The sequence below is a fragment of the Solanum dulcamara genome, chromosome 7 (assembly GCF_947179165.1).
Source record: "Solanum dulcamara chromosome 7, daSolDulc1.2, whole genome shotgun sequence".
In the NCBI taxonomy this organism is placed as follows: domain Eukaryota; kingdom Viridiplantae; phylum Streptophyta; class Magnoliopsida; order Solanales; family Solanaceae; genus Solanum; species Solanum dulcamara.
In genome coordinates this window covers 47,034,156-47,178,334 of record NC_077243.1, presented here as the reverse complement: position 1 = coordinate 47,178,334, position 144,179 = coordinate 47,034,156, and the positions used below count along the sequence as shown (strand labels likewise).

The window sequence follows — 144,179 nt, the reverse complement described above, 5'->3', positions numbered from 1 at the left end:
TTCTAGATATAATTCGTGACTCGTAGTCACTTCTGAATACTAAGGGTCCTAAAGTAGCTAGATTACTACTCCCGAGCCACCTATATGTTGAATAGTAAGTGGAAATATAAGCTTTTATTTTGAAAGGCTCTGAGAGGATAAATGTCTCTGATTGCATAAGTTGTATCTCTGATTGCATAAGCTATGTGTCTAACTGCATAAAATGTGTCTTTGATTGCATAAACTATGTGGCATTATCTTGGTACAAGCCTATGGTTCCTGAGGCCCTAATTGATAAAATCCCTAATAACATCTAAAGGGTACCTCAGAGAATTACTTCCCTGGTTTTCAAGTGACGGTTCACTTGACTGTTTCATTAAGTCTAAGGAGATGACCTAGTTGCATATGGTTTCTCACTACTCTACTCGTGCATATGGTAATCCTTCTTTCACCGAGTCCCATGATGGGCTGGGAATGTTATCTTACATAACTTTATTATTCCTTCATTGAGTCCCAAGCAGGCTATATATATATATATATGTATAAAGTATACGATGATGAAATTTCGTAGATAATGAAGTTGAAGAATATGATGACGCCATATGTGATGAAGTTATTCACCGAGTCCCAGGCCGGATATATATATATATATATATATATATATATATATATATGATGATATGATGAAAATGTTGATCGGGACAAATATTCCTCGGTATATTTTACTATATGATAATGGCACCGAGTCCCATAAAGGGGTCGAGTGTGTTACATTATGTACACTACTCTTTCACTGAGTCCCTCACTAAAGGGATGGATACTTACGTAGGCATGCATATGAAAATATAGACATACACTTGTGACCCCAAGCCCCATAGTGGACCGGATGTACTATGATGACATATACGATAAAATTATGTTGTATATGATAATATGATGTCGTATACGATAATATGATACCATATACGATGACCTGATAAAATAATATACATGATAAGAGGGGATGATGATATCGTGATATGGTGATATGATGAAATAGTTATGATACCGAGTTCATTAGCGAGCCGGGAATAGTGTATGATGATGTATATGACTACGTGTCCTAAGGGGATGGTACATTAATTTTTTAATTGTTACACTTGTCCCCTACATCTTTGTTTCAGCTATGGTCTCAGCTATGATGTGTTATATTTTACATACTCAGTACATATATCGTACTGACCTCCCTTTCTTTGGAGGAGGGGCTGCATTTCATGCCCGCAGGTACAGATACTTACTTTGGAGATCCGCCAGCTTAGGAATCCAACTCAGCTATGTCGGAAGTGCTCCACTATTCCGGAGCCTAGCTTTTGGTTTTGATCGTATATTGTATATAGTTATTTATTTAGGGGTATGAAGGGGGACCTGTCCCTCCATATGTCACTGTTAATATTCTTAGAGGTATGTAGACATATGTAGAGGGGTTGTTTGTGAGTTTGATTCAGTTGTGCCTATATGGCATATTATAAGTGTTATTATGTTAAGGTAGCCTTATCATCTCTAGCATGACATGGTGCAAATGAAAGAGGCTATATGTAGATGAATTTTCTATCACCCTCTGGATTCTTGTGTATATTTCTTATAGTTGAGATTTATGTATACGGGGGTCCAGTCAGACCCCAGTCACGGCCTACGAAGTTGGGTCATGACAGAAGTGGTATCAGAGCGATCCTTCCTCGGAATGTCTACAAACTATGTCTAGTAGAGTATTGTTTATTGGTATGTTGCACGCCATATCTATTAATAGGAGGCTATAGGGCATTTAGGATGTCACATTTCTTTCATATCTAAGATCGTGCGATAGATCCTAGACATAGGATATGATATTCCTTTTTGTAACCTTTGGTTTTAGCTAAAGGACGACATCGACAGAAGAAAATGATGGATGATATTGGAAGCTACCCAGTATATAGGTAAGTAATGGTGTGAAGGAGGCATGCTGATAAGGTAAGAAGATTGAAATGTTAAGTCGAAGAATGAAGGGAAAAGTAGATAGGAAAGTGTAACAGGTGAAGTTCGAGTTGGACATACGAGGTAAGTCCACTATTTTATATTGTTGATATTAGGTGCTCTGTGTGGCGTTGATATGAATATAAATATGTTGGCTCTGTGAGAAATTGTTGGTATTTCCTGAGTGCAAGTTTGGGATAGTAGGAAATATCCCCCTACATATGTCTACATGTATGTATGAAGTATATGATGATAAAATTCCGTATACGATGAAGTTGAAGCATACGATGATGCCGTATGTGATGAATTTATTCACTGAGTCCCGAGCTGGATATATATATATATATATGATGAAATGATGAAAATGTGGATCGAGACATACGTTCTTCGACATTGTTTTAAATTATGGATTGGGCCAAACATTTCTCAGTACATTTTACTATATGATAATGGCACCGAGTCCCATAAAGGGGCCAAGTGCGATACTAAAGGGCCAGATACTTACGTAGGCATGAATATGAAAATATAGGGATACACTTGTGACCTTGAGGCCCATAGTGGACCGGATGTACTATGATGACATATATGATAAGATTATGCCGTATACAATGATATGATACCGTATATGATGACTTAATGAAATAATATGCATTATGAGAGGGGATGATGATATGGTGATATGGTAATATGATGAAATAGTTATGATACTGAGTTTCTTATCTAGTCAGGCACAACGTATGATGATGTATATGACTATGTGCCTTATGGTGCAGGTACATTAATTTGTTAATTCTCTTCTGCATCCTTGTTTCAGTTATGGTCTCAGTTATGATGTGTTATGTTTTACATACTCAGTACATATATCGTACTGACCTCCCTTTCTTTGGGGGGTCTGCATTTCATGTCCGTAGGTACAGATACTTACTTTGGAGATCCACCAGCTTAGGACTCCCACTCAGCTATGTTGGAAGTGCTCCACTATTCCGAATCCTAGCTTTTGATGTTGATCGTATAATGTATATAGTTGTTTATTCAGGGGTACGGTGGGGGACCTGTCCCGCCATATGTCACTGTTAATATTCTTAGAGGTCTATAGACATATGTAGGTGGGTTGTTTACGAGTTTGATTCAGTTGTTCCTGTATGGCATATTGTAAATGTTATTATGTTAAGGCAGCCTTGTCAGCCCTTGCATGACATGGTGCAAATGAAAGAGGCTATATGCAGATGAATTTGTTATCACCCTCTGGATTCTTGTGTATAGTTCTTATAGTTGAGATTTATGTATACGGGGGTCCAGGTCAGACTCCAATCATGGCCTACAAAGTTGGGTCGTGACAGAAGTTGTATCAGAGCGGTCCTTACTTAGAATATCTACAGACCGTGTCTAGTAGAGTCTTGTTTATCAGAGTGTTGCGTGCCACATCTATAAACAGAAGGCTACAAGGCATTTAGGATGTTACATTTCTTTCATATCTAAGATCGTGCGATAGATCCTAGTGACGTACTAATTGCGAGGAAGGAAATGCGGCTTTGACTAAGCTACTACATTAGTTATATGACTCGAGTACCAGTACTTGTACTAGATTGTGTACTATTTATCAAGAATTCTAAGCACCCTATGGTTGTATTAAGGTTTCTTACAGGGGCAACCTAAAATATAGATGAGTTAACAAAAGGTGTAGACATGGTGCAGTATGTCAAATGTGTTAGTACAGAATCATATGCGTATGAACATTTGAAAATAAATAGAGGATGACATGGGTACGCCCTAAAGGGGGGAAGAGGACAAGAAAATTACATGCGTGAGATGAAATCAACTTACACTATCACATGTTGATAGGAATGCTTAAATTTCAAGCGAGATCCCATATTGGCACAAGTTCACAGGAGCTCGAGGCCAATAATAAACAAATAAGAGCCGCGGTATCTTAGACCGTGCAAAGAATCATTGGTAGAACCCTAAGGGATGGGTGCCTACCATAAGGGGTGAATAAGATAAGAGAGTAGGACTAAGCAAACTAAGGACCATGTAAAGGGTAGTAGAGCTGTGTTTAGGTAAAGATTAAGATATGGCAACAACGTCATTGGCTGCTAATATGGTGACATACAAGTAGCAAGGAGAAAGAATAGAAAATCTGTTACGGTAGGAAATGAGGAGACCAAGGAGTACGTAAAGGAAGAAAAGAAAGGAGTAGGACAAAATAGCGTTGGCGCGAGCAATTTCTAGTGTGAAGTCAATATGTAAAGCAAGATGGGTTGGGAAATGAAAAGATTATTTCTATCTTATACAGGTTGTATTAGAATAGTTATGCAACCTATGGATATGTATATGTTGAGTATAGGGTCAAGTGAGAAGTACACGAGAAAATGAGCTAGGATGTTTTGGATACGTTACAGAGAGATGTCAAGATAGGTTAGACCAAACTACCGAGATGGGGTGAGTACTAAGGGAAAAATAGGACGTAACCGTTGTTGAACCAACGATCGATCCCGATGTCAAGTGTAAGATAGAGAAAGAGAGGCCAAGGAAAAGCATGAAGACTAGCGAGAAGATGCTAAGGTAAATCTTGGGCTAGGTTGAGTTCCTTCGCACATTATTGCAAGGATTGCAATAGAACGTGACACGAGGATTTCCAGGGGCGTCACCCATCCTAGTACTACTCTCGCCCAAGAACATTTAACTTCAAAATTCCGGTGGGATCCGGTGCGTTAGTGCTTATATGATCGCATGAGATGGAAGAATCCGAACTAGTAGCGAAGCAACGACATGAGATTATGTACCTAGAGTGTTATAAGTTACGTTAAGGGAATTCTAAAAGGGCTTAAGGAAAGCAAACAGGATTAGCTGATTACTAACAGACGGCGCACTTGTATGCCACAGATCATTAATATAATACCAGATAATGATAGGCAAACCACAAAACAGCTATACAGGTCATTGTGTGAGGGGACTTCAGCACAACTTGGTAGCTGACTCTGATGGGCAAAAAGCAAAACCCAAAAAGGTGAGGGTACCAGTTCATGTCATTTAAAAAAGACAAGAAGTAATGTACGAGGTCGAAGATTCCACAACACGACCTTGGCTACAAAACTCACTTTGCACCCTCAGACAGATAATTCTATATGGAATGTTATCCGCAGATTAACAAGATCAGCCCATGTTCCTCCAATCAAAGACAGCCTACTCAGCTAAAATGGTATGAAATTATAGGTCAAGAGGGTGGTAGGACCTTACGGATTTCCCATAGCTATTTTCATAGATGAAGAAGCCTAATTTACAGTTAACTACCGAAGATTGGTTTACGAATAGATTAGGAAGACAGATAGGTCTTCGTACATCATTTTACCCTGAGACTGATGGACAAACTAAACTTACTATCTAAATATTAGATGATATGTTGCGGGCCTATACGGTTGACTCCAAAGGTAGCTCAAACAATTGCCTACCACCTGTCAAAAGTACTTACGATATTAACTATCATTCTAGTATCCAGATGGACTTGTATGAGACTTGGTATGGCGGACAATGTAAGTCGGCAATTGATTTGTTTAATGGTAGTAAAACATGAATAATATGCCCAGATGTGGTTCAATAAGCGGTATAGAAAGTAAAGCTTATTCGAGAGAGATTATTAGCAGCTCCGAGTTGACAGAAGTCATATACAGATAATCGACGTTGATCTCTAGAGTTTCAAGTTATAAATAAGAACTCTTGAAAGTATCATCCACAGAGAAAGTGATGAGAGTCAGCAAGAAAGAGGACCTTAGTCCGAGTTGCATTTTCTCTTATCAAACCCTCTGCCGAATAAGCAATGTTGCTTGCGAGTTGGACTTACCGGCGGATATGGAAGCAGTACATCTAGTCTTCTAAGTATCAATGCTTCACAAGTGTGTTGGTGATCTATCCCGAGTATATTCCGCGGAGGATATCCAGGTCACAAAGGAGTTATCCTACCAGAAGCAACCAGTCACCATCCTGGATCAGTGGAGTAGAGGTGGTGAATTAAGGACGTAACTTCCGTCAAGGTGTTATGGCGAAATGAGAGTCGCAAAGAAATGACCTGGGGAGCTGAAAGGGAAATGAAGCACAAGTATTCCTACCTATTCTCTACATCTACAGGTAAAACCAACCTTTGGAACTGTGATATTGATTGTTCATTGAAAGTATGTGTTATTAAAATCGAACAGAGAAACCCTCTATATAGTCGTTATAAGATCTTGAGAAGGGTTTTGGTTCACATTCTAGGATGAAAGTTCTAAAGGGGGGAAGGATGTTACACCCCGTACTTTTGTACCTTGGAAGGTTCTTAAGCTTCTTAAGTATCTTGAAAGGTTTTTAAGTTTTGGGAAGGATTCTTAAGTTTCTTAAAGCTTCTCAAGTTTCTTAGAAGTTACCATGGGAGACGGATAGTCCATAACTCTATCAAACACCTCTAAGGAAGGGAGAATATGACACCTCATGATAGGGAAGATTGGAAATAGCGTTGTAAGAATCTGAAAGAAGTTGTAGATAAAATAATGAGTCGTAGGACTCGACTTACTTATGTAATCTACCAACTGGTAAATCTTACATACTTAAGCAACTTGAGTACATACGAAGCTTACATATCAAGGATTACATAAGTTTGTAAAGTAAGACGAGATTATGAACCCACAAAGAGGAAAAAAGAGTGACACGTAGAAGAATGAGAGAGTGCCATATGACAGCAAGGGAGAGTGCCATATGGAAGAAGCTGGAGCAAGGGGTGGACCCCACCTGATACATGGCAGTTGTGGTAGGAGGAAGGGATGTGTTGGCCCAATGAGGGCTTGACACATGTCACCACTTAGGGCTTGACATGTGTCACCACTTAGGGGTTGACACATGTTACCCCCCTAAAGTAGCATATATATATGTTATGACTCATTCTTATCTACAAGAAAGTCATTTATATTCCTAGTTCAAGAGACTTCTAGAGAAATAAAGAAGAGAAGAAAAATCTAGAACTAGAGAGAGAGTAGGTTCGGCCAAGGAGAAAGAAAGGTAAGCCTCCAATTTCGTTCCATGAATTAATTATCTAGGGTATACTACAATGTTATGAAGATGTTAGTAATGTATATTTATGGTTTGGAGCAGCACCAAAACGTTAGCAAGCAGCCACAAAGTTTTAGTCGCGCTAAAGGAATTTTCTAGGCAAGTTTTGGTGAGTTTGGCGAGTTTCGGGCAAGGTAAGATTTTACCTTTCAAATTGGAGTTTTTTATGATGTTATATGGTATATTAAATATCTTAAATAATGTTGGAATTGGAAAAATTGTATAAGGATGCTTGACATTTGAAACAAACTAAATTAAAGTCGTCATCGCTAAATCGAAGTCGCATAGGGTGTTGTGATTGTGGGATGCGGTTGTGGATGGTGTGTTTGTGTGTTGGAGGATGTAAATGGTTGTAAAAAGTATGTGTTTGCTTCTGTTTAAAGCCACACGACTTCCCATTTAGTATGGTTAAAAGTTTTATGAAATAAGGGTTAAAAACTCTATTTTGGTATCATAGTTTTGAGCTAGTTGTTTGGAGTTGTATTGGGTAATGTTGAAGTGAGTTATTTATATATATGCTTCTGTTTGCTTTTGTTGGTATGGTTTTTGACATTTTGGCCGAGTGAAATCTTAGGGATGTTGAAGTTATAGGGGAGATGCTGCCCGATTTTCGGTAACTTTAGAACTAGTAACAAACTAGTCGAGGGTATTGGATAAGGAAATGATTCCTATGAGTACTTGGTTTTAGAGTTGGAAATTGGAAAGCAAAAGGTCATTAACCTCAGTATTACTCTCATGTTATTAGGTCAAGAAGGTAACGAGGCAAGCTAGATTACAGTTAATCCACAAAAGGTATGTGAAACTTACCCTTTATTTTCTTTTGGCATGTCTTAGCCTTAAGTTATATATATACCAAATTTGGGAGTCATTCCATTCATAAAGCTTTGAGTAGGATTCAAGACCCTTGTTCACTTCTAGATGATAGAACTCTTGTAGTAAGTGGAGTCCTCACCTTTCAACTCTTTTGTAGGATGATAAGTAGTACATATAAGGCCTATCTCCTTCTTTCATTGAAATCGCTTAAGGTAAGTGAAATGACGTCTGATATGAGTTTAGAGGTAATTCCATTTATTGGTTCCAGATATAATTCGTGACTCGTAGTCACTTCTGAATACTAAGGGTCCTAAAGTAGTTAGATTAATACTCCCGAGCCACCTGTATGTTGAATAGTAAGTGGAAATATAAGCTCTTATTCTTAAAGGCTCTGAGAGGATAAATGTCTCTGATTGCATAAGCTGTATCTCTGATTGCATAAGCTATGTGTCAAATTGTATAAGTTGTGTTTTTGATTGCATAAACTGTATGGCATTATCTTGGTACACGTTTGTGGTTCCTAAGTCCCTAATTGATGAAATCCCTAATAACATCTAAAGGGTACCTCGGAGAATTACTTCCCTGGTCTTCAAGTGACGGTTCACTCAACTGTTTCATTGAGTCTCAGGAGATGACCTAGTTGCATATGGTTTCTCACTATACTACTCATGCATATGGTAACCCTTCTTTCACCGAGTCCCACGATGAGCCGGGAATATTATCATGCACATCTTTATTACTTCTTCACTGAGTCTCGAGCTGGCTATATATATATATATATATATATATATATATATATATGTATAAAGTATACGATGATGAAATACCATATACGATGAAGTTGAAGCATACGATGATGCCGTATATGATGAAGTTATTCACTGAGTCCCAGGCCGGATATATTTATATGATGATATAATGAAACTATGGATCGAGCCGTACGTTCCTCGGTATTGTTTTAAATTATGGATCAGACTGAACGTTCCTCGGTATATTTTACTATGTGATAATTACACCGAGTCCCATAATGGGGCCTGGTGTGGTATATTATGTACATTACTCTTTCATTGAGTTCCTCACTAAAGGGACGGATACTTATGTAGGCATGCTTATGAAAATATAGGGATACACTTATGACCCCGAGCCCCATAGTGGACCAGATGTACTATGATGACATATATGATAAGATTATGCCGTATATGATGAAATGATGTGGTATACGATGACCTGATTAAATAATATGCATGATGAGAGGGGATGATGATATGGTGATATGGTAATATGATGAAATAGTTATGATAGCGAGTTCTTTAGCGAGCTGGGCACAGTGTATAATGATGTATATGACTACGTGTCCTAAGGTGCAGGTACATTAATTTGTTAATTGTTACACTTGTCCCTTGCATCCTTGTAATGACCCAGAAGGTTAGTTTTGGAATTTTTGTAAAATGACCATTTTACCCCTCCCTTTAATTTCCCCAAGTCATTTCTGATTGGTACCAGGTGTTGATTTTTAGAAAATCCTATGGAAAGTTAAGTCTTTGAAATTTTGAGTTTTCATAAGCTTTAAGTATTAAAAAGTGGTATTTGGGGTCAATCAGAGCTATTGGTCTTAGAACGGAATTCCATTGATTCCAGCAACTCCGAAATATAAACATTGGCTTAGGAGACTTTACAGAATCAGTTTTTGAGTTATAACTAAGATTTGAGGCCTTGAGTTGAGAATTTGAGGAATTTTAAGTCAATATTTGACTTTGGTCAACATTCTTGGAAAATGCGCTTGGATGGGAATTCTGACAGCACTGTTAGCTCCAAAATGTTTAGTTTAGTCTAGAATGACCTTTTGTTTGGTTCTCGAGTCTTTCAAGTTTATTTTGATCTCGGTGGTTCCCACTTTTGTTATAACGATCTCTGTGAGAATTTTGACCACGCCATTGAGCCTGAATTGTCATTTCCAATCAGATTCCATATATAGTTTGTTTTTTTCCAACTCAGAATGAGTCCAGAGCATCGAAACCAAGGATTTGGTAATTTATGAAATCTCGCGTGCGAGCGATGACGTGGTATATGTACTTATATCTAAAAAAAATCAGATTATAAGACATTTTTTTCAAAAATTTGACTTGCAATTTTGAGAGCAATTCTGATCTGATATGGGTGATTCCAGAGGCTATCTTGCATGGAATTTTAAGGCGAACATCATGGAGGTGTTGGAATCTGCTTTTGGCATGTTGTTCGAGGTAAGAAATCGAATTTTAGCTGCAGATTTAGTATTTTTCGGAATTGAATTTTATTGAATTTTGGAAGAGTGTATATTGGTCAGTATAACTCTGTTTTGAGTGATTCTTGAGGCTAGATTGTAGGGTCTTTCACAAGGAATGTCATGGTGTAATTTTTTTGATGGGAAGAGTTTCACTTTTGAGAAATCGACGTGTAAATAGGCTTCCTTGTTTATTTTCTTAGTTTGAAAATGTGGAAATTGATTGTTTGATCGTCTTGCGTTGTTTTTCCACCATGAATTGTGTTATAAATCTGATTTGTGAGTTTGAACTGACGTTTAGAACCTATTTTGGGGGTCAAATCTAGAATTTTGGATACAGGTCCCATATTCCCTATTTTCGACCCCAAAATTGGTCTGTCTCCAAAAATTATAAAATTAGTGTCTAAATGATCGTATCGACATTGTGCTTCTATGTTTGACAGCATGGCAGCGTTCTGAGACTGCTTGAAGGAAAAAGCTCCAATACTGTGATTTGGAGCTCGCATGTTCAGCCTACAGGTAGGCTACAGTTTACCTTTCTTTAGATTGAGCTGATATGTGTGAAAGCATGTTTAAATAGTTGAAATTTCGGTTGGGTAGTTTAATTGTATATCTTAGGTATTAGAAATCATGTTTTAGGCTTTTTATTGAGTTTTTCAGGTATTTGGAAGCTTGTGTATCTCATCGTTTTTTGTTAGTATTGTAAGGAGAGTTGAATGAGCATGTAGTTGATACTTTGGAGTATGTTGGACTTAGCATAGGATGTAAACTTGCTTTAGATGCCCCAGCGTCGCTCCGGTAGACTTAGATTCTTGTAGAATGGTGTAGCGGGCTAGCGCCTGATAGTTTGGCCTTAGCTAGGCAATACCCTTGCTCTAAAGAACACCTTTATCCATCACTCGGCATAGTCATAGCTTTTGAGATACGTTAGCAATACTAGATTTTGTGATTTTTTGGCTTCGGCTCCGGTTTAAGTTTTGGTGGCATATGAGTTGACATATTGGGGAGGAGATTCTCGGAACTATTGCTGTCTAGTTGGAAAGTAGAATATTTGATACCAGGGAATAAATTATCTATGAGCATTCAGGTACCCAGTCCCAGCCCCTGTTTTGATTATCGAAGAGCATCCGAGTACCCAGCCTCAGCTACTGTCGGCTTGCTAGTATGACGAGCATTCGGGTACCCAGTCCTGGCTCGATCATATCGATATGTTACAGTGAGCATCCGAGTACCTAGTCTCGACCACGACCGCACCGATGTATTATGGCAAGCATCCAGGTACTCAGTCCTGTCCTTTCTCCACTTTGAATATTCGGGCGAGTATCTGGGTCCTAGTCCCAGCCTCGACCCCTAAGGCACCCCTAGTTCATTTACTCTTAAAGATTCTGATTTGGAAATAATACAGTACTTCTGTTCCTAACATTGCATATTCTTGGTTCCCTTTCTTGGTTGTTCTATTATGTGTACTCGGTGAGCTTATGGGGATTCATCCAGGTTTTTATTTAACTTGTGCACAAGTGTCCCTCCTGGGATTATAGGAGTCCAATTGGGTATAGTTAGTTGTAGTTCTCGTAGATAGTACACTTTTCCCTTGTGATGATTATATGAACTCCTATTTAGGCTTATTCCTCTTTTTCATATTATTTCTTTATTTTACCTTTTTTGTTCAGTCGGCCTATGATGCCTACTGGGTACCTATTGTCTTGGTACTCATATTACAAACTGCATCTACTTTCATGATGTAGTATCGAGCACCAGCTACCATCATGAATAGATCGAGCCTGTTGTAGTCAAATTCGGAGACTAGGGTGAGCACTTAGCATTTTTGGATCACTTATATCTCCTTCAATATGGATGGCCCATCTTTTCCTTTTTGAGACTAGTCAATTGTTGTATATATATATTTGGTCCACTTTTGGAACTTGTACTTGTCTTTTATTTTATAGCAGCTCTATATTTGTGACTTCCAGGTTCTGGGAGAGATCTTTAGTTCGTTATATCATGTTTTGGTTTACTTTCGCTTATTCATTCTGCTTTTCTTTATAATTCGCCACTTTTGTTTAGTTTTCGCCCTCAAACCCATTGGGTCGTGACATATTCTGATCTATTCAAGGTATAAAAAAGAGCATGCCAACTATCTTAGAATTTTTCTCCAAACTCTCAAGAAAAAGGAGTTGTATTTTAAATTTTCAAAGTGTGAGTTTTTTCTTTCATATATGGCATTTTTTCAAACTGTGACTCGTAGAAGAATGAAGTCATAAAGAATTGGCCTAGAGCCACATCCCCAATTGACGTAAGAAGTTTCTTGGGTTTGGTTGGCTATTATAGGAGGTTTGTTGAAGGATTATCATCCATATAGTCTCTATTGAATAAGTTGACTTAGAATAAGACTAAATTTCAATGGTTCGATGCTTGTGAGGAGAGTTTCCAAGAGTTGAAGATAAGGTTGACTAATGCTCTAATTTTGTACCTGCCAGAGGGAACAAATGGTTTTGTCATTTATTTTGATGTGTCCAGAGTTGGATTGGGATGTTTTTTGATGTATAAACGCAAAGTCATAGTTTATGCTTCCAAACAACTTAAGATTCACGAGAGGAATCATCTTACTCATGACCTAGAGTTGGCAGAATTGTATTCTCTCTTAAGATTTTGCATCATTATCTTTATGGCATGCATTTTGATATGTTGACTGATCACAATATCTTGAATTATGTGTTTGGTCAAAAAGAATTGAACGAGAGGCAAAGGAGATGGCTTGAGTTGCTCAAGGTGACATAACCCAAGCTAGACCATAGGCATGACACGGTGATTAGAATCCCAGAGGATCCCAACCAAGACTCTTAGCATACCATTCATGAGCATAGATAAGGTAAATAAGAAAATGTGATAAAACATAGACAAGGAAGCATAGTCTCAATAAAGAACATAAGTCTCAAAAATTCAGAATGAAAGACGACATAAAATCTAAAGATCCAACATGCCTCTTCTAACTAGATGGGGGCAGAAGACAAACTCCTAGCTCACCCATAAAAACATATTAAAAGTCATAAGAAATATGAAAAGATAAAATTCTTGTACTCAAAGCATGGGGACTCACAAACTATAGAAAATTAAAGCTCAACTCTAGCCACGATGGGGTGTTGCGCGATGATCGTTCGTCCGTACATTACGATATAATGTAAGAAAAAAGTATGCGTTAGTATATGGAATGCACTAAGTATGTAATAAATATGCATGAAAAATAAACATAGAACATAATCCATATGAATCATGAGATGCAAGGCCAATATCTCAACACATGAGTAAAACCATGAAAACCTTGAAAACATCATAACGATTGGTCAATGCATCAAAATATCATCTTCATGAGAACTTTATAATTTTCCATATAACTTGGTGTAGGATGGGACCTTTAATAAATCATGTGAAATGTAATGTTACACCACGCACTCTCGAGCTCGGAATGTCTTCTTATGTTCCTTAGACACTATCATGTGAGACGGATAAGCTACAACACTATCAAACAACTCTAAGGAAAGAAGATTGTGATACCTCGTGAGAAGGAAGAATGGAAATGGAGTCATAAGAATCCGAAAGGAATTGGAGGCCAAGTAATGAGTCGTAGGACTCGATTTACCTACATAAGCTACTAACTTGGAAGTCTTACATACTTAAGCTATTGGAGTACGTATGAGGCTTGCGAAGCATGGATTACATAGGCTCTTAAAGTAAGACGAGATTACAAATCCATGAGGGAGGAAAAAATGATGACGTGGCAGCCTAGGAGGGTGAAACATGGCAGCACCTCAAGCAGGCAGGTGACCCACCTGCTTGGGGGAGGTGGACCCCACTGCCACGTGGCAGCACCCCATTGGCCGCATGGTTGAGGTGGCCTAATAAGGGATTGACACATGTCACCCTTAGGGGATGACACGTGTCACTTCCTAAGGGACCATATATATGTATGTTAATGACTCTTAAGTCATTTGAAGTCTAAAAATCAGCCAAAGTATAGAGAGAAATGTGAGAGAAAGAGAGTACACAATGGCAGCCACAAATTGGAAGAAATTAAGGTAAGTTCTTCACTTTTCTTCCGTGAATTAATTATCCACGGTGTTCCCTAAGTATGTGGATATGTATATATGTGTTTTATGATGTTTATGGAACCAAAACTTCAGCTTTACAATTGGAAATGTTGAAGAAAAAGAAGAGAAAAATGTTAAAGGGGCAAGGAAGGAGGGCTATGGGTTTGGCCCTTTTGGGGTAAGCTTTCGGGTTTTGTTCCGTGAATTAATTATTTGAAGTGTACCTAAGTTGTATAATGGTGTTTAATAACATAAAATTTCAATTTTGGGCAGCGAAGAAGTAACAGAAACAGCTCGCTCAATTTCAGTGCGTTTGGAGAAGTTCCGAGTTGCGCTTTGACAATTTTGGCTAAATTCGGGTAAGGTAAGGTTTCGCCTTTCAATTTTAACTTTATGTTGTTTTTATGGATTATATTATACACCTTTTGGGTGGCTGGAAGTGTGTAAATATTATTGGAACACTTGACGTTCGGAACAAACTAAATTGGAGTCGCTAAAAGTGAATTATCGTCGAAATAAAGTGTCGTTCTTGTGAGTTGTTGCTGCAAGGTTGTAATGTATTGTTTCAGGGACTAAATTAATTCTAAAAGGGGTGTGTATGCTTCTGGTTTCAGCCACACAATCCTTCGTTTCGTATAGTTAAAGACATTACAAAATAAAGACTAGATGCCCTATTGTGATATCGTATTTTTGAATAAGTCGTTTGGAGTTTATGTTGTATATTGTTGGTGTGAATTGCTGAAGGTTGTTGTTTTTGGTTGTTTGTAGGTATTAGGGACCTAATTGGAAATTTGGATAGGGCACATTATAGGGGAGGTGCTGCCCAATTTTCGTCGACGCCTTAGCGAATAACAGAACTAGTCGGGGAAACGACTAAGGAAATAGATTCCATTAATACTAATGTGTAACCTAGGGTGCTGGAAAGTTAAAAGGTGTTGATATTCATATTACTTTCATGTTTAATAGGTTCAAAGGATGGCGAGGCAAATAGGATAAGGAATAATTCAGACAAGGTATGTGAAGCTTTCTTTTGGCATGTTTTTGGTATAAGTATGTAAAGCCTATCTTGTTTCTTCTTTTGGAATGTCTTCAAGTTAATTAATGAATGATATGAGATTGAGGGTAAATCTACTCATAAATGCCAAGCGTAATTCACGGTCCTCATTTACTTCTTGATGAAAGTACTCGTACGGTAATTGAACTAGGGCTTCTCAAGCCTTCCATACGTTAGGAAGTGATGAGTATGTAAGGCTATCCTTCCCTTCTCTTGGCGTGTCTTAGTCCTAAATATGATGTATATATAACATGTGGGGACGAATCTACTCATGAAGTTCCGAATATGATTTACGATCCCTACCTACTTCTAGAGGTAAAAGCTCCTATGCTAATTGAGTTAGTATCTCTCACGGTCTCCTAGATAATGGAAGGTAGAGGGTACGTAAAGCTAATTCCTTGCTCTTGGCATATACTTGATAGAAGTGAAATATGTTTATCTGCGTATGCAAGTAGGGATAATCCCATTCATAAGGCCCCGAGCATACCTCCTGATTCTTATCCACTACTAAACACTAGGACGCCTACGATAGGTGAAATATTGTCTCTCAAACTCCTTTGGGATAGGAAGGGACAAACAAGTGAGGCCTACCCTTTATTTCTTTTGACATGTCTTAAATAAAATGATACATGATACAAGCTCTATAGTAAGTCCATTCTTAAGCTCCGAATACGCTATATGTCTCATATTCACTCCTTGGCAAGAAAACTCTCATCGTAGTTGAGCTACCTTCCCTGAACCATCTATATGTCGATTAATAGTGGGACTTAGAGCTCCTATTCCTAAGGAATATGTGATGACAGATGTTTAAGATTTCCTTAAGTCGGCTGGCATTGCCCTAAAATATGTCTATAATTCCTGAGACTTCACTTAATATAGCCCTAGTGGCACTCAAAGGGAACCTAGATGATTATTATCCTGATCCATGAACGATAGTTCAGTATGATTACCCTAGTGAGTCCCAAGTAATGATCTACCTATATATGATGATATGATGATAACACCAAGTCCCCTAAAGGACCGGGTATGGTATATGATGATATGGTTATAACACCGAGTCCCCTACAGGGTCGGGTATGGTATATGATGATATGATTATAACACCGAGTCCCTTAAAGGGACAAGTATGGTATATGATGATATGATTATAACACCGAGTCCCCTAAAGGGCCGGGTACGGTATATGATGATATGATGATAACACCGAGTCCCTTAAAGGGCCGAGTACGGTATGTGATGATATGATTATAATGCCGAGACCCATACTGGGCCGGGTACGGTATGATATGTAATGATAGATAGGTATGCATGTGAAAACATAATAATGTAATTGTAACATATGACATGACCCCGTATGCGATGACATGGTAACACCGAGTCCCTTAGCGGGCCGGATACAGTATATGAAGATGGTGTGCATGCCCTTAGGTTATAAGATGCAGGTATAGTGCCTTATTAATTGTTATACTTGTTCCTTTCATCCCTATTTCATTTGTTCTCTCAGTTATGATGTGTTATGCTTTATATACTTAGTACATATATCGTACTGACCCTCCTTTTCTCGGGGGGGACTGTGTTTTATGTCCGCAGGTACAGATGTCCATTCTGGAGATCCGTCAGCTTAGGATTCCTCTCAGCTATGTCAGAAGTGCTTCACTGTTCTGGAGCCTAATTTTTGATACTAGTCACTTAATGTATATGTTTGTACATTCAGGGGTACGGTGGGGGCCCTGTCCCGTCATATGTTGCTATTACTATTCTTAGAGGTCTGTAGATATATGGATTTGGGATGTTTGTGAGTTCGTTCTGATTGTGCCTATACAGCATTTTGTGAATATAGTTATGTTACAGCAGCCTTGTTGGCTTGCATGCCTTGATGTGCTATGAAACGAGTGAAAGAGGCCATACGTGCATGAAAATATTTTAACTCATTGGGGGTTTTTGTGAGTAGTATCCCCTTGTTCATAGTTCAGTATGACTACAATTGATAGGTAGGTATACGGGGGTCCAGGTCAGACCCCAGTCACGACCTATGGGGTTGGGTCGTGACATGTAATACATAGTCAATACAAATTGTAGGGAATTCATAAGTCATAATGAGGGTCGAAATCAAAATGTAGTGTAAATCCTAACAAAATCTTTGTATGAAAGAGACCATTAATCGACATATAACTATGTGCGATATAACATGGAATCCAATGTATTTCCCAATCAAAGAAGGCCCAATATATCTTACCAAGATATAAAGACATTATTCTCATGAAAACCGAGTACTTGCCTCTAGTCCTCAAGATTGGGTACTCGTTTCTAATCTCCTGGAGATTGGGCACTCACCTCTAATCTCCTTTAATCCTATGGTGGCACTTAGTTATGATACATGGGTAATCACCACTAGTCCACTCCGTGCTAAGTACAACTACAATGGAATTTCATGAAAACATAATCATTAACATCATTACGAAAGATAATAATAGATATCATTCTATTTTTAGAAAGATAATATAAGAATAGATCATCTATCATCATCATAGTAAAATCCTAAGCATTAACTGGCTTGATTCATAAGAATCATGATTTGGTGAGAATTATCCTTATCACCTCTTTTAACATGAATGTGCAAGAATTAACCTTATTGCACTACAACTTCTTTGCTTATATCATTCATAACTTATTGCTGAAAGCATCTTTGAACATCATTCATATATCTTTCATTGGAATAACTTGAAAGTCATGATCATAACTCATAAATCATGCTTGAAACTAACATATAGCATAGGTCTTTGAAATTTATCTTTAAATCATGCAATATAATGTCAATTATGCATAACTAGGCTAATATCATTGAAATATATCATAATTAAGTAGACCCAATACAAATCATGAAATTGAGACTTTTAAAAGAAGAAATCATAAGAGATTTGAGAAGAAATCTTTGGGATTCCATAGGTGAAAGGACCTAAGGATGAATTCCCACATACCTTGACCTTTATAAGCTCAAAATTGTAGAGAATTGAAGCTTGACCTTGAAGAAATCCTTAGAACTTTACTTTAGGAAAGACTCTTGGAGAGCACACTTTTAAAGAGAAGATTTTAATTTAGAGTGTTAGGGTGATAGGGTTAGGAGGGTTTAGGTAGTTAATAGATTAGAATAAACTCCCAAAAACTTCCCATATTTATTGATGAAAATAGAGGGAAATACCAAAATACATCCAACTTAAAACTAAAATTGTACCGGGAAAGGGGACCCACCACGGTCCATGAACCTCACCACAACCCATAGTGGTGTTTGTTGTCTTTGACATGGACTCTGGAATTTAGGGTTATAAGGGGTGGACTTCATGGAGGAAACCACGACACTTGGTTCTCACCATAGCTCATGGTGCCTTCTGTGGTAGGCACCTTCAAGAGGGGTCTGAGGAGTTGGGCTTCACGGACCCCACTAAGGCTCATGGTTCTCACCCTAGTCTATGAAACCATCCATGTCCCTCCTCTAGTTTTCCTCTATCACCAGTGGCCTTCACATGTGCTCTCCATGGCTCGTGAAGATCACCACAGCTCATAGAGGGATTTATGGAAAGCCACCTGGTGCCAAAAGCTAAGATTTTCTTAGAAATTTCCATTGAAGCTCAATTTTTTTTGACTTTCCAACTTTCGAGGTCTTACAGAAAGATTACAACATGAGTATTCTCTATCATCCAGGTAAATCTAATGTTGTTGCTGATGCTCTTAGTAGTTTGTCCATGAGAAGTACCGCTCATGTTGAGGAAGAGAAAAAAGAGTTGGCGAAAGAAGTGTACAGACTTGCGTGTTTGGGAGTTTATCTTGTGGACTCCGATGATGGATGTATGATTGTTCATTATGGGGATGAGTCCTTATTAGTGGTATAAGTGATGGAAAATCAAGATCAAGATCCTATTCTCCTTCAACTGAAAGGATATGTTCATAAGTAGAAAGTGAAGGCTTTCACCAAAAGGAGAGATGGAGTGTTGAGATATTAAGGCAGGTTATGTGTTTTGAGTGTTGGTGCTATTTGAGAAAGAATTATGGAAGAGGACCATAGCTCTAGATATTCAATTCATCCAGGCTCTATAAAGATGTAACATGACTTGAGAGAGGTCTATTCGAAAATGGTATGAAGAGAGACATAGCATAGTTTATATCCAAGTGCCCAAATTGCCAACAAGTCAAAGTTGAGTATCAAGGCCTTGTGGTATAGCTCAAAATTTAGAGTTTCTAAAATAGAAGTGGGAGATGATCAACATGGATTCTATTATAGGTTTAGCACAATCTCACAGACTGTATAATTTATTTTGGGTGATTGTGGATAGAATGACGAAATCAGCCCACTTCTTTCCTATTAAGACTACAAATTTAGTAGACGATTATGCAAGTTTGTATATTCGAGAGATAGTCAGACTACATAAAATTCCCTTGTCCATCATCTTAGATAAAGGTACTCAATCACTACACAGTTCCAAAAGTCGTTTTAGAAAGTTTTGGGTTCATGGTTATTAAGCTTCCCCTGCCTATAAGAAGGGGTCTACCTAGACTCATGGTGGAGCTTCATTTCTTCCAAATTATCAACTAGCCATTTCAAAATCGTCTATATATTTAAAGAAAATAATAAAGTGGCAGACTCTTTAGCAAACTTCGGTTGTGATTCTTAGTTTGACTATAGGTTTTCAGGAGTAGTGAAGAAGTCTAGATTTAGTTGGTTGTTGACCAACAGAAAGTATGGGATGAAAAAATAAAGAATTTCTTTTCTCAAAAAAATCTCTTTCTTTTTTCCACAATAATAAAGGACTTTACGGGTAGGGCATTTTCGGGGAATAGCCCACTTCCTATTACTCAATAGTGAAATTCCTCACACATAATTAAGGGGGGCACTAAAAGGTGACTAAAATACCAGAAATGGGGACCACCCAAGCTAATGATAGAGGCAAGAACACTTTCCATCTACTCCTACTGAAGCAATTATAGCTGCTCCTGACCCATTGATTTTGCAAAAGGTGAATCTTAGCACCTCCTTCCACCCATAGACAGATGGTCAGACAGAGTGTACCATTCAGACCCTTGAAGATATGTTGAGAGTCTGTGTTATCGATTTCAATGGAAACTGGGATGACTACCTACCGTTTATCAAGTTTACCTATAATAAAAGCTTTTATTCGAGCATTCAGATGGATCTTTATGAGTCTCTTTATGGGAGGAGATGTAGATTTCTAATTGGTTGGTTCGAGGTTGGTAAAGCTGAGTTGATAGGGCCAAACTTAGTTCATCACGACATGGAGATAGTGAAGATTATATAAAAAAGGCTAAAAACTGCGCAAAGTCCTCAAAAGTCCTACACTGATGTTAAGGGAAGAGACTTGGAATTTGAGGTAAAGGATTGGGTGTATTTGAAAGTTTCACCTATGAAGGGAGTTATGAGGTTTGGGAAGAAAGTAAAGTTGAGTCCACATTACATTAGCCCTTATCAGATCATAAAAAGAACTGACAATGTTGCCTATGAATTAGAGTTTCCACCATAGTTAGATGTCGTCCACCTAGTATTCCATATCTCCATGCTTAGGAATTTCTTTGGAGATCCTTCCCTCTTTGTTCCTACATAAAACATTGGGGTGAAAGATAGCTTGTCATATGAGGAAGTTCCTATCCAGATCCTTGATCGTTAGGTTCAAAAGTTGAGAACCAAAGAGGTCACCTTAGTTAATATTCTATGGCAAAATCAGTTTGTTGAGGAGGCTACATGAGAATCTTAGGAGGATACGAAAGCCAAGTACCCACATTTATTCGTTCCTCCAAGTGCTGATGTCAAAGTTACTATTCCTACTCATATTTTTTAATTGATACCTTCTTGAGTTTGTGAAATAGAGTGTGTTATTCTTGATGTTGATGTTGTGAGTTCTTTCATTATATCCATGCCTTGAGTATATTCTTAGCTTGGTCATCATTTGAGGAAGAATGATCCCCAAGGGGAAAATATTGTAAGGACTCGTACTATTCTAGCCTAGGCCAAGTCTACTAGCTAAGAGAAAATCTGAGAAAAAATTAAGGAAATGGATTGATCAGTGATTCAACAGAAGCACCTATAGACCATAGGAGGAGCTATGAGCTGTTGGTAGAGCTCATAGATCGCTCTTTGCCTTAGCCAAATGTCACGATCCAATCCCATAGGTCATGACTAGTGCCTGAGTTGGGCACCCATACGTACCCTTATCCCCACTTAGCGTGTTAGTAGAAGAAACAAGTGTAGAAATCAAAAGAGGTCGCTAGAGAGCACATGAAAGTAGATGTAGTACACGAAGGCCGTTAAGGCCGTCACAGAACATAAAAGTACAGAACACATATACAGGACCCACAAAACATATACAGAACCCACAACACAAGTCTATAGACCTCTACAGAATGGTAGTCTACTCATTTGACAGGACAGGGCCCCATCGTACCCCTGACCAATGTGTACAAATATGCAACAGAAATGTTAGTACCAAAATAGGGCTCCGGATAAAGGAGCACTGTCAAATAGCAGAGTGAATGTCCTAAGCAAGTGGATCGGAAAATTGAGCATTTGTACCTGCGGGCATGTAACGCAGCCCCCCAAAGAAAGAGGGTCAGTACAAAAAATGTACCGAGTATGTAAAGCATGAGCTGTAATAAATAAAGTCATCACTAGAACAGAATGTGCAAAAAAAATTAGCGAAATATTCAAAAATATTAAAATGCTTATCACAACCCCTGATAATGCGTGTGGAAAAACATATGTCATATCCGGCCCCATTATGGGACGCAGTGAACAAAATGTGGTGGCCATCCCATCACCAGCGCCATAGCATAGCATAACTCCAGAGTAGGGAATATCTCCATAATAGATCATATCATATCAGATGGACATAACATATCATATCATCAGACACCAGCATATGTGTACATGGCATAGCATAACTCCACAAACGACCCATGTACAAGGCGTACCTTCTACTTCACATCGGGGCACGGCGAACAAGGAAGATAAGTATGCACGATCATGTATATCCCAGCCTTGGCTCAGTGAAAGAAGTATTAAGGCATCCATGAGTGGAGTAGTGAGAAACTAAATGCAATTTAAATCATATTTGAGACTCGATAGAATGATCAAAATGAGCTATCATTCAAAAATCAAGGCAGGAGACATATCAAGTACCTTTTGAATGTCACTATGGATTATATCAAAATAGAACTTCTGAAATCATATACTCGTATCAAGGAATAATAAAATATCTTTTGGAAATCACGAAATTGGCCATCCAAGTGGCTCTGAGAATAGAAACTCCCTAGGAATCATATAAAAGTCATATATTTGCTTCATAAAAGTCATGCCAATTATTGTAAGAGTTACAACATTAAGGGGTAAATAAGAAACACTTAGGACTGGAATCACCTTAGAGAATGTATCATCTTTTACTTACATCTAGGACAAGCCAGAAGAAGAGAAAGGATAGGCTTTACATACTTATGTCAAATATGCCAAGAGAAAGAAGGAGTAGCTTTAACATGAGGGTAATACTAAGATTAATAACCTTTCACTTTCCAGTTTCCAACTCTACAACGACGTATACATAGGAATTATTTCCTTATCCATTTCCCTTGACTAGCTTATTACTAGCTCTAAAGTTACCGAAAATCGGGCAGCATCTCCCCTATAATTTCAACATTCCCAAGATTTCAACTCAGCCAAAATATCAACAACCATACCAACAAAAAAAAACCAGCAGCACATTTACAAGTAAATCACTTCAACTTTACACAATACAAACTCCAAACAACTCTCTTAAAACTACGATATCAAAATAAAGTTTTTAACCTTTATTTCATAAAATCCTTAACAATATGAAATGGAGGGCCGTGTGGATGCAACCAAAAGAAACCACACCCTTTTTTAAGCACTTTCCATCCATGCAACACGCAACCAAACAAGCTGCAACCGCAGCACCACAATCGCAACACACTACTCGACTTCGATTTAACAATACCGACTTCAATTTAGCTTGTTTCTAATGTTAAGCATACTTATGAAATTTTTCCACTTACAACCTTATTTAAACATGTAATATACCTCATAAAATCATCATAAACTCCAGTTTGAAAGGGAAAATGATACCTTTCCCGAAACTCGCCAAAACTCGCCTCGGAAGTTCCTTTAGCGCGACTAAAACTTTGTGGCTGCGTGTTGTCCTTTTTGTGCTTCCCCAAATTATAAATTTACATTAATATCACATTCATATAATCATGGTATACCCTATATAATTAATTCATGGAATAAAATTGGAAAACTTACCTCTTTTTCCTCTCTAAATCTATAGCCTCTCTCTCTAACTTAGGGTTTCTCTTCTCTTTTTTTTTCTCTAGAGTTTTCTTGAACTTAGGAGATAAGAATGAATTTTATTGATAAGGATGATCATAAAACATATATATATAGAACACTTTAGGAGGTGACACATGTCAACCTCTATGTGGTGACACGTGTCAAGCCCTCATTGGGCCAACACACCACCTCCTCCAACCATGAGCTACCACGTGGAATGTGGGGGTCCACCCCTTTCTCCAGATGCTTCCACATGGCATTTCTAGCTGCTTCCATGTGTCACTCTCTCATGCTGCCATGTGTCACCTTCTTTTCCCCCTCATGGGTTCGTAATCTCATCTTATTTTACTAACATATGTAATCCTTCCTACGTAAGTTTCGTATGTACTCAAGTAGCTTAAGTATGCAAGATTTTCAAGTTGGTAGCTTACGTAAGTAAGTCGAGTCCTACGACTCATTAATTGGCCTCCAACTCCTTCCGGATTCTTATAACCATATTTCCAATCTTTCCTACTATGGGGTGTCACATTCTCCCTTCGTTAGATTTGTTTGATAGCGTTATAGATTTTTCAGCTCACATGGTAACTTTTAAGAAGATTTAAGAATAATAAACTTAAGAATCCTTCCAAAAACTTAAGAACCTTTCAAGAAACTTAAGAAGATTAAGAGGCATTTCAAGGTACAAAAGTACGGGGTATAACACCAAATTTGAGTTTCTTAGGACCTTCCCTACAAATGGATTCTACAGACCGCAGTAGTTCCTATGGGCTGTAGATGGTTTCCATAGGTAGAGTTTGAGAGACTCTGAAATGTTGATATGCAGGACCTTTCCTACGAGTTAGCAAGACGATCCGTAGACAGTCTTATGACCCGTAGGAAGTTGTCAGTAGGTCCACCTTCAGAAGCCCCCTTTTTCGGAACCTGTCCGTATGATTTAGCAGGAAAATACATCCAAGGGCCTATGACCTATAAAAGGGTAGTCGTAGACCCATGAGAGGAATCTTTAGTGAAGTCTAGTTTTGGAACATGGCTTCTATGAATGGCCTTCTATGACCCATAGAAATGTCTATGGTCCATAGGAGTCCTCGTAGACGGCTCCTAGTTAATTTTAATGAGAGTTAGTATGGTTATTTTCTACTTTTTCCAAACTATTCTCACGCCATTTTGGGATGAAATTTAGACCCTTATCAGTACTCAATGTGTATTTTCTCTCATTCACTCATAGAAATATTGAGAGAGCGAATTAGAGAGAAGAAGAAGAGCTAGGATTTAAGGTTTTCAAGCAAAGTCTTTGATTTTCGATTAGATAATATTCATTCTAGGTATGTAAGGCTATTCAAACATTGTCTAATTTTTACTCATGCCATATATGTTCATAAAGTCAATTGAGTCATGATGTTCGAGATTCTAATCCTATAAAAGTGATTCTTCATGTACTTACGTACTCCTTTATTGAGTTTTAGTTGTATATTATAGTATACTTGATGAGTCGATGTTTAAGGTTACAAATTCATGTTTTTATCCACATGAACCATAATTGAGGTTTGCATTATATATTTTATGCATTATTGATGTTAAGAGAATGATTATTTATCCATGATTAAATGAATTATGAGTTGAGTATAATGCTGAGTTAAAAGAGTATTTTATATCTATTTTCAAGTATTATAATATACTTTAAATGTGATATTTTGTAAAGTTGATTTATAGTTTTAAATGCACTTGATGAGATGAAAATTATTTACATGTAAAAGAAGAGTTGATGATGAGAAGAGATGATGCAAATTGATGTAAAAGTCCAATGAGATTAGATGAGATATATTATATATAAGCATAATAAGGTTTTGGGCATATTATTGAGCACCGAAACGAGTAGCTCATAAGTGATGATTGTCAGTAAAAGTCCAACTAGCTCATAAGTGATGATTGTCAGTTAGAGATACTCCTCAAGAAGTAAAGTATCATATTTTCATATAGAGTTATATTATTGTTTCATATATTTAAAGAACTATGTTTCAGCATGTTACATTCTTTACTGAGTTGAAATGTGTACAAAGTTGAGTTCTTGAGTTTGAGTATTGTGACGTAAGTATTCTTTTTGCCATTTTACATACTCGTAATTCTATTTACTTATGTCATTCGACCTGCATCATTTTATGAGGCAGATACATGTATTAGAGATTATCAACAAGTATACCGTTGAGGATCTACCTTTCAAAGCTTTTGGTGAGACCACTTTTCATTTAGACAAGCTCATTTATTATCAGTCTTATGTCATTTTCTTGTTTCATTGAGGTAGATGTGGGCTTGTCTCGGCATCTTCTTAGTAGTTATTAGGTGCTTCATAGATAGATTATAGGGGAGTCTTGTGAGTCTATTTTGAAAACTATGATTTTCAGTATTAAATTATGACATTGAGTTATTTTATCAAATTAAGTGCCTTACTTTATTATTTAAAGATTGATGAAAATGTATGCGACTACCCATGTGAAGATACTCTTTTATCAAGTTAAGTCTTTTGCTGAGTGAGTTAGTCAGGTCAAGTGGTTCAATTGAGACCAGCAATAGTTTCTGAGTGCCAGCCATGCCTAGGATATAGGTTCGGAGTGTGCCATAAGCCCAAATCCTCAAATAAAACCCTTGTTGGATTTTTGATTAATCTCATGTGTTTGCCTTTGATCTTGAAAGATTCCTTTTGTGGGTGTGAAATCAAACCTTTTCCCATATATAATGAATGATCTTTGTTTAATTTTCGTGAGTGGTTACGGATGGTGTTTTTCCTAGTGATGGGACTTGAAATTGTGTGTGGGTATCATGAATTGGATATTTATGTCATGTGTAGCACATAAATTAGGAAAGCTTGAGTATTCTTGTGTGTGGATCAATATGTTTGAATTGGAAATTGATATTGCATTGTTGAAATTTGGGTTGTTTATTATAATTTTTGGAAGGTGTCAGTTAGGCGATGACTTTGAACGCTTTCTTGATGATATGCCAAAAGCCACTCAATTACACCAAAATTTCTAGTGAAGGAGGGTCTTATGAAGGTCAATTTGGCGAGTTGCATAAGGCACACAAAATTGATGTGACATATTATCAAATGACCTCCGATATCACTGTAATATGAATTTTGTGAGGGGAACTAACTATTACTTTAGGCGATGATCCTTTAACATTGCTGAATTTCTTAGTAACATGCAAACTTGTAATGACTGTCCAGGTCATTTTTGACTTAAAGTATTCATTCCATTGTTTAGAGAATTTCTGTAGCAAACCCAAGTTATTTATGACTTGCTGGCACTAATTGTTTGGTCGCCTAGTCATTCATTTGGGTTTTATGCCTGTTTCCCTATTTTGGAGTTTTTATAACTAAAAAATTGACTTTGGTCATATCTTCAAGAAAATGACCTTAGAATAAAATTCTAACAATTTCATCAGCTCTAAAATGGCCAAATTGGACTAGTAGCATGGTCGGCATAATTACCGAGACAAGCGGTACGAGCTTAGAACTATTTGGCGCTTTTGCCTATGAAATTTGGCCTATAGTTGAGTTTGGTAAAGAATATTAGAAAACATGCTCAGATGAAATTTCTAACAACACATCTAGCTTCGAAATGTCAAGTTTGATCTAGAACGACCCTTTGTTCGCTTCCCAAGGCTTCTAGTCTAATTCCAAGGCCCGTTGTGGAATTAGGCACAAAATGAAACATGGTGTGGGACCTACTTTTTGTGAAAATGACCTTGTATGGAAATTTTGAATGCACCATTGAGTCTGAAATATCGAATTTGGTAGGGTAGTATATCTTGTTTGTGCGTACAGGTTTCTTAACGAATCCCTAGCACCCTATCAAATGATTAGACTTGCCAAAGTCCATTTTGCACCAGCTAAGTCTGGTGTCATCGCTAAAGCGACCAAAAAGTTATTAAAGTGACCAGGCCTCCTTAAGCAATAGTTCGCTTAAGACCCATTTTCCATATTTTATATCAATTTCAAACCTTGTTTTCTCCTTAAATTATTGGTTATTTTGAGCGATTCAAATGGCTAACTTGCATAGATTTTTTAGGGAAACCCAGTGGTGTGTTCAGAATTAGTATTTGATGCTTTCTTTGAGGTAATTTCTCCTTTTTCCTGTGTTTCTAGTTTTCTTGATCTTTGTAGTTGATCATGAATGCATGATTAGGTTTGGACCTGTTTGATGGGTGAATTGTGTTCCTTTTTGGAACATGAGCTGGGGGTAGTAGTTGGAGCCTATTCTCGGAGTCAATTTCGTAAATTATGAAGTGAGTCCCACAATTTCTTATTTTTTACCCCAAAATTGGCTCATCTTAGAATTTGATAATTTTAGTGTCAAAACAACAATAGTAACATGGTGATTCTATTGTTTATAGCGTGGTAATATTTGAAGGTCGTTTGGGAGGGAAAAGCTCTAATTCCATAAATTAGAGCATGCATGGTCGACCTATAGGTAGGCTACGATTTTCCCCTCGTGAGACTGAGCATGTTTAGGTAATTATAAATTGAATTGTATGAGTTGGAGGGGTTGGGTGTCGAGCAGGCCAAATTTCTAGAATTCATGTCCTAGGCACTATTTTGGGAAATTATTGGAATGATTAAGCATGATTTCTACTATTATCATTCCTCCGCGCCTTATGGTTTATGCTTTGCCTGTGGTGATATGTTTGGATGCGTGTTGTGCCTTAGTGTAGGCTTAGACTAGTGATTGGCTTTGACTTGTGCAATTTTTATGCCATTGGGCGTTAGAACTTCTCCGACATCATTTTAGATGATTAGTTCCCTATACACTGATATAGCAAACTTGAGTCTGATAGTCTTAGCTTTATCTAGGCAATAACACAGCTTGTGTCCTTACCTCCATATTGCCCTTTTCTCCCGTCGATCTGGTATTACTTGGTTCTTGATTCTAGGAGACTTCGCAATGATGTTGGTGTATATGGTTTGGGCTGGAGTGAGGTATTAATGGCACTCAATTTGGCATACTCCTCATGACGCTCGTACGGTCACTAATTCTAATTCATTTTGATCCCTTAGCTAGAGATACCTAGTTCAAGAATGTGTTCTAGCTTACTTGTATTCGGTTCCTTGGCTACAGTTACCTGATTGAAGTTCGTGGTCTAGGTTACTTGTGTTCAGGATCCTTAGCTACATTTTCCCAATTGTAGTCTGAGGTCTAGCTTACCTATGTTCTACCCCTTGGCTACAGTTACTTGGTCAAAGTCCATGGTCTAGCTTACTCGTGTTGACTTAGTAGCTAAAGTCACTTGGTTGAAGTCCATGGTCCACCTTACACGTGGTTTAATTCTTGATTCTCTGATGAATCTTCGGTTCAAGTCTTCATCTGCCCTCAGCTTTAGCTTAAGGTATTAAAGTTTGGGAATGGTTCATTTCAGGTTCGAGAAATGGTGATAATATTGGAATCCTTTTGTCTTCTTTCATTTTACTTCATCTTTTCTTGCATCTGTCGATCTTATGAGAGTCTGTGTAGGTGGTTACCCTATACTTCTACAAGAGGATACCCGTCGGGTTTATAAGAGTCCATCGGATTTAGTTAGACTCTGCCTTTTTATTTGTTGAGTACGCTCATGTACATACCTACATTTACTTCGTCCCTATCTTTGGTTTTGATCATTTAATCGCACTTCAATTTACCTCTGTTTATCTTGCTCAGTCGGCCTATGATGCCTACTGGATACCAATTTTTTTGGTACTCAAACTACACTTTGCATCTTCTTTCATGATGCAAGTCTGAGTACTAGGTATCGGCGTTGATTTGAGCCAGATGCATTCATGATCAAAGGCAAGCTTGAGCACATTACATCCTGGATTTACCCATCTTCCTCAGTACTTATATTTTGTCTGTCTTTTGCCTTTGAGAAATCTCTATTTCTATGGTTTACTTTTGGGACTTGTACTCTTTTGTAGTAGATCTGTACTTGTGACTTCCATGTTCTGGGAGGTATCTTTTGTTTGTATATATTTAGTTTCTTTCGCCCATTCATGTATACTCCTATTGTTTCTTTACTATTTTAGATTGAATTGCGAGTCTTCTACCCTGAGATCCCATTACTCGCAGTTTTGGGATATGCATTGGCTTGCTTATTGGTGGGTCATAGTAGGTACTATCATGACCTGATAAATTGGTTCACCGATCTTACTTGTACACAGCTAACGTATAGTAGAGTCTTGTGGATCAGCATAGAGATGTCTGTGACTTATCTATGTAATGATATAGAATGTCTTTAGGAATGTGTCTCTTTTATATCACCATCGTGTAGTGTTTTTCATGTTGGTTTTTGGAAATCTAACTTGTTCCACTCTTTTATAAGATGGCTTACACGCGCGATAGAGATAGAGGTTGACCTCAGGGTCATTCTAGGGCTACAGCACCATCCAGGGACCAAGAGTAGACTCTGGAGTAAGAGGTGGAGCTACCAGTAGCTCCAGTACATTAGCAGTCAGTGGGCTTGGGACCAGGCAGCCACCACCCAAGCCAATCGCAGCTCCGAACCTACATATGATGTTTATCTAAATTTTGGCTATTATTGGGGGCACACATAAGGCATCATTTTGCATTGCTCTAATGCCATAGGACTAGTCTACACTAGAGGCACTAATTTTTCAGCAGCCACTGGCACCCGCCGCTCAATCAGATGATTTAGAGGGTGTCATGCCACTTCAGGTGTAGAATATGCTCGGGGTATTACTTATACTATCACCATTGAGGTTTCCTGGGGATGTGGGTTAGGATGCCCATGAGTTTCTACTCACCTATTGAGAGTGGCTACAGACTTTGGGTCTAGTATAGTAAAGAGGGGCCGGCCTCACTACTTACTAGCTAGACATTCATGCACGGTAGTAGTGGCATACATACTTAGAGACCAGGCCAGCTAGGTCTCCACCGCTGACGTGGGATGAGTTTTTAGAGGCCTTCTTGGCCTAGTTTATTCCTAAGAGCATGAGAGATCATATTTAAGACCAGTTTTTGTGGTTAAAGCAGGGCTTTTTGACCAAATCAGAGTACGAGGACTGATTCCATGATCTCTACAGTTATTCTATGATGATCTTACCCACAGAGGAGGAGAGAGTTTGGTGCTTCATCAGAGGATTGAGGCTCTAATTATGGATCAAGACTCAGTCTTTAGTCTTAGCAGGTCGCTCATTTCTGGAGGTGGTAGACCACGCAGCACGCTTGAATAGCACTTTCGTGAGGCCCAAGGGGGCAACAACAAGAGAGCTAGGCAGGAGAATAGCCATGATAGGCGCCGCTTTAGACCCTAGATTCCTATGATAGATCTCACCAGAGATTTCAGCCGAGTCACTCCAGCTACCTCTTTTAGGCCTCTCTTTAAACTTTAGAGGGTGATCAACATCATCTTTGCTGTAGTGCCAGTTCGAGTCGAGGTTGAGGTGGTTAGCAAATGGGTTTTTTCAGCCGAGGTGGCCAACTTCCAGCTTTCAACATATATTCTAAGAGGTACTTTGAGTGCGGGGAGCTATATTATTGGTCCCGCAAGTACCTTCACCGTAGGCTAACCTTACCATCTCGATAGGTAAATAGACCTATGCCAGCACCAGCACCTCTAGTTAGAGGCAGAGGCCAGGTCTAAGACCGTAGGGGTGGTCATCAGGGTGCATGGGGAGGTCTCTAGTGAGGCAGGTCATTAGAGTGCATGGGGAGGTCTCTATGCATCTTCAGCTAGAGCAGAGGTTGATATCTCGGACAATATGATCACAGGCATGGTTTATTTATGCCATCAGCCTGTATCCGCTTTATTTGATCCCGGCTCCACATATTCTTATATATCTATATATTGTGCCCCTAACCTGAGTATGAGCTCGAAGCCCTTAGTTGAGCCATAGCATGTTTTGACCCATTAGGTGATTTTTTAGTAGTAGATCAGGTCTTTAGATCCTGTGTGGTGACTATCCAGGGATGTGACACTAGAGTTGATCTTATTTTGCTCGATATAGTAGACTTTGATTTTTTCTGGGCATAGACTGGTTATCCTATCATCGTGCGGTCTTGGATTGCTATGTCAAGACTGTTACCTTAGCCATGCCTAGTATTCTACCGGTGGTGTGGTAGGGCTCTTATAGTCGTACACTGGTTGGTATGATTTTATTTGTTTGGGCTCGGAGGCTAGTGGATAGTGGGTGTTTGGCATACTTATCTTTTGTTAGAGATGTGAGTAGGTAGGTCACTATAGTTGATTCAGTGCCTACAGTCCGAGAGTTTGCAGATGTATTTCCTGTCAATCTACCTAGACTCCCTCCTTACTGCGATATTGAATTCACTATTGATTTAGAGCTGGGTACTCATCCTATTTCCATCCAAACATACCATATGGCCCATATAGAGCTCAAGGAGCTCAGAGTTCACCTTCAGGATCTCTTAGATAAGAGATTCATTCAGCCTAGTGTATCGGCTTGGGGTGCTCCAGGCATGTTCGTTAAGAAAAAGGACAATACTATGTGGATGTGCATCAATTAAATGCAGTTGAATAAGGTGAAGGTGAAGAACTATTACCCCATGCCTAGGATTGATGACCTATTCAATAAGTTTAGGGTATCGTGTTATTTTCTAAGATTGATTTGAGATCTGGGTACCATCAGTTGAGGGTTTTTCTACTATAGCGGTATATCTGACTCGGTTGACTCACCAGGATATCCCATTTGTATGGATGGAGGAGTATGAGAGGAGCTTTCTAAGGTTCAAGGAGTTGCTTACCACCGCTCCTATATTGACTCTTCTAGTTGAGGGTAAGGGATTCACCATTTATTGTGATGCATCTGGCATTGGTTTGGGTTGTGTAATAATACAATAAATTCAGGTTATTGCCTATGCGTTGAGGCAGCTTAAGTTGTACGAGCAAAACTACCCCACTAGTGACTTGGAGTTGGCGGAAGTAGTTTTTGCACTTAAGATTTGGTGGAACTACCTATGTGGAGTTCTATGCGAGATTTACATTGATCACAAGAGCCTTCAATACATTATGAGCCAAAGGGATCTATATTCGAGGCAGCGCTGCTAGATTTATCTCTTAAAGGACTATGACCTCTCTATTCTCTTCCATCCGGGCAAGGCGAATATAGTAGAAGACGCCTTGAGTTGGAAGGAAGTGAGTATGGGTATTTTTTCCTTCTTTTCTACTATTGAGAGACCATTAGTTAACCGGATGATTCAACTTGACATCTCTGATTCCCAGTGTGTTATAACTTATGTGGGAGCTCATTCATCTCCATTGTACTGGATTCGATCCTATCAGTTTGATTATGAGGATTTAGTTTCACTATGAGATCAGGTTTTGGGAGGTGATGCCAGTCTGGCTACCTTAGATTCAGATAGAGGTTTGAGGTTTGGTGTCTTTCTTTGTGTTTTGAGAGTTGGGGGTTTGATTAAGATGATCCTTAGCGAGGCCCATGACTCTAGATATTCTATACATCTGGGCACCACTAAGATGTATTATGACTTGAGGCAACACTACTGGTAGAGTAGTATTAGGAGAGTTATTGTGGGTTTTGTGTCACGTTATTTAAGTTGTCAGCAGGTTAAGGCCGAGCATTTAAGACTTGGTGGCGAGCTTCAGATATTACCCATTCTTAAGTGGAAATAGGAGCGGATCAGCATGGATTTCATTATGGGATTACCTCACACTTCCCATGGTCTTGATAGTATTTAGGTCATCATAGATCGATTGACCAAGTTAGTATACTTCTTTCCTATTCATACTTCCTATAATGCTGAGAGGTTAGCTCGTATCTATATTCGGAAGGTGGTTCACCTTCAGAGTGTGCCTATTTTTATCATCTCAAACTGGGGCTCACAGTCTACCTCTAGTTTTTGGTGGACTTTTCAGGAGGAGTTGGGTAATCGTATCAACCTTAGAAAAATTTTCCACTTGCAGACTAATGGTCAATTGGAGTGCACTATACAGGTTCTCAAGGACATGTTGCAGACTTGAGACCTTATATGGTACTAGTCCAATATCTAGATGGCCCCATTTTGAGACCTTATATGGTAGGCGTTATCGCTCTCTAGTTGGTTAGTTTGAGTCTATAGAGCCCGGGATGCGCAATTAGACTTTATGTAGTTGGCCTTAAATCATGTGAGGGTGATTCAAGATAGCTCAGAGTAGATGCTGAAGTTATACAGATCATAGGCGTCAGCTGTTGAGGTTTGCTGTTGGTGAAAGAGTATTCTTTTGTGTATCACCTATGAAGGGCGTAATGATATTTGGGAGCCGGGGCAAGCTTAGCCCCAAGTATATTGGCCCTTTCGAGATATTGAGGACAGTTGACGAAGTGGCATATGAGTTAGCTTTTCCCACAGCCTTTTCATATATTTATCGAGTTTTTCATGTTTTAATATTGCGCCAGTATATTCAAGATGAGTCCCATGTGCTTCAGTAAGACGCAGTTGACTTGAATGATCGTTTGAGTTATATTGAGAAGCGCAATTGCTATTTTGGCTAGATCTATCAGGAAATTGCATTCTAGAGCCATTCATGTGGTTAAGGTCCTTTAGAGAAATCGTCCGGTCGAAGAGGCTTCCTTGGAGACTGAGCATGAGATGTGGCACAGTTCCCCAACCTATTTGAGACTTCAAGTACTTCTTAACTCTTACATTCATAGATGAAAGTTCTTTTGTAGTGGATGTTGCAATGACCCTCTAGGTCATTTTTGACTTAAAGCATTTATTCCATCATTTAGAGCATTCTTGTAGCGGCCCTAAGTCATTTATGACTTTCTAGCACTAACTGTTCGCTCGCCTGGTCATTCGTTTGGATTTTAGGCCCATTTCCCTTTTTTAGAGCCTTTATAACTTAAAAAAGTTGACTTCGGTCATAACTTTAGGAAAATAGCCTCAGAATGGAATTCTCATGGTTCCATCATCTTTGAAATGGCTAAATCAGGCTAGTAGCATGGTCAAAACGAGTATTGAGGCAATCGGTACACTATAAGAAATAAGACTTATTGTGGCGAGATTTGGTGGCGATCCTACTTGTTGCTACAAAAGCTTCATATTCAGTAGCGACATATATGGTCGTTCCAAAATATTTAGTTTTAGTGGTGAGTTATTTTGTGTCGCTGCTAATATCTGTCACTGATTATCAAATTATAAAGTCCCGCTGAAATAAATTTTTGGCGCCAAATATTTAGTAGCAACTTATGAAATGTCACCTCAAAATATAATTTTGTAGTGACCTAGTCACCACTAATGTTAATCCAACTAAATTAAATTTAAAAGAAAAATAAACTAAAAAATCTGGAAAATAAAACCAAAGTTTAGAGAAACAAAAGGACATTCTCTTAGGTCAACTAAACAAAAGGCCGCCATTTCTCTTTGCTTATAGTTGTACGTTCTCTTGCACAAAGCAGAAGAAACAAAATGGTTATTATATAGATCTGGGAAAAGGGAGGAAGAAAAATAGAGACAAAAGAGGATTCTCTTTTCTAGGTTGTATATGGGTTCCTCTCTGCTCGATTTATAGGAACAAGTAGTGTCTGTTGGTGAAATATATATGAATAGGGTTCCTTTTTGCTGAATATTCTTCAATTTTGACTAATGGGGTTCTCTAAAGTATGTATTTCATCAGGTATGTGCTCAAATCCCCTTCTAGGTTTATGTATTTTAAGATTTCACATGTAATTTCTATAACCCACTTGAAATTTTATAGGAATGGGGTTCCCTAAAGTCGAAGGGGAAGAAAGAGAGTTCCTAATTTAAAAATCAGTGTGAGCGTAAGAAGTTTGAAGTTCTAAAAGATTGAACCAGTTCGCCTATTTGATGTTTTGAAAATCAGTTCGAGGTAAGTTAAAAGCTGAGAGTTCTAAAGATGTTTTTGTATTTTGTATTCTCGATCTTGTGAGGTAAACAAGAAACTGAAAGTTCTATGGCATTTTTGCATTTTTTATTTTTGATCTTGAAAGTCATCTCTGGCTTATCTCTTTCTCTTGGTAAGGTGAAAGTTGTATTTTCAATTATAGCTGAAAGTTTTTTAACATGTATTCTACTTTAATAGCTAGGTGTGGTGTGTTTGATAATATTCTTCTTAGGATACTTGTTTTTCTTCATTTGAGCATTATCTCCTCTGTGTGGGTGTGTCTATGTTTGTTTGATAGAAATTCTGCATTTGGATTGCACATTGGAAAATCTATCTTGAAATCGGGAGTCTCTTCGTTGTTTACATCTTTATCTATTCTTATATTTGTGATTTTGACTAGTTAAAGAATTGACACCTTTGTTGGAGAAAGAAGTATTCACAATTGTTTTTACAGAGATTTATTTTTTATACTTTGTGCAATTCTGTCTAGTTAGCTGATCAATCGCTTCTCTTTATTTAATGTTTCATTTTCTGGAGATGTCTAGAGTCGATAAGACTCACTGTAATATCCGCAGAATGTATGGAGAATTAGACATTTAGTATCTGTCCTTATCTTTCGTGAGCTACACAAAGATACAATAATACTTAAAAATTATAGGAATAATAATAATCGTATAATTATATAATTTGGAGGAGAGATATGAGATTGACATTATTTATTTAAAAAATTAAGTTTTTAGTACACAAGTGTAAGGAAACAAAAGAAAAGAAAGCCAGAGAAACTATCCTAAACTAAACAAAATGTTGAAGTATGAACTACATCCAAAATAGTATGGAGCCTAATCTGGTGCAAATTCTCTGTCCTTGACTTGATACCATTTCAGACACCTACAAGCTCTCACCAGGTGTTATGGTTCAAAGTCAAATGAATACATATTCAAGCTTCCAGGATGGAGTAGAAATCATCCATGTTCCTTCGGATGTATCCGTTATCTCCTTGCCTTGATGTTGACCATTGTTTGCCATTGTCTCAGATTGAAGTTCCATGTGCTATTCATGGCTTATTGAGATGAAAACTTGTTGCTGATGCTGCTCTCCAGATTGTTATTAATCTCTAGGTATGTGATGATCTTTAGCTGGTCTAATCCTCATGTATGGTATATGTGACTTTTCTGTATTTAGTATTTTCTTGCTTTCACTGGAAGTGAAGTAAAATTCTAAAAATGATAATCACCTGCAAAATCAAAAGCATAATTAGTTTTAAAAAATCAGCCAGTCCATTTCCTTCTCTCAAAACATGCTCCACCCTCACTTCCTTATCCCTCCTCAGCCTTAAGATATCATTTATGATCATTGATATACTCCTTGGAGTCTCCCACTTCCTAGTTAAGATCATTTTCATAGTCATTGAATCTATTTCCAATACCACTGGTAGCATACTGTGTGTAACACAGTATTCAAGACCCTCATGTAGTTCCTTTACTTCTGCTATCAAATTTGGACCATCTGGTATCCTTCTTGTCGCTGCATACAGGAGAATACCTATTGCATTTCTAATACAAAAGGCCACAGAACTTGAGATTGACATTATTGTGTAGTAGATAGTTGATAAATTGAGAATTTGGTGCTATTAGACTGTGAAAAGGAGAAGATTATAAATTATAGATTGGTCTATTATGTGAAAAATGTTTTTTCCTAGTAGACAGTCCAGCTGCATTTTTGATTAAAACAACTACGTAAACTGTGAGTGCATCAGAAAAGTGCTACTAATATGAACAAATTCACTACCTTTTGCTTAGAAAAGGCCATGAGATCATCAGAGTTGAAATTTTTATGACCACAAATGAATGTTTACTTGTAGTTGGCTAGATAATCACTGTAAACATAGTAAAGTTGTGCTAGTCACATATTGAGAAATTTTCTCCATCTCTATGGTGAATCTGACCCCCATAAATTAACATATTGAAAATTGGCTCCACCAGGTTGCACGGCCCAAAACAACTCACCCTACACTTTGCACACTTTACAAGCTAACTTTCATATGTAACTAATTAACCAACATCTAAAATGAATATAATTAAGAGACTTGATTTCTCATATGGTCACTTAAGTAATAGTTATTATCTCATCAATTCACCCGTCTTGATTCCAAGCCCATATATGATTTTGTCTCAAGTAATAACAGTCATATGTGCTCTACGCTCCCTTTTTATTATTAACATTTGATTGTGAGAATTTCCAACTCTAGTCACAACCTCATTATTGATATTTTCTTGTAAAGTTATTTCTCAGTACTTCTCTGTCCAATATTTATCATTATGAATAATTGAATTAATTAACTTATTGATTTTTTATTAAAATAGAAATAGATAAAAGTTGGTTGAATATCACGAATAGAGTTGACCAAAAATATATAGACGGAGTAGAAGGTTTTCTTAATTGGGCATTCAGTCAACCCAAGGTGAACACTATGATTTGATGTCCTTGTAAACGATATATGAACACTGTGTTCAAGCTAAGTATTTATATAAGAGTAGACTTATTGAAGAACGGATTCTGGATTCTTATAAGGTGTGGGACTTGCATGGAGAAGTGTTAGTTAGAGTTGAAAATTCTAATGTCGCACTTAATGATGAAGTAGAAGTTGATAGCGCTGAAGAGGATGACATTACTCAAATGATCCACGATGCTTGTGGATATAATAATTTGGATAATAATGCAACTTATTCGGAGGGAAATGAAGATCCAAATATGTATGCTACAAAGTTCTACACATTGTTAGAAGATGGTAAGACAGAACTTTATCTTGGTTGCACAAAAGTCTCAAAGTTGTCTTTTGTTGTTAAATTACTTCACTTGAAGTTACTTAACCATTGGAGAAACAAATCAATGGATGAGTTATTAAGTTTCTTTAAAGAAGTTCTTCTTGGGGGATCATTTGTACCTAGTTCTTTCTATGAAGCAAAGAAAGTTCTTTGTGACCTAGGCTTGGATATACCAAAATAGATGCATGCCAGAATGATTGTATTTTATATTGGAGCGATTATGTCAATGCTCAATCATGTCCTAAGTGTGGTAAGTCTATATGGAAGTCAGTAAAACCCAAAGGAAAGAAAGTAGCTCATAAAGTGTTACGATATTTTCCAATCAAACCAAGGCTTCAAAGATTATACATGGAAAAAGAGACATCAAAGAAGATGAGGTGGCATAAGGAGGAGAATATTGATGATGGTGTCATACGTCATCTATCTGACTCAATAGAATGGAAATCTTTCAATGAGCGTCATCCTACCTTTTTAGCTGAGTTAAGAAATGTATGATTAGGTTTAGCAAGTGATGGGTTTCAACCTTTTAGGAATATGAGTTCCAATCATAGTATATGGCATGTCGTTCTAGTTACATATAATTTTCCACCATGGGATTGCATGAAAGATCCATATTTCATGATGACACTTTTTATTCCAGGACCTAAGTTGCCAAGGAATGATATTGATGTATATTTCGAACCAATGATTAATGAGTTGAAAGAATTATGGGATGGGGTGGATAATTAGGATGCACACTCAAAATCTAATTTTCTTATGCGTGTGGCTCTCCTATGGACGATTAATGACTTTCCAGCCTATGGAAACCTTTCAGGACGGTCAACCAAAGGCAATCTTGCATGCCCCTATTGCCATAAAGACACTCAATAAATTTCCTTACGCAACAAATTATGTTGTATGGGTCATGGTTGCTTCCTTCTTGTTATGCCCTGTACTTTTGTACTTTGAAAAGCTTTCTTAAACTTCTTAAAAGTTGCCACGTGACCAAGATTATTTATAATGTTATTAAATAACTCTAAGAAAGGGAGTACGTAATGCCCCATAAGAGTGAAGGTTGGAAATAGGGCTAAAAGGATTTGAAATGAGTTGGGAGCCAAAATAACAAGTCGTGGGAATCTACTTGCTTGCGTAAGCTACAAACTTGGATGTCTTACATACTTAAGCTATTAGAGGGCGTGTCGAGCTTACGTAGCAAGTATTACATAGGTTCTTAAAGTAAGACAAGATTACGAACCCACGGAAAAGGTGGAAGGAGGCGTAGCACCTACTTAGAAGCAAGTAGGTGATGCACCTACTTGTACCAAGTAGGTGATGCACCTACTTGGACCAAGTAGGTGACTAACCTTCTTGGGGTAGACCCCACACTTCCACGTGACAGCATATGAGTGGCTGCATGGATGAGGTGGTGCCCTAGGAGGCTGCCACATGTCACCCCTACGGGGATGCCATATGTCACCTCCTAAGGAGGTGTATATATGTATTTTATGCTGAATAATATATAATTTTCAGCGTCCTTAGCCAAAAAAAAAAGGAGAAAAAAACGTGAGAGAGGAAGAAGGCAGGCAAGGATTTGGCCAATTTATGGGCAGCCACGGATTTGGCCAATTTGTGGTAAGTCTCCGACTTTCGTTTTGTGAATTAATTATTTAAGGTATCCCATGGCTAAATTATGGTGTTTAACAGCGTAAAATTACTATTTAGGGCAGCGAAGAAGGGACGCGAACAGCCCATCAATTTTCAGCATGTTAAGAGAACTTCCGAGGCAAGTTTTAGCGAGTTCTAGCAAGGTATGGCTTGGATCTCTTCTCACACATTTTGGTAAGGGTTTGTAAATGTTATGAAGGTATAAATATGGATTTGAAACATGAAAATATACATGTTATGACTAAAGAACGTTGAAGGTCATGTAGGGGCTGGTTTGATGCGATTTTAATGGGTTTAAGTTTGGCTCGAGTCGTTGTTATTATGGTGTTGTGTTGGGCATTGTTTTGTAGTATTGCAGGGATGGAAAATAACTAAAAATGACTTTATATTCTGCTGGTTTCAGCCTCATGACACTCCGATTTGTGTGGTTAAAGGTTTTACGAAATAGAGATTAAAAACCCTACTTTTGTATCGTAGTTTTAAGCGAGTTGTTTGGAGTTTGTGTTGTGTAATGTTGAAGTGTTTTACTTGTATATATGCTTCTGATAGTTGTTGTTGGTTTTCTTCTAAGGTTTGGAGGTTAAAACGGAAGTTTGGATTGGGCAAGTTATAGGGGAGATGCTGCCCGATTTTCGCTAACTTCGGAACTAGTAATGAACTAGTCTAAGGGAATGGATAAGGGGTTGGTTCCTATGGGTAATTGGTGGTAGAATTACAAGATATTAAGTCAAAGGTCACTAACCTTAGAGTTACTTTCATGTTAAATAGGTTCAAGAGACGACGAGGCGAACGTATTAAGAGTAATCCGTAAGGGTATGTAAAGCTAACGTTTCCTTCTTTTGGCATGTTTTTGGCATAAGTATGTAAAGCTAACGTTTCCTTCTTTTGGCATGTTTTTGGCATAAGTATGTAAACCTAATGTTTTCTTCTTTTGGTATATTTTTGGCATAAGTATGTAAAACTAACGTTTCCTTCTTTTGGCATGGTCGTTATGAAAACAAATATATGAATTTTTTTATGGTTCTAAGGAAGTTCCTATTTCTAGAGCCACTAGGATGGCCAATTTCTTGATTTCCAAAGGAAATTTTATTATGCTTTGATGCGAGTATATAATTTCAGAAGTTCCATTTTGATGTAATCCATAGTGACTTTCAAAAGGTACTTGATATGATTCTTGTCTTGATTTTGAACAATAGCTTATTTTAATTATTCCATTGATCCCTATAATATATTTTGAAATATGGAAATGATTTCAGAAGAACTATTTGACATAGACCATCGTGATATCTGAAAGACATGCACTATGATTATCACTCAATTTCTCCTATATGACTTGGCATCGTAGTTACGCTATCGAGTCTCTAGAAATGTTTTGTATTTTATAGTGCATTTATTTTCTCACTACTCCACTCATGGATGCCTCAATGCTTCTTTCACTAAGCTCGGACCAGGATTTGTTATCATGCATACTTCTCTACGTTGTTCGTTGTACCCCGACGTGAGGGGGAAGGTATGACCTATACATGGGATTTGTGGAGTTATGATGTCCCATGTACACATATGATATGATATAATCTGATATGACCATCTGATATGAAATAATCTGTTACGGAGATATTCCCTACTCTAGAATTATGATGTATTATGGCGCTAGTGATGGGGCGGCGACCACAATTTATTGACCGAGTCCCATACTGGGGCCAGATATGGCATATGTTTTCTGCATACATTATTTGTAGTTATGAAAAGCATTTTGGTATTCTGGATATTTTGCTCATTTCTGCACCTTCTATTCTGGTAATGGCTTTACTTATTACAGTCCATGCTTTACATACTCAGTACATTGTCCGTACTGACCCCCCCTTTCTTCAGGGGGGTGCGTTACATACCTGCTAGTACAGATGCTCGGTTTGCTAATCCGCTCGCCTAGGATATCCACCCTATTGGTTGGCAGTGCTTCTTTATCTAGAGCCCTATTTTGGTACTAAATTTTCTATTGTACATTTGTACATATTGGTTAAGGGTACGACGGGGCCCTATCCCATCATATGTCTAGGCTATCATTCTGTAGAGATCTGTAGACTTGTGATGTGGGTTATATATATATATATGTTTTGGGCTTCGTATTCCGTGATGGCCTTAACGGCCTTCTTGTGCTATATTTGTTTTCATGCACTGTCTAGTAACCCCTTTTTGACTTCTACTTTTGTCTATTCTGCTAACACGCTAAGTGGAGCTAAGGGTACGTATGGGTGCCCAACTCGGGCACCAGTCATGGCCTACGGAGTTGGGTCGTGAAAGAAGTGGTATCGAGCAGTTCATCCTTGAAATATCTACAGACCGTGTCTAGTAGAGTCTTGTTTATCGGTGTGTTGTGCACCATATCTATAAACAGGAGGCTAGAGGACATTTAGGATGTTACCTTTCTTTCATATCTAAGATCGTGTGATAGAGTCGATTCATAGGAAATGAAATTCCTCATACTAACCTGTGCTTTCAGCAGAAGGGAAGCAACAATAGAAGAAAGTAACTAACGATATTGGAAATTAGAAAGCACGCATGTAAGCAAAGGCACAAAAGATATATGGTAGGTAAAGTATTGAAGTAAGATTGACATGTAAAGTTAAAGTAAAAAGGAAAAATAGACAGGAAAGTGCAACAGGTGTAGTTCGAATGGACATATGAGGTCAGTCTATTTTCATACTATTGATATTGGGCGCCCTGTGTGGCTGCGATATGATATGATCTGAATATATACATGCATGCCCAGTGAGGCATTGTTGGTATTTCCTGTGTACAGGTGTTGAGATAGGGATAAATACAAAGGAAACTCTGCCAAAATTTCCTAGAAATAAAGAGAATGAGATACAGGATTGTAGTATGTTTTGAAAGGTCGTGCCTATAATAAGAAAGAGATATGAATAAACTATGAGAATGGTTGAACTTGAGAAACAAGTTAATGACTGAAGTGATGGTAATAGTAAAGAAGAGGTCAATATTGGTATGGAAAAAGAATCTGGAAAAGACTGGTGAGACTAAGGGATGATTTAGACAAAGGTTAAGTGTTTTTACCTCACCGAGCCTAATTAACCCATAGTAGGAATTGTGAAAAAGGTTAAGAGGTATTATACTATGGAACTAAATGCGAATAGGATATCACATGAATATAATGAGGATTGTTATGAAAATAAGTAAAGCCTAGTATGGAAGTAACTAAAGGATATGATGAGGTTTGTGGAGAACAGGAAAGCAAATAGAAAATGAAGGAGAAAGACTTACACAGATTTATAGGGAAAGTTCAGAATAAATAGTCAAGTGGTAACGAAAATGAAATGTGTAAAGCAAATAAGCTAAGAAAAAGAAAGACTACGATTAGGATGGAATGCACTTAGTACAAATTTGTCACGACCCAACCCCATGGGCCGCGACTGGGATCTACCTGGACCCCCGTATACCAAGCTAACAGATGTAGTCACATTGGACTACAACCAATATGATAACATATATAAGAACCCCAATGGGTCACAGCATTTCCATATACACATAGCCTTTCATTTGCCTTCTGAGGAGTTACATTAATCCTCACAACTTATCATTCAGGCACATAACGCATAAGCCGACGAGGATAATCGTAGCATGTAAGGTCGTCCTGTTATATAGATATACGCAAGCCAACAAGGCTACCATGACAATTAGAATGTCCTAAACATCAATCATACAGACACGATCAAGCACACATATAAACACAACCCACTCCCATATCTACAGACCTCTAAAAGTATTAATAACAATATATGGTAGGACAGGTACCCTGTCGTACCTCTGATTATACAAATATATACATAGAGGGTCTAGTACCCAAAAGCTTAGCTCCGATTAAATGGATCTTCTCCCAAATTTGCTTAGTGGAACCCTAAGCTGGTGGATCCCCAAAATGTGCGTCTATACATGCGGGCATGAAATGTATCCCCCCAAAGAAAAGGGGGTCAGTGCAATACATGTACTGAGTATATAAAGCATATAATTGTATAAATGAGCTTTCAACTGAAATAGGGATGCAGGCAACAAATGTAACAGTTAACGAATCATTATACCTACACCTGTGAAATAGAGGCATGTATATCTTCCTAACATACCATACCCGGCCCTCTGTGGGACTCAGGGTTACAAATGTATCACTATGTTTTCATATGCATGCCTATATACTGTATCCATCCCCTTAGTAAGGGACTCGGTGAAGCTGTCATTTCATCGTGTATCATGCCCGGCCCTTCATGGGATACGGTGAATAAGTATTTCATTATTTATCATGCCCGGCCCTTCATGGGATGCGGTGAATAAGCATTTTATCATTTATCATGCCCGGCCCTTCATAGAATGCGGTGAATAATGTATTAGCAGCATACGCGAGCGGATTAGTGAATAATCATATGCGAATAAATTCATCATTTAAGGCTCAACAAAATGGTCAAATGAACTGTCACTTGGAAACCAGGGTAGGAATAATCTCCAGTACCCTCTAGATGCCATTAGGGACTATGTCAACTAGAGCCTCAACTTCATAGTCATACGTTACTATAGTATGAACCATCTTATAGAAGTTCGAGTATTGTCTATCTCAGAGCCTTTTAAATAGAGGAGCTTTTTCGTACCAATCACTATTCAATCGTATAGAAGACTTGAGGAATAGAAGTTTAACTCCTTTAAGGGTCTTAATACCTACAAGTGAACAAAAAACATGTATCAAGAAAGTGCCCAACAGCTTATAGAACTGAGGATATTTGTTATTATAGGGTCCTTAGGAATAAGAGCTTATATATCCACTTACAATTCAACACATAAAAGACTCTAGAGTAGTGGCTCGACCGCCTTTAGAGTTTTAGCATTCAGGCGTGGATAAGAGTCACGAGTCGTGCTCGAAGCTTATGAATAGAGTTACCCCAAGCTTCATATACACACCATTCATAACTTATATCCAGGACATGCCAAAAAGAAAAGGGATGGGCTTTACATACATTTGAAACATGCCAAACCAAGGGAGAGATAGGCCTTACATACCTCTTATATATTCCTTTTAACCGTGCTTGTCTCATCGTCCCCTAAATCTTGCTGAAATTGACTTCAGAAGCTTCTTAATGTGTTAAAAATTGGTGGGGTTGCTTGCTGCACTACTTTCTTCTTTCTCCCTTGGCCTCCACCATTTTCTCTAGTTCCTAGGGTTTTCTTTTCTTTTCTGTTAAGTTTAAGATGTTGAAATGTAGGCTTAGTCATAAAAGACTTGCATATATACTTCCTTAAAGGGTGACATATGGCATCCCCCTAGGGGTGACATATGGTAGGTGGGGTCCACCTCGGTGAGTCACCTACTTGCTTCAAGTAGGTGCATCACCTACTTTCTTCAAGTAGGTGCGTTGTCTCCTTATTTCTCTTCTGTGGGTTCGTAATCTCTTCTCACTTTAAGAGCCTATGTATCCCTTGATACTTAAGCTTGACTTGCACTCAAGTGGCTTAATTTCGTAGGAAATCTAAGTTTGTAGCTTACGCAAGTAGATCGGTCCTACGACTCATTACTTGACCTCCAACTCTTTTCGGATTCTTATAACCCTATTTCCAATCTTCCTTATTATGGGGTATCTCATTCTCCTTTCGTTAGGGTTATTTGATAGCGTGGTAGCTAATCTAGGTCACATGGCATTTTTTAAGAAGCTTAAGGAAGCGTTCTGAAGTACCAAAAGTATGGGGCATAACATCCTTCCCCCCTTTAGAACATTCGTCCTCGAATGTTAACTAAACTTATTAGGCCACACGAGGACCTTAGGAATTATCCATAATGGTTATCATCCATGGACCTTTTGTTCATCGATCCAACCAACCCTGGAGTTTAGACTCCTTGTAGACATAGCGAGAACGTACAAATATTTCTTTTTCATATCTTCTTCGGCCTCCTAGGTCAACTGTTTTTTATTCTTATTTTGTCACAAGACTTTGATGGAAGCCACGTCCTTAGTTGGTGGCAATACGTTTCTTCTCATAGGATAACTCCTTGTTACGTGGATCTTCTCCACATGAACTATTCTGGAAGGGTCACTTATACCTTTGCGAAACCTTCACACATGAGGGATTGGGCGTACTACCTCCAAATCCAATGGTAGGTCCAACTCATAGGCAATTTTACCTATTTACGGATGATTTGATAAGTCCCAATGTAGCTCCTTCTTGCCGAATTTTATTATACCTTTCCTTGGTGATGCTTTCAAAAATACCCATTTATCCACTTCAAACTCGAAAGGTCGACATCGACTATCTGCGTATGACTTTCGTTGAATTTGGACTGTTAATAGTTTTTCCTGACTAAGCTTTATTTTATCAACAACTTACTGGATCACACCTGGGCCTGTCCATTAATCAAAGGGCGAAATACCCCACTAAGATTTGCCTATGTTCCCAATCCCTTCTAGAATGAATGATCTCCAGCGGTTAGATGTCGTTGAACTTCCCTGCATGAAATCTTACTATTTTCTTGATATGTAATCTCGCATAACCTTCAACTGAGTATGTCTTCCTAATCAGAAGGAAATGGGTTGATCCTTTCAGCCTGCCTACCATAACCCATATGAACTTATAGTTCCATAGAATGTGGGGTCAGACTGTACTATAATATATATTAACTACTTTTTCTTTCCAAGTCAGGATTTCCATCCCCTATAGTAAGCTATCTGGCTTCTGATGCTTAATTTTATTTATGCTACTGTACAATTCCTTTTAATCCAACTTGTAATACTCTAGGCGCGTTCTACTGCGCTCTTACTCAGATCTACCAGTCTTTTCTAAATCACTCCTTAGTATCATAAGTCTTTTCCTAATCCCTTTTTACTATGCCAGCATCAACCTCCTAGTCACTATTGCCATTAATTCAGCAATCCACTTCTTTTGTGAGGTCATCCATACTCATGGTTTAGTCAAATCTCATTATTGTTATGGGCACGACCTTTCAATACATACTACAACCCTGAGTGTCTCATTCCCCCCTCCTTTTTTTCTAGGAAAATTTCAATAGAGTTTTCTCTCTATATATATTTATTTATTTATTACCATCTTTAAAAACCTACATGTAGGAAATACCAATAGTGCCTCATAAATCCAACATGTATATATATATATATATATATATATATATATCATATTACAGCTACACAGGGCTCTCAATATCAATGCACATATATTTCGGAAGAAAATTAATAATATACCTGTAACCATATTTGGTGACGCCTCCTGATCCTTTCTGCTAGTTCAGGCGTAGATGCAATTCGAAGGAACACTATAACCTGAAGTTCCATTATGGTTTCTACCACGGCCTACTGGTGTCTGAATACTTTTCCCCATAGTGCGCATAGCCACAGAAGAAGATAAACTAAGAACTGACCCAGTACGCTGAACTACACTTCCGAGGTTGCCCTTAAATGGACAGTCTCTCATAGCATGGCCTTGATGGCCGCAAGTAAAATAAGCACTTTTCCCAAAACAGAATTTCCCAGAATGAGCCTTATCACAATGAGGACAATGAGGCAAAGGTGGCCTCGACTGACGCGAGTCCCTATTTATCTATGAACCTGAAACCCTAGAGCTCTGACCAGCTCCTGAATACCCTGTACTATCAAAACTCCTACTTATGACTTGTGAGGGTGCACTCTGAGCTGGCTGGGAAGGGTATCTACCATACTATTAAGGTTTCCCTCCTCGAAAACCACCATAATAACCAGCTGACTTAGTCCTCTTAGGCTGGCCTCATCAAAATCTCTCTCGAACTGACGTCCCCTGTGCCGATCCTCCACTCCTTGTCCATATGCTTGTACCCGAGCAATATTCATGTCTGGATGATAATCCAAGGCCATACAACTATCAACCAAGAGATGATCTAGCTATTACACCCCACACTCCTAAGCTCAGAGTGTCTCTTAAGCTTCTTAGAAGTTATCAAGTGAGTCGGATAATCTACTACACTATCACACAACTCTAAGGAAAGAAGAATGCAATAACCCATGAGAGGAAAGTTTAGAAATAGGGTCATGATAAGTCGGAAGGAGTTGGAGTCCAAGTAATGAGTCATAGGACTCGATTTACCTAGTAAGTTACTAACTTGGAAGTCTTACATACCTAAGCTACTTGAGTACATACCAAGCTTACATAGCAAGGATTACATAGGTCCTTAAAGTAAGATGAGATTATGAACCCACGAAGAAGAAGTAAGCAAGTGATGCACCTACTTGGACTAAGTAGGTGATGCACCTACTTGACACATGGCAGCATGTGAGAGGTACACATGGCAGCATATGGGAGTGACACATGGTAGCGAGAGGGGGCAAAATGTGGCAGCAAAAGAAGGCTCCACGTGGAAGCCTAGGAAGGTGACACATGGCAGCAGGTGACCCACCTATTTGGGCTCAAGTAGGTGACCCACTTACTTAGGGGTGGGCCCTACTAAGGACATGTGGCATCCCCTAATTGGTTGCATGGTTACATTGGCCAATAAGGGTTGGACACATATCACCATATGGGGATGACACATGTCACCTCCTAAGGCAACATATATATGTATGTATTGTGACTAAGGACCTCATTATCTATCCAAAATATCAGCCAAAGGAGAGGAAAAAATGTAGAGCACAAAAAAGAAAGGCAGCCACGATTTGGAAGAATTAAAGGTAAGTTCTTTAATTTTTCCTCTGTGAATTAATTATCTAAAGTATTCCTCAATTATTTGGGAGTGTATATATGTATCTTACGATGACTATGGAGTCATTTCTTCAATTTTACACTTTGGAAAACTAAGAAAAAGTTGAGAGAAGAACCTAGAGGGCCAAGGAGAGGGGCTACGGGTTTGGTCTCCAAAAGGCGAGCCTCCGACTTTCATTCTGTGAATTAATTGTTTGCAGTAACCCATGGATACATAACGGTGTTTTATAACAAAAAAATCACAATTTGGGACAGCGAATAAGCGATACAAATAGTCTACTAAAGTTTCAGCACGACAAGGAACTTCCGAGGCTAGTTTGGCGAGTTTTGGCCAATTTCGGTTAAGGTAAGACCTTTCCATTCAATTTGGAGTTTATGGTATTGTTATGAAGTGTGTTAAATGTGGTTTAAGTGGCTGTAAATATGAAAATTCCATAAATATGCTCGAAGATTCGAAACAAACTAAATTGGAGTTGCTATAGTTAAATTCTAGTCGAAGCAAGGTGTTGTGCTTGTGGTATGCTGCTGCAGGTGTGGGGGTGTGTTGAAGGGCCTAAAAGTATTCTAAAAGATGTGTGGGTTCTTCTGGTTGCAGCCACACGACCCCTCATTTTGTATAATTAAAGGTTTTGCGAAATAAAGACTAGAACCCTATTTTGGTATCATAATTTTCAGCAAGTTATTTGGAGCTTATGTTGTGTAATGTCGCCATGCTTTATTTGTATATGAGCTACAGATTGTTTTTTTTGGTTGGCTATAGTGATTAGGGATCTAATTAGAAATTCAAATAGGGCCTATTATAGGGGAGGTGCTGCCCAATGTTTGTTAACTCCTTAACTAGCTAAAGAACTAGTCGAGAACACGAGTGAGGAAATGAGTTCTATGAATACTCGTGTGCAACTTAAGATGCTGAAAATTCAGGGATGGTTGATATTCATATTGCTTCCGTGTTGAATAGGTTCAAAGGACGATGAGGCGAACGTGATAAAGAGTAACTCGTAAGAGGTATATTAAGCTTTCTCTTGGCATATTTTTGGCATAAGTGTGAAAAGATATCTCTCCTTTCTTTTGATATATACTTGGTATGAAAGTGAGTTTGTGATGCCATAGTTGTTCACCGAGCCCCAGGACAGGCCGGGTACAAAATATGTACAGGATGACCACATGAAGGGAAGTACAAACTATATAGAGCTTATTCTCTTTTTTATTTTGGCATGTCTTAGTTGTAAGTTACATATGATATGAGATCCGGGGTAATTCCATTCTTAAGCATCTCCTGTTTACTTCTGAATATTGAACTCCTATAATAGTTGAACTATTTCTCTGGAAACTTCTATATGTTAAAGAGGTGCCAAATGTACAGGCTCTAAGTCTTAAAGACTACATGATACCAAGTGTTTCTGATTCCATAAATGATTTGTCCCTGTGTTAATACATGTCTAGGGTCCCCGAGATTACAATTCATATAGCCCATAATGGCATTTAGAGGACACCCGAGATGACTATATTACTACTCGGATCCTTAGGCAAAGGCTTAACTTTTTTATTTTGTCAAATCTCTGATAGTGATTTAAATTGCCTATAGTTACTCACTACTCTACTCGTGTATACTGTAACCCTTCTTTCACTAAGTCCTGAGCCGGGTATGTTATCGTGCACAGTTCACTACATCATCCACCGAGTCCCTTACTAAAGGGTCGGGTATGCTATATGAGGATATGATAATACAATGACATGAACAACTCACTGAGTCCCTCACTAGAGAGTCGGGTACGTATGTATATGTATATGATGATGTGGTGTGATAAGGACATGATGGCGTCGGGCCTATAATGGTCCTACAGAGATAATTCATCGAGCCCCTGAAAGGGCTGGCTATATTGTGTGATATAAGCATGCATGCTTTTATGATTCACATGATACAGGTACAGGTTTCTGATTTGCTGTTTTATCCCCTAATTCTCTATTTCAAATATGCTTCCAGTTGTATGATGTTATATTTTACATACTCAGTACATATGTCGTACTGACTTCCTTTCTTTGGGGGGCTGCGTTTTATGCCTACAGGTATAGATACAGGTTTTAAGAGTCCGTCAGCTTAGGATTTCATTCAGCTCAGCTGGAAGAGGCTCCATTATATCGGAGCCTAGTTTTTCGCACTGGCCACTGATGTATATCATTATTTTGTTTATCCAGGGGTACGGCAGGGGCCCTGTCCCACCATATATTGTCGTTAATGTTTTTAGAGGTCTACAGAAATATATATGTGGGTTGTGTACATTAGTTTGGTTCAGCTAGGTCTATATGATGTATTGTATGTGTTATTATGCTATAGAAGCCTTGTTGGCTTGTGTGCCCTTTCATGTTTTGATGCAAATAAAAGAGGCTATAGATATATAAAATGCTATGACCCATGGGGGGGTTCTTATGTACGTATCTTGTTGTTTGTAGTTTGATTTGACTACACTTAATTTATATGTATTACGTATCTATAATTCGACTTGACCACAGCTGATATAAATATGTATATGGGGGTCAGGTCAGACCTCAGTCGCGGCCTACGAGGTTGGGTCATGACACTAGCCCTATCACATAACTATGCACCCTATCACATAACTATGTACCCTATCAGCCATATCGGCCACAATAGTGGGTGCATGTCTTGCCAAAGAGTCAAACTCGAGGCTATAGTTTTTAACCCTCCTACCATTCTACCTCAGCTATAAAAATTTATCAACTCTGGCTCATTTAATTTTTAGAGGTAGAAAATGGCTAAAAAAGGCTTCCATAAACTCATCCCAAAGTGCTGGAGGAGCACCCTCGACTCGCCCCTCGATAATTCCCTGGACTCATACCAATTAAGGCTACGTCACGCAGCCGATATGAAGCCAACTCAACAGACTCAGTCTCAAAAGCCCTAATTATTCTCAATGTGCGCTGGTCATCTACAGGCCTTGACCCATAGAACATTTAAGGGTTATAAGTAAAGAAATCGTGAACCCTCAAACTGTTGTGTCTATTTACCTCATCCATTCCTAACCCATGCCTTTGATCCTGCCCTACTACTATTCTGGTCAGCAACTGCATGGCATCTCTCATATCCCTATCTTTAGGCCCTGGCTATGGAGCTGGAGGCTCAGGCATTGGAGCTTCAGGATCTGCAGCTACTTTTGTTCTAAGCTCCTCTAGAGGTGGCGGCGTAGTAGAGGTTGCCGACTGGAGCACAATCCCCGGCATAGACTGGGCATGAGCCTTAGTATTTTTCAGGGTTTGACTAGTTTCTCCCACTGTTGACTTGCCCTTCTAGGCAGTGGTCGCTTACCTTGGAGGCATTGTTGTAAACATAATGATTCGTTAGGGAGAAATTATCTTAATATTGCAGCTTTATCGCACGATGTAAGATAAGAAAGAATGACAAGATCTTAAATGCCCTGTAGCCTCTTATTTATGGATGTGGTGCACAACACACTAATAAGAAAGACTCTACTAGACATGGTCTGTAGACACTCCGAGGACGAACTACTCTGATACCACTTTTGTCATGACCCAACCCCATGGGCCGTGACTGGGGTCCTACTTGGATCCCCATATACCTAGCTAATAGATGTAGTCACATAGGAATACAACCAATGTGATAACACATATAAAAACCCCAATGGGTCACAGCATTTCCATATACACGTAGCCTTTCATTCGCCTTCTGAGGAGTTACATTAATCATCACAACTTATCATTCAGGCACATAACGCATAAGCCGACGAGGATAATCATAGCATGTAAGGTCGTCCTATTATATAGATATACGCAAGCCAACAAGGCTACCACGACAATTAGAATGTCCTAAACATCAATCGTACAGACACGATCAAGCACACATATAAACACAACCCACTCCCATATCTACACACCTCTAAGAGTATTAATAATAATATATTGTAGGACAGGTACCCTGTCGTACCCCTAATTATACAAATATATACATAGAGGGTCTAGTACCCAAAAGCTTGGCTTTGATTCAATAAAGCTTCTCCCAAATTTGCTGAGCGAAACCCTAAGCTTACGGATCCCCAAATCGTGTGTCTATACCTGCGGGCATGAAACGCAGCCCCCCCAAAGAAAGAGGGGTCAGTATGATAAATATATTGAGTATATAAAGCATAACATAGCATAAATAAGCTTTTAACTGAAATAGGGATTCAGAAAACAAATGTAACAGTTAATGAATTATTATACCTGCATCGTGTGAAATGAGGGCATGTATACCTTCCTCACATACCATACCCATCCCACTATGGGACTAGGGGTTACAAATGTATCACTATGTTTTTATATACATGCCTATATAATATATCCGGCCTCTTAGTGAGGGACTCGGTGAAGCTCTCATTTCATTATGTATCATGCCAGGCTATTAATGGGACGTGGTGAATAAGCATTTCATTATTTATCATTCTTGGCCCTTCATGGGATACGGTGAATAATCATTTCACCATTTATCATGCCCGGCCCTTCATGGGATGTGGTGAATAAGTATTTCATCATTTATCATGCATGGCCCTTCATGGGATGCAGTGAATAAGCATTTCATCATTTATCATGCCCGGCCCTTTATGGGATGCGGTGAATAAGCATTTCATCGTGTATCATGCCCGGCCCTTCATGGGATACGGTGAATAAGTATTTTATTATTTATCATGCCCGGCCCTTCATGGGATACGGTGAATAAGCATTTTATCATTTATCATGCCCGGCCCTTCATAGAATGCGGTGAATAATGTATTAGCAGCATACGCGAGTGGATTAGTGAATAATCATATACGAATAAATTCATCATTTAAGGCTCAACAAAATGGTCAAATGAACTGTCACTTGGAAACCAGGGTAGGAATAATCTCCAGTACCCTCTAGATGCCATTAGGGACTATGTCAACTAGAGCCTCAACTTCATAGTCATACGTTACTATAGTATGAACCATCTTATAGAAGTTTGAGTATTGTCTATCTCAGAGCCTTTTAAATAGAGGAGCTTTTTCGTACCAATCACTATTCAATCGTATAGAAGACTTGAGGAATAGAAGTTTAACTCCTTTAAGGGTCTTAATAGCTACAAGTGAACAAAAAACATGTATCAAGAAAGTGCCCAACAGCTTAGAGAACTAAGGACATTTGTTATTAGAGGGTCCTTAGGAATAAGAGCTTATATATCCACTTACAATTCAACACATAAAAGACTCCAGAGTAGTGGCTCGACCGCCTTTAGAGTTTTAGCATTCAGGCGTGGATAAGAGTCACGAGTCGTGCTCGAAGCTTATGAATAGAGTTACCCCAAGCTTCATATACACACCATTCATAACTTATATCTAGGACATGCCAAAAAGAAAAGGGATGGGCTTTACATACATTTGAAACATGCCAAACCAAGGGAGAGATAGGCCTTACATACCTCTTATATATTCCTTTTAACCATGCTTGTTTCGTCGTCCCCTAAATCTTGCTGAAATTGACTTCGAAAGCTTCTTAATGTGCTAAAAATTGGTGGGGTTGCTCGCTGCACTACTTTCTTCTTTCTCCCTTGGCCTCCACCATTTTCTCTAGTTCCTAGGGTTTTCTTTTCTTTTCTATTAAGTTTAAGATGTTGAAATGTAGGCTTAGTCATAAAAGACTTGCATATATCCTTCCTTAAAGGGTGACACATGGCAGCCCCCTAGGGTGACACATGGAAAACCCCTAAGGTGCCACATCACGACATGCAACCATCCATATGCTGCCACATGGCAGGTGGGGTCCACCCCAAGTGGGTGAGTCGCCTACTTGCTTCAAGTAGGTGCGTCGTCTCCTTATTTCTCTTCTGTGGGTTTGTAATCTTGTCTCACTTTAAGAACCTATGTATCCCTTGCTACTTAAGCTCGACGTTCACTCAAGTGGCTTAATTTCGTAGGACATCCAAGTTGGTAGCTTACGCAAGTAGATCGGGTCCTATGACTCATTACTTGGCCTCCAACTCCTTTCGAATTCTTATAACCCTATTTCCAATCTTCCTTATTATGGGGTATCTCATTATCCTTTCCTTAGGATTATTTGATAGCATGGTAGCTAATCTAGGTCATATGGAAACTTTTAAGAAGCTTAAGGAAGCGTTCCGAAGTACAAAAAGTATGGGGCATAACAAAATTGTACAAGAATAGTTATGCAACCTATGAATGTTGGTATGTTAATGGTGAGATCAAGTGGTTACTTGATAAAAACAATAAGAATTCAATAACAACAGGGTGATTGCAATATTTTGGATACATCAAAGATAAGTATAAGATGGCTTGAGGCAAAACTATTGAGACATGACTAGTATTGAGGGAAAAAGCCATAGTGAGTCCTAACATCAATCGAAGGATGTAAGAGATAAAGAGAAAAGAAGGATAAAAGGTTGCGAACTAGGGACGTGGCATCCGTCAAAGTCTTATGACGAAATAAGAATAAAAAAAAGTTGACCTGGGAGGCCGAAGAAGATATGGGAAAGAAATATTTGTACGTGCTCCCTATGTTTACAGGGAGTCTAAACTCATGGGTTAGTTGAACCGATGAATAAAAGGTCTATGGATGAGAACCATTATGGAGAATTCCTAAGGTCCTCGTGCGACCTTATGAGACTATTTAACATTCAAGGACGAATATTCTAAAGAGGGAAAGGATGTTATGCCCCGTACTTTTGTACTTCAAAAAGCTTTCTTAAACTTCTTAAAAGTTTCCACGTGACCAAGATTATTTTTAATGTTATAAAATAACTCTAAGGAAGGGAGGACGTGATTCCCCATAAGAGTGAAGGTTGGAAATAGGGCTATAAGGATTTGAAATGAGTTGGGGGCCAAAATAACAAGTCCTGGGACTTGACTTGCTTGCGTAAGCTACCAACTTGAATATCTTACATACTTAAGTTATTGGAGGGCATGTTGAGCTTACGTAGCAAGTATTACATAGGTTCTTAAAGTAAGATGAGATTACAAATACACGGAAGAGGCGAAAGGAGGCGTAGCACCTACTTGAAAGCAAGTAGGTTATGCACCTAATTGGAGTAATTAGGTGATGCACCTACATGGACCAAGTAGGTGACTCACCTACTTGGGGTGGACCCCACACTGCCATATGACAGCAAATGAGTGGCTGCATGGATGAAGTGGTGCCCTAGAGAGATGCCACATGTCACCCATAGGGGGATTCCATGTGTCACCTCCTAAGAAGGTGTATATATGTATGTTATGCTGAAGAATATCTCATATTTAGCTTCCTTAGCAAAAAAAAGAGAGAAAAACATGAGAGAGGAAGAAGGCAGCCACGAATTTGGCCAATTTGAGGTAAGCCTCCGACTTTCGTTCCGTGAATTAATTATTTAAGGTATCCCATGGATACATAACGGTGTTTAACAGTATAAAATTACTATTTGGGGCAGCAAAGAAGGGAAGCGAACAGCCCGTCGATTTTCAACATGTTGAGAGAACTTTCGAGGTAAGTTTTAGCGAGTTCTAGCAAGGTATGGCTTGGATATCTTCTCCCACATTTTGGTAAGAGTTTGGAAATATTATGAAGGTATAAATAAGGATTGGAAACATTAAAATATACATGTTATGACTAAAGAATGTTGAAGGTCATGTAGGGGCTGGTTTGACGCAATTTTAACGGGTTAAAGTTTGGCTTGAGTCGTTGTTATTGTGGTGTTGTGTTGGGAGTTGTTTTGTAGTATTTCAGGGATAGAACATAACTAAAAATGACTGTATATTCTTCTGGTTGCATCCACATGACACCCCGGTTTATTTGGTTAAAGGTTTTACGAAATAGAGATTAAAAACCCTATTTTGGTATCGTAGTTTTAAGCGAGTTGTTTGGAGTTTGTGTTGTGTAATGTTGAAGTGGTTTACTTGTATATATGCTGCTGATTGTTGTTTTTGGTTGGCTTCTAAGTTTTGGCGGTTAAACCGTAAGTTTTGATAGGGCAAGTTATAAGGGAGATGCTGCCCGATTTCCGCTAACTTCGGAACTAGTAATGAACTAGTCTAAGGGAATGGATAAGGGATTGGTTCCTATGGGTAATTGGTGGTATAATTACAAGCGGGAAAGTCGAAGGTCACTAACCTCAGAATTAATTTAATGTTAAATAGGTTCAAATGACGATGAGGAGAACATGTTAAGAGTAATCCGTAAGAGGTATGTAAAGCTAACGTTTCCTTCTTTTGGCATGTTTTTGGCATAAGTATGTAAAGCTAACGTTCCCTTATTTTGGCATGCTTTTGGCATAAGTATGTACAGCTAACGTTTCCTTCTTTTGGCATGTTTTTGGTATAAGTATGTAAAGCTAACATTTCCTTCTTTTGGCATGGTCGTTATGAAAACAAATATATAAAAAACAATTACGGTTCCAAGGAAGTTCCTATTTCTAGAGCCACTAGGATGGCCAATTTCTTGATTCCTAAAGGACATTTTACTACGCTTTGATGCGAGTATATAATTCCAGAAGTTTTATTTTGATGTAATCCATAGTGACTTTCAAAAGGTACTTGATATGATTCTTGTCTTGATTTTGAATGATAGCTTATTTTAATTATTCCATTAAGCCCCATAATATATATTGAAATATGGAAATGATTTCAGAAAGACTATTTTGACATAGACCATTGTGACATCTGAAAGACATGCACTATGATTATCGCTCAATTTCTCCTATATGACTTGGCATCGAAGTTATGCTATCGAGTCTCTGGAAATGTTTTGTATTTTATATTGCATTTAGTTTCTCACTACTCCACTCATGGATGCCTCAATGCTTCTTTCACTGAGCCTGAGCCAAGATTTGTTATCATGCGTACTTCTTTGCATTGTTCGGTTTACCCCTATGTGAGGGGGCAGGTATGACCTGTACATGGGATTTGTGTAGTTATGATGTGTTATGTACACATATGATATGATATGATCTGATATGACCATCTGATATAAAATAATCTATTACGGAGATATTCCCTACTCTAGAGTTATGATATATTATGGCGCCAGTGTCGGGGCGGCGACCACGATTTGTTCACCGAGTCCCATAATGGGGCCGGATATGGCATATGTTTTCTGTATATATTATTTGTGGTTATGAAAAGCATTTTTGTATTCTAGATATTTTGCTCATTTTTGCACCTTCTGTTCTGGTAATGGCTTTACTTATTACAGTCCATGCTTTACATACTTGGTACATTATCCGTATGCCCCCTTTCTTTGAGGGGGGGGGGGCTGCATTACATGCCCGCAGGTATAGATGCTCGGTTTGCTGATCGGATCGCCTAGGACATACACCCTGTTGGTTGGCAGTGCTTCTTTGTCCGTAGCCCTATTTTGGTACTAACTTTTCTGTTGTACATTTGTACATGTTGGTTAAGGGTACGACGGTGTCCTATCCCATCATATGACTAGGCTATCATTCTGTAGAGGTCTGTAGACTTGTGATGTGGGTTATGTATATATGTTTTGGGCTTTGTGTTCCGTGATGGACTTAACGGCCCTCTTGTGCTATATGTGTTCTCATGCGCTCTCTAGTGACCCCTTTTTGACTCCTACTTTTGTTTATTCTGCTAACATGCTAAGTGGGGCTAAGGGTACGTATGGGTGCCCAACTCAGGCACCAGTCATGGCCTACAGAGTTGGGTCGTGACACTTCCCATAAACCATCCATGGTGTTAAAATAGGATGTTATTTGATGGGAAAGTGGAAATGGGGATCGCATCTAGCCCTTTAACAGGTGATGAAGAACTTATGCAATTACAAGAGTTGGGCAATGTGAGTTTTGGTAAAGTGCAAAAGTGAAAGCGTAATGTTTCTAACAATGCTTATAATTGGAAGAAGAAAAGTATCTTCTTTCAATTGCCTTATTGGAAGAGTCTTAAGTTAAGACATAACCTGGATGTGATACATATAGAAAGAAATGTGTCCGACAATATTTTATCAACTGTGATGAGTATGATTGGTAAAACAAAGGACACATTAAAAAGTAGATATAATTTGGTGGACCTTGATATTAGGCAAGGTTTGCATCCAATTGAGGATGGGGATAATATTTTATTGCCGGCAGCTTGCTATGCATTGTCCCCTCAAGAGAAGTTGAAGTTATGCGATTTCTTAGCTAATTTCAAGGTTCCAGATGCCTTTTCATCAAATATTTCAAGGTGTGTTAATGTCTTGAAAAAAATACATGGATTAAAGTGTCATGATCATCATGTATTATTGCAAGATATTTTACCCGTATCTATACGTGGTTTGTTACCTAAGGAAGTGTATGAACCAATTATAGCCTTAGGTAAATTTTTCAAGAATCTATACTCTAAGTGCCTGACAATTGAAGATCTTGATATCCTAGAAGCTGAAATTCCTATCATATTATGCAAACTTCAAATAGTTTTTCCTCCGACATTTTTTGATGTCATGATTCATTTGCCAATACACTTGGCAAGAGAGGCAAAAATTGGTGGACCAGTTCAATACCGGGATATGTACCCTATTGAGAGGTAACATATTGTTCTATATATTGAAAACCAATATTTTTAAACTGTCATATTCTATAACTCTATTGATGAGAAATCTATATATAGGTATTTGTGAACACTTAAGGGAGATGTTTGCAACCCAAGTCGTCTAGAAGGTTTAATTGTTGAAGGTCATATGTCAAGGGAAAACCTTAAGTTTTACTCATGATATTTAAAAAATATCTCAACCAAGTTCAATCAACCAACAAGAAATGATGATGGATTTGAATTACATGGTGAGATGTCTATATTTAAAATAAGAGGGCAAACAAAAGGGGCTTCAGTGCGAAAGAAACTACTTCATTATGAGTTCAACCAAGCATGTATGTTTTTCAAAATTGTGAAGAGGTTTCAAAATTCATAGAGTAAATCTCTTATTAATTCAAATATAATTTCACATTAAGATAATTTAATTAATCTTAACAAGACAAAATATAGGGAATACATGAGAGAGATTAAAATACAAGGTTCAACGAGATCTCATAGGATGCATAATAATAAGTTTATTGATTGGTTTTGTGCACGTGTAAGTGTTCACTAAACAACACTTTACTATTAGTGTTGGCATGTCGATATGAACAAATCTTATTTTTTTTATAGATATTTGGACTATCTTCACAAGGACGCGCAACAAATGAGCTCATAAGCTTAGTCGTTGGTCCAGAACCATTAGTCCATCGACATTCAATATTTATGGTGAATGGATTTAGGTTTCAAACAAAAGAGCTTGTGAGAAAAATACAAAACAGTGGAGTACTTGTTAGGGGAGATGATGCAGACTCTAATAAGGAGTATTATGGTGTATTAGAGGACATTTATGAGTTGCGTTATGTGGGAAACAGAAACATTTATCTATTCAAGTGTCATTGGTGGGATATGGCTTGCCTAGGAAGAGGATATAAGATTGACAGTTATGGGTTTATAAGTGTGAATACTCATTGTGCTTTGAATACAAATGAGCCATTTGTGCTGGCATCTCAATCTGAACAAGTTTTTTACTTGAATGACACGATTGATAAAGATTGGCTCATTGTTATAAAGACAACTCCTCGTGACCTTTTTAATATGCCTGAAGTTGAAGAAGAATTAATAAATGAAGAAGTTTATCAACATGAGGAGTGGAATGTATTATCTTGCGTACTAATGGCCAAGAAATTGATATTAAGGTGTCTTTACATAGGGATGATATTGAACCACAAACTGTTTTGCGTACCAATGATGAAGAAAATCAGGAGGATGATTTTATTAATGACAATAATATAGATGTATCTGAAAATGAAGCTGGTAGACATATGTTTTATCATCTTTAATTTTTAAATCTTATGGTTATCCTTTTTAATCATATGTTGCAGGAAATGAAAGGAACTGGATGAGGTAAAAGTGGAAGAGGCGGTATAAGAACTGGACATGAAAATTTTCAAGGATGAGAAAGTCTTGGAATTGCATCTCATCCACAAATACAACCAATAAGAGTTACCAAAATATCATTAGAGACAGAACAATCATCTAACCTAAGGCAATGACCTCTACGGATAGAACAATCATCTAACTCAAGGCAAAGACCTCAGTAGATAGGACAAATATCAAGTGACCCTATCCAAAGAACATCTCTAGAGACATAATCATCCAGAAATCTAGAAGAAAGTATACGCCCCTCCCCGGAAGTTAAAATTGGTGTAGGTTAGTCCACGTCCCTTGCTAGTAGGGTTAATGATTGGCTATTGTTCTATCTGGTAGCTAGTCGTTAGAGGATAACAGTATTAAAATAGATTAAGTATGACTCTTACATACTAGTCTCCCACATACAAATGAGCACCAAAGGAAGTTGTAACTAGATTCAATGCTCATTGTGAAAGATGTGGACAAAAAAAACTTGAATCTGTAAGCTTTTAGTAGAGATGCTAAGATTCCATGATTGCATATAGTTCTCAAGATCACCATTTGGCTGCTTTTTTCAAAACACAATGTTGTGCTTTAAACAATATTATTGCTTTGCAGTTTCTCACATCAATAAAAAGAGAGGAAGAGGAAAATATAAATCTAAGACGGTTGATATTAAAACCAAGTATGGAGGAAAAATCAATATAATTATTCCAGATGACATTGATAGAGCTATGGGTTCTGGAGCTAGAGATATTGTTAATTATTGTGGCTTGATCATGAGGAGCAGTATCTCATTCTGAGATGGAAATTGGCAGAAGATTGTTTTAAAACATGGAGAAGCAATGTGGTGTAAGGTTAAGGTAATAAATTACTTTCCATTTTGTATTGCCTTTAAATTACTTGATTTATCAAATTTAATATTATAATGTGTTCAGGACAAATTTGAAGTTTGTGGTGGACTGCGAAAACATAAGTTACAAGGCTTTGTGATAAGCACTATGCAAAGACTTTTTAGGGAATGGAAAGCTCGATTGCATAATTCTTACTCTACCTATGATACTGATGAAGAAAGATTGTCTCATCGACCTGAGGATATTGAGTTGGAGGACTGGAAATACCTAGTTAAGTATTTTGGCAGTGAGAAATTCAAGGTAACTTCACTATAACCAAAACATTTGTTGCCCACTCTGTTTTTGTGTTCAACTTTTTGCCCTCTAGAACTGTTATAGTCATCTGACTCCAATTTTAGTTGCCTATATTTATCATGTGTTCTTTTTTTCTCTTTTTGGTTCACTTCACTTCAATACTATTAGAGAAATTATAAGCTTTAATTGACTATAGGTTTTATAATCTTAGACATATGCTTACATGGACAACATGCCATCTTTCAGTAGCTATCTACACTAGCATAAATATTTTTTGATCTCTTGACTTAGTACAGGTTGTCGGTGAGAGAAATAAAAAAATAGAGAAAAACAGATAACTAAGGATTCTTGTGGGACACGGTCATTTGCATAAGTAGAGGAATCTATGGTGAAAACACATTTGTTCTTCTATAATTATATATACTTCTTGTTATTTATATGATTATTTGCTTATATATTTTTTTTCTTATTGAACTATATTGTAGAGAAATCCTGAATAGGGAGAAAAAGACACACTAGATAAAGTCTGCGAGATTCAGCATACACATAAAAATATCAACGGAGAACGTGTATGGTTGGATCCGCAATCCCAATAGATTTATGTAATTCCCTAAAGCCATTACCTTATTATCTTTTTGCTCTACTACAAGTTACTTTTTTTTATGAAAAACGGACCTTGCCCCGAAACTAAGATGGTTCATAAGCCGTGTAGCCTAATAAGGTCATTGACTTATCCTTAATTACAACAAAAGAGCAAACTTAGACTATGCACTTAATAGAAGAACTCACAATGTATCTTTGTTTATGTGTGACCAAGCATATGAAGAACTCTATAGGTTGGAGACAACTTCTTCTCAAGATAGTCATTTTCACCTTGTCTACTTCAATATGTAATCTTTCTTCTTTGGATTTGTGTTTGTGTTTGGGCAAAACATCAACTGTAAAGTTGCTTTGTCTATATATATGAACACTCTTGAAGACATGGAAATAAGAACACCATTGAGGACTTAACTACAGCTGTAGTTTCCACCCCATGTTTCTGCAGGTTTTGAAGGTGAAGATGAGGATGACGGCTGTAAGGTGTTATAGGTTGTTGGATGCTGAAGGTTCCAAGAATAGTTGTATTATAGATGTGTATATGGTTGTGTAGTTGAGGTATTTATTGTTGGATGCTGCAGTTCTACAGTAAACTTAGATGTTGATGTAGTAATCCTCTCCATTGCACCATGCTAAATCAACCTGCAGGTTCTAGATGTATACTACAATTCCACAACAAAGTCATCAAGTGCTACAACACTTTAATGTACCTGCACAATGGAAGCAAATAAGAGAGGAATTCCAAGTGCTTGATCGAGTGTTGCAGGTCTGCAATGTACTTGCATAGCAGAAACAATGAAGAAATACCTACTCTAGTCCTTATCTCTAATGATAAGTTGTTTAGTCTAGGAAAGTTATAAATGAGGAAGACTCTCCCCTTTACAAAGGTCCTAACTATTAAATCTTCAAAGTAGATATAGCTATGAAATAGAGACATCCAAATTGAAGAAGAAGAAGTTAGAACACTAAAGCTGTAAGAAGAGTTCAAGGAGGTTGTTTGATCCTCTTTAGTTTTCTTCTTCTAAAACTTGCCATCCCTAGCTTGTCCAACTTGATGTAGCCCTTAGTTTCTTGTGGTAGCTGCTGAAAATTATAGAAATATTGTATATGTTCAAGCATATGACTGCATTTGGACAATGTATCTGCAGGGAAGTTTGCTTCTCGGAATACATGTTTGCAATGGAAGAAGTCCAAAAGCTGGACCAAAGAAATTCCAAAGTTACTTCCAATATGTACGTTATGTTTTGGTGAAATAATTACATATTATTGTAGGGTTAGCTTTAACAACTTGTTGTTGAAAAACAATCTTAAGAGATCGAGCATTCCATTGCTAGGGATGAGATTTTATCATTGGTTCTTGGTGAGAGATCAGGCTATGTTCGGGGAAAAGGATATGAAAAGAAGCCTCCTAAAAAGACTCAATTACATCAGGAAGACATAGAGGTAAGTGTATCTTCAGTGATGGAAAGTATTCGTCAAGAGATGTAAGCTGATATGGATCAAAAGTTACAAGAAGAACGTGAACAAATGACTGCTGATTTAAAAAAGAATATGGAAGAAGATTTACAGAAAAAATTGGTAGAGGAGCGTGAACACATGAAAGGCGAAGTAGATAAGATGTTCCAAGAATAAATAATTGCTATTATGACTAGAATGCAACAGGTACTTTCTCTTGCTCCTTTGGAATATAATAAATTGTTACCTTAGTGTAGAAAATAGTTTCATTGAAAGTTGGAAGATTATTGGAAGTTTTTTGTGTTTGCTCAATTTTCTTGGTGTTGGTTTTGTTGGATTCCTCTTCATTAATATCTATGGCTATTGTACTGATCTGTGTCCCCAATTGAGTTTGCTTGACCACATCATCGTCAAACTTGGTATATGAATTATCTTGTCCCCTGAAAACAACTTTAAAGTACAAATTTCATTCGAATCATTTGATTGGATTATGCGAATAAAAAATTGATTGTGTATTTTTCTATTTTCAAGGACAAGGTTCTTAGGCAATGGGGCCCAATCAAGAAGTAGTTTGAAGGCGTGCAATGGAATTTTTTGCTTTTCGATCATATGTATATGCATAAATGAAATTTTTTCTTGTTATCATATGTAAATAGATACAATGATAATTGAAGTACTAGCTAATATGTAGTTGAATTTCTAGTACTGGAAGTATTTAAAATATTTGACTCGGAAATACTTTTGTTCTAATTTTGTGAAATACTATTAAATGATTTTAATATCTATATACTAATTTTAGAGAATTTGATTTTAAAATACTAAATATTGTTCTTTAGTAACGAGATGAATATTACCTTTTGCAATGACATAAAGGTTGCCACTGATATTTAGTAGACTTTGTGGCAGAAGAAGTCGCTGCTAACTAATTAAGTGTAGCAGCACCACATAGAAGAAGTCGCTACTATTGATTATGTAGCAGCGACATCAAAGTTGATGCTAATAGTTTATATTTTTTTGCAGTGATAGGAGAAGCTACTAAAATCAATATTTATTAGAGACATTAAAGTTGCCACAGTTAGTTTATAAGTTTTTGTGGCTACTTTGTTGCCACTAAAGTGACAATATTTAGTGGCGACATAAAAGTTGCAACAAAAACTTATAAACTAATTGTGGAGCCATATGTCGCCACTCCAAATATTTGTGTCGTAAATTATTATTTTTGTGGAATATTTGTTAATATATTGTGATAAATTATGTCTCCACAGATGACTTCTTGTTGTGGCGACATTATTTAATCATCACAAATAACCTTTAGTTATGGAACTACTACAAACGGAGCAATTGTCGTTGTTATATACCTTTAGCGGTGAATATGGAATATTTTGTAGAAACATATGGCGCCACAATATAGTATATTTCTTATAGTGGTAAAGACTTAAGACCATTTGGCGCTTTTGCCTTTGAAATTTGGCCTATAGTTTACTTTGTTCAACATTCGTGGAAATGCACTCGAATAAAATTTCTGAAAGTGCAGTTAGATCTAAAATATAAAGTTTGGTCTAGAACGACCCTTCGTTCACTTCCCGAGGCTTTCGGTCTAATCCTGAAGCCTATTATGGAATTAGGCACAAAATGGCACTTAGGTATGGGACCCACTTTTTGTTAAAATGACCTTGTATGGAAATTGTGAATGCGCCATTAAGTCCAAAATGTCAAATTTGGTGGAGTAGTATATATTGTTTGTGCGTATGGGGTTCCGAATGAATTCCGAGCACCCTGTCAATGGATTGGACTTGCCAAAGTCCATTTTGCACCAGCTGAGTCTAGTACCATCAATAAAGAGACTTATTGTCGCTAAAGTGACCAGCCCTCCTGGGCGGGTATCGCTAAAGCGATGCCCTCCTTTTAGGTGGGAGTCGCTTAAGCGATCGCCGGGTGGTTGCTTTTGCGACACCTAAAGGTCGTTCTTAAGACCCATTTTCCAGATTTTATATCACTTTCAAACCTTGTTTTCTTCTTCAATTCTTGGCAATTTGAGCGATTCAAAAGGCTAACTTGCGTAGATTTTCAAGAGGAACCCAGTAGTATGTTTAGAATTAGGAGTTGAGGCTTTCTTTGAGGTAATTTCTCCTTTTTCCTATGTTTCTAGTGTTCTTGAGCTTTGTAGTTGATCATGAATGCATGATTAGTTTTGGGCCTATTTGGTGGGTGAATTGTGTTCTTTTTTGGAACATGAGCTTGGGTAGTAGTTAGAGCCTATTCACGGAGTCAATTACGTAGATTACAGAGAAGGTCCCACAATTCCCAATTTTGACTCCAGAATTGGCCATCTCCAAATTTGATAATTTTAGTGACATAACAATCGTATTAATATAGAGATTGTATTATCTATAGCGTGGCAGCATTCGAATGTCTTTCGAGAGAGAAAAGCTCTAGTTCTGTGAGTTGGAGCGTGCGTGGTTGGCCTACAGGTAGGCTACGGTTTTCCCCTCATGAGACTAAGCATGTTTAGCTAATTATATATTGAATTGTATGAGTTGGAGGGGTTGGGGTGTCGAACAGGCTAAATTCCTAGAATTCATGTCCTAAGCACTATTTTGGGAAATTATTGGACTAATTAAGCATGATTCCTTCTATTATCATTCCTTCGCACCTTCTGTTGTATGCTTTGCTTGTGGTTAGTTATTTGGAAGCGTGTTGGGACTTAGTCTAGGCTTAGACTAGTGATTCCCTTAGACTTGCGCAATTTTGGTGTCGTTAGACCTTAGAACTTCTCCGATTTCATTTTAGACGATTAGCTCCTTGTAGACTTATATAGCCAGACTTGAGTCTGATAGTCTGAGCTTTATCTAGGCAGTAACACAGCTTGTAACATTACCTCCATATTTCCCTATTCTCCTGTCGGTTGGGTATCGCTTGGTTCTTAATTTTGGAAGACTTCAAAATATTGCTGGTGTATATGGTTTGGGCTAGAGTTTGGTATTAATGGAACTCAGTTTGAAGGTACAACCCGTGATGCTCGAATGGTTGCTAATTCAAATTCGTTTCGATCCCTTGGCTACAGATACCTAGTTCAAGCCCGTGGTGTAACTTACTTGTGTCTGGTTCTTTGGCTACAATTACCCGGTTGAAGTCCGTGGTCTAGATTACTTGTGTTTAGGCTCGTTAGCTATAGTTACACAGTTGAAGTCCAAGGTCTAACTTACCCATGTTCAACCCTTTGGCTACAGATACCCGGTTTAAGTCCGTAGTCTATCTTGCTCGTGTCGACTCATTCGCTACAGTCACCCGGTTAAAGTATGTGGTCCATCTTATACGTGGTTCAATTCCTAATTCTGTGATGAATCTTTGGATCTAGTCTTCATCTGCCCTCAGATTTAGGTTAAGGTATTAGAGTTTGGGGGTTCAGTTCAGGTTTGGGAAATAGTGATATTACTGGAACCCTTTTGGCTTCGTTCATTTTACTTCAACCTTTCTTGCATTTGTTGGGCTTATAGGAGTCTGTGCAGGTTAGGGCTATTCAAAACCGTCTACTACCAATAACCCAATCGTAAAATTGGCTTATTGGCTTATTGGTATTGAGTTATCGGATTAGCAGGTGGAAAATAGATTTAAATTTTATAATTAACGGGTTATTGGTGTAAGGGACGGATTACTCAATTTTGTTATTCGGTAAACTGTTAATCCGTTAAGAATTTATTATATTTTAATATATTTTATCCCTAAACATATAAAATATGTATAATATTGATAATTTTTATTTATAAACCTAAAATAAGGGCCAAGCCCATTTAATTAAACAGGCCTAACCAATTTAATTAAATAGGTAGGCCCATTTCTACTAGAAGCCCTACTTGGCTACTTCAACTCTTCTACAAACTTCTTCCGCCTACTTTAGGTTTAGGAACTTCCGCCTACTTTAGGTTTTAGAACTTCAACAATCAACTCTTCTATAGAGCTTTAGAACTTCAACCTTTGGATTTACTGATCAAGAAAAAAGAAATTATCGAGAGTCTGTCTTCTGAAACTTCTTGTGGATTTTACTTTTAATGTATGTGAATTCTTATTGCGTAAATCTGCCTCAGAAATTCTAGTAGCATCCCAAAGTTGATTCTACATGCATGTCTGAAGTTGATTTTCTATGACCATATGCAGATACTTTGAAGGTAGATGCTACTTGTGGACTGCTGTCTTCTTATTATTGTTTCCTTAAGAAATATTTTTGTTAGACTCCTCATCTCTTGGAGAAAACAAAGAGGAATGTCATAGGTGTTTCAGGGTAACTGTCTTTTTACCCCAAAATAAATGGGTAACTGTCTTTTGACCCCAAAATAAACTTGGAAGTGGCATCACTCTTGCTCAGTAGACACACATGGACATAATTTTGTCTTTCTTTTCTTCTATCTACACTGTTTGTGCCCCTTTTCTTCCCTGTGGTATACAGTGTGGGTCTTATTTTATCATCTCAAGTGTATTTCAGCACCATAGGAAATAAAGATGTACTATCAAGTGAAAATTGGCTGGGTTTTGGTGTCTCGTAGTGCCAGAGTTGAAATTCAGTTAACCTTTTGGTATTTATGAAGTCATTAGAATTGATTTGAAAACCATGTGTATATTCAGTGTTTAGTTTCCTTTTAATATGATTGAGAAGCCTCAACTGCCCTTGTCTTGGAGTGTTGAGATTGTTAATGGAGTCACATGTTGTTGCATTATCACAGTGGGGGCTATGGTTCCTTCATGTCACCAATCTGTTGGTCCAACTTGTACTTCTTGTTCTCAACTTCACATGTTGTGGACTTGTAGTACTTGGGGATGTGATTCTGTTTCATAGACCAAACAGAGTAGGACATACCAACAATGTGGGGTGATGTGAGGAAAACAACATAGATTCTGGTCCAGGTGTAAGCTCTTAGTATATATGAACTGAAATTCCATTGAATAACCTTGAGATGTAACTAGTGGCATAAGTAGTATTTTGTGCTAAATCGACTTTGCATCTACTTTGATTATTTATGATAATTTTAGTATGTGCTTCACTGATTTTGGCATTATTAAACTACTGATATAAAATTGATTATCCATATCTTATCTTATTTTTGGGTTGTTGATTGAAATACAGGGACACAAAGTCTTAAACTCTTAATCTTCTAGCATGGTTGAACAAAGTGATAAGGTGATAGGTGAAAGTGAGGCTTCAAATACAGCAAGTCATACTGAGATAACTCTGTCAGCTAGTGCTAAAAGAAGGAGAAAAAGGTCTGCAGCTTGGGATCATTTTATAGAAGTTGAAACTTCCGAAGGTACAAAAGCAAAATGTAGTCATTGCTATAAGTTGGACTATTTTAAGTCAAGAGATGGTACGTTGACTCTTCTTGGTCATTTGTCGACATGTCCTAAACTTCCTACTCCTCTTGTTGATAAAAAACAATCAACCATAGGCTTTAAATCTATTCTGGGGGGAAGTCAATGTGATGTAGCTGTTGTCTCTTGGAAATTTGACCAAGAAGAGTGTAGGAAGGCTTTATGTCGTATGGTAATAGTTGATAAGCTTCCTTTTAGCTTTGTCAAAAAAGAAGATTTTAAAGAATTTATGAAAATGGTTCAACCTCATTTTTGGATCCCTTCCCATAGTACTGTAACTAGGGACTGTTTTAATCTATTTAATGAAGAAAAACAAAAGTTGAGGAGGTATTTTATAGAAACAAAACAGAGAATTTGTATTACCGCTGATATATGGACTTCTATACAAAGGATCAATTACATATGTATCACTGCCTATTGGATCGATAGTGATTGGAACATGCGCAAGAAAATACTTAATTTTTGTCTTATTATTAGCCATAAAGGTGAAGATATGGCAAATGGTATTAGTAGGTGCTTATGTGAGTGGGGAATAATTAAGATCTTTACTGTCACAGTTGATAATGCAAGCTCAAATGATGTGACAGTGAAAGAATTGTCTAAGCAATTAACAAAAATGGGAACTAATTTGATGAACAGTAATCACCTTCATGTGAGGTGTATGGCTCATATCATGAATCTTATTGTTCAGGATGGTTTAAAAGAATGCTCTTTGTCTATAAAACGTGTTAGACATGCAGTTAGATATGTTAGGCAGTCTCCTGCGAGGTTGAAAAGATTTCAAAAAAGTTGTGACGATGAACAACTTAGTTGCAAAAAATCTTTATGTTTAGACGTTCCAACTAGGTGGAATTCCACCTATCTGATGTTGAGTAGGGCTGTTGAATTTGAGAATGCATTTTCAAATTATGCTTCACGTGAAATTGGCCTGAGACATTACTTGAAAATTCTTATGTTGAAATTGGAATCACTGTTGGTGAACTTTTGAGTAGTGATTGGGTCCATGTGAAAAGAATTACCATATTTCTTGAGATATTTTATCTTCTTACATTGAAAATATCCAGATCACGTTATGTTACATCAAATATTCATTTTTTTGAAATTTGTGTTGTTGCTGTTTATTTGAATCAATTGATGGCAACCGAAGACACTGGTTTAAGTGATATGGCAAAAAAGATGCAAGAAAAATTTAATAAGTATTGGGGAGATCCAGCAAAAATGAACAAGATAATTTTTATTTCGTGTATTTTGGATCCTCGTTACAAGCTTGAATCAATTAGCTATGCACTTGTAAAGATGTTTGGGAAAAAAGGGCCATTTATACAAGAAGAAATAAAGAAGTACATGACTTCATTATTTAGCGAATATGTAAAATCCAACTCAAAAGGCAGCATGCTTTCTCAATCTTCACCTTGCTCTTCACTGGACACTTCTACTTCCGGCTTTCTAACAGTCAAGTAAGTACCCAAAGTACAGGACTTTTAGAATCATTTATGAAAGATCTAAAGAACTATAAAACAGCGAATAGAGGTGTGGATGCTAGAACGGAGTTAGATAAATATTTTGGTGAAGAAACTGAGGATGATAGTAAAGAATTTAACATCCTAAACTGGTGGAAAATGAACTCAACTAGATTTCCTATTCTTGCTGAAATGGCTCGTGATGTATTAGTTGTACCAGTTTCAAGTGTAGCATCTGAATTTGCATTTAGTACGGGAGGACATCTTCTTGATTTATTTAGGAGTTCATTGACTCCTAATTTAGTGCAAGTTCTAGTATGTCTTCAAGATTGGCTTCGAAGTGAAAAATTACAACAATCTGTTAGCGTTGAGGAACATCTTGATAATCTCGAACAAATTGAATAAGGTAATGATACTTTTTATTATATTTGTTGTATATTATTATTGTACATGGTTTATACTTATTACACGACTCATTATGATAATTTTCTCTTCAAATTTAGCCAGCGCTGGAAAATACCCTACGCCTACTGTAGTTGACATATAAATATATATGTTCTCGTCTTTCTGCTCGAGTTCAGGTTCGCTGCCCAGAACCAGATAATTTTCTCTTATTTCAGTATTTTTATTTGCTTTTAGTTATTGTTTAGTTCATTTCAAAAGTGTTTGGCATTATTTGTTTCAGTATAAATAAATACATTGTTTTTGTTTGCTTTCAACATTTTTATTTACTTTTATTTGTTTCATTATCTGTTTCATTTGTTCATCTGTTTTTGTTTGCTTTCAGCATTTTTGTTTGCTTTTATTTGCAGTTTTATACATTGTTCTTTCTAGGAAATATTTTAGCTCTAGTTGAATGGTATTTAATAGATGATAGATTATGGTGGGACTTTCATATACTGCTAATCATGAATATTCAAATTTCATTAATTTCTTGCACGACCTTCTCAAACAGGGATAATGCATATCCAAGACATGTAGCTATGGCAATTGCCCAAGTCGTGATGGCCTTTGGTTATTTCTTCTTTGCCATGGGTCGGCCTGGAGCTATGTACATTAGTACTCTTTTGGTTGGACTTGGTTATGGAGCTCATTGGGCGATTGTGCCGGCTGCTGCTTCTGAATTGTTTGGCTTAAAGAATTTTGGGGCTTTGTACAATTTCCTCACTATTGCCAACCCAGTTGGTTCATTAGTATTCTCAAGTCTTGTTGCTAGTAGTATAGATGACATGGAAGCTGAGAAGCAAGCTCAACAGCCACATGAATGACAGTTGAATTTGGAGTCAGTTTTGACAAGTTTTTTAAACATGGATGAACCTCTGAAGTGTGAAGGTGCCATTTGCTTCTTCTTGACTTCCTTGATAATGTTAGGACTCTTCTTGAATCTTGACTGCCATGAACTAGTGGCTGTTCTGTAGGCTTGTATATTTGTGAAAGTGTGAAGTTTAAGTGGCTGTAGCCTGTAGGCCTATATATTGTTGTTAATCTGTTCACAACTTCACATATGACATTGATTATATTATTGTTATGTGTTATCATACCACCGATACACCGCCCGATAACCGTCTGATAATTGCTAATTCGATACCAATCCAACTGATATCTTATAGGTTGGCTAGCGGATTAGTACTTTTAAAAGTCGATAACCGTTAAGTCAAACTATTAAATATAATAATCCGTCCAATCCTCCCAATAAGCACCCCTAGTGCAGGTGGTTACCATATACTTGTGCACGAGCGTACCTATCGGGTTTATGGGAGCCCAGCAAATTTAGTTAGACTCTGCCTTTTTATTTGTTGAGTACGCTTGTGTACATAACTACATTTAATTCAACCCGATCTCTGGTTGTGATCATTTACTCGCACTTCAGTTTACCTTTTCTTATCTTGCTCACTCGGCCTATGATACCTATTGGGTAGCTGTTGTTTTGGTACTCATACTATACTTTGCATTTTCTTTCATGATGCAGGTCCGAATACTGGATACCGACATTGACTCGAGCCAACTATAGTCGTGATCAGAGGCGAGGGTGAGCACATTGCATCCTAGATTTACCCGTCTCCTTCTATACATATATTTTGCCTGTCTTTCTCTTTTAAGATAGCTCTATTTCTGTGGTCCACTTTTGGGACTTGTACTCTTTTGTAGTAGCTTTGTACTTGTAACTTCTAGGTTATGAGAGAGATCTTTTGTTTATATATATTTAGTTGCTTCCACCGTTTATGTGTACAGAATTTCTTTACTGTTTTTGATTGAATTGTGGTTCTTCTACCCTGATATCCCATTACTCGCAGTTCTGGAATATGGGTTGGCTTGCCTACTAGTGGGTCGTAGTAGGCGCTATTATGACTAGAGAAATTGGGTCATGACAAAACTTCTTGGTTTTGTACTTTGCTTTATCCATTATATAACCTTTCACATTTGTCTTCCTATGTTGTGTGTTTTACTGATCACAATTATTCCTTGACAAAAGGTGATCTCTGTGAAGCGTACCAAGCCCTGCACTACTTTTCCTTCTAAAGCAAATAAACAAAAGGGATCACTATATCAAATCCTCAAGTTGTTGCACAAGCTACTCAATGCAAATCTAAATGTAATATCCAGGTATGAGAAAGATAGAGTATGATATAGTAAGGTGAATAATTAACATTGGTTAATTCATTGATGGGTCAAAGGATATTTTCATTAAGGGAATTATTAATTTTTTTTCCTATTTTTAAGGGGGGTTGAATCTAGATAGTTTTGGAACTTTTTCCTAATCTATTTAATCCCCATAGCTCTTAATTCTGTTCATTCATTCACTAATCACCCATCATAAAAATCCTCTTTGTACAAAAAGCTCTCTAGACCTCCATTGAACACCTAACAAGGATTCTCCCAATTTCTTCATTAATCTTCAAGTTTTTTCATAATTCATATTTAAGTTATATGGATTTCATCCATGGGTACCTTTCACCCATGGATTTCCAAGAATTTCTTAAATCTTCCATGAATTTCATTTACATCTTTGAATCTTCTCAATTCCAATTTCAATTGCATGGACTATGATATATTTTATAATTTCAAATCTATTTTTGGCATAAATTGATAAATAATTTCTTAGGATTGGAAGATTCTTCATATATATTCATTATATTGCTAATTAGGGCTTAGGATCTCATTATAGGGGATGAAAACTCATGAAAACGATGAAAAATCTAAAAATAATTTGGGAAAAGGCTGGGGCGGCGCACCACCATTGTGCCAAGACAATCCCTATGGAGTTCATGGGCTAGGGCAGCGGCCAGGCCCTGGTCTCTGAAGCTTGAGTCCTGGGGAGGTGTTCCAACAATATGCTACCGCCCTGGTTCTTCCCTACATGGCCCCTTTTACATATTTGGCTAAGAAGGTACCCTTTTAAGGGCATGAATTATATTTTATTTATGATTTAACATCTCATTTAAGCATGAATCACTACTAGATTGCATGATGTTGACTTAGCTCACAAAGATTCATGCATAAATATTTCATTCATGTATGACTATTCAAGTGTAAATTCGTGTATTCTCTAAACATGAGTTTCATGCAACTCTATGGAAGAGAGTGACTTAGGATCCTTAATAAGGAAGGTGACCTAAGACTCTAATGATGTTATATGAAAATAATTATTAATGATGGAAGGCCTACACCCACATTATATGATGATGAACTAAATGTAAAAGGTGACTCGAGATCCTTCATGGGTGACTTGATATCCTTAATGAGCTATTCTTGTGAACATGTTATGAAGTATTATTATAGAAAGCTATGATTATATGAAAGTATAATTTATTACGATGATAAGTGGGGGCTTGACCTAAGACTTAGTAGCAATTTTTAGTCCTTTAAAATACATTTCCACCGTAGATTACCTTTATGTCCTAATTAGTGGATCCACATATAGCTCTTGATGATGACAATGACTAGATAAAGGTTATCTTGACTAGTAGCCTCCCCCCTTCTTGATGTGGGGATCATCGTATTCCATATTATAGCTCTCATGGTCTTAATGTTGGCTATGGTTATCTCCCACATATGTTTTTTTTTATGTTCTCTATCTCAATTATGTCTCTTCATGCTTTGATCATTATGATTTCTCTCATGACCTTACTTATCCTCTTCTATATCATGTATATTATTTTTACCATTGCATCTTATGATTTACGTTTCATGGCATGACCGTACACTTAGTACATTCAAATGTAATAATGCATATTTGCCTACATTGTATCATAATGTAGGGGTTGACAATCACATACATCCTTCACATGGTTAGAGTTGAGTTGCTACATTTCAATCGTGTTGAGTCCTCATTTGTCGAGGGAAATATTATGAATTTCTTTCATGTCAAAGACTATTTTCCTAAATTGAGGGTGAGCTAGGGACTTGTGTTAGCCTCGACATATTGTCTATATAGAAGCTTATTGGACGTCTTGTGTATTGCTCTATGTTATCTTTTGACTTGTCTATGATACTTCTGCAAATTTCTTCTAGTTTATTAAGTTGATGCTTATTATGCCTTGTATGTGTCCATGTATGATATGTAGAGTCTTGGTTGGAGTGATTCGGGGTTTCGATCGTCGTATCACGTCTTGACTTTAGTTCAGATCGTGACAAACTTGGTATCTGAGCAAAAGGTTTGAGAGTGCCATAGGGAGTCCAACATCCTGCGTCAAGTAGAATCTTATTCATAGGTATGAAGCGCGCTACATTTATGAATAGAAGACTATAGGGCATTTTTAGAAAATCCTCACTTCTTTCATGATCTAAGTCATACGATAGAGTGTACTATAAGAATTTCTCTCCTTAACGATTGTTCTTTGCGATTTTCATAAAATACCTCCAAGAAGAGCATCTTTCCCAAGAGGGGTAAATGCTAATGAAGACCAAGCTCCTCCGGTTCCTCAAGAAATTTTTCCTTTGCCTAACAAGGAACAATGAAAAAGGAATTCAAATATTCATGGATGAATGGTAGATTTATTTATCTTCTTTTCAAATCAACCATTGAGAGCTCATACCTATTAAATCTAAGATATGGGAAATGTTATTAGTTCTTTGGAGCTCATTGAAGATTTATATGTTTTGAGCTCCTTCTCAATGGTTTATTGCATGCTCGAAGAATTCATAGCTTCATCACATTTGGTGAGCTAAAATGCCCACATTTGAGCCAAAGAAGTCTTCATCGAGTCTGATTTCATGGCATTTGTGAGATTCTAAATGCCTTGATAGAATTTCCTCAAACTTGAGATATTTGATACAACTTAGCATTATTAGTGAAGCCCCGCCGGAGAAGTAGTGAGTCCCCGACAAGGCATTTGGTTGTCTTTATAGATTCTTCTTTGTTTGGTATTTTTTTATTCATTCTCTTTCCTTTTCTAGAATAGGATTCATATTTGTTGTGCTCGGACTCGGGTCACTTTTTGGCCCAAGTCATTTATTTTTCTTTATTTTCAATAAAATGGGCTTTGCCCGAGTTTGATTTAAAAAAATAAGTAAATTTTACCTAAATCCCATAGTGATTTTTTTTCAATTATACTTTATCCCTACTCTTTTAAAAATTAGGCAAAATCCCTTCTTTTTTGTCACTTTCGAATACATCAAGTACATCATGATACATCACGTAAAGTGATGTATCCAACCAATACACCACATAAAGTGATGTATCCGACTTCTCGATATATCACGTAAAGTGATGTATCCGACCGATACATCACGTACAGTGATGTATCAGAGATTAAGAGAGAGTAGAGATTCTTGTAATCAAATGGTAGGAAATTTTAAAAAAATATGGTAAAATAAGTTGTGTATTTTAGATAAATTTTCCTAAAAAAATAATCTTTTTATATTATTATAAAAATAAGAATATAAATGATGATTGACCAAAATATCCATTAAAGTTGATTTACTTATTTTCCCTTTTAAGTTAAATTTTCCTCATCTAAAAAATTACTAATGGGTATAAATGTAATTTTATACTATGACTAAACAAAATATATTTCTATTAGGACAAAGTTTATTGTAGGGTACATATTATCCTATTAATACTAGGAGTTTAACATTAAATCTATTTCAAGTAAATTATGAGTAGAAAATTTTATATGTTTAATAATATTGGTCGACTAAAATATCCATTAAATATTAGACCAATTTTAGGTCCTTAAGGAGTAAATATTTAATACTTATAATTTTAATTAATTTCAAAGTCCTATGTATTTGCATAATAATTAAATAACAATTATTTAAAGAAAATAGTAAATGACAATTTTGTCAATTGTAGAAAAATAGTAAATGATAATTTTATCAATTATAAAGTCTTTCAATAAAGGCGATGTTTAATCAACAATTCAATGAGATACAACCTTTTGTCATTAACCTTTTTTTCTAAATTCAAGATGATTCAAGACCCAACTCCTAGATCCCGGGTCTGATCTCAATTTGAGTGTCGAATTTTGAGTCAATAATCGAGGTTTGGTTCTGGGGTATCAGGGTTAGGTCCCGAGTTAGGTGCCAGGGTAGGGTTTTGTATCTGGTGTCGAAGATGAATTTCAGATCGAGAGTTGAGGTTGGGTCACAGGTCAAGTATTAGAGTGGGCCATTAATCGATCATCGAGGTTGAGTGTCAGGATCAAATCCCGATTCGAAAGTCAAATCTTATGGTCGGATCCTGATTTGAAAGTTGAATCCCGAATCAAAAGTTGGAGTCAGATCCTATGTCGAAATTCAAAAGTCATAATCGGGTCCTAGGTCAGTTCCTGATTCACAAGTCAGATCCATGGTCTAATGTCGGGGTCGGATCTCGAGTTAGAAGTTGGGCTAGCTCAGGAGTCAAAAGTTGGGGTCAGTCTAGTGTTGGATGTTAGGGTCAGGTAGGGTCAGATCCTAGTTCAAAAGTCGGGTGCAGGGTCGAATCTCAGGTCGAAAGTTCTTTTTTATATGATAATTGATAGACAAAATCATTTTTCATCATTCATTATTTTCCTTCAATTATTATATTATTAATTTAATAATATAATATTAAATATTAAATAGAATATAATTTCTAAAATAATTGGCCAACTTAATATGGATAGGTTTGGTCACGTAAGGGTATAAGGGGGCTAGGTTGGGATCCCCTCAGTACAAGAAAGAGAAGTATGAAAGTTTGAAGTATTTCAATTTGTGTTTTTATTTTTTTGTCTAACATAAATTTGTTTTGGTAGAAGAAAATTAAATAGCGTTCTAATTAAATACAACCTCTGAATTTTGGTGTCTATATAAGCTGGATGCTAATTCTTTGTGCTCAACATTATTGTTTGGTGTTTTTTTAAACAAAATTATTATTGGGATTTTTGTTTCTTCCAAATCCCCTTGTGGTGGCTTAGGAGAAGATTAAGATGCATAATCTATGTTTGATTCATTATTGAAAATTTATTCTAACTATTTTTCTTTTTATGTAGTTTTTCATGTTCTAAAACATCAATGGAATCTACAATTGAAATCAATAATTGAATGACAGAGATCGAATATGATATTGTTTGTTGGGCTTTAAGTTGACAATTAATACGAGAGGCTACTTTTAAAGCGATTGTTAGATGTTTATCTTCAATTTTTTTAATTAAATTCACTCTTTTTGTGAAACACATAATGACAGAAAACACTAGATATTAATTAACTATGGAATATTGATCGCAATTATGACATTCAATAAGTAAATAATTCTTTCAAATTTATAATTTTACGTTAAAGCTATAAGATTTGCTGATATATTACTAAATTTAGGAGTTTAATTAGATTAAGATTTTCTTTATAATTATATGTTGGATAAACTTTGTTTAATCACATGTAATCAACAGTTTCTTTTCACAATTTGACTTTCTTCTCTACTATACATTCTTTCAACGAATTGGAGGTAATCAACCTGAAGACTTAGGGCTTGTATTAAATCTTTGTCATTATTTTTGAAACATAACTTGTATGAATTGTTGATTAACATCCTCAAACTTTTATGCCGCCTCCTTCTCCTTCTCTTTTCTTTTGACCCAAAAGACCCCAATTTCTGCTTTTAGTAATATGGCATGATAATAAAAAAATTAAAATCGTTATCAAAACCGCTAAATTAATAATCTATTACAGATAAATCAATAACTTTTTTTTATTCGGATTACAATTTACTTTTCTCTGAACTTTTAAAGATTAAAACAACAAATAAAATAGGATATATCAGGTTAAAGTTTTATAATGATTGTTGGCTTGTTGCCTTATCCATTCAGATCCAAATATTTAAGTTATACATTATATTAAAACATTATTACTTTAAATATAACTTTGATAATAATCGTTAAGCTTGCGTGTATAATTTTTATTTAGTTGTCCTAATATTCAACACTTTAAAATTAGTTAAAGTTATAATTATTAAAATTTTACTTATTTATAATTTGTAAGAACTCCTAATATTTAGGACTTTCAAATTGACTAAAATTTACATATTGAATCTTTCCTTATTTGAAATATATTAAAAGTAATAACCTTTAAAACTATAAAATCAACATTTTTACCATATATAAATCTTATTTAAATTTGGTATATAAAACAAATAAATAAAATATTAAAATCAAAGAAAGAGGTTCACATTTTTTAAAATAACTTTTAATCTTCCTATGTGAAACTCTTCTTATTTATTGTTAGATAGAGATAACATTTATTTTAACGTCAATTATTATTTTTAAATAATTTTATTTTTATTATATATAATTCTATTGATTAACGTCAGACGCGCGTGCAAAGTAAACTAGTAATAATAAAAAATATCTTGTTAATGAGAATTGCAAATCCAATTTACATGAATATAATTTATTTTACTAAAAGACCCATTTTATATGAGTCAAATGAATTTTATATAACGGGTTAATATTGAGTATTGGATCTAACAATGAATCCGAGAAAGATACATGTATAAACTTCCAATAAATAGTCAACTTTTGCTTTACTTTTTTCACCTGGTTGAAAATATGAATGTGCATATTTTGTCGAGCATATTGTCCAAAAAATTCAGAAGTTACTTTACTAAGATATTTCTACAAATTCAGATACCATATTGACTCCTACAAATGCCAATAACTAGTAATTTAAAAACAAACCACACTTTTGTTAGTAAAGAATTAACAAAGTAAATTTGAAAAGTAACAAACGAGGCTTGCTAAAGTATGAAATAACCTACCATAACACACACACAACACAACACACCAAAAGAAAATGAAGAAGACGACAAATATAATATGCCCTTTGAACAACTCAGAAAACATAGGTGGACATAAAACTAGAGAATGCAGTCACATCGATCCAATCTGGAAAAAGGACTTTCAATTTAGCAGCAGACGCTGTCAGATACTGGTCCACTACAGCAACATCAACTTTAATGGCCTCAGAACTGTTTGCCTGCATGATAAGGAAAGCAACATACACATGATAAAATCAATGTAAAGCCCATAAAATTTTGAACTTAAATTACGATTAAATTTTATGAGCATACGGATGTCTAAAGAATCCTCAATTCGTTGAGGAACCCACATGGAGTATTTGAAGTGTTTGGGATATGTTGGAAAAAAGGTTATTGTGTCAAAATATCTAAAAGATCCCAAATGGCAGTCAGAGAGAGACAGAGAGGTAAGCCTCCATGGCTCCCCCACGATGCACTCTGCAGCGAGAGTGGCTGACCTAGACAAGTGCACTAGCCTGAAAGTGACAATTCAAACCCCAGTTTTGAGCAATAGTGCTTCATTTCATGCTTTAATATTCAAGATAGCTTGGTTTTACCTTATTTGACTTAGCGGGATAGTTCGGGTTAAGACCCCAAGGGTTCAGGAATGTTTTGGAACGTGGTCTTAATTTGGAAGGCTTAAAAGATAAATCAAAAAACCTATCCCCTCTTTTTGAGTTTTAGTGTGCTATTGTGTTATTTGAAGCTTCAGTTAGGTCTATATCGTGTTTTCGGACTGGTTGGCATACTCGAATTAGGGGCTCGAGGAGTTTGGATGAATTACAGACAAGAATGCAGTTGTTGCACAACAAATGATATTGATGTCAGCTGGTGCATCACATTTGCAGCCAAATGGTCGCCTTTGCATAGTGAGGCTCTAAGCTAGACCTCTGCAAAAGTGAGTCAAGGACTGCAATTGCGACAGTCAACCAATGGTTGATTGTCTACAATTGCGATGGCCAAGGAAGGTATTGCCATAAGGGTCCATCCAGTGGGTCTCCGCTTTTGTGATGTGAAGTCCGCAATTGCGGCATCGTAATTGTGAAGACATGTTCCACAATTGCTATGGCTTAGCTGATGTTAAAGATCTGAAATTTCGGACAACTATTTTTTGCAAGTTTGCGGAGAAGTCCTCAATTTTCGAATCCGTTTTGGTGGAGGCTTGGTCCTAAATTTGGGTAATGATTCCTACTTATCTAATAATTATAATTGAATTCCATTGAATGGATTTAAAATAATGTTACGGCATGGATCAGGATTAAACTTTTTTCCATTTTCATCCATTAAATAATATTTAAATTTAATCACTTGAAAAGTCTGTTTTCTTATGTCATTAGGAAACCAAAATTTGGAGTAGTGGCTCCATTACATGCCTCATTTCAGAGGGAACCTCAAAGTGGCTGGCCATGAAATCATGTAGATCATAATGCTTAAATTGAGTAATTTTACCATAATCCTAGAAGAGCAAATCATTGATTTGACCTCCCTAAAGATTAATATCAAAATAAGATTTTGGTAATCGTATTATATTCCTTAAATAATGGGTAATGCGTCCATGTATTCAATTACGAATTTTGGACCTTGACTCGAGGATTGGGTTTGAGTTGACCAAGAGTTCACATTGACGTCAAGGCATCCTAAAATTATTGGAATGGTTTCATTAGACTAATTTGAGCCGATCACTGATGAATTTGAATAGATTGGCGTCATCGAAGTTCGTTTGGGTTGACTTTTGGTGATTCAAGTAAAGGTATGACTGTCAAATTTCAGGCAAGTGAGACTTCAACTCTTAATTTGTTTGCTTTTCTCTAAAAACATGTGTTATGTGCTGCTTATGTCATTTTAACCATCCAGTTGGTTTGCGTGAGTGGACAAGCATGAGCTAGGTTGGGTAAATTGAAGTATCTAATTAGGACCACGATGGTTGCATTATGTATTTTATGTTGTTTGATACTTCTTATTGTTTTCAGCATGATGTGATAGTTGATTAGCTGTTTACCATTCATTATCACTTGATTGACCATGCATTGCCTAAGCACAATGATACCATAGGACTAGTTAGAAGGTGCTAGCGAGTGCGGGTAAGATGGGAGGTTGACACACTGGGCAAGTCAGATGGACAGTCAAGGGTGGCCAGTTTGTGTAATTCTTTTGCAGCATAGTCGGGTTACGTCCCGTGTATTCATTTTCATTCAATTTGTCATAAAGATTTCATATATGAATGTTGGGTACAGTTTGTATTTGACATGGTCACATTTATGGCCTGTATTAATGAAACTCACTTTAATTTACTTATTTTTAATATATGTTATGTGGCCAAGAGCGCCAATGTTCATGTAAAATAAAATGCAATATGTGTTGCATACAATTGTTCAGTTTTAATATGGTGTGCTAAAGATGTCCAATCTATGTTGGTTTAAGACATTAGGTGTCGATCACGTGACCCAATGAATTTGGGGAATGACAATCTATAAGGAAATGTTGAGAATTTCTAAATAGGTCATCTGAATATACAGAACATTGGAATTGCTGGTTTGAGTGGGCTGTCAGTTTTGTATAATCGGAAGCAGGACAGAAATTTTGATGCAAGTCAAGTTGCATCAAATCCATTTACAAGGAGTCAAACTCAAGGTCTCCTAACCTCACAAGAACTATTTATAAACATAGAAGTGCTTGAGCAATAAGTTGTGCGGACTCTTCATATTTGTTGTCGCACCCGTGTCGACACGAGACGGGTGTAGGTGCGGGTGCGGGATACGTCTGGGATTCGGTCAACCCACATCAGATACTTTGACCAAGGGTCCATGGACAAACCACATCAGATACATCAGACAGGTGCGGGTGTGGGTGCAGGTGCGGGATTCGATCAACCCATATCAGATACTTTGACCAAGATACTTTCCCTCTTGGTCAATATTCGTTGCTTCATGTTTCAAGCCAAACAGAGAGATGCTAAATATTTAAGCGGCTATGTTCCGACTTATGGTAGAAAGTAGCAATGATCTGTAAGAAGAAATGGTGCAAGGTCTTGAATGACTTTTTTTTTCTTTTCTGAGGGAAAGAATATATTTATCTTTATAACTATATTTTTAAAATATTGAATATTTTTAGCCGAATCCCTACACCCATATTCATACTCGGATTCGTATCCCCGAATCTTAAAATTTAGATTTGCCGAATCCAACTCTCGGATTCGCATCCGTCTCGGATACCCGCACCCGAGTCCGAACCATTTAGCTTGAGCATACTATGATGCCATCTCAAGAGTTCCATGTCATGAAGATTGCCTTGATGGACAAAATGGAAGGAGGAGGGAGTGTTGACTTAACAAGCCGAGCCACATATAGTCTGCATAATCAACGTACAGACAGTTCCTGGTGGCAAGTCAAGACTAGCAGGATGCAGCAGGAATAGAAGCCAGATACAGGCCACATAATCCACATAGGGTTCGTACATCAGACCGTACATCAGAAGTTGAACGCTGCCATTTCCAACCCTCAGAAGCTACGATCTACGGAGTCACTTACAGGTCACAGAGTTTACATGCAGCCCATACCTCGTCCCGTATTTCAGAAGTCGGGAATTAAGTTCAGCCTATAGAGTGACATGGGGACCGCAGATGCCACATACGGCCCCATGTCAACCACAAGTCAAGTCTGGCAGACGGTTGTGGTTACTTTTGCAACTTTTTTGAGTCACTTTTGAGGATGAGGGTGATCAAGAAGATTTGCCCAAGAAAAAAATGACGATTTTGAGGAGGAGGAATTTGAGCTTGAGGCTTGGGCACAAGAAGGGGAGATTACAATGCCAAATTATGTAGCAAGAAGGATCATGATTAGTCAAGTTATGAATGATCAAGCCAAAAGGAAAATCTTTCTACTCCAAGTGTATCATTAAGGAGAATGTTTGTCTTGATCATTGATAGTGGAGTTGTGCAAATGTGGAAAGTACAAACTTGGTGGATTTCTTGAAACTCTCAACTACCAAACATTCTACTCCTTACAAACTTCAGTGGCTAAATGAATGTGGGAAGTTGAAGGTACAAAGACAAGTTTTGATAAAGTTTAAGATTGGAGGCTACCAAGATGAAATCTTATATGATGTAGTACCAACGCTAGCATGTCACATACTACTTGGAAGGCCTTGGCAATATGATTGTGCAACTAGGCATGATGGAAGGACCAAACCACCAGCCTCCTTGTGTGAGTGATTGTGCAATCTTCCATTCTACTAAGTGATACCCCTTTCCCTCCCTGTTCCCTAACCAAAGGAAGTTCCTTCTTAATCTTCCAACTTCTTGGCCACAATTACTGGAATGGTGAACAGGGACATCACATATGTGGGTAGTGAGTCCACAGTTGCATTTATCAAAGTGAACCTACCTCCAAGCTATGTTGCTCGGACTCTTCAAAAATGTCAATGGGTGCGTGTCGGATTCTCCAAAAGTAGTGTATTTTTGGAGAATCCGACACGGGTGCGGCATCGAAAGTGAAGAGTCCGCGCAACTTAGCCTCCAAGAGACAAGTACTGTGTCTTCCAATTTGCCAACTTATTTTTCGTCTTTTGCACAATCCTATCCAGATAACCAATTCTTTGTGTTTGTTGCCTAATGGAATGCCCAAATAGGCTGTTGCTAATTTGTCTACCTTATACCCCAAGATCCCAGCTAGTTCCTCCATCTGCACCAATTCTTTAATAGGAAAGAGGTTACTTTTCTTCCGGTTAACGATTAAACCATAAATGGCTTCGAAAACATTAGTATCATCCTGATATAGCAAATTTGTTCAGCTACAACTTCAAAAAATATCATAGTATCATCTACATACAACAGATGACATATTTCCATATCTACTTCTGTTCTGTTGCTAAACTTGAATCCATTTATCCACATATTGCTAATAGCAATCCTCATCATAATGTTGAAACCTTCCATGGTAATGATGAATAGAAAAGGAGAGAGAGGACCGCCTCGTCCAAGAGCGCTCTTTGAAGGGAAAAAACTCACAGGTTCTCCATATACAAGTATGACAGTTTTAATACAAAGGCCAATCTATTTCAGCCACCTTTCACCAAATCCCATATGTCTGAGAATGTTTAGCAAAAAAGCTCAATTCACATGATCACAAGCCTTCTCTATATATAGCTTGCGCATAATGCCTGGCACCTCCCCTTTCAATCTAGTATCCACACATTCATTGGCTATAAAAAGCGTCCATAATCTGCCTTTTATTAATAAAGGCCATTTGATGAGTGTTCACCAATTTATTTAGTACCCTTTACAACCTTTCTATCAATACTTTGGCAATGTTTTATAGACCCTATTGATGAGACTTATAGGCATATAATCCCTTAGTGCAACAACTCCAATTTTCGTAGGAATGAAAGCCACATAAGTGGCATTGAAACTTCTTTAAAGACCTGATGAGAAAGAAAATGTTGCAAAGTGCACATGATGTCTTCCTAAAGACCTCCCAGAAAGATTGGTAGAAACACATAGGGCATTGATCTGGGCCAGGTGCCTTGTCACTTGCATAAAGCATGATATTGATAAGAACTTCCTCCTCTTCAAATTGCCTTTGCAACCATTCTTGTTCCTCATTGGTAATTCCTGGAGCCTCATGGAGGTTAAAGTTAGGTCTCATATTTTCAGATTACTTTAATAGGTTTTGACAGAAGTTCTGAATGCTCTCCTTAATAGTTGCAGGATCAGTAATTGTTTCACCCTCAAATTCTACTGATTCAGTAGCATTGAACCTCTTGTGTTGTGGCAAGCCTGAGATATTTCATCTTCTTTTCTAGTTCTCGTTCTTATCTTTTATAGGATTATGAGGATGTATTTCTTGAGGAGCTCCCCAAGGGATTTCCACCCCTTACGATGATTGAACACCAAATTGACTTTATATCGGGTTCTCAATTACCAAACAAGGCAGCTATTAAAAGCAACCCGAAGGAAACAAAGGAACATCAAAGCCAAGTTGACGAAATCCTTTCCAAGAGAGTTGTGAGAGAAAGCATGAGCCCATGTGTAGTTTCGGTCATCCTAATTCGAAGGAAGGATGAGACTTGGCGTATGTGTGTAAATTGCCATTTTATCAACAAGATTACGATAAAGTATTGTCATCCCAAAACCCCGTCTAGATGACATGCTTGATGAGTTGAAAGGTTCATGCATCTTTTCTAAGGTTGCCTTTAGGAACGGTTACTATCAAATTCGGATGAAACCCGGTGATGATTAGAAAACGACATTCAAGACCAAATTTGGTCTATATGAATGATTGGTGATGTCTTTTGGTATCACTAACGCACCTAGTACTTTCATCATTTGATGAATCATGTGATGAAACTTTTTATTGGTGAATTGTTGGTTGCTTACTTTGATGATATTTTGGTGCTTAGTAAAACCATGAATGAGCACGTTGAGCCTTTGAGATGTGTGTTTGAAGTTCTTAGACAAGAACAACTTTATGCTAATGTTGCAAAGTGTACTTTTTGTGTTCATGAAGTTGTTTTCTTGGGCTTTGTTGTGAACTCTAGGGGCGTTGAGGTAGATGCTATTAGAAATTGGCCAACTCCTGAATACATTGGTGATGTTCGAGTTTTCATGGATTGGCTAGCTTTTATAGGTGGTTTGTTAAAGAATTTAGCACTATAGTCATTCCCTTGACCAAGGTAATTGAAAAGATTAAACCTTTTCTTGGGGCGAGGAGCAAGCAAAGGCCATTAAGACCTTCAAAGATATGCTTAGCTCCGCACCATTGTTGCAATTACCTGATTTTGAGGAAATTTTTGAAGTTGAATATGATGCTAGCAAAGTAGGTATTGATGTTGTTTTGATGCAAGACCAAAAACCAATTGTCTATTTTAGAGAAAATCCTAAAGGCTCAACTTTAAACTATTCTACGTGTGATCTTGAATGTATGCTTTGATTATAGCATTGGGTAATTGGCAACATTACATGTGTCGCAAAGAGTTTGTTATTTGAACCGATCATGAATCTTTGAAACATCCTAGGGCCAAGAAAAGTTGAACAAAAGGCATGTAAAAGGTTGAATTTTGTGGAACTTTCCCTTATGCAATTGAATTCAAAAAGTGGAAGGAAAATGTAGTGGTGGATGCCTCCTTGCCAAGAAAGCATGTTTTCCTTAATATTGTCTTCTAATTGATGGGTTTTCAAAGTCTAAAGATATTGTATCCCAAAGACCCTCATTTTTGCTAAAATCTTTCAAGATTGTAAGAATGGGAAAGGTGACTTAGGAAGATACCCTCAACTCGTTATTCCATGTTTGATGGTTTCTTGTTAAGGACAAGAGACTTTGTGCACCCATGAGCTCTTGGAGGGAACTGTTTGTGAGGGAGGCACATGATGAGGGTTTGATGGATCATTTTGGTCGTGATAAAACTTCGGAGAATCTTGAGGAACAATTTTTTTTCGTAAACTGAGAAATGATGTTGCGAAAATTTTTGGTCAATGTGTTGAATGTAGAAGTGCTAAATCTAGACTTCTTCCTTGTGGTCTGTATACCCCTCTCCCAACTGCTCAAGACTTTTGACTCTACATTTCTATGGATTGTGTCACGATTGCCAAGGACTAAAAAGGGAAAAAATGGCATTTTGTGGTTTGTTTATTACCAATTCTCAAAAATGACTCATTTTATTGCATGTCATAAATGTGATGAAGTTTCAATATGTTGCATCTTTGTTTGTTGAGAATGTGGTCAAATTGCATGGTATTCCCAAGACCATGGTGAGTGATAGGGACTCTTAAGTTCCTTAGCCACTTTTGAAAGAATTGGGGAGTCAAAAATGAAAATAAATTTTGTTTTCTGCTTTTTGTCACCCCCAAACTGAAGTTGTGAATAGGACTTTAGAACCTATGCTTAGGGTCAAGGACAAGGAAACATTAGCATCTTGGGAGAAACAATTGCCATTAATTGAGTGTGCAATAATAGAATCATTCATAGCACTATTGACACGTCTCCATTTGAGGTTGTTTATGACTTATATCCACTAACCCCTCCAGATCTCAAGATGTTTTGAGTTAAGATGGAAACAAAAGGTTGAAGCCATGAAGAAGTTGCATGGATTGTTAGGCTTCAACTTAAGAAGAAGAATCAAGACATGGCCAAAAGGCAAACAAGGAAAGAAAAGAGATGTCCTTGAACCGGGAGATTGGGTTCAGGTACACTTTCGTAAAGAGAGGTTCCCAACAAAAGGAAGACCAAATTGGCACAAAGCAAATGGGCCATTCCAAGTGCTTAAAAGGCTCAATGATATGCTTACAAGATTGACCTTCCTCTGAATTATCAAGTTCATAATACTTTTAATGTTTGTGATCTCTCTCTATTTGATATGCAAGATAGTGACCAATTGGATTTGAGGTCAAATTCTTCTCAAGAAGGAGAGCACGATGCAAGCCAAATTGCATCAAGGCTATTTACAAGGAGTCAAGATTGAGATCAACAAACCCTATAAGTACAATTCATAAAGATGTAAGTATTTGAGCATACTTTGATGTCATCCCAGGGGTTCCATGTCATGAAGATTGCCTTGATGGACAAAATGCAAGGAGGGACTGCTGACTCAACATGTGGAGCCACATAGGATCCGCATAATCAACATACGTACCGTATCCTGGCCTCAAGCCAGGACTAGCCAGATGCGGCAGGAACAGAAGCCAGCTTTGGGCAACATAATCCTCATACGGTCTGTAGCTCAGACCGTATGTCAGAAGCTGAACATTGTCAGTTTTAGCCCTTAAAAGCTACGACATACATAATTCACATACAGCTCATAGCTCATCCTGTATCTCCGAAGTTGGGAACTGAGTCCCAGCCTACAGAGTGACATGCAGACCACAATGGTCACATACGGTTTCATGTCCATCGCAAGTCAAGTATGGCAGACGATTGTGGTTATTTAACAACTTCTTTTGAGTTCCACTTTTAGGCATTTATGTAATATTTAGCCTAAACTATAAATAGCCAAGAATAACTCAAATAGACTTAGTTTTTGCTGAATACTGTGTTTTTTTCTCTTTGAGAGCATGGTTAAGCTTTTGTTGAATCTTGTTTGAGAGGTGAGTCGTAAGGTGAATGTCACTTCTCTTGAGGTTCATCTAAGAGTTAGGTGCATTTTTTGGTTTCAATTAATTGAAGGCTTAAGTTATTAAGAGCTTTAATTGTCAATTAATTTCATCCTTGTGTCTACCTTTTATCCTTTAATTCTTGTTCTTAATTTAGGATTTCATTTCCATATACATATTGTATCAAATTCTTAGATAGAGGAATCATTTAGTTGATAGGTGGGCGATAGAGGAGTATGTATCAGAATAATGTTGGCTTGGACAAAGCGTTAGTAGTGTCAACATTTATAATTCTGGTGACAAAAGAACATCGATTTAGCATCACAAACTCCCAATGCCTCCCCCATATCACATGGAATTATAAACACAAATATGATGAAACTTAAGTTTATTTTAAATTCTTCAAAAATAGCTTGAGGCAATGTTGAATTCTTTGGAAGTGCTGATCAATTGCTCCTCTGGGCAAGATATCAAAACTAGCCACCAAAGTGTCGTCAACAGTCGACTAAATTTTCACAGTAACATTTAGTTCATGCGGGCAGATTAAGCGCACAACAACGAATGAGCATACATATTCTGCAAAAGTTCATCCAATTGATTGAAATAGAGCATCTGGCTTAAAGTCATACCTCCAACCAAAAGGTCCACTTTTTATCGCCTGCACCACTTAATCTACATATATATGATGGCGGACCATTACCAGTCTTCTCAGGAACTGTATAACAGGTCTAGGAATATTAACAATGCTGCAGTAGGAAAAAGGCCCATACTCAAAGCTATGAAAATATAGACTACCTGGAAGAACGTTATCTGCAAATGACCAGCTGGATAGCGAACCAGTAATATTAAGGACTGCAACCCAGACTTCCTTCAAGGAACTGAGAGCAGACAAGAGAGAAATATGAAGAAGCTTTGATTTAAAGGGACAGAGAAGTTACCTATAACTCAATCGTATAAGAAACTTTATCATATCTGAATTACAAAAATTAATTTGAACTTCATCGTGTTTATAGTCCGATCTATATTTGGCATAAATTTCAAGCACTGAAGATTGAAATTGTCTGTTCACAATATTTCCAGAGTTCAAAACAAGGTTTTGTGGTTCTACAATGCTATCTATTAAACCTTAAAATGCTGACAAAATGGTGAGAATCGTATCCAGCAATAAAAAACAGTATCATCTTGACATGAACTGCACGTTTCAGAGGGAATTTTCTGTAATCAGATTACTAAAACCTGATACAGCTTGCAAATAATCTACATCAGAACATGACATGATCATTCGGGGTACCATAATATCACATAAGTGTCATTACAGAAAATGGTCGCCTATATTCATTAATTTAAAACAGGTTAAATAAGTGTTTGGGTCCTAAGAGGTGAGAGCCATGTTCGCCTTTGATACATTATAAATATATTCTATTCATAACTAAGAACCATGGACCCATGAACTCATTATGAAGAGCTTTTTTTATCTTTTTATTTTGAAACAGGTATTCTTAAGATCAACTTTGGAAATGCCACAATGAATTGAGGTTAACTTAAAAATTCATCTAGTACGTAGTTCTGCTCCATTTTTTGTGTCAATTCCAAGCAAAAAAAAGATATAAAAATTTGTGTGGGCAATAATATTTGCAGAGTCCAAAACAAGGTAAAAATTTTCAGTTCTATGGCTCCAAGTGTTATATTTTCAGTTCTATGGCTCTATAAACTTTAATATTATCAAAATGATGGGCAACCATATCTAGCCACAAATAGCAAACTTCATCATGCCATGAACTGCATATTTCAGAGGATCTTCCTTAAATCTGACTACTAAAAAGTTTTGATACATCCTGCATATCATTTATATCTACATCAGAACATGAAGATCATTCAAGGCACCACGAGATAACATGTAGTGACATCACATAAAAAGTTGGAAACCTCTAAGAATATGGATCTCCACTTATTTAAACATATTAAATGAGTGTGGATCCCTTTTACTTGGGCCATATTTCATATTTGACACATTAGTAGAGACATTAATTGTACTTATCCAAATTACCCGAGGGAGAACTCCAAGTAGATCCTACGGGAACCCCCACTCAAACTCTCTTGTGGCTTATTAGTCGTTAGATGTGGAAAATGATTGTATTCAGCCAAGACATCCGATCTTTTTGCAGGAAACTTCATGCATCTTGAAAACAGTGAAGATATTGGAAAGATCCCCTGCAAAAAGGGGAAGATTGTGTCACATTCCATGAAAATCTCATGAAGCAAGAAATATTATTTGAATTCCCAGTAGGAACAAAAATACTAATATATCAGAGTGCCACTTCAATACAAGAGCAAATCATTAGGAAAAGTTGCACGATGATCTGCTGTAACCCAGTTTACTCCTCCATAAGATCCAAGAACATCTTTCATAAAAAGGCACACATCATATGAAAATAGCTTGAGTAACAAGATCTCAAAACCACCATGTAGAAGATTCCGGATGAGAGCTGTTCCGCCTTCTCTAACTCTCTTTTTTTTAATACAGAAATAAGGAAGCGCTGCAAAAACTGAACATACAGAAAGTATGCAGCCTAAGCATGTTACTACTAAAGGGAAGCAAGGAATGGATACATGCTGGAGTATATAGGACCACATCTAACCATTTCAAGACCTTTATAAAAGATGACAGGCCTATGCCCTGTTCCTTTTTTAGGAATAAGCACACAAATATCATATGAAAATATGATTGGCTAGTCATGGAGAAAGCTTCAAAGCAACTACCATCCAATCCTCTTGATGAGACTGCTTGACAGCATCAAAGGATAATTCTGTATTAATGTGCAGTGCGTTGGCCACTTCAGGGGCATGTTTGAAAACGAAAGGCAGAGTGTTGGAGTCAACAACGGCAAAATCGTAGGTAGTTTCCATAATTTTACTGGCACCTGTAAAGTCAGCATTAACGTATTAGTAAGAAACAACAGAATTTATCTGGAAGGGCATGCAAGCCACAGATAAACTCCAAAAATTAAGTTGCATACTTGTATTATTGCATTCCATCCTTGCACTATGTTTGGTTAGAATTAAAAGAGCAAGGGAAGGAGGGAAGTACAAGAGGGGGTTGCACCATCCAAGCAGCTTTTTAATCCCTCCAAAATTGGAAAAAATTCTAAAAGCAGAAACTGTATCTTATCTGTTCCCATCAAATCAGACAACTGTGATAGATGATCACTATTATACATGAGAGACATAAACCAATGAGATTCTTCCCCTTCATGCAACCAAATATGAAAACATATAAATTAAGTACGACATGATATGATGGCCAATGGGGCATATCTTGACATCTTCTGACCGTTTAGTTCAATAACTCCAGAAAGGAGAGAGCTCAACGTCAAAAGGGGATGCATAGCATCTAAGAAACAACCAAAAACTGAAAGATACACTTGAATTGAATTGTAAGAAAGAATTTGCTTTTTAATCTCTTCCCTTCTTTTTCCTTGTTTTTCTTCCTTTATATAAAGGCAAATGAATTCATACTTCTTTGATACCTGCATTTCGGATAGTATGCTGGAATATAACTCTTTTAGGTGCATCGGCACTGTACGGAAAGAATTGTGATGAAACAGCCAAAGAGAGAATGCTGCTGTGTAGCAAAAAATGCAGTATAGATGACCTGGCTAACCAGTGGTTCACAACAGGCAAAATAGGTCCAACAGACCAACTAGTCACCAGTCCAATAATTGCTGCCACTATAACATCAGGAATGAAGTACCCTACAAAGAAAATAAGCTACCAACTTATTATATTGTTAATACATAAATGCTGAAATCCAAGAGCAATTTTATCGCATATCAAGGTCTTCACATAAAGGAAATGTAATATCACAACCCCACGTTTTAAGTAATTGCATCCCGTTCCTTGATTTGAAACTTCCCATAGGTTCATAGTGTATTGGGACTTGTTACATTGGTTTGGGTTGGGACTCGAGGAGTTCAAGTGAGTTTTGGACAAGAAACTACGTTTTAGACTGTGCTGACTGTTTCCTGTTGTTGATGCAGAGCATTGTGGTAGTGAGGCTTATGGCCGCGGTCGCGAAGGGTGAATCCTTTTTGATACGCGGTCGCGTGCACTTGTTCCGATCATGTTCAAGGTAATAGGCATGCTAGTTCATAGTAGAAATTGTAAAAAGGCGATAGATAACATGATTACTTTATACAGAGAAGGGCCTAAAATGCCTCTCAACTATTTGAATTGATACAAAACTACTCTCTGTCTATCTTTCGGCCCTCAAATACCCCTGAAGTCAACCTTTTGGCTCAAAAATACCTTTATTTCTAATGACCCACACTTATAAGGAGGATGGAGGGCAATATTGTACCAAATCCCATAGTTTAAAGGAATTTTAGGCCCTTCTCCGTTAAAATAACTTGAAAGTACTTAATATATGGGATCATTTGATTGACTCATTGACCTGATTTTGGGTTCCATCATTAATTAAAAATAAAAAAGGGTTAGTCCTCTACTCTCTGCACTTACCTCCCCCTGCCCCTCACTTCCTCTCTCTTCCACCTTCTTTCTTCTTGGATCCTGTCCATCATTTTAAATTTTAAATTTTAATTTTTTTCAACTAATGACAAAAAAGGGGAAAAGGAGAAAAATAATGACGAAATTCATATAAAAATAATAAGTTTAATAGAAGATAATTTAATTAAGCAATTATGTACGTGTATTGCTTCTTTTTTTGTGTATCGAAAATTCAAAATAAAAGAATGAAAATAACTTTTTCTCCTTTTCCCACCTCAACCCCACCATGATAACAATGTAAGTTCATCTCAGAGTTCTTGATACCTTAATTAAGAATATGAGATTAAAATAAGAGGGAATGAACAAGATAAATGAGAAAATTTTATAATATAAAAAATAATAATCTTTTTTAAGGTAGACAACCACACGGGGCGAGTATAGATTTTAGTTGAATTTTTAATTATGAGTTGGATTATAATAAATTGAGGGTTGATTTAAAATAAGTCAATAGAAAGATATCATGAAATTAATAATTTTTTTAATATTATTTTCAAGGGTATCGGGTCAAAATATGAATCATATGTAGTTTTATTATTTATTTGACAAGGGTGTAAATTTGGACCAATCAGATTAGGCAATATAATAAATAAATATTTAATGATTTTACTTTAGGGGAGCTGTTAAAAATAAAGGCAAATATGAACCAAAGAGTTAATATCGAGGGTATTTTTGAGCCAAAAGGTTGACGTCAGGGCTATTTGGGGGCCGAAAGATGGATGGAGGATAATTTTGTACTAATTCAAATAGTTAAGGGCATTTTACGCCCTTCTTCGTACCTTATATTAACATAGAGATTGAGTTTGTTTAATGCCTTAAGATGATATTCCCACTCATCCAGCATATGAGATGATATATAGATAAAGTTTGAGTACTCGAAGCAAGGTGACAAAACTATCATAGAATAAAATATTCACTTCATATACACATGGACTTTGGAAAGATAAGTTGCATGTTGATGAATTAACACCATAATCGAGAAATAATAAAAGCCTTACGTTCTTAGAAACATTTTTTGTTTCCACTGCAGTGAGGGAGTTTATTGTGGTTGATTGGGTTTACCAGGATTGTGAAGTCTCACTCAAGGTAGGGAACCCATGCTTCTCTCGACATCTTTCTTTTATTTAAGTCATTGATTCGTTGGCTTTTGTATCGTGATATACTAGTTTACCATGACAAGACCATTAAGACTTTTTATTTCTCACGAGCTTAGTTTCAAGTGGAAGGGTTCAATCAGAGTGACTACTATCTCCTTCATGAAGGTTCCACATATTATGGGCAAACGATGTTTGGGTTATCTTGCTATTCGCTAAAGATCGTTGAGTTGTCTTAAACTCCTAGTCCTCGAAGGATACATGCCCTACAATAAGTAAAGTTACAAATAGAAAAGTGTGCTTGCGGTTGAGACTGGGAAGCATATGTGTTTATCTCGTAATAAGATACAATAAAGAAAAGCTTTCTGAAGTACTCAAAACAAGGTTCCAATTATAAGACAAGTATGTGATTAATGAGCCTGGAAATAGGCTACTTAAAGATGTTTATACGTGAAAAGCAGTGTTATCAAAGGCAGAAAGCGCAAAAAAGCTCTAAGGTCTGTTGGGGTCAATGAACGTTATAGGCACTGACTTGGGTTTATGAAAATCGAAATGTTGTAATGTCTCATAAAGATTATCACAAGTGTAACATGAAATAGAAAGTAAATCAATAGTGAACCATCATAAGCTTACTCCAACAACGTTCCTCATAGTTAGATAACGGTTGTTACAAACTCTAAGGTTTCTATACTTTGTTGAAATGGTAATAAGAAATTGTTATTGAACAGTCATCTGTAGTATAAGATGAAATAGAAAGTAAATCAACACTGAACCATCATAAGCTTACTCCAACAATGGTCCTCATAGTTAGATAACGGTTATTTACTAACTCTGAGGTTTCATTACTTTGTTGAAATGGTAATAGGAAATAGTTATTGAACTCTCATAAGTATGTTGACGCTTTCGGATTATGTTGGTGTTTATATTCATTATTTGTAATTATTGCATGATGATACAGAGTCACCCAGTGTCCTATTGGCATATAATTGAAGGTACGGAATAGCAAAGAGCTCCCTATATGTTGGTTTATATATTATGCTATTGGGAGTTGTTGTTAGTTGGTTTGAGACAAGTATAATACAGGAATTAGTCCCAGTACAAGAGGCGACTCCACAGATATTCTGGTAGGCTTGAAAAACTTGCTTAGATGGGTTAGGTATTATTATACAATAAACACAATCCTCAGCTAAAAAAGATTGCACTCCCCTAATATTAATAACTGATAAACAAGGTTTAAAAAGTAGGATGCTTGAGATATCCATCATGCCAAGGACACAAGATGTCTACCAGCTCAAGGGGAGCCAACAAGTGACCCAGAATGTATAGACGATTGGATGGTAAGTTGAATAATCTCACATTGACTCTACTTGATATTTCTATCCAATAAGCATTGTAAGTCAATTTCTGACCTCTCCATTTGATACCTATTGGGATGTGTTAGTCCGTATCCTTAGTTATATAAAATCTTCTCCAGGGAAAGGGTTTGCTCTTTGAGGATACAGGACATAAGCACATTGTTGTCTATACGGATGCAGATTGGGCAGGGTCACCTTCAGATAGATGATGTACCTCTGGATTCTGTGTTTTAGTTGGAGGTAACTTGGTATCATGAAAAAGTTAAAGAAGCAAAATGTGATTGCTAGGTCTACGGCGGAAGCAGAATATCAAATCATGACAGTAGCAATTTGCGAACTTATATGGATCAAACAACTACTCAAAGAATTGAAGTTTGGAGAAACCGGTCACATGAAACTTATGTGTGATAATCAAGCACCACTCTATATTGCATAAAATTCAGCATTTCAGGTGTGGAATAAACACAAAAAATCAAAATTTTCTGTGAAAAGATACTCAACAAAAACATTGTCACAAAGTTCATCAAGTCCAATGATCAACTTGCAGATATGTTTAACAAGTCTCTTGATAAGCCCAGATCAATTACATATGTAGCAAGCTTGGTACATACGATTTGTATGCACCAACTTGAAGGAGAGTGTTAAGAATATCGTGATCTATAATTGTAGAATCGTTAGAAATAGTTAGAGAGATTATTATGTAATTTGTTTTGCTTTCCTATTTTAGAGGTGTACATCACTATATAAACACCAAAACCTTGAGGGAATGATGAGCTAAGTTTTCTTTCAATTTTCTTTTGCGTGTTCTTTGTTTCTCACAAATTGTATAGACAAGGAATCAATGTCAGTTCTCCCCTACCCACATCCCTTTTAAATCACTTTTTAGGTAGTTTTACAAGAAGCCATACACTTTATTCTAATTTATAATAGCTTCTTAAAATATAGCGCGGTTACATGAGCCTAAATACTAATTCTTTTGTTCTTGTTTCCATTCCTAAGTTTCGGGCTTCAGCCCTTATTATCCCATTATTATTATTATTATTATTTTATTTTTTCCAAAGCATGAAAATAGCCCTAGAGAAATGGGATATTTACATTCTCTCCCACTTCAAATAGTGTTTTTCCTGGAATGTTAAAACAGCCATAGCCATAACAAAAGGGGTGTGAACACTTAGCTTTTACATCCACATTGCCTTTCCATACTTACAACTACATACACACCTCGTAGGACGATTCAAACTAATAAATCTAGACATTCTGATCAATGGGAGTATCAGCAGACCTATAATTTTTCATCCCTATTTCCTCAAGAATATCAAGAGCATACTTCGGTTTATTTTACATTGCTTCATATCAGAATCTACTAGTTTCTTCATTATTTGTAATTCTTTTCTTGGGAGGTCGGAATCTTTCTATTCCATACATATTTGTTCCTAAGTTATTCAGTCTAAATAAAAGGGCTAAAGTCTTTGGAACACTAATTGGTATTTTGTCACATTAGCCAAACCTTATTTATTTTTGTTCATTCCTATTGCAACAACATGTGATATGACACTATCCAATGTACTAATAAGTTGCTCGAACTCGGGTGCAGGTATTTGATGCTACGAATCTGAGGGTCAGATTTAGTAAAATCTAAATTTTAAGATTTGGGGTACAGATTGGATACAGGTGCTGGGATTCGGCTTAAAATTCCAAAATTATAAAATAGAGCTATAAAGATATTCTAAATTTTGAATGATCTTCTAGGTCCTCTTTCCCAAGATCCCAACTTCTTTTAAGCTTTCTAGTTCTTCCCCTCAAAAAAGAAGAAAGAGTCATTCAAGGATTCCACCAACACTTCTTACAGATCCTTGCTACTATCTACCTAAAGTCGGAACACAAACATTTGAATTCTTAGTTTCTCTTTGTTTGTCCTGAAACATGAAGCAACAATATTGACCGGGAGGAAAAGCTTAAACGGAGACAAAAGAACTACCCCAATATTGATGGTATGCCATTTCCCATGTCTTAAATCTATTTCATCTTTTGTTTTGAGAAAATCAAAATCTCAATTTCCCCCAAATTTGTCCATGGACTCTACTCAAAGTTTTCGATGTGGGTTGACCAAATCCCACACGTATCTCACACCTACACCCACACCCGTCTCATGTCGACTCAGGTGTGGGCGTGTGGCAGCAAAACTGAAGAGTCCGTGCAACTTCGCTGATGTGGACTGGGCAGCCTAACTACCTCAATGCCAACAAAGTATCATAGCGTGCCAAGATTCTTGATCTGAAAGTGCTGAAAAAAGATGTTTAACAATACCCCATTTTATAGAAATGTAACAAACTTGTATTGGTAATAAAAGCAGCACCTGGTTAATGCTGAAAACTTGTATGTTCAACTTAAAAAGAGAAAAAGGAAGAGCACATGATGTAACAGTTACTTACAAGCTACCTATTAAATGTATCAAGTAATTTAGCAATACCCTCTTGGTCACTGCCTATGATAACTACGCCATCAACTTAAACCACCAAAATTATACATTAATTAGAATGCTGATAGAACACAGAATGATCAGCCTTACTACAAGTCATGTCGAACTCCTAGATGGTTGTACGTACCTAACCAAGTACAGTTTGACATACTCCCTGGAAAAATTGCACGGAGGTCGTGTTTCTCACTCATCTGTTAGTGGTAAGTGCACCACAACTAATTTTTAACTATTAGTTCCAACACCATGTGAGAAAAGAACACGAAAAGGAATACTAGGAGAAAACTTAGCTTATCAATCCATCAAAGTTTTGGTGTTTAAATATTGTTGTACACCTATTCATAAATAGGAAAACAAAGAAACATTACATAGAATCTCCCAATTTGAGTATTACTGATCCTAAAATACATTTACAATAACATTAAACTATATTCTTAACATAATTCATTTATGGAGAGGATTTTAAATGCTCCAGGCGGCAGCTTGAATGGGTAAAGTATGGAATTGATTTGTGAACTCCAATGCCATCTACATATGAGGGAGCTCTGGCATGATGTCTACATATTGCTTCAAGATATGGATTCTAAACAAGAATCAAGTATTGGGATTCATTACATGATTATATACTAGCTATTACATCAAATCATGAGAATCGACATGGAAAATTGTGGTTTTAAGCGCAATTTCCCAAATTAGTACATTGAGGAATTGAACCACTAAATTGGCTCCAATATAGAAACTAATTATATTTTTGGACTCTACGACTAATGGGTAATCCAGGCTTGCAATTTGTTTGGGGTTGACTTTGATTTTGATCCGTGTTTGAATTATAGATTTGGGTACAATGGATTTGTCTAACGTTGCTAAATTTTCTTCTTCTTTTTGAAAGTGGTAACTTTGTATTATATCACAAAACAGTACATGGTTGTACTGAAACCATGAAACCATATATACAGATAGGCTACTCTTCCACTGATATCTGTCTACATTGAGTCTAAGACATCAATTATAGATACAATATCATTGGAGTATAATTGCTTACCCCCTTGATATTTGACTTTTTCCCTTCAACCTCCTACTCCATTCTCCTTGCATGTCTGCAGCTATCAATCTTTAGGAGTAGTTTTGTGGCCTCCACTTCATGTCCTTGGAAATCTACCCCAAAATATTTTACCAAACTTAATCAAATTTTGTTTTAGAAGGGGAGCCTTGGAGTAACTGGTAAAGTTGCTGCCATGTGACCAGGAGGTCACGGGTTCAAGCCTTGGAAACAGCCTCTGGCAGAAATGCAAGGTAAGGCTGCGTACAACAGACCCTTGTGGTCGGGCCCTTCCCCGGACCCTGCGCATAGCGGGAGCTTAAGTGCACCGGGCTGCCCTTTTTAATCAAATTTTGTTTTACCTGGGTGGAGGTTTCTTGCTCTTTCCCTTGGCTTGCTTGTTGTTTGTGGATCACAACTGGTTCCGCTTCAACCTCCCAATTTACAAGTTCCATATTAGGACTTTGTACTATAAGTCCACTTAATTCTCTTTCACCGCTGCTTCTATCTCCAATTTCTGCTATCTTCCTCTCTTACCACCAAAAGATTTCCCCCGTTTGAGTCCTCTATTGCCATCGCTGCATAGGTGTTCCTCTTCTTTGTAATTGTTGTTGAATGCCAAGATACCTGTAGATCCATAACATAGATGAAGTTGCCTTCTCTGAGAACTCCTTGAATTTTGTTGAAAATAACTTGTCCAGCTCTATTTGGGCTTTTAATTGATTTTGGGGTTCAGTTCTCTTGGGCTTGGACGAGAAGCCCAAATACAGTCTCACATTTAAGCGAGTCATATGCAAGTCACATGTTTGATTTAAATTTCCCCCTCTCGCTGTCATAAGGCTTGTCAACCCACGTGATGTCTCTTACTAGAACCCCTAAATTGATGGGATTCTAGTACTGAACTGCAGATTGAACCTCAAATATCCCCTGGTAATGATTTCTATTGGTTTTCATCCTTGCGACTTCTCCAACAGTTTCACAACCTAGTTCCGCCGATATTTTGAATCTAGGTTTTATCAGAAAGTGATAGGTGATTCCGCTCCGTACTATGATACCTTACTCAGAATTCTCCTACTATCGTTGGCCACTAGTATTCTCACCCACTTCATGTGGTTTTTTAGATCTGTTTCTTCCTCTGTTTCGATCCATCCTACGCAAACTTCTCCAATTTCTTGGAAGACTTTCTAGGACCACACGAGCATAGGAATGCCCACTACTCTAATCCATGTTTCCTTGACAATTGAAGAGTCTGGGATGCTTCCTATCAATGGGTTCGATCATTCCAGATGGAAGTTGCAGTTATTGGTTTTTTAATAAAGAAATTAAGAAACTAACAGAGAAAGACTTTGAGAGAAAAATACTACAATGAGGCCAAAGAAAATTACTTTAGTTTGCTTTTTTGAACTCTACATTTATAAGAACAAAAACAGAAAAAAAAATAATGATAAACTAGCCTAAAATATCTCTACAAAATATATCTTAATAAACTAATTACTAATAAATAGGAAAAACTAGCTAACAAACTATTAACTAGGATTTATTCAAAAACTGAGCAGTAAAATAAAGTTACTGCAGTTCAAAAGCATAATTCTAAAAGTCCTCCTTGCTTGAGGAATTGCAGATTCTAGACTTGGCTGAAATTGACCTCATGAACAAATCTGTCAATTCATCTTTTGTCTTACAAAACTTGTGTGCATCTTCTGTTGGATTAAATGAGAAACTTTTATCTCTCATTTCAATTTGTAAAATCTTTTGCTCAGTGGAATCAAAGATTCGACAATATTTGTCCCCAAATAAAAATTTAAATCATTTTTCCATTAAGTGACCTACACTCAACAATTTTTTTCAATATCAAGCACATAAAAAACATCTTCAATTATTTTTGTATCTGAACTTGAATTGATTGCAACAGTCCCTTTTCCTTTTGCAGGAATATAGTCTCCATTTCCAATTCTAACTTTCTTATTTTCCATAGACACAAACTCTTTAAAAAGATTTTTGTCATATGTCATATGGTGTGTACAACCACTATCAATCATCCAAAAATCAGATTTTTTGGTTGAAAAAAGTAGGTTTCCACAAATAAATGGTCTTCTTCTTCTTCAGTGGTGACTTGGGCATCTGCTTTATCTTTTTGAAATTTGCTTTTGCAAATGACAGCTTCATGACTAAGTTGTTTGCAGATCTTGCACTGTGCATCTGATCTCTTCCAACATTTATATGAAGGATGTCCATTTTTGCCACAGTGTTGACAAGTTGGGTCATTTTTCAAGAATTTACCCTTACTTTGAGTTTTGTGGCTGACTGCTAATGCGTCTTCAACCATTCCATCTTGCCTCATAAGCCTCCTTTGTTCCTGTGCCTACAAAGAATTTAACAATTCTGCCAAGGTAATTTTGGATAGATCTTGTGTGTTTTCCAAGGTAGTTATACATGCTTCATATCTTTCGGGCATTGTTACAAGAATTTTTTCAACAATTCTTGAATCTTTAAATTCAGTGTCTCGCAGTCTTACCTTGTTAACAATACCAAGCAATCTGTCAAAGTATTCCTTGACTGTTTCTGATTCTTTCATTCTCTGCAATTCGAATTCCCTCATTAAATTTAATACCTTCATTCCTTGTATTCTTCATCTCCATAACCATTTCATGAGAAAGCAATCATTCTGCATTTTCAGATTTCTGACTCCTAAACCACCAGCCTCCTTGTGTAATTGTGCAATCTTCCATTCTAATAAGTGATACCCATTTCCCTCCCTGTTCCCAAACCAAAGAAAATTTCTTCTTAGTCGGTCCAACTTCTTGACCACACTTATTGGAATGGAATGGGGAACAGAGACATCACATATGTAGGTAGTGGGTCCAAAACTGCATTTATCAAAGTGAGCCTACCTCCAAGAGACAAGTATTGTGTCTTCCAATTTGCCAACTTCTTTTCCATCTTTTCCAAAATCCCATCCCAGATAACCAATTCTCTGTGTTTGTTGCCTAATGGCATGCCCAAATAGACTGTTCGTAATTTGTCTACCTTACACCCCAGGATTCCAGCTAGTTCTCCAGTTAATGCTTAAACCAGAAATGGCTTTAAAAACAATTAGTATCATCCTGATATAGCATATTTGTTCAGTTATAGCTTCACAAAATATCATAGTATCATCTGCATACACCAAATGACATTTCCATATCTACTCATGTTCTGCTGCTAACCTTGAATCCCTTTATCCACCTGTTGCTAATAGCAATTCTCATCATACTGTTGAAGCCCTCCATGGCAATGATGAATAGGAAAGGAGAGAGGGTCACCTTGTGTTATACCCCGCACTCTTGGTACATAGGAACATTTATTTAGCTTCTCTAGAGTTACCTAGCTTCTCTAAAAGTTACCACGTGATCCATGTTATTCATGAAAACGTTATCAAATAACTCTAAGGAAGGGAGGATGTAATGCCCCATATTCTGCATAGACTAGCTCTATGTGAGTAGTGATGGCTGGAAATAGGTTTGGAAGGATTTGAAAGGAGTTGGAGGACAAGTAGTGAGTCGTGGTAATCGACATACTTGCGTAAGCTACCGATTTGGATTTCTTACATAATCAAGCTACTTGAGTACATGTCGAGCTTAAGTAGCAAGGATTACATAGGTTCTTAAAGTGAGACGAGATTACGAACCTACGAAAAAGAGTAAGTAGGTGATGCACCTACTTAGAAAGTGGGCCCCACCAAGCCACGTGGCAGCAACTGGTTGGAGCATGAAGGGGATGGACCTATGGGAGCTGGACACGTGTCACCCTTAGGGTTGGACACGTGTAGGGGCTGACACGTGTCACTTTCAAAAGAGGTGTATATATGCCTAAATAATGACTAGGAACTTCATTTGTTCATCTTTTTCTTAACCTTAGCCTTAGAGAAGAATAGAGAAAACAAGGAGAGTTCAAAGCCATGGCAAGTTCGGCCATGGCTAAGGCAAGGTGGAGCTTCGAGTCTTGCTCCGTAAATTAATTCTCTAAAGTAATCTCGACCCATTGGAAGGTGATTAGCTGTGTGGGGTTCATCGTTGGGGCAGCAAGGAGGTTCAACGTGAACCTACAATTTTCGGCAAGTTTTGGAAGCTCGTTTGTTAAGGTACGGCTTGATTCCCTTTTCACACGGTTGAGTAAGGGTTTAAACATGTTATGGATGTTTAAATATGGACTGGAAACATAAAATTATGCACGTTACTGTTGAAGGGTGTTGAAAATCGTGTAGGGGTTGTTTTGAAGCTATTCTAGTGAATTAAAGTTTGGTTAGTGTTGTCGTTATTATGGTGTTGTATTTGAAGGTGGTTTGTATATATTGAAGGGCTAGAAACGTGGTTAAAAATGGGTATAAGTGCTGCCGTGTGCAGCCATGGTGTGATCCTTTCTGTGTGGTTGTGATTTTACGAAATACAACAACAACCCAGTGAAATCCCACAACGTGGGGTCTGGAGAGGGTAAAGTGTACGCAGACCTTACTCCTACCAAGGTAGGACAGCTGTTTCCGAAAGACCCTCGGCTCAAAAAAGCATAAAAAGAGGTTAGATAAGGCTAAAAAGTTCAAAGCGATATGAATAGTGGTTTTGAGTGGGATATTTGGAGCTTGTATTGAATAGTGTTGTAGTAGTTGCAGTGTATATGGATGGTGGTTGTTGTTGTTGATATGGCTGTGCTAATCGGAGGTTAATTGGAAGTTCGGATAGGGTGAGTTATAGGGGAAATGCTGCCCGATTTTCGTTAACTTCTTAATTAATTGATACACTAGTCGAGAAGTGTGAACGAGGAAGTAATTCCTATAGGTAATTGGTTGTAGGTTTAGAAGCTGGAAAGTCGAAGGTTATTCATAATCGTGTTACTTTCGTGTTAAATAGGTTCAGGGGGTAACGAAGCAAGCTCGGTTACGGTTGATCCATAAAAGGTATGTAAAGCTATCTCTCTTTTCTTTTGGCATGTCTCAGATATAAGTGATATGTGATATGAACTTTGGGGATAATTCCATTCATAAGCTTCGAGTATGATTCATGACTCTTATTCACTTTTGAATGTTAAGACTCTTAAAGTAGTTAAGCTACTACCCCCGAGCCTTTTATAAGTTTAGTATTTGGATGTATAAGCTCCTACTCCTAAGGACTTTACGATGACAAATATCTCTGATTCCATAAGCTATTTAGCATTATCTTGATACATGTCTATGATTCCTGAGGCTCCGCTCGATATGATCCCTAATGACAATTAGAGGGTACTTGAGACGATTACTACCCTGATCTTCAAGAGATGGTTCACTTGATTACTCTATTGAGTTTCAGATGATGATTTAATTTGCATATGGTTACGCATTACTCTGCTCGTGCATACGGTAACACATCTTTCACCGAGTCCCATAATGGGCCGGGTATGGTATAAGTGTACACTATTCTATTCACCGAGCCCCTCGCTAGAGGGCCAGGTACGGTATGATATAAGTATATGGTGATATGGTTATGGCACCGAGTCCCATAATGGGCCGGGTATGGTATAAGTGTACACTACTCTAATCACCGAGCCCCTCGCTAGAGGGTCGGGTACGGTATATATATACATATGATGATATCATGATATATAACTGTAACACCGAGTCCCAAAACAGGCCGGGTACGATATATGATGATGAGATGCATGACTTCATTAAGATGCAGGTACAGTGATTTGTTAAATGTTATACTTGTCTCCTGTATCCTTATTTCAGATGTAATCCCCTTTGTGGTATTTTATGCTTTATATACTCAGTACGTATTCCGTGTTGACCCCTCTCTTCGGGGGGCTACATTTCATGCCCGCAGGTACAGACACGCGTTTTGGGGATCCGCCAGCTTAGGACTTTCCACTCAGCTATTTTGGAGTGTTCCATTGTACCGGAGCCTAGACTATTGGTATTGATCTTTTGATGTATACATTCGTTTATTCAGGGGTACGGCGGCGGCCCTGTCCCGCCATATGATACCGTTGACACCCTTAGAGGTCTGTAGACATATATGTGTGGGATGTATGTAAGTTTTGTTCAATTGTGTCTATACGATGTATTGTGAATGTTAATATGCAATGGCAGCCTTGTCGGCTTGCATGTCCTTTCATGATATGATTAGTGGTGACTCCTTAGGGGACAAATGAAAGGGCTATATGTATATGAAAACGTTATGACCCATTGGATTTCTTATGTATGTTATCACATTGTTCGTAGTTCGGCTTGACTACAGCTGATAGGTATGTATACAGGGGTCCAGGTCGGACCCTAGTCATGGCCTACGGGGTTGGGTCGTGACAGAAGTGGTATCAGAGCAGTTCATCCTTGGAGTGTCTACAGACCGTGTCTAGTAGAGGCTTGTTTATCGGTGTGTTGTGCACCACATCTATAAACAGGAGGCTACAGGACATTTAGGATGTTATCTTTCTTCCATATCTAAGATCGTGTGATAAAGCCGAGCTATAGGAAATGAGATTCCTTATACTAACCTTCGATTACAACTAAAGAACGACATTGACAAAAGGAATTGACTGATGATATTGGCTGTTCCACAGTACACAGAGTAAGTAACGATGCGAAAGAGGTATATTGGATGGTAAGAATATTGAAATATAATTGAGATGTAAAGTTAAAAATGAAAAAGAAAAGTAGACAGGGCAGTGTAACAGGTGCAGTTCGAGTTGGACATACGAGGTAAGTCCATCCTTTTTACACTGTTAATATTGGGCGCCCTGTGTGGCTGTGATATGAGATGATATATATATATATATATGGTAACACATCTACAGTGAACTTTATCCCCCGTTCAGGAGGAAGACCTGGGAGTTCATCTGGGAATACATCTGGATATTCATTGACTCCTGGCACTGACTGAAGAGTCGGTACCTCTGCTTCCAGGTTATGCACACACACCAGATGATAATTATACCCCATTCTGCCTTATGCCTTTCTACCCTTATTGTGTACCCCACACAGGCTTCTAACTTACTCCACAACATACCAAGTTCGCCTCAGTAATGATCTTACATTATCACCATGTCGTCGTACCACACCTTTCAGTCCATAACTATATATTCCCCTTTCATTCCATACTCGTATTCAATTAATTACGTCTAACTTGGGTGCTTCCGTTAGAATTTCCTTATCATTTCTCCCGTTAGCATACAAAACATACATGTGTGAGGTATGTTATATGCTTCATATGATTAGTGTGCATATTACATATATTAGAATTGTGTTAAATGATATATGTTTGAGTTGATGTGTGTTGTTGATTAATATTCACACACATTGATTAAGACGGTTTTGGCTTTGAGCATGTATTACAGGTTGCTCCAATATTTCTATTATACAAGGGTTCCAACAGCGATATTTAGTATGCTTAAGTGCAAGGCTCAAATTATTTTGAGGATACTCTTTGCATGGCTCAAGATTTGTTTGCGGCTATTTCAGCAGTAGATTGTTGACTCAATAATGTGTGGAAAAGAACCTACATCATAATTCACGACCTATGGTGGACCCCATAGGAAGTGTATGCATCGGCTTAAGAACAAATGTGATAGCGAATTGTAAGGATCTTGATACATCTTTTATTGGCATCCATTTGTTGCATATTGATATATGCCTGTTCTGAACTATGTTAACTACTGTAACGATGTTAGATATATTTGTCATGATTGGTTATATTATGATTTATCATTTCATATTGATAAAAAATCGTACTGTGCAGATTACTTGGCAAATTATATTCATTATTCTGGTAAATTGCGCCATGACCCAAGGCAGTCAGCCAATGAGACTTATTGAGTATTCTCCCTACTCACAGGTCACAGCTCTTCTCCCACCTGCATCCCGGCAGATACAGTTCCAGGCAAACTGAGTTTGTGAGTAGACTAGCATTTGACATCCAGTGGTGAGCCAACCACTCCAGTCCTGTGGTAGCTAGGTGTTTTTATTTATTTATTTTTACTCAGCATTTTCAGGATGCATCTCAATAGACTCTTAGATACTCCTTTGACATTATTGTCAGGTTTAGACTTAGACTTGAGGATTAGTTGTGTACATTGCTATTGACCGTCTTTGGGGACTATGTTATCAACAACTCCTCTATTTATTTTTTGACATCATATATACTCGGAATGTGTGATAATATGCTCAAGGGGTTGTCAGGTGCCAGTTACAGATCCTTGAGAAATAATTATATCATTGGCTTTTTTTCTATATTTATACCTCTATTTTGCATATATATTTTGATTCATTTAGCATGATCCTCGAGAAAAATAAATGGGAGGTATACCATTTTGTCAGTTGTGACTTTGGTGCCTTCTGGAACATTATGTTCTGAAGGAGCAAGCGTTAGAATATTGTGGAACCTAGGGCTGGGCGTTCGGTCGGTCGGCTCGGTTTAAGAAATTCGGTTCGATGTTTCAGTTTTTGGTTTGGTAAAATGGTAACTGAAATAACTTTTCCGTACAGTTTTTGCAATTTTGGCTTGGTATATTTCAGTTCGATTTTCGGTTTAGATATATATCATATTAAGCTACTAAGTCATACTATGAAACTGTGGGAAAGAGTGGTAGAGATGAGGGTGAGGAGAGACGTGTTTATTTCAGAGAACCAGTTTGGATTTATGCCGGGACGCTCAACTACAGAAGCCATCCATCTTATGAAGAGACTGGTGGAGCAGCATAGGGAGAGGAAGAGGGACTTGCATATGGTATTCATCGACCTAGAAAAGGCTTATGATAAAGTCCCAAGAGAAATACTATGGACATGTTTGGAGGCTAAAGGTGTACCTGTGGCATACATTAGGGTGATCAAGGACATGTACGAGGGAGCCAAAACCAGGGTAAGGACAGTAGGAGGGGACTCAGAGCACTTTCCAGTGGTGATGGTGTTGCATCAAGGATCAGCTCTTAGTCCTTTTTTATTTGCCTTAGTGATAGATGGATTGACGCGACAAATTCAAGATGCGGTGCCATGGTGTATGCTTTTCGCGGATGACATAGTCCTGATCGATGAGACTCGCCGCGGAGTTAACGCTAAGCTGGAGGATTGGAGACATACCTTGGAGTCTAAAGGGTTTAAGTTGAATAGGACAAAGACAGAGTACTTAGAGTGCAAGTTCAGTGAGACACCTCAGGAGGTTGGCGTTGAAGTTAGGCTTGGTGCTCAGGCCATCCAAAAGAAAAGTAGTTGCAAGTATCTTGGGTCTATCATGCAAGGCAGCGGGGAGATTGACGATGATGTCACACATCGTATTGGGGTAGGGTGGATGAAATGGAGGCTCGCTTCCGGAGTGCTGTGTGACAAGAATGTGCCACCAAAACTTAAGGGCAAGTTCTACAAAGTGGTGGTTAGACCGGTTATGTTGTATGGGGCGGAGTGTTGGCCAGTTAAGACTTCTCACATTCAAAAGATGAAAGTTGCTGAGATGAGAATGCTGAGATGGATGTGTGGGCACACCAGGAGCGACAGGATTAGAAATGAGGCTATTCGGGATAAGGTAAAAGTGGCCTCGGTGGAAGACAAGATGCGGGAAATGCGACTGAGATGGTATGGACATGTGAAGAGGAGAGACACAGATGCCCCAGTGCAGAGGTGTGAGAGGCTAGCCATGGATGGTCACAGAAGAGGTAGGGGTAGGCCGAAAAAGTATTGGGGAGAGGTGATTAGACAGGACATGGCACAGTTACAGCTTACGGAGGACATGACCTTAGATAGGAGGGTGTGGAGGACCCACATTAGGGTAGAATGCTAGTTCATAGTCTCGTTATTCTTCTCTATTCATAGGCGTAGTAGTGCATTACGATCTCTTGCGCTGTGAATTCTGATTTCTGTTATTTATGTTATTATTTATTACTTTCTATGCTTTAATTACTCTATTGAACCTGTGACGCTATCATTATTTATTTAATCGTTATTTGTTATTTGTATTTATTTATTTGTATTTATTTGTTATCTATTCGTTATTTGTTTGTTGTTTTTCTCATAAAGCTTTTAATTTTCTATTCTTATCTAACATTTTTTTTTTATGCATTTATGCTTTTACTGAGCCGAGGGTCTCCAGGAAACAGCCGTCCTACCTTGGTAGGAGTAAGGTCTGCGTACATTCTACCCTCCCCAGACCCCATGTTGTGGGATTTCACTGGGTTGTTGTTGTTGTTGTTGTTGTATATATATCATATTGGGCCTTTTCTGTGTGATGGTTGGACTTTCAAAACGTACCAATTTTTACAGATCATCAGCATTCATTGCTTCCGGTGTGCAAAACTTCAAATCTCGAATTGAACTGCTGCTTAGCTTGTCAAATTATGTAGTTACTGTTAATTTGAATTCTTACATCTTCAGATGTGCCAAATTTACAGGAGTATCTGGTTAACGAGGTGAACACGTTGGAGTTGATGGACCTGCGACACTCCACATTGCAAGAGGAGATATCATCAGAAGTGTTCATTTCTCTAAATGAAGCAATCAAAGACCTCACTCTTCTCAATTGGCAAGAGTGTTGTGCCACTTCTCTGCAAACCATTTGTTTCTATAATGGAGTCAGAAACGCAGATCACTGCCAGGGAGACCAACTCTTCAGCTTCTTCAATGCTGAATATTTGGTTTTTCGTTTAACTGAATTAAAATATTCAACAACTGAAATCTGAACCAAATAACTCAATTTTTAAAAATTAAAACTGAAACCGACAGCGAAAAACCGAAGCCAAATTTTTAAAAAATGATTGGTTCGGTCAGTTTTTTCGGTTCAAACCAAAATGTGCTCAGCCCTACTGGTACCAGAGGAAAATAATTTTGGAAAATGGCAATCAACAAATTTCAAAAAGGAAAAAATAACTAAGACTACACATTCCAAAGTTAAAAGAACTTTTATCACATGCTCTAATTTGGTCACAACTAAGAGAGATGAATTTTAAAGCATGATAGCAGGACATGAAAAAAAGCTAGTCTAATCAAAATTCAGTGCATAAATGAAGTATTTCAGCATGAAGTAATAACAGTCTGCACTATTTATCTCAAAGAATTCAACTGCAATTGTTGTAACTTGATCTAAAATACCGATTTGACTGCAAGACTTTGACTCGGTTCAGTAAGTCAACTTTTCATTTCATTGTCTAATTAGTTGCGCCGTGTTAATCAAGGCCACTTTTATGTAGTTCAACATGTGTGCCAATGTATCTACGTGGAATGTAAGGATAGCATGCTGAGGTCATTATATTTAACCTCAATGGCAATGGCAATCTTCTAGAAAAGAGTACAGATTTATCAATTAATCATCAAATGTTTGGCATGTATGCTTCAAAATATCTACTCTAGAAACAAGGTCAGAAGCACTAACCAAAAGGAGGGGGGAGTGAACCTGTCATGTCCATTATTTCAATTACAAAAGCAACAAGAAATCCACCAAAATACACCATACATTAAGGCAAGAAATGAGAGGGATCAAATGTTTGACAAGTATTCTCAGTCAATATTTACTCTAGAAACCAGGACAGAAATACTAACCAAAAGGAGGGGGAAGTGAGCCTGTCATGCCCATTTTTTCAATGACAAAAGCAACAAGGAATCCGCCAAAATACACCGTGTACATTAGACAAGGAATGAGAGAGATCACGTAACATGCAGTTGACCTGACAAAAACTACTTTTGATCAACAGAGACGTTAAATTAACTAATGAGCAACCGGTTTGAACTTCAGAAGCAGTTTTCTGGAGTTATACAAACAAAAAGTAGTTAGCAGGGAAAGAGATATACCTAAATGATCCGACAACAAAGGACTTCATAGACAGGCGAAAGGAAATCCAAGCAAGAAGCATGAATGCTGACATTACAAATGTCAAGAAACCTCCACTCAGCCCAGCAACAAGGTAAGCCTGCTTGCAGGAAGCCATTTAGCCATTTTATTTGTTAATCACATAGGAAAACACATACTTCGCCAAGTTTGGCAAAACTGAGGTGACGAAATCAATCTACCGCAAAAGAAGAATACAAAATGCAGATTAACTTATAGAAAACAAATCACGCACCAATGTTAAAATCGAATACAACCCAAATGCTCCCCAAAATCTAGCTTCAGAAACTAGCTCCTGTATAATGTCAAAGAGATATTAAGAAAGAACTACAAACATTGAAATGATCTTTGCAACAACAGAATAAACGTTTTACACTCCACATACCCATTTGGCGATAAAATCTATATATAATTCAGGGAGAAGCATAACTGAGTCACTCAATGCATAGTTTATATAATTATATGGAACAGAATTCAAGGATGAAAGCAGCACTTGACACTTCAAATTTCGCGACCCACACCCCCTCCCAATGGGCACGGGCAAAAACGTCCTTTTCCAGCATTCACGGACAAAGATCAAGAGGTGTTACCCAACTTAGACTGCCTATTCCTCCCCTCTCCCTCATTCCCATTCCTAATACTCGTCACAAAATGTAACCGCCCAACACCTTTTTTGACTATTTGCATTCTAATTTAGATTTCAAACATGTTTACAAGTTCATAATATGTTTTATGACTTTTTGGTATGATTTGAGTTAATTTCCAGGGTCAGGATGCGTTTTGGAACATGAAAACTGTGAGAAATATAGGAGAAAAATATTATTGAATTGTGTCTCTACATTATTACACAGAGATCCTATTTATAGACACTACAATCCTTTACTAAGTAGGATACTTATTACTATTTCTATTTTAATTACTATTTCTATTCCTATTCCTATTCCCATTCTAACTACTAAGTAGGAATGTATATACTTATTCTTATTCTAACACTCCCCCTCAAGTTAGTGCATACAAGTCATATGTACCTAGCTTATTACAAATGCAATTAATACGAGGACTGGTGAGGGGCTTGGTAAGATATCTGCAAGTTGATCACTCAACTTCACAAAATTGACAGTCAATCTCAATGTGTTTAGTCTTCTCATGAAATACTGGATTTGATGCATAATGTCAGTCAATCTCAAATGTGCTTGGTCTTCTCATGAAATACTGGATTTGATGCATAATGTTGATAAAACACAGAGTGATAAATTTCTGAATTGTAGTGTTGAACTTCTTAAACCAAGCTTGAGAAGATTGTTTTAGACCGTAGAGTGACTTACACAATTGACATACAAGGCTACCAAACTCCCCCTGAGCAACAAAATTAGGTGGTTGCTCCATACAGACTTCTTCATCGAGATCATCATGGAGAAAAACATTCTTAATGTCCAACTAATTAAAAGGTTAATCACGACAACCATAAATAGAAAAAGGAACATATGGTATTTTAGCCACGGGAGAGAAACATCACTCTAATCCAACCCAAATATCTGAGTATATCCTCGTTTTGGGGACAAAATTAATCGTAAAACTAGTCGAAACATGCTCATGCGCCGGATTATTTGTTTGATGGCTGAAAGTGGTCACAATTTGAAATAAAATTATATGGATACAGTCGGAATGATGGCACAATCTTACTAAGAAAAAAGATAGGGTCGGATAGACGACACAACCCTACTAAAAACAGAATTATATGGGTATGATCCAAATGATGACACGAACCTACGCAAATCAGATTTGAGGAGTCACTGGAAAGACGCATGAAACTACGAAAATCAAATTTGAGGAGCCACCGAAAATACACACTGTGTTATGACTGTGAGAGGCGAACTGGCGATAACAAGAGCATTCGGCGAGCACGACGAAGCTCACCGAAAGTCACATGAGTTTAAATACACAACCTAACTCTAAAGGGTCGATTAGGCGATGGTAGTGCAACTTTGGCGCATCGCAGTAAGACCCTGAAAGTCGAAAAGTTGGAACCGAGGAAAAATTCTCAATTTTTGGAACTGACCACAAGTTTATGAGTTGGTCTACGACTTGTAAGGACTTTAACGAGTTGTGGACGTGAGCTCAGGGATTGAAATTTGGCTAAGGCAGGATTAAGGATGACGAGTCACTTGACAACTCGTAGGAACGACTCCTCGTAAGGACAATTCGTGGTGAAACTTCAGAGACTTATAGAATTGCATATTTTTAACCCTACAAGACGAGATGGGTCCGTAGACGTTAGTCGTTATTAAGACTCGTAGGAAAAGTTCAAAGACTCGATTTTCAGGTGTTTCCCAAAACCTGCAGGACCAGTCAAGATGACGACTCATAATCATGAAGACCAGCTGTAACAAAGACTCGTAGAAGTAAACTTCAGAGACTCAAGTCTCAAGGCTTTTAATTCCCTGCACGACCAGTCAAGACTACGACTCATAGACTTGAGGACGAGTCGTAGGGACCAACTCGTAGGTACAAATTTTCAGTTTTAATTAAGGGTAATCTTGTCTTTTTCCAAGTTCGGTTCAATGAACCTAGACACTTTTATGGCCTAGTACAAAGTCTATTCTATATAATTTGAATTCTTCAAAATTCCCTCTATTCTAATTCATTCACCAAAATTCTCCTAAGGCAAGACCAAAGAATTCTCTCAAGCTCTCCTTCAAATTTCAAGCTAGGGTTCCAATTTCACCAAGGTTCTTCAATTTCAAGTTGATTTTATCAAGGTATGTGGGGATTGATCCATGGATTCCTTTCACCCATGGAGTCCCAAGGTTTCCTCAAAGATTTCTTCAATTTTCAACTGTCTATTAACCCTAGTTTTGATGAATTGCATTGGGTTGTTTCAATTTCGTTATTAGATGTTATTAATGATCATTATAAGTATGTTTCTATATGAATTACATGATTTCAAGTTATATTATGAATGTCCATGCATAAAGCTACTTTCAATTATGACTATGAGGTTAAATGATGATTTTTCATGAGATTGATTATGAGATCAATGATGTCCAAAGAAAGAATTTATAAACGAAGTTCAAATTATGATTTAATGATGAAAGTTATGATGATGATCACTTATGATTCAAGAAAGTTATTATGGTGTGATAAGTACAATTGTCACACAATCATGTTTAAGATGGTGATAAAGACAATTATCACCGAAGTTATGGATTCTTATGAATCACTAAAGTTAATGAGATACTCTAAATGATTATTTTCATAATAAAGTTACTGATGATATTTTCAATATTTTAATAATTTTCGTTGGGATATTGACTAAGCACCGAGATGACTTATAGGTGGAGTTCGGTCCGGTAACGTAGCTAGTTACCCAAGGGAATCCTAGTAGCAACCTAAAGTCCCAAACTACATTGCCCCCGTAGGTTGCCTTCATGGCTTAGCTAGTGGATCCACATATAGCTATTGAGTTAAAGTTGTTTCTCACGGAATCTACCTTGGCAAGTAGCCTCTCTCTTATTGATGTGGGAGCTACATCAGATTTCATGTTATAGCTCGCATGGTCTTAAGATGTCGATTAAAGGGCGTATCCCACACAAGTTGAATGCGAAGATGTACATTTTACAATTAAGTTTTATGATACATTGACCGTAAGTATTCATATGTTTTCAAGTGCTTTTAAGCTTTACTCATGTTCATTATAATGGTCGTGCATCTTATGTCATATTGCTCATGTTCCTTTTACTTTTTGATGCAGACCTCACATACTTAGTATCTTCTATGTACTAACGCATATTTTGCCTACATTGACTCATAATGTAGGGACGGACGACACTCACGATCATCCTATTCATGGCTAGAGTTGCCTAGTTCTCAAAGGTTGGTGAGTCCTCATTCATCGAGGACATGACTTTTCTTCATATTGCTACTTGACTTTCTCTTATCATTCGGGTGAGCTAGGAGATTGTCCTAAGCCCCATCAAGTCTAGAATAGAGGCATGCTTAGACATTTTCAAATTGATGTAAGTCCATTGTGGACGTTTGTTTGAAGTTTACTTGACTTTTATATGGAGTTGATTCTTCCGCTTATCTTAGTATGTTTATGTTACCTTATGCATGCTTAATGACATATCAAGAGACTTGGTTGGAGCCCTTCGGGGTTTCGATCGTCGTGTTACGACTAGACCCTAAGTCGGGTCGTGACAGTCGCCGATCAACACGGCGAGTTCGACAAAGCTCACCAAAATGGTTTCAAAGGGTATTTTTGTGAAGTTGGGAAACATATAAATAGGTCATTTTTGGAGAGAAAGTATCTTCCACTTTCTAAATATTTCATTGAGCAAATGAACCTTGTGACCTTGGTGATTTTTGCTTGAACTTGGAATTGGAGCTTTGGAGATTTCTAGACTTGGGTATTACATTTTCAGATGATATCAAATGTTTAGCTACAATGGATGATAATTATGGTAATTTTTATGTTATTTTTAGTATGAGTAGCTAAAACCCAAATTCTTGGGCGTGTACAATGTAAGTGAATGCATATTTAGCATATGGGTATTGCTTGATTTTTGTATAAAATGTTGATTTGGTATGAGTTCAGTTGTTTTTGCGTTGTTTAATCTATGATTTGAGGTTGCAAACTCTAATTTACTTTTGAGCTCTAGTGTTGCTTGTGAAAGAACTTTAGGGTGGAAAATACAACTGATGATTATTAGCTTTCTTGTGTTTGCGAGTTAAAGCTCGATAAAGTTTGGTTGAATCAAGGTTATTGATTGATTGTTATTTCTTTGCATATTGGGGTTTGAGAAAACTCATGTGAAATGTAATTGGTGATCGGTAGATATTCATCATTACTATTAATCAAGCCTACTCATCGAGAATCAACTGTTTGTAGAAATCTATAATACCCATATCGTGAAAGTTGCACTCAATTACGCACACCCCTAAGGTTCTTCCTTCACTTGATAAAATAGTTATTTGTGAAACCCCGTGGACATTGCTCTTGATAAACAATTGGTTACTAAATCATCTTATATTGATAATCTAAAAAGAAATTAGCTCACGATTTCACTTTTTAATTGAATTCTTAAAAATCCCGCTCCCTGTGCGATTCGACCCTGACCTTACACGTTGGGTTTATGTTGCTAGTGAACGCCTACACATTGAATGTGTTACGTGCAGTTGAGCGTTATCACTCTATACTTGGGTTCTGCACTGGAATGAGATAGAACACTTGGCTTCTTACTCCTCCATGATATTAGGTTCCCTCCAACAAAGACACAATAACCTATAATAGATCTCCTATCAATTTTAGATCTAGCCCAGTTTGCATCTGCAAAACACTCCACCCGAGTATGGCTGTGATTGTTATACAATGGTTTCTCTTGGCTATATGGTTCATCCGGGGGAGAGACTGAACTTCAAGAAATAGTAAGCGGTCTTATCAATACACAAATGTATAACTCCCCAGGTCTTGTGGAAAAAAAATGATTTGCTGAGGCGGAAAAAAAGATAGCAAATTTCTACCAAGATAACTGTCTCCGGAAAGCCGTATTCGATGAAAGTTGTATGTACGGCTTGGAGGGAGATTTTTCATATCTTTTGAGATCCTGAATTGAATTGGTTCCATAAATCTAAGAAATGGTGAAAATTCTTGATTTCTCTCAATTCATTAGCAGTTGACAAGGTCGAAGTTATTCTATCTAAAAAAAATTTATAGATAATTAGATGACTTAAAAAAAAAAACTAACGCTAATTCCAAGAGCTCCTTTTAAGTAACATAAAATTTGTTCCAATGCTTCCCAATGTTTGACCATAGGTGCGAACATGAATTGGCTAACAACACTTACTGCAAAAGCAATAACTAGACGAGTCACAATGAGGTAGTTTAACTTCCCAACTAACCTTCTATATCTCTCGGGATCATCAAAAGGATCCCCATCATCTTCCATAAGATTTGGAACCATTTGAACTCTGCAAGGTTTGGATGCAAACTTTCCGGTGTTTGCAAGCAGGTCCAAGATATACTTTCTCTGAGATAGAAAGATTCCCTTATTGCTTTGATTTACTTCTACTCCTAAGAAGTATTTTAACTCACCCAAGTCCTTCATGTGAAACCTAGTATGCACGAAAGACTTGAAGGAAGAGATCCCCACATAATCACTTTCTGTGATGATAATGTTCTCAACATGTACATCCAGGAGGATTGTGCCAACTCCTGATTACTGATAGAAAAATGAGTGATCGCATTTGCTCATTTTCAGCTCAAAATCTTAAACTACCTCACACAATTGCCAAACCTAGCGCGTGGACTCTGTTTCATGCCATAAAAGGACTTTCTTAAATGACAGAGCAGCAAAACCAAGTGGTTGTTCCATATACACTTCCTCCCAAAGATCACCATGAAGAAATGCATTCGTGATATCCAATTGATGTAAAGGCCAATTTTGAGAAGCAGCTAGAGAAATGAACAAGATAATAGAAGTAAGTTTTGCAACCGGAGAAAAGGTGTCTAAATAATCTACCCCATAACTCTAAGCATACCCTTTAGCCACAAGTCTGGCCTTAAGTCGTGCTATCAAACAATCTAGATTAACTTTACCTGTGAAGACCCACTTACATCCCATTGATTTCTTTCCCTTGGGTAAATCCACCAAACCACGTGTGGTATTCCTCTAAGGCGTGTATTTCATCAAGCATTGCCTCAAACCATCTAGGATGATTCAAAGCCTCTTTCACTGTTTTGGGTACAGAGATGGAATCTAGAGAGGCAATCAAAGATCTATATAGAGGATAAGCGATCATAGGAAACAAAATTAGGAAAGGAATACGTGGACTTGCAAATATTTGTACCTTTGCAAAGAGCAAATAAGGAGGTCAAGATTTTTTGGAGGATCAGGTAGAGGAGGATCTGATGACACGAAACTGGTGCAGGACATGTATCATTGGCCTCTTTCCTCCTCAAAACTTAAATAATCGAAGGTCTTGCTAGCATAGATGGAGTAGGAATTGAAGGCACAATAGTTGATTAATGCTCAACAGAAGAACTAAGAGACAAAGGAACAACATTATTTCATTGTTTTTTCAAAGCACGAGAAACCTGATAAGATAACCAGTCATCTTCCTCACCCTGACTCGTCGAAATAGGAGGTGCATAGAAGAATGGTGTAGTCTCTGAAAATACTACATCACTTGACACCAAATATTTGCCAAGTTTAATAGAATAACACTGATACCCCTATTGAAGGCAAGTATTGTAACACCTCCCAACTTTATTTCATGGTTATGTAGTGTTACATGTCCCTTTTAGCTTAAAAATCAAGTCATTTGGCCTTTAGAATGATTAGAAATAGGGGTAGCATAAATACCAATACCAGATAGAGTTTTTGCTTATGCAGTTGCACAATCTTTAGTGTTTGAGAGGATCAAGGTCCAACAATATCATGATCGACATTTACTGGCACTTGGGTGATGGTTTAAAAAAGAGACTCTTCTATTGTGGAGATTGGTGATGATGGGGTAATGCGACTTGAGGGTTGAACTTATGTGGTGAATATAGATGACTTAAGGAGACTTATACTTGAGGAGGCACACAGCTCATGTAATTTGATACATCCTGGGCTGCTGAGATGTATCAAAACTTGAAAGAACATTTCTACAAGAGGAAGATGAAGAATCACGTAGTAGACCATGTATTGTTGATTGACTTGTCAACATATCAAGTACGAGCATCAGAAATTGGGTAATTTGATTAGGAAGTTGGTTGTTCTTGAGTGGGAGTGGATTAGTAAGGACTTCAGGGCAAGGTTGCCATGAGAAGTTAGACTCAGTTTGAGTGATTGCGGATAGGTTGACTATGTTTGTGCACTTCTACCGGTCCAGACCACTTACTAAGGAGAAAAACTTGCAGAGAACTACATATGAGTGATAGTCCCAGTGCGAATTTCCATCATAACTGATAAACGGACATTGTTTACAGCTTATTTTTGGCAATCTGTGCAACAGGTTCTGGGTGCCAAGGTTTAGCTTAACACAACATTTCGCCCGGAGACTTCTGATTAGCCTAAGCAACCTATTCAGATCCTGAAGGATATGTCGAGAGCATGTGTCATCAACTTTAGAGGTCATTGGGATGAGCACTTGCCTTCAGCTGAATTTACGCATAATAAAAGCTACCAGTGTAGCATTTTGATAGCACATATAAGGCGTTGTATAACAGACAATATCTTTCTCCAGTTGGGCAGTTTGAACTAGATGAAACAAAGCTATTAGGTCCAAATTTTATTCAACCAGCCTTGGATAAGGTCAAAGTAATACAAGAACATCTTCGGAGTTCGGACAACTCAGAGTAGGCAAAAGTTTTATAACAGAAAGAGGAGCTCTGACTTGGAGTTCTTAGAGGGTGACCACGTTCTTTGAAGGTTTCTTCCATAAGCTCTTGAAGAAGATTGAAGCAGTGGCATATAGACTTGCCTTACCACGTTCTTGTGTATGTTGACATACATATTTGGTTTACATTGGATATGTGGGATTCAATTGCGAGTGTGTGGATTCACGTCTTGGTTTGCATGTGCATTAGACCTTCCCTCACAAGTCACTTGCCTTAGTAGACCCTATGGCAATGTGCATGATAATGGGCATGCTGGTTATCTGTGCATATTGACATATGCTTTCTTACTGCACATACTGTTTAATGCTCTGACTTTCATGCATATTCCTATATGTGTTTTCTATGCATCAGTTGTATGCAGTTTGCAAAGTTGCGGGTATATGCATATTATTATTGTTGATCATGATATATCTAGAGGTTTTATTTAAAAAAGTAATTTTCATATCGCGACTCTCACCGCAACCTTATAGGGGACGGTTAAGGATACTTAGTACTCCCTGTACTCACCCCTCTTCCTTTTCTTTCATGCATTTATTGTAGATAATCATCTGAGCTCTAGCAAACCTCGTGGTTGAGTTCACACGTTGCAGTTATCAGTGGTGAGCCAACCACTCTATTGTTGTGGTAGCTCGGACTTCTGTATCTTTTCAATTCTGTTTCGGACATTGTTTATGTACTCTTAAAATCTTAGATGCTTTTGACTCACTATGGGCCTAGACCTATTTCTAACTCAGGGTTACATTCGAATAAGCCTTGCATTTTTTTATTTTACCATTTTAATTGAACTAATTCTCTGATACAGTTGGTTTCATTAATTACAAAATGAATGAGTTGAAACTAAAGTTGGTTAGCTCGACAAGAGGGTTTGTCAGTGCCAATCACAGGTCCTTGAATTTTGGGTTGTGACACAAAGTAGATTGAATAGCTAATGATTAAAAACAGTCAGTCGTTTAAACCCCAACCACAATTTACAGGACAATGTATCTAAGAAGTCTTAAAACAAGCAGATGATATCAGTTTTCATTTTTTCTTCCTTTCTTCGAATTACTAATTTTAAATCTAAATTCTCTCTACTGGCTCTCAAAAAGTACAATGGAATAACAAATAAATTTTTGAGAAATCAGTCTGCAGTGTAATGCGTGAATGAAGAAAACGACAGATCTTTGACCTCGTACATATTTATAAGATATAAGAAAGGAAGAGATGGTACAAGAAAACAGACATAAAAAGCAGGCATCTTTTCCAAAACAATATTAACAATATTTAAAGTTGTACCTCTTTTGACAACTTCAGGACAGAAACATCTTGAGTCAGAGGGAAGCTTTTCCAGAGCATTATTGGAATCAACATCCCAGCAAGAGAACTAGGTACAAACATCATGAATGCCAAATATGGTGTAGAAAACCTATTCACGAAAACAATTTACCAAAAGTTTTATCGAAGTCAAGTGGAAAACTTCTGTTTATTGGTGTCAAAGTGCAAGCAGCTTGACTAAGTCCTTCATAAAGCAAAAGAAAAACTAGTAATTTGACAGCTGAGAATTTTAAGGACAAGCAATTAGAAGCAACTTGAGGCAAATTCCACTTATGTGACATTTATCTTTATGTTACTTAAACATGTCTCCACTTAAATATTTCTTAACTAAGATATTCACAATTCAATACAAAGATCTAAAGGAGTGAAATGGCATAAGAGAACTAATAGCCACAGCTTCCACAAAAAAAAAATTAGGGTAGCACCAAAATTTCCATTAATACAATATTATCAGGATACCAAGCTTTTTAAGTATCACAATATTGTTGTCATGGAGTCGAAGACCAACAGTCAAACATAAAACGAACAGCTCAGTGCACTAAACTCCCGCTATGTGTGTGACCCAGGAAGAACTGGACCACATTAAGTCTGCATGCAGCCTTACCTGGCATTTTTTGCGAGAGGCTGCTCCGCGGCTTCAACCCATGACAGAAACTTTTACCAGACACTCAAACATAATTAAAAAAATAATAGTTCTCCAATAAACCCGGAAAATGCAATCTCAAGAATAAGCAAACGCATACCAGTTCATTGACTGAGCAGAAAACAGCAGTCTTATGACAGCAAAGGCAACTGGAAAAACAATTCCTAGCAAAATTGCAAAAGCATGACATAACATTCCTGCATAACAGCCAATAACCATTTTAACCTAGCAGAACAGAGAAACAAGTTTTTTTAATAGTACTCTTCCAACCAAAGAGAGAATAGAAGTATGTAGGTTACCTACCTTTAAGAAAATCATAAAAGGTTGCAAAACAACAGGCCAATCCCCAAGTTGGAAAGCGTAAGAGAAGTGGCACAAGAAAAAAGATGACAACAGGTAAACTATGAAGTAACATAGCTTGCTTTTGTGAATAGTACACCTACAATGAGAAGGAGAACAATAGATACTCATAGTTAATTTACAATCTAATTCCACTTTATATATAGAGAAGCTCTTCATCTTGAGAAGTGTTGGCTTACCAAGAAACACGACAAGTAATCAAAAAAAATTGCACGTTCATTGTCAGATCTATTGACAGCAGATCTTAATCTCCTTTGATGTGCATTTTGCAGGTTAGATGAGTTGGTGAAGGCTTTGATTATTCTTAATAAATTGTCTCCACGTGCTTGGATGCTTCCAGGTCTAGGTCGGAAAAAATTCTCATGTATCAGAGCAAGTATCCAATTAGACGTAATGGTCTTAAATTTTCAATTTGGTGAACTATACCAAAACAGCAATTGTGATGCATACAATAGTCTTTCAACAGTATCAGATGCGGTATGATAAAAATAACCCCCAAGGAGGAAGATGATATCCAGGCCAGGAATATCGCCAAAATCTTGGGCAAACATTCTGTAGTCTGTATCACCAGGAATTATACCAAAAAGATCCTACAAGAACATTGGAAAAGAGAAACTTTCAACACCATATCGATCACCCATCGCTGCAAGGAACTGATAGATAGATATCAAGAAACTGATTTAAGTAGTAGACAATATTCTGTGAACCTGAGCTGCACTATTGGCCATAGGATATAAAGCTGATTGAGCATAAACATATGAAGGCCAAGACCCAGGTCCAGATTGGCAAACCAAATCTGTCAATCCAACAATGCACAGCTGGTGAAAATGTTAAACAATATCAATGACATAGAGATGGAAAGATTTAGAGGGGAAAGGTTTGCCCAGCTATATTGGTTAACTAGACAACTAGCCTTAAGAGAACATATTTGAGTTGAAATTCCATCAAAACGTCGTATGTTTCTTTTAGATCAGATACAGCAAAAAATGCAGGCAGGTACCATGATCCTGATGGAATTTTCAACTTTCCTAGAACTCCAACTTGCATAAGCTTCTCTGATGGAGAAGGGCATAGACCATTTTAGGTCAAAAGCAGCTAAGAACATATGTCAAAAGTCTACAGCAACTGGACAGCGGAGGAAAAGATGGTTAATTCTTCCAAGGCATTTTGGCACATGTAGAACCTCTTTACTAGCTGAAACCTCTTTTGATGAGGTTGTCTTGGGTGAGACATGCCCATTTTAAGACCGTCCAAGTGAAGCATGAAATGTTTGGAGGGAGTTTGGTTTCCAGACTAGCTTCCAAGGCAAAATATCAATCATCATCTTGTTGGAGCTCATATATGCATAAGTTGCCTTGACTGTGTCCAGTCCATTGTTGTTGTAGCTCCATTTCAATTTATCTCTAGCATGATCATCAATGGTGCAGTCCTCCAGATGATTAAGCATGGTCAGGAGGTCTTCAATTTCCCAATCATATAAGTCCCTCCTCAGTCTTAGATTCCAGGAACTACCATCTCTATGCTGGGCAATAGATGAATTTGGGTGGCTGGCAATTCCGAACAAATTTGGAAAGGCCTTTTTTGAGTGAAAGCTCCTGACCATTTGTCTATCCAAAACCTGATATGATTCCTATCCCTTACTACAAAAAGGGTGTTGCTAAGGAAATCTACCCATAAGCTGTTGATAGTTTTCCAATCCTGTACCATGTGGTAACCTGGTTGCTTTGGTGGACCAGTGACTGATGTAGCCATATTTGGTCAGACCTACCTCCTTCCATAGGCCTGCTCCTTCTTGGTTAAACATGCAGTACCATCTCTGTAAGACCCCGGAAGTTGAAAAGTTAGAGAACGGAGTACAAAATAAGTTTCCCAGAAAAGTGCAGCTCTTTGGGCACCAGGTGGCCTTCACGGCGCCCTCCACGGGCTGTGAAGAGGGCCACGACCGTGGAGAACTACCGTGGTCTAGCCTGGTTCAAGATGGATCGTGGGTGAGGACCAAGAGAGGCACCACGGGCCGTGGTGAGCACCACGAGCCGTGGTGGCCTCCGTGGAGGTCACCCACCCCCCACCCCAGACCCAAAACAGAGCCCCTCACCATGGCCACCACTACGGGCCGTAGTGACCTTCGCGGACCGTAGTGGGCCTTCCGTCCAGGTGCAGTTTCAGTTTAAATTAGTGGTATTTTGGTCTTTTTCCTATGGTCTCGTTAATGAATGTGGACAATTTTGGGGGGTTTATACTAACCTATTAACTATCCTAATCCCTCCTAACCCTCTCATTCTCACCCAAACACCCAAAACACAAAATCCTCTTTTTAAAGTGTTCTCTCAAGAGTCTTCTTTTTCCTCAAGTAATTCAAAGGGGAATTCAAGCCAAGTCTCCCATCAAGAGCAGAGTTAGGGTTTCCTAGATCAAAGGTATGTGGGAATTCATCCATGGGCCCTTCAACCTATGGAATCCCAAGTTTTCTCTCAAAATCTTGATTTTGCATTGGATCTTCTTACTCGTGATATATCTTATGATTATTGATCAAATTATGCATAATTCACATTACACTGCATGATTCAAGATGAATTCCAATGACCCATGCTATATGCTATTTTCAAGTACGTTTTCAATGAATCATGATCATAAATTTCAAAATATCTCAACGAATGTTTTATGAATGCTTATCAAAGCTTATGAATGACTCATGAAAGATTATGAATGATGCTTCAAGCAAGAAGTTATGGTGTGATAAGGTAGTTCTCACACAATCATGTTAAAGAGGTGGTAAGGTAATTCTCACTAACTCATGGATTCTTACGAATCAATCATGTTAATGAGTTATTCCTATGATTTTCTTATGATGAGGATTGATATCTATTATTGTCTTTCCTAATGATGTTAATAACTATGTTTTCAAGAAGTTCTGTTGGGATAATCACTAAGCACCGAGAGGACATTAAGGTGGGGTTTGGTCTGGTAGCCATTGTAGCTATCGAAGGGAATCCTAGTAGCAACCTTTAGTCCCTAACTACGTTGCCCGCATAGGTTTATGATGCCAATATGGCGAAGCTAGTGGATCCACATATAGCACAGAGTTAGAGAAAGTACCATCACGGAGTCTACCCTGGCAAGGTAGCCTTCCCCTTCTCGATGTGGAGAACATCGGATTCCATGTTATAGTTCGCATGGTTTTATATGTCGGTTAAAGGTCTTATCCCACATCAAGGTATATGAAAAGGTATATAGTTCTCATAATGATGTTTTGATGCATTGACCATATGATTAAGATGTTTCAAGGTTTTCATGGTTTTACTCATATTTTGAGATATTGGCTATGCATCTCATGATTCATATTGATTATGTCCTCTATTCATTGTGCATGCATGTTTCTCACATACTTGGTGCATTCCATGTACTAACACATATTCTTTGCCTATATTGTATCATAATGTAGGATCGAACGATCTCCGCGCACCTCCCACTCGGGGGTAGAGTTGAGCTTTACTTGTCCATTGTTGGTGAGACCTCATGCTTCGAGGACAAGACATTTATCTTTTCATCGTTTTTATGACTTTTCTTATGTTGTTATGGGTGAGCTAGGAGCTTGTCTTACGCCCCATCTAGTTAGTAGAGGCATGTTAGATGAGTCTATGTTGTCTTTCATTCAAGTTTGAGAGTTATTCTTCTTTATAGAGACTTTCATGATCAGTGTTGTGAAAAAGCGCCAAAGCACTCGCTTTAAGTGTGAAGCGAAGCGAGCCGAGGCACTAGCGCTTCAATACCGTGAAGCGAAGCGATATCAGAAAAGCGTGCGCTTCATGGGAGAAGCGAGAAGCGCGCTTCATGTAGAAGCGAGAAAAAAGCTCGCTTATTTGTTAAAAGCGGCACTAGGGTTTTTTTTAAAAAAACAAATCTGTAAACTTATAATTAATTGTTCCAAGCTGTTGTGACTTCTTCGAGACTTCGACAGTTCAACCAGGTTAGTTTTTCTTCTTCTCTTCTTCTCTTCTTCTCTTCTTCTCTTTCTATTTCTATTTTTATTTCTATTCAGCAGTTCTGCCGTCTGCGCAACTGCTGCGATGTTCTTCTCTTCTTCTCTTCATCACTTCTTCTCTTCTTCTTTTTCTGTTTCTATTCAGTAGTGCAGTTCTGCGCAGCTGCTGTTATGTTTTGGCCATTTATTTATTTTTTTATTTGGGTTCTCAGTGGACCTCTGTTTTGTTAAGCTATGCTCTATTTTTTTATATCAGTATCATGATTTGTTTTTCTCATAAATCATTTTATTACCAAAAATAAAACCATGAATTACAATCTTAAAGATCACTACGGTTAAATTGAATAAAAGAGACAATAGATGAATTTAACCTGGTAATCTAATTAATCTGCGTGTAAAAGGCTCTAACATTACCGTCATAAAAAAAATTAACTAACATTTATCATATAATATTAATTAATTTGGTGAGATGAAAAATTTGGTTGAATTTTTTATAGTGATTTTATTACACAAAACAAGGGCTGCTTTATTACACAAAACAAGGGTTGCTTTATTACCCACTGCAGCTGCTTTATTATTTTTTTTTAATATTGCTGCAACTGTTCTATTAGGCTAGTGGGCTCATAGTGCGGTGATATGAAGTGGAGGATGGTTATTGGATGTTTATTAACTACAAAAGGGAATTTATCAAAAAGTGGAGCCCATAGACCACTTTCCATGGCCAATTTTTGATTTAAACCCACTGCAGCAGCTTTATTATTTTTTTTAATTTTGCTGCAGCTGCTCTATTACTGCTCTATTACTTTTGCTGTCATCTGTCAACTGCTATATTATTGTTTTGACAATTTGACTTGTGTGACTGAATTATTATTCTATTTTTTTTGCAGTAAGTTGTATTTTCTTAATGGCACAAAAAAAGGATCCAGCTTGGGCATATGGAATTGCCATGGAAAGTAACACAAAATCAAATGTGTTTTTTGTGATATGGCATATAATGGCGAAATATTTCGTCACAAGAAGCATCTTATTGGTGGTTATATAAAGTGAGTCCAAAGGTCCCGAAGAGTGTGAAGGAAGAAATAAAAGAGTATTTTACGAAAAAAAATGAATTCAAAACTCAAATGAATCCTGAAGCATACATGGTTAATCTTGTTGATGATGATGAAATGGATGATGAAGTTGAAGTGAATATGCCAATGGGGCCTCCCTCAAAAAAGAAACTTTCAACTAGTGAAAGTGGGTCATCCACCGCTAGCAATGTCAAAGGTCCTCTTAATCTCTATTTCTCGCAAAAAACAAATGAAAAAAGAAAAGGTGGACCTATTGATCTAGAGGCTTCTAGCAAGATTTTACGAGATCATATTGTATCTGCTTTTGCTAGGTGGATGTATGATGCAGGATTGCCTTTCAATTGTGTTAACTACACCGAAAGTTTTGGTGAATTCATTGAGGCAGTAGGCCAATATGGCCCTGGAATGAAGCCCCCCACCTATCATGAGGTAAGAGTTCCTTGTTTAAAAAAAGAGGTGGACAAGACAAACAAAATTGTAGAAGATCATAAGATTCAATGGAAAACGTATGGTTGTTCTATTATGATGGATAAATGGACAGCAAGGAATGGGAAAATGACCATCAATGTTTGGGTGAATTCTCCAAAAGGGAGTGTGTTCCTTGAATCTCATGATGTTAGTGACTCTTCTACTGATTCTAATAAGATGTTTAACTTGTTTGAGAAGACTATCTTGAAAATAGGCAAGGAAAATGTGGTACAAGTTGTGATTGATAATGCAAGTGAGAACAAAAAAGCGGGTGACATGTTGAAGGGAGTGTTCCCGCATATTTTCTGGACTCCTTGTGCTGCTCACTGTATCAACTTGATGTTTGGTGACATTTTCAAAGAGGCCCCGTATTCTACAGGTGAACTTGAGTCTTGATATTTAATGTTCTTTTTTAATCTTCATGTTAGTTTTCTTATTAACTATTAAATTTTTTGAATAGTTTTTGGTAAGGCTGTTAAGATACATTCTTATATCAGTCAAAGGGCACTGTTGTTGAATATGATGAGGAGATACACAAAGCAAAGAAACTTGGTAAAACCTGCTAAGACAAGATTCGCAACAGCTTTTTTGACATTGCATAATTTTTATATGCAAAAGAAAAATATGAGAACCTTGTTTATGTCCACTGAATGGAATGAGAGTGTCTATGCAAAGGAAACTCTTGGGAAAGAAGTTGCGAGACACATCATTAGTCCATATTTTTGGAATGACACTGTTCAAGCACTTAGAGTTGGTGGTCCTTTAGTTAATGTACTTCGTATGGTAGATGGGGAGAAAAAACCATCAATGGGCTACATTTATGAAGCCATGGATAGGGGCAAAGAAAGTATTGAAAAGGCATTCAATTATGATGACAGGAAATATATGAATGTTTTCAAAATCATTGATTCAAGGTGGACGAATCAACTTCATCAACCTTTACATGCAACTGGACATATTTTGAACCCGGGGCTCTATTATAAAAATAATGAGATGAAGACTTTAACCAAAGAAGTGTGGTTGGGATATCATGCATGTGTTGAGAGGATGATCCTAGATAAAACTTTGCAAGACAAAATAGGGGATGAGCTTGGTGTGTACATGAAAGCTGATGGGCTACTTGGAATTGAGTCGGCCATTAGAGCTAGAACCTTAAGGTCACCCGGTGAGCATTTCAACATTTAACTGTTAGAGCTTCAACTTTTAAGTTATTACATATTAACTTTTAAAATAATTCTTCTACAGTTGAATGGTGGATGCAATATGGTCATAATGTCCCAAACTTCCAACAATTTGTTATTAGAGTGCAAAGTTTAACTTGTAGCTCATCCGGTTGCGAGAGAAATTGGAGCGTGTATGAACATGTGAGAACCTATATTACATTATTACTAAATTAAATGGTATCTTAGTTGTCCAAAGTCCTCCCATTAATTACTTTCTACAAATTCTATGCAGATTCATACTAAAAAGAGAAACAGGCTTGAGTTAAAACGCCTGAATGATCTAGTGTTCATCAAATATAATAGAACATTGGTGCGTCGCTACAATGATCGCAATACCATTGATCCAATTTTGTTGGATAATATTGATGATGCAAATGAATGGTTAACTGGAGCACCCCAAAATCATGAAGATGAAGAAGTATATGAAGGAGAAGGTCTCACTTATGGTGAAGTTGCTACGGCTAGTGGTGTGGAGGAGAATATTTATGGTTTTAGGGGGAGTACTTTAAGGGGCAAGGAAAAAAGAGTAGCTACAGGTTCAAGTTCATGTTCAAAATCAAATAGAAGTAGAACTCTTGTTGATGAATCCTCCGATGAGGAAGAAGATGAGGACCAAGTAGAAGTAGAACCCTTGTTGATGGCACTTCAAGAGTTTGAGGATCTTGTTGAAGAATAGGATTTTGCTCTCTTTGTAATTTGGTTATGCATTTGCTTTATATGTTGTTACTTATGCGGATTATTGACTATCTAGTTACTTTTTAATCTAAGTCTTTTGAGTTCTTGATTATTTATCTATGCATATTTTATATTTTATATTTTTATACTAAATAGCGCTTTTTCTAAAAAAGCATGCGCTTCGCTTCACGCTTCTCGCTTCTGTGAAGCGAGCCTCCGTCTCTTTTTTCTGCTTCTCAAAACACTATTCATGATAGACATTACTTCCGCATCTTTGTTGTTGCTTATTTGCTTTGTTTACCTCATGTATGCTCATGAATGATATGCTAAGAGGCTTGGTTGGGATCCTTCGGGATTCCAATCGTCGTGTCGCACCTAAGGTCTAGCTTGGATCGTGACAACCTCATGAGCATACACTAACTATAAACAGCAAGTTCTTTGATGCCCAGCCATCAAGAGACTTAGGGAGAGTGATTTTGGACCTATTCCCCAGTTGATGCTGCTTTTATACCTTGCTAGCTAGGGGGGAAAGAGATGAATGTATCTGGGAATGGTATCCAATACATTGTTGATGAGTTGCAATCTTCCTCCAAGTGAGAGATATTGTTTTTGCCATGTGGCCAGTTTTCTGTAAAAATTTTCAACTACTCCACTCCATATTTCAGTTTATTTGTTTGAGACCTAGAGAGAGTCCCAGATAAGTGAACCAATAGTACAACACATGATATCAGCTGATTCCATCAGGTTAGGTACGATATATAGATGACACTTTTAATCATATTATGCGAGTGTTTTTGAGAGCGCAAACAAAAGGGCGGGGGCTCAGTAAGGCGCGAAGCGAAGCCTTGATTAATTGAAGTCAAGCACAAATTTTAAAAAATACCAAATAAACTTTGCACAGATAAGTAAAATAACTAAAGAAAGAAGAACTCAGTAAAAGCAATACTCCTTCCATCCAATTTATGTGAACGTGTTTGACTAGGCACGAAGTTTAAGAAATTAAGACAGATTGTTGAAACTTGTGGTCTAAAACAAGCCATAGATATTTGTGTGGCTATAAATCATCTCATTAAGGTAAAATGGGAAGTTTAAAGTCAAAATATTACAAAATATGGAAAGGTATCCATTTTTTGGACTAAATAAAAAGAAAGAGTGTCACATAAATTGGGACGGAGGGAGTATATATAAAAAAATATTTTTCAATTTTAAAACGAAAAGGTAGATATCCTAAAATCCTCCCTAGAACCAGCAAAATCCAAACCAATATATATATGAATCAACATCATATTCTTCATATTACAAATGGATTTCAAAAACAGAAGTCATTAATCAACTTATAAGCAATTAATAATAATTAAAAAGAGAAGCTGCCAGTCGCCAGCTCAAAAACAAAAAGAAAAACAGAGAATATAGAGAAAAGGGAAAAAGGAAAATAAATAAATTTAAATAAAGCTACCAGCAGCAACGAAAAAAAAGGGAAGAAAATTGTTTTTCCATCCCCTATTGAAAGCCATAGCTCGGAAGAAACCCAAGCACCACAAGAAGAAAGAAAAAGAGGAAAGAAGAAAAGAAGAACCTGGAGCCAATCCTGCTTCAGCAAGAAAAAGAAGCCAATTCCTTCTCAAAAAAGAAAATTCCTTCTCAAAAGAAAAAGAAGCCAATTTTGAACCCAAATCAGTGATTGACTTCTTCAGAAAGAGTCCCCAGCCTCCTTCATGATTTCTTTTAATTTTTATAAAGGGTCCCCAACTTTCTTTTTTCTTCTAAAATTATCATTTTTTTAAAGAAGGTTGCATCGCTTCTTCCTTCCAGCCACTACATCTGTTTTGCTTTTTCCGCATTAGCTAAGCCCCTTCATGGCAAGGATGAAGGGAAAAGGTGAGAAAAGATCACCCATAGCCGGGAGGTCAACTGTGGTCTTGCTGAACCTTATCCATCTAATCCACTTTAAAGCCTCGTTAATTTTTGTGGTACCCCAAAGAATGATAAAAATAAAACCGAGGTGTATGGGATCCACATGAGGGTATGAGTGGTAGGAACGCAGGACTAGGATAACAATGATTTATGGAAGTGACTTAACTTCTATGGAAGGCCTTAGGGCCAATTAAAATTTTTATCGGCATATTCAAGATGATCCTTTGGTGAACCGGGGCCTACACAAGAGTGCCATCATCATATTTAGGAATCATGGAATTCCCACTAGCTTCTAATCCTGAACATGCGGACACTGTTTTACCTTTCCAACCTTGATTGTGACAGCCATTTTAGTTGCTTCAACATCCACCTTTGAATTTTCTAAATCCTTCGTGAGTGCATCCAAGAGAGCATTTATGGCTTCCTTTCTTGCTAAATTTCTTGTGGGTTCTTCTTGGAACAAAGTCAACAATTGTGTCAATTGATGCTGGATTAGATCTCTCACAACTCCCGTCTCTAATACTAAGTTGTTACGGGCCCTTGATATTGATCTAGTTATGGGGTGTTGAAAGATGAAATCAGATTTCTTCTGCCTACAACCTATAGTGCTAGTTTGTTAAGAGAAAACCTGCAATCTCTTGAGTTAAAGTACTCAAAAAGTTAAATAATTTTCTTTTTATCTTTTCATTGAAATCAAATAACTTTAAATACAATATTGGCGGATTAACCCCAACCTAGTAACAAGGAAATAACTTCCTACTACTACTGGAATGGAAAGTAGAGGAATAACCTCCTTACTGCTAATAAATGCTACAAAGAAATAGAAAAACATAATTAATAGATAAGTTGTCCTTACTGCTAATAACTGCTACAAAGAAATAGGAAGACATAATGAAGTAATCTACTTTCTAATTTCTTTAAATTTTGCATGCGTAAATCATTGGTAGACTAACAGTTTACCTTTCCATCGAAGTTAAAAAGGTGCCTGAAAGGACAACATTGAAAAGAATTCGGACAATGGCACATATTTCAAGAGAGTTTTCTCTTTTGATAATTCATTGTGTAAGTGATATCCTATGTTGAACAAACTAAAAAGAAAGTATAACATGACCATGACACCCTAGTAGAGATAGTTACGGTACATTCCCCATAAAGGTCAAATTCGCTCTCACATTATTGTTCGTAGGATGATTTTCTTGATTTATAAATATAATATTTTTTAGAAATTGGAACTTGGACCAACTCAACTCCAAAAGGCAGCAGAAGTAGTGAGGATCGCTCAAGATTATATAAGGAGATTACAACCAATATAGTTGACCGATGTGCGATTCTAGCACCTGCACGCTTAAGGCTTAATACCTAGAGCTTAGAGTAACGTAACATGGGTGGTCAAACATTGGGTAGTAACATCAGAGATGGGTTTGTCTACCAGGTTGAGTCGTTGAGAAAATGGATCTTGAGAGTTGGACCTAAACCAAAATGCTAATTCAAATGGTGATGATTGGTCAAGGCCATATAAGAAAATTACAAACCTTACGCTTAACCAGTGTAAGAATTTCTAACAAATATAAAATCTAATCAGTCTTTAACTATAGAATCTATGATTATGCAGTTTTTAATACTCATAACTACCATTATGATAATTGATAGGCATTTTATTTGTTGATTGTATCTTCTCTACCAACCTATTAAACACCAAGATATCCAAGGTAAAGAACAACATTGTGATTGTATCTTCTCTACCAACCTATTAAACAACAAGACATCCAAGATAAAGAACAACTATTGAAGACAATGCTCTCCATAAAACGATTCCAGATCATAGTGTACCATCCTTTGACTATCAATTACTTTAGCATTTGCCAACAAAGAAATATATGCTTTACATTTAATCCCTATGCTTTACATGTATCCCTCTTTACAGGCTTGTAATAGCAGGCAGCTTGTATGATAATGAAAAAGGTCATGTTCATGTCATTGTCACAATTATAACATAGCACCATAAAGCATAAACATGGCACAATTGTATGAATGCAAGTACCTACCCAGGCCTCCAGTCCCAGAAGCTTCAACATCTATAAATGCTCCAATCGTCTCATTCCATCTATGCGTAGTTATGAAACCGTGTGAACCCTGAAAAAATCATCAGCAAACTCTTCTTTTTAACTTGCTGGATTTTTATAATCATCTACTGATCTACGTAAAGCATTCTGACCACCAACAATGACAATTGGGATAACTAAAATTCCTTGAGCTCATGGAAGAGATTCACAAAGCTTTAGATATCAAAATTCAAAGAAGCCATGAGACACTATTAAAGACAAAATGTGGTTCTATGGATGCTCGAATGCATTTGAGTATCACCGTTGAACTACAATCCAAGATTGCAAACCGGATACAACTGATCAGAGAAGATATGCAAATACAAAAGCAGTAATCAAGGAACAGAAGGAAGAACTATGAACCTTATTTGTTCGCTGATTTAAAACTGTTGATCATGAGACATTAAAGATAACCAGAGGGCCTACCACAATCGGTATGAAAACCTATCTCAGAGGTAAAGATGGGGTAGTAGAAGATCTTAAGAACCCCCTTTACCAATCACCCAAGAGAGATACTTCCTCAATCTAAATGACTCTCAGAATTGACAGAAGTATCTATACTCTGCATCATGCAACCATCATAATTTAGCACCCTTTCCATATAAATATAAGGAAAATCTCGCACTAGTATGTAAGCTTTTAAAGTATGAAATGACGAGTACCAAAAATCATTTCCAGATATTTAAGAAAATTATTTGAGAGAACAAAATGTGTTTCTGACAATGTATAGTCATCACGTCTTTCATTATTAGACTAAGGATCACAGAGGGCAGAGATAGAAGACTACAATTTTCAGGAAAGATGAAATACTGTCGAACCGCATAATTTTCTAAGAAACATGCACTAGGAAAATGGGAAGTCGTGGGAAAGTGGCACCTACTTCCTAGAACTTTAATACACACACATAATTCATGATTCTTAAAGTCCATTATTCTTAATAAAAAATCAGAGAACATATTAAATCCCAAAATCAAGCGGCATACATGAGAAAATCCAAACTCTAACCATTTAAAAAGAAATATCAGAGGAGTACAGGGTCAAACATATTGCCGTTGGTCCCACATAAGGATCTTCTTACCAGCATAAACAGTTCTTCAGCTCCATTAAATAGAAATATTACTGGTCTAGGTGGAATCCAGCCAGAATCAACAGAGAGTCTTGCTAGCTCGAGTATCGATGCTGTTTGATTCATAGTGCAATCAAGATAGATATAACCAACTATGACATCAGCTGGAAAGCAGATCAAAAATAAGATATACATACCAACACAAGAACCACAATCACCAGCTCCTGGAGAACCAGGTGGAGTATCGAAATGGCCATTTACCAAAACTGCAGAATCATTTTCTCCTGAATCCACTGATGAGATTCTGAAATTAATTGTGTAACTTTCAGTTTCATTAAACATATTTAAGGTGTTGCATATTTGAATGAAAAACTTAAAAAACCCTCTCCTTAGGTATATGAGGTTACAAATCAAACATCAACAACAATTTGTCAGGTACTTCCCAAAGGATGTCTTTAAATTCTTCCGATTTTTCATAATTTAAGCAAGTGTAAGGAACTTTTTCCAAAGGCAAAAGATACATCTCCTATAAATGAGCTCCACCAAAAAGAAATTGCTTTATTTGATGAAATGAGGAATAGAATTCAGATAATAACACTGATTTATCTTTATGCTTTAAGAAAAAAGAGAGAAAACAAAAACTAAAGTGTTGGGGGATGATGAAATGTATAGATATATGACCAAACATCACATTCAAGCTGGTATACCTCATAATAATATTTGTATGATTTCTATAAGCCAGAGAGATGCTATGCCGTAAAAAGAACATGTTGAATGAGCCATTAACAATGGTCTCCTCTATCTCAATTCTGTAAGAATAAGAATTTCCAATTGTTAGTGAAGCAATTGAGATTACGAATTACCTGAAGATAACTTTAAGAAGTTAAAGAACTTTCAAATATGACCAACCTAATACCAGGTTGAGCTCGCTCCTTCATCATTTCCAACTGTGTCTTAATATATTGCGCTGCTAGTCGCAGACCTTGACGCCCTTCCTGTACACAAAAAGATTACCTGCACATATTATATCTTAAAGAAGAGAGAGACTGTGTGTGAGAGAGAGAGAGAGAGTAAAGGATAACCCAAATCTTTGCAATACTATCATCTTTTAAACAGCATCTAGTTCAATTTTTAAAGCAGGAAAATAACAAAGGATATATGGCAGGGAAGTAACCTTAAGCAGAGCTACTAGTAGTATGGAATGCCACAAAAAAGTTACCGTTCATGAAACTCTTTTTTCCCTCAAAATTTGCACTAAAAAAAGTAATTTGGTGTTTGAACAGATTTTCTTAACCTCTTTCCGGCAAAAACTGTTTTCTGAATGTTGTGGTTTGAGGGTCGTCCCCAAAGAATTCTTTGTTCTTCCACCCACAAAAACCCTCATAAATCTTAAACACCCACAACTATCAAAACACATCTCAATTTCCAGAAACGTGTTTTCCAAAAGCAGTGCACAGAAAACTATTTGTCAACTGGCACTAAGTATACAAGGATTGAGAAAAATTCTAGCTAAGTAAGAAAGTCCAATGATAAACATGGAACGATGAGAGCAAGTGAGGTAGCAAACTCAAACTCATGCATGGATAATAAAGTACAAATGTGAAATGAACATGTACGAAAATTGCTATGGAATTTCCGTAGCAGTGTCATAATTGAGAGAGTTGAGTAGTGGTCATTACCTGGCGACCTCCGATATCTTTTGATAAGACGCGGACATGCTCAATAGCTCTGGCCTCAGAGAAACGATGAGGAGGAGCGTCCATGGGAAGAGGTGTGATGAACTTCATATGAATGATGGAGTAAACAAGGACAGATATCAATCCGTACAAAATCCCCAGACTAAACAGAATTTTGAATCCGGCTATATCACCCGAGTTCAGTCTCCACGCCATCACTTTTTTTTTCTGTATATTCTCTATATGCAGTTCTGTTCACTTCACTTCACGCAGAAGAATTAATTAGAATACACCTGTGGCTATGATATACTTGAACAAGAAAAAATTCGAATCGAGCCAAGAAAAAAAAAACAATCAAATAGGAAGAATCAGGGGGAAAAGGGACAGCAAAGAAATGTGAGAGCACTGGACAGCTTCGTTAGTGTGTGGCATCTGCTATCACCAATTCTTGATTACTTCGTCCGAATTCGGCTCCTTCGGCTTTTGAAGTTTTCTGGGACAATCAGCTTTGGGCCTATATGACCCAAACAAATTTGGGAAAACTACATAGCTAGAATGCAGGAAATTACATAAAGTATCTTCAAAGGAAAAATTTATTTTAATTACTGATTTTAATAATATTATTTATTACCATTTATAGTAATATTATGATAAATCTATACTTATATTAAAATTAAATTATGCATATAATATAAATGTATTATAAGTGTTTTAAAATATATATTATGTTTGTGTAGTTTTTTTATTTATTTATTACCATTTATAGCAATATTATGATAAATCTACACTTGTATTAAAATTGAATTATGCATACAATATAAATATATTATAAGTATTTTAAAATATATATTATGTTTGTTTAGTAAGAAACTGACATAATATATTATAAGTCTATTAAAGTATGTGATAAATGTATTATCCATCTATAAAACTTCTATTATATATGTTTTATAATAAGTTCTCTGCAATATGTATTAAAACTGTATTATAAATGTATTATAAGTGTTCAGTGAAAAAAAATATTATTGCTATAAATGATAAATATTTATTGAATATTGTATATTTATGTAAGTTTCCCATCTTCAGATGTAGTGCTCTTCATTTTTTGTCCCTCGTAAGAAAATTATGTAAAGAGTGGTTTTCCTTCCACTTTAAGCAGCATAAAAGTATATCCCCCCATCTATACCTTCAATATTTTTAAACAACTCTTCAGGTTTAACTGCTATCGTCGCACCAGTGACCCCGACATCACAGGTGCAAAAAAGCTCCGCTGGTGTGGAGGTCAACAAGCTGACCAACTCTATAGGCACGAGGCCACATGTGCGACCAAGGCCCGCAGGAGCAAGGTCTATCAGTCTGGTCAGCACTATAAGAGTGACCTCTCCTCATGGAAGCGGCTTCGCAGGTGCAAACCTAGGCTCCATGGGAGCAGTGCACCAGCGGCTGTTGCACCAACATTTGAGATTAAATTCCAAAGTCTCATCTAAACCTTCTGAATTTGTTTGGGGTCCCACCAACACGAACCAAATATGATATCCAATAAGAAATGATATTTCAGACTCAATAGAATTGTCAAAACTTTCAACTAAGGTTGTCTCTATGAAGGGTGGGTCCCATACCAAGCTATGTTTTATCCACAAGTCACAAGGTTGCTCAAAATGAGTTCAAAAGCCATGGAACCCAAACAAAAAGTCCTTCTAGACCAAACTCGATGTCCCAGAGCTAACGAAATCATTAGAATTGCATTCTGAGTTTTTTTATCTGATGTTTTGACCAAGGTCAACCATTCAATCTTCAGAAGCTCCAAAACACAAAAACTATAACACCTCAGAAGTCAGAAAATCGATTTGAAAAGAAATAGTTTAGAAATGTTGATAGTGCACTAGTTCTACGAGCCCACATACAAATAGTAGAAGATATTATGGGCCGTAGAAATCAGTTGTGCAATGAGTTTAGGACTTGGGAAAAAATCTAGTTTTAGAAAATGATTGCACGAGGCCTACCTACGGACCATACAGGGTCCTACGATCTGTAGAAGGCCATCGTATGTAGGTATCCTGAAGTTGGAAAAATGATAAGCTTCAAAACATTCTCTATGGACCAACAAGATGGTTCGTAGATGAGACCTATGTCCCGTAGAAAGGTATCGTAGGACGAGATTCAGAGAAGTGGTATTTGAGGATTGGCAAGATAGAAGGGCCTATGGCCCGTAGGTTGGTCTACGGACTGTAGGGTGGTTTAAGTGTGACATTTAGAGGGTTGGTATTGGGGGTTGTACAAGACGAGCAAGTCTACAAACGTAGAAGCATCTACAAACCATAGGAGTGGGTCGTACATGGAACTTTTGAGATTTGGAATTTTGGCATGATTTCCACTAACCTATCGACGACCCATAAGAGGACTTATGACTGTAGGTAGGGTTCGTAGGTCACCTTCGACAGTTTAATTCCACGGATATTTTAGTTATTTCCTCTTTTTTTAATACCTAAGTTATGACATTTTTGACTATTTCCTAAGGCTTGTACCTACCCAAACCCTTTAAATTCTCTCTTATTCACTCAAAACTCCAAAACTCCCTCAAAAAATTCTCTTTCAAGGTCATATCTATCATCAAGCTAGAGTTCAAGGATTCAAGGCTCCTCTTTCAATTTCAAGCTAGGATTCCATTGAGGTATGTGGGAATTTCATCCATGAATCCTTTTCATTCATGGAGTCCCAAAGTATTTTCAATTCATCTTTATGATTTGTTCAAAGAGCAAGCTAATTTTCAAATATTGATCTCTGATCAGGTTATCATCAACTCCGAGTGAGGGATTGTGACATTCAAAAGACAGCCTTTAGAACTTAGTATGGTCATTTTGAATTTTTGGTTATGTATTTTGGACTAACGAATGCCCCTGCAGCTTTTATGGATTTGATGAACAAGGTATTCAAACAATATTTGGATATATTTGGATATGTCTTCATTGATGACATTTTGATTTACTCACGGAGTGAGGAAGAACATTCTGATCATTTGAGGATTGTTTTGCAAATTCTCAAGGACCGTCAGTTGTATGTAAAGTTTAGTAAGTGTGAATTTTGGTTAAGGTCGGTTGCGTTCCTTGGTCATATTGTTTCCAAAGAAGGAATTATGGTTGATCCAAAGAAGACCGAGCGGTTAAGAGTTGGCCTAGACCGATGATTCCATCTAATATTTGGAGTTTCTTGGGTTTAGTCGGTTATTATAGGCAGTTTGTGGAAATTTTTTCTTCCATTATATCTTCCTTGACTACTTTGACCCAAAATAAGGTGAAATTCCAATGGTCCGAGGCATGTGAGAAATGCTTCAAAGAGTTGAAGAATAGGCTTACCTACGCTCCGGTGTTGACTTTACTAGAAGGTTCCGATGGTTTCGTTGTGTATTGTGGCACTTCAAGAGTTGGTCTTGGTTGTGTGCTAATGTTAAATGGTAAAGTGATAGACTATGCTTCAAGTCAACTCAAGGCACATAAGAAGAATTACCCGACTCATGACTTGGAGCTGGCGGCGGTGGTATTTACTTTGAAATTATGGAGACACTACTTGTATGGCATCCATGTTGATGTTTTCACCGATCACAATAAATTGCAGTATGTGTTCACTTAAAAGGATTTGAACCTTTGACAAAGGAGATGACTTAAACTGTTGAAGGGTTATGACATGTGTGCTATACCATCTGGGTAAGGCAAATTTAGTTGCCGACGCTTTTAGTAGATTGTCCATGAATAGTGTTGCTCATATTGAAGATGAAAAGAAAGAGTTAGTTCGGTATGTGCATAGATTAGCCTATTTTGGTATCCAATTGGTAGTGGTGTTATTGTGCAATATGGTTCTAGGTGTTTTTGTTCAATATGGTTCCGAATCATCTCTTGTGGTTGATGTAAAGGCAAAGCAAGTTAGTGATCTCGCTTTGGTGGAATTGAAGAAATTGGTTGCGGAAAAAGCCACTGAGGCTTTCTTCCAAGGGGGAGATGGTGTTTTGAGATATCAAGGCCGATTGTGTGTTCCAAATGTAGATGGCTTGAAAGATATAATATTGTCCGAAGTTCATAGTTCACGATATTCTATTCATCTTGGTTCCACAAAGATGTATAGAGACTTGAGAGAAGTGTATTGGTGGAATGACATAAAAAGAGATATTGCAGAATTTATGGCTTAGTGTTATGACTCGCCACTTTATCTTGAAGAAGGAGGAAGAACTTAGAGTCTTGGAGAGGTTTACAGAAGAATCTAGATTCTTGTAGAATATGGTTGAGAAGTCTTGGAAAACATAGAGTAGGGACTTTTTTGTAAATATGAAAGGACTTGTATAGCATTTTTTATTTACACTTAAGCCTCTTAGAAGTAGTATAAATAGAGGAGGCATTCATTTGTAACAAACCATCCAGAAATCAAGCATTCTTCCAAGTAATATAAATCCTTCTTCATATAAATTCTCGTGTCTTTGTTACATACTAGCGTTCCCTTAGTGATCTAGTCTCAAATGTTTACTTGAGCTTGCAAGATCGTGAAAGATTCGTGAGTAAGTTGTCAAGTGCCGCACGGTGGTCTTAGTTGAAGTCTAAGTCCGTGATAACATGGTATCAGAGCCAGGTTCAGTTAAGGGAAATGGAAAGTGAGGGAGACATCAATGCCACTACCGCTACCAACGTCAAGCAAGATATTGGAAAGAAGCACCGCAAGGGAAAGAAGAACTCTAAGAGAAATGAGGAGGTGCCGCTCGAGTCTACACCAAGCGATGCCCAAATATTCTACTTACCCTCGGCCACTGAGGTAAGTGACGATGAGCGAGGTGAAGAGCCCGTGGACGTCACGCCCGGCATGGAGTGGATTACAAGGGTGGATGCTGCCCGGCAGACTATATAGATATTGGGCAAGCGCTTGAACAAGTTCGATGATAAGTTCAAGACTCTAGAATAATTCACCCTTGAGGAGAATGACAACATACGGAAGGAGTTGGATGTGCGCAAGGCGGCCGAGTACGAGATAAAAGAGGTGATCACTTTCTTAGAGTGTCGGCTCTTGGATGCGCTAAGCATGATGGAGACCATGAAGGCTGAGATGACAGTACTTAAGGGAGATATAGAAGCGGGGAGATGCGTGATGTCTAGCACGGACAGGGAGGCCAAGATTGAGTCTCCCAAGCCACCTATGTTCAAAAGTGCCCGTGATGCATAAGAAGTGGAAAACTTCCTTTGGCACTTGGAGAATTACTTCAAGTGTAACAAAGTGAAGAATGACGAGACGAGAATCAACACAGTCGTGTTATATCTCTCAGAAATGGCAATGTTGTGGTGGAAGCGTAAGGATTCCGAGATCGGGAAGGGTCTATGCACCATCAAAACTTGGGAGCAGTTTCGGGATGAGTTTAAGAAGACCTTCTTCCCAAATAATGTCATCTATGAAGCCAAACGCAAGTTTCGGGAATTGAAGTAAACGGGTAGCATACGAGCCTATGTGAAGGGGTTCACTACCCTTACACTTCAAATCCCCAACCTCACGGATGAAGACATGGTCTTCCACTTAAGGATGGGCTGAAAAGTTAGGCCAAAATGGAGTTGGAGCATCGCCAAGTCAGCACCATCGATGAGTCATCACCCAAGCTGAAGCCCTGACAAACTTTAGGCATGATAGGTATGACAGGAGCAAGGAAAAAAAATAAGGAGTAGTCATGCCACAGGTGGGGGAGATCTTAACAAGGGAAAGGAGCAACACCCTCCCACAAAGAGCCATGATAGTAAGTCTGACGATAGGAAGTTTGAACGATAGGGCTATGCCAAGAAGAAGGAGCAACTGCTATATATGTGGAGGTCCTCATGGCTATGCTAGGTTCCTAGAGATGAAGAACTTTAGTGCCATACTGTGGGAGCGAAAGGACAAGGAAGTGGACCAAGGGTAGAGATCGGGCACGACCCAACTAGGCATGATCGGGCTATTCGAAGCCATCGCGAGCAAATTGAGAAGGTGGGAGATTTCTCTACACAGTATGTTGACATATCCATCAACGGATGACCATCTCGTGCTATAGTGGACTCTGAAGCAGAAGACAATATCATGACCAAGACAGCGGCAAAAAGGTTGGGGCTAAGTTATGGGCCAAGCAACTTTATGGAGTAGACATCACATTGGGCAAGTGGCAAGGTAAAACCAGCTTCACTGTCGCCCCCTTAGATATCCTTGATATAATACTTGGGCAGGAATTCTTCCAAGGATGCCACACAATGATCAATCCCTATCTCCAACAACTCTTGGTGATGAGCGAGAGGGACCCTGCATGGTACCTCTAGTCAAGGTGCCAAAGAAGGAAGGAAAAGCCTACCTGTCGGCCATACAGCTTGTGAAGGGCCTAAAGAAGGGGGAGCCAATGTTCATAGCCACTATTGCGAGCTCGGATGAAGAAAATAGTGTTAAAAAGGCATTTCCACCTTGCATAGAGAAGGTGCTTGATGAAAACAAAGACGTGATGCCCAAAGAGTTTCCGAGACACCTACTTCCGAAGCACGAGGTAGACCACAGGATTGAGCTGAAGCCAGGAGCGAGGCCGCCCGCATACCCTTCATACTATATGGCTCCACCTGAGTTAGAGGAGTTGAGGAAGCAGTTGAAGGAGCTCCTCAACGCTGGTCATATCCCTCCATCCAAGGCACCTTATGGCGCACCAGTTTTATTTCAAAAAAAGATGGATGGCTCATTGCGCCTATGCATAGACTATTAGGCGCTCAACAAGGTGACCGTAAAGAACAAGTATCCCATCCCGCTCATTGATGAATTATTTGATAGACTTGGATAGGCCAAGTACTTCACCAAGGTAGATCTAAGAAAGGGCTACTACCAGGTATGAATAACGGAGAGAGATGAACCGAAAATAACACGTGTGATGAGGTACGGAGCTTACGAGTGGTTGGTGATGCCCTTCAGCTTAACCAATCCGCCCGCCACCTTTTTCATACTAATGAACAAGATATTCTACCCCTACTTGGATTAGTTCGTGGTAGTCTACTTGGATGACATAGTCATCTATAGCAACACCTTGGAGGAGCACGTGGAGCATTTGATGAAAGTGTTACAAGTCTTACGCGAGAATGAGCTTTTCATCAAGCGAGAGAAGTGCGAGTTTGCCCAAACATGAAGTGCACTTCTTGGGATATGTTATCAGCCAGGGAGAACTACAGATGGATGAGGCAAAAGTTCAGGCCATAAAGGAGTGGGAGGCGCCCACATAGGTAACCGAACTTAGATCTTCTGTTGGACTTGCTAACTATTACCACAGGTTCATAAGTGCCTACTCCGCCAAATCCGCTCCACTTACCGAGCTACTGAAGAAGAATAAGCCATGGGATTAGAGCGAGGAGTGCAAGAAGGCCTTTGAAGACCTCAAGACTGCCGTGACAGAAGAGCCAGTCCTAGCGTTTCCTGACTTCTCTAAGACATTTGAAGTGCACACGGATTCCTCTGACTATGCCATTGAGGGAGTATTGATGCAAGAGAGGCACCCTATTGCCTTCGAGATCCACAAGCTAAGCGAGATAGAATAATTACACCGTGCAGGAGAGTGAAATAATTGCCATCATCTATTGCCTACGTACGTAGAGGCACTACCTACTTGGCTCTAAGTTTTTAGTCATGACCGACAATGTGGCCACTAGCTACTTTCAATCACAAAAAAAGCTCATGCTGAAGCAATCTAGGTGGTAGGACTTCTTTGCCGAGTTCGACTATGAGCGGGAGTACAAGCCAGAAAAAGGCAATGTTGTGGCCGATGCCCTGAGAAGGAAGTTCGAGCTGGCTGCCATCACTATAACACAATGTGACATCCAAGATGCAATCAAGGATGGTCTGCAATATGATCTTGAGGCAAAGGGGCTTATGGAGTTAGCCGTTTAGGGCAAGACAAGGCGCTTCTGGATAGAAGATGGACTTCTGCTTACTACTGGGCAGAGGATCTACGTGCTGAAATTTAGAGCCATATGGCGGTGGATCATAAAGGAAAGCCATGACACATTGTGGGTCGGGCATCCA

General features: G+C 37.5%; 3 protein-coding genes and 1 pseudogene across 5 annotated transcripts; 2 read left to right on the top strand and 2 right to left on the bottom strand.

The window, feature by feature from the left end:
- Nucleotides 1-4,583: 4,583 nt before the first annotated feature.
- Nucleotides 4,584-4,702, bottom strand: LOC129898002 (5S ribosomal RNA; annotated as a pseudogene).
- Nucleotides 4,703-68,925: 64,223 nt separating this feature from the next.
- LOC129894732 (zinc finger BED domain-containing protein RICESLEEPER 1-like) lies at nucleotides 68,926-70,122 on the top strand. The gene has a single exon (XM_055970388.1). The coding sequence runs from the start codon at nucleotides 68,926-68,928 to the stop codon at nucleotides 70,120-70,122; it is 1,197 nt and encodes a 398-aa protein (XP_055826363.1).
- A 9,422-nt stretch (nucleotides 70,123-79,544) lies between these two features.
- On the bottom strand, nucleotides 79,545-136,692 carry LOC129894255 (uncharacterized). Of its 2 annotated transcripts, XM_055969860.1 has the most exons (22): nucleotides 136,143-136,692; nucleotides 135,373-135,458; nucleotides 135,171-135,272; nucleotides 134,661-134,767; nucleotides 134,476-134,576; nucleotides 133,341-133,428; nucleotides 122,671-122,759; nucleotides 122,414-122,553; nucleotides 122,143-122,305; nucleotides 121,907-122,042; nucleotides 121,704-121,800; nucleotides 120,922-121,051; nucleotides 111,499-111,558; nucleotides 111,227-111,345; nucleotides 110,978-111,102; nucleotides 92,582-92,681; nucleotides 92,457-92,506; nucleotides 91,690-91,850; nucleotides 90,977-91,140; nucleotides 89,725-89,807; nucleotides 89,559-89,644; nucleotides 79,545-80,026 (listed from the first exon to the last, which is right to left on the bottom strand). In XM_055969860.1, the coding sequence occupies exons 1-22, from the start codon at nucleotides 136,353-136,355 to the stop codon at nucleotides 79,883-79,885; spliced, it is 2,544 nt and encodes an 847-aa protein (XP_055825835.1). In that variant the 5' UTR covers nucleotides 136,356-136,692; the 3' UTR covers nucleotides 79,545-79,882. The 2 variants fall into 2 exon arrangements, with proteins under 2 accessions (XP_055825835.1, XP_055825834.1); XM_055969859.1 differs by having other exon boundaries at nucleotides 92,457-92,681.
- Nucleotides 126,780-129,810, top strand: LOC129894256 (uncharacterized). 2 transcript variants are annotated; one of them, XR_008767644.1, is made up of 3 exons: nucleotides 126,780-127,862; nucleotides 127,944-128,847; nucleotides 128,939-129,810. XR_008767644.1 is itself a non-coding variant. In XM_055969861.1 (2 exons), exons 1-2 carry the CDS (start codon nucleotides 127,067-127,069, stop codon nucleotides 128,666-128,668), a joined length of 1,521 nt encoding a protein of 506 aa, XP_055825836.1. In that variant the 5' UTR covers nucleotides 126,780-127,066; the 3' UTR covers nucleotides 128,669-128,914. The 2 variants fall into 2 exon arrangements, 1 of the variants encoding a protein (XP_055825836.1); XM_055969861.1 differs by lacking the exon at nucleotides 128,939-129,810 and having other exon boundaries at nucleotides 127,944-128,914.
- Nucleotides 136,693-144,179: the final 7,487 nt, after the last annotated feature.

What these genes read in the sequence shown, in the direction of transcription:
- LOC129894732 (XM_055970388.1), top strand. Translation starts at nt 68,926, where the DNA reads ATGGTTGAACAAAGTGATAAGGTGATAGGTGAAAGTGAGGCTTCAAAT.
- LOC129894256 (XM_055969861.1), top strand. Translation starts at nt 127,067, where the DNA reads ATGAATCCTGAAGCATACATGGTTAATCTTGTTGATGATGATGAAATG. An exon ending in AGAGGCCCCGTATTCTACAG is followed by an intron (nt 127,863 to 127,943) that starts GTGAACTTGAGT and finishes TTTTTTGAATAG; the next exon opens with TTTTTGGTAAGGCTGTTAAG.
- LOC129894255 (XM_055969859.1), bottom strand. Translation starts at nt 136,355, where the DNA reads ATGGCGTGGAGACTGAACTCGGGTGATATAGCCGGATTCAAAATTCTG. An exon ending in TTCTGGGACTGGAGGCCTGG is followed by an intron (nt 122,760 to 133,340) that starts GTAGGTACTTGC and finishes TTGGATTGACAG; the next exon opens with ATTTGGTTTGCCAATCTGGA. An exon ending in TCTGCTCAGTCAATGAACTG is followed by an intron (nt 121,052 to 121,703) that starts GTATGCGTTTGC and finishes TTTCGTGAATAG; the next exon opens with GTTTTCTACACCATATTTGG.